This window comes from Lethenteron reissneri, chromosome 26 (assembly GCF_015708825.2).
Source record: "Lethenteron reissneri isolate LAM-NWPU_2019-01 chromosome 26, ASM1570882v1, whole genome shotgun sequence".
NCBI classification, from domain to species: Eukaryota; Metazoa; Chordata; class Hyperoartia; order Petromyzontiformes; family Petromyzontidae; genus Lethenteron; species Lethenteron reissneri.
This window is the reverse complement of record NC_083804.1, coordinates 24,987,667-25,131,845: the sequence shown is the minus strand read 5'-3', so window position 1 is coordinate 25,131,845 and position 144,179 is coordinate 24,987,667. Positions and strand designations below refer to the sequence as shown.

Here is a 144,179-nt window from a genome sequence, read left to right as displayed (position 1 = left end):
GTTACGTGGATCCAAGTGACGTACAGAATTACCCAGCAGAATTTCTGCGAATGCTAACACCATCTTGAATGCCACCTCATAAATTGGTTTTGAAAAAAGGAACCATTGTTATGCTGGTCCGAAATCTTATCCCCCAAACAAGGGTCATGCAGTGGCACGCGTCTGTTGATTCGTGAAATGCACGGTAATTTTATTGTGGCTAAAATCATTTCAGAATACAATCGTGGAGATATTGTCTTCATTCCGAGAATTGATCTGGCACCAACTGATGTGAATTTACAATTTATTTTGAAGCGAAGACAGTTTCCAATCATTCCTGCATCTGCGATGACTGTCAATAAGCCAGAAAGGCAAACTTTTGAACATGCTGGACTTGATCTCAATTAAACTGTTTTTTTCCATAAACAACGTTATGTTGCTTTTCCAAAATGCAAAAATCGAACATACATCAAAATGCTGATTCAACAAAATTCGTCTCAAGAAAAACTTTTGGGAGATGATCGTCAATGTACACCAAATGTGATAAATAGAGAAATGTTTTTTTTTATAAATTCAATACAATCTTAATATTTTAGTCTTTCATACGACGGCAAATTACACTAGTTTACCATATAAGCGTTGTGTGCCTGACAGTGTATGTTAAAGATTCTGTGACATCGTTCGAATAAGAGTGAGGTCACTGTGTGCCGACGTCGTGGTCCAAACTTTACGAAAGTGAAAAGCAGTCGCAGATCACTTAACGGGGAAACACACAAAGCAGCAATCATTGCCCTAACGCCGAACACTCAGCAGGACCCTCCAGAAAAAAAGATCCATGCGACTCAGTGAGGCTTTCCTGGATATACAAGAGTAACAGTTGCACTAAATTATGTATTATTACTTAAAAGTAACACTGAAACTTAAAAGTTAGTTGGAAAGTGTGGTACCCTTGTGTTTGTAGATAGTTTCCAATGACCCCGCGGGTCATGTAATGGAACATTGCCGTGCGTTTGCAGAAATCGTGAGCTGCCAGGCACGGCTCCGCTCGAGAAAACGCAACACATCTTCACAACGGTGCCGGGCCACTCTGATATCACGTCCAGAAGCCGCTGTGTGCGATGATCGTCATGGTAGAATGGGTGGAGATTACATATATATTTGTTGTTGAATCATCGGGCCAAACGTACGTGCGGATGTGCCACGAGCGGCCCCTCGGGGCTCCATAGCAAGGCCAAGGAACTCTGAACAGATTCCCATCACTGCATGACAGCAACAGAGTCGTCGTGCGTCTTCCCAGGTCTGCGCTGCGTGAAAACCCCAAAACAAGCTCCAGAGAGCACCCTCTCCGTGTTATTGGAAATGACGAATAACCCCCCCCCCCTCCTAACCCACCACCACCACCCCTCCCCTTACCCCTCCCCACGCCTCGTCTCAAATAACAACGATGGAAATACATGAGTCTTTTGCGCAATAAAACGCACGCACAAGAAGAGTGCCGGCATGAAATGCGGGCGTGGGGTTAACCGCGACTCCCACAGACCGGATCCACGTTGAGTTGTCGTGCACGCGGCCCAATACGCGTGTTGGTGCGCAAGTGTGCTGCTCGCAATGGGGTTTGTTTAACGCAGTTGTTGAGCACAGGGTCCAAAGGCCCAACACGGCAAGGGGACAGCAACGAACAGCACTACCAAAGTTGTCATAGATGAGAGTGTTACGCGTTTCGTGAATTGAGCGAGGTTATTATTGTACGAGCAGTGCGAGGGAAGAAGCAGAAAGCCCCGCGTGTTGTGATCTGCAGGGTGGAGAGATAGTGAATGGGCGAGTGAATGAGTAGGTGAGTGAGTGGGTTAGTGCGTAAGTGCATGAGTGGGTTAGTGTGTGTGTGTTGTCGCAGTTAGCGCGCTGCATTACGAACTCGACGGCCCTAGTTCGAATCCTGCTCACGGCCAACATCAGTGACGATTATGTGAACCGGTCCTGGGCCTCCCTTCGGTTGAATCAGCCTCAAATGAGTGCCTTTGTCTCCCAGCCAGGGTTAATTTGGTGGTTGCCACTTGAGGAGCATGGTACTGGCAATTGGAATTTGGAGTCTTTACTGTGGGACCAGGACTGCCAATAGTATCAAGAAGGGCCTTGTAATTCAGAAAGAACGCAGTCCTGTTCTTCCATGCTGTAAACAATGTGTTGAATACCCACATTTTACCCCACGGCAAGTGATGTGTGAATGACCTGCGAGTAGATAGAAAGACACAGCGACGAACACGTGAATGAGAGAACACGCGCACGTTAGACACACGACCGTTATGGCGAAGGGAAGTGAGTGGGCACGGGCAGGACGCGTCACGGCCAGAAGGGACGATGACCAGTGGTCCAGACGAGCAACGGAGTGGGAGCCAATGGTGAGAACACGCACACGAGAGCACATCTACCGCGGAAATAGAGCAATGGAATTGGCTCGTGTGCAGGTGCTAGGTGGATTGTTACATCGCAGGATCATGAGAGCAGGCGACAACTTGGAGGAGGGGGTGGTTCATCTAGCAGTGGATTGATCATGGCCGATGATGGGGAGGATGAACTAGGGATCAAACCCATACCCCCACAGGTGTTCAGTCCCGTTGGCTGTTCTCTGCACAGCAAGTCGAGGTTATGCTCAGCAAAAGGCGAAGGCCACGATGCTATGTTTATGACCTCTGTAAATTGGAGCCATTTCCACAATTCCCACTCATTTGTAAATTATTTAAAGATGCTTCCAGCACGTGGACGGGCGTCATAAAATCATAACTCGTCGTGTGTTTTTTACGCCACTAAACGCGCACCACATGTAATGTGTCCGATTTTAAAACGTTGCGGTTTTTAAGGCTTTTTCTTTTCTTTCAAACGCGTCTAACTCACCCGGAGCCACGTGGGACCGCAGGAGGTGAGCCCGCGGCAGCGCAAATCTCCGCTGTCGAGCTGCCAGCACAGCGCCAGGAGCAGCCCCTATCGCCCATAACCGCAGCGGCTGCGCTCGCGTTACTGAGAACAGATCCCGGTGTACAGAATGAGATGAGGCCTCGATCCCATTCCCCACCGCACTCATCACAGCCTGGCGCCCGGGCCTCAGTGCAGCTACACTGCCTCTGCACGCTGCATGGCTGTACCACTGCAGTATATTTTTGCAAATATAAGTCCGCAATCAGTGCATATATCGTCTTGTAAACAAATACATATTACCCGAATGTATTTTCCAGAGCAACATCCTAATTTGAAATTCCATAATTGGAATGACCAACAGCAACAATGCGCACTCACAGGGAGGCACTGTGTAAAGGCTGGTGCTGCACAGGGACAGCTGCCATCAGCGGGTCCCCTAGCATAAGCAAAACAACTCAAAACAACTCGAGCCTGGCAATGGCATGGTTGAGATGAGATGCAAGGCGCTTTGATAGGTTTAAGTGCCCTATTGATACAAGTCTGTGTCTGTAATTATAATTCGACATTCTCTACCCAGTGAGGTGTGAAGTCCACTCTGTTTTAGTAGCTCTCCTCTCGGATGAACCACTGTTTTTACTTATTAGGCCGCAAAATGTAAACAATATTGGAGCGTGCATCCAAGGGTCGTGATCATCATCATCATCAGTGCCATTCTGACACTCACCCATTGAGAGCGCGTGAGCCATGCCGCGTAACAGCCACCTCAATTTACATTTAATTTTAAAAAAGTTTATTGAAAAAACAAAGGAATACTGGAGGCTTGCTTTACCGGCATTGTATCACATCTATGGCACGTTGCGATAAAAAAATAAACTTACAAAATTTGGAGTCTTACACGTTTTCTATTTAATTTGATGTTGTACACAAATCCCCTCTTGTAACAGCTCTCTCGCTGGTTCAGCAGTTCCACTGCTGGATTATTTTTTCCGCCTGAGGACGACCGCTTGTGTTGCGATCGAAACGTGGTGATATATATTTTTTCACCTGCGTGACTTTAACGAAAGAACCAAAGAGCACCTATTCTCATATTTTGATACTGGCAACGGAGGTCTCATGATGTAATTTGAGGTCTTCACACATTTAACGAGCTCATTGGCCTCGAAAACAAAGTTTCAGGTTTATTATTTTTTAACCAGGTGAGGACTGGCACTACCAGGGTAGGAGTCTCATTTGCAAGGATGACCTGGATCACCATGGCGACCTGGGCTACCATAACAACAAAGCAATAGCATGAAAACTAAGTGCAATAATGTGGCAAATATATGAGAGCAAAACCAACTACATTACAGAAGAGATCCAATCGCAATGGTGGCTGTTTTTCTAAGATGCATTCTTTGAGTTTTCTACCAATTCATGAGGACTTGCTATTTATAATCACATGCGTGGTCAACGTGGAAGAGTAGACCAAATACCCATCATCGTCAAATTATTATTTCATCTTAAACGCCGCAGTCACCCATATGCTTCATGTCGTACATGATACCAGTAAACCGCAACATTTTCTTTTTACCAATTAAGAACAATCCATTCCTTTTTTTGTTTACAAATCTCACGACGTTTTCGCGAATATAAAAACAATGCAATTGTATTCATGGTGATTCCCGTGACCACGTCTATCCCTTGCACTCGAGTGTGACATTGTTCCGAGGCACTGCCTCTTCTCACACGAATCTATCATCCCAGAAAATTTGCTCAAAACCCCGCACCTCGTGAGGCCGATCGGATCAATGTTAATATTCCTTGGCCGGAAGAGTGATTGAAAAAAGAAAGTTGCTGATGGATGACGATGATTGACGACTAATGATTGATGGGCGTGCGTGCTTACGGCGAATATATGGCCGGCGGAATGTAATTGTTTTTGAAACTGTAGTATCCATCTTGCGTCAGTGAGGGTCAAGGCCTCAGTTTGTCCCGGTATCTCTGGAGGATATTTAGGCCGTGCGTTGCGATACGTTGCGGTACGGGCCGGAAATATATATATATATATTTCTTATAATCAATCATCATCGTTTTACATAGCTGTCAACGTGAGCGAGACGACGCTCCCACAACCTCCTCCGTGGAGGGCGCCGTCCGCGGGCGCGGACAATAACGTAGTAAACATGCAACGTCGGGCCAACGTTGTTTGGCATGCAGTTGGAACCGTTGAACCAACGTTGATCCAACGCTCCACGTGTTATGAGGAAGCCAGATATGTTCCATCTGCCGGGACTGTGTGCGACGTGCTTCAGCAGCTGACTAATCCTCAAGGAGTATTTTCGCGCCTGTACTCCTTGCTCGATGCCTCGATGTGAACCCGCCGCGTTTTCAAAAACGAATGTTGAATTACGTGGAATATTAATCACGTCGCGAATTACCGCTACAAACTGCGAATGATAAGCGCGACGTTGCATCGGCGATGCGGTGCCACGTCGGGAGCGCGCGACGTGGCACCGCGTGCCCGGCAGTGCCGGATTATCCTCGTAGTACCACAAGTAACTACATATTCTACGGGCCCCGCACTTTCAAGGGCCCCGCGCTAAATGCTTTCAAGCTATCAATTCCGGTTCATTGATTCTGCACTTGCTCTATTACTATAGTACTATACCGCCTTTAACTTTTACGAACGACTGGGTGTTTAAGGTTAGCAATTTGTCGTATTATCTGGCTGTATATCAAATTAAAAAATACAATTACTTTACTGTGAAAGTAAAAAATGTGTATGTTTTAATATTTACGTGTTAGGGCCCCGCACGAGCTTAATCCGTCACTGGTGCCCGGGCACTGCTGCCTCGCACGGTGCTCGCTCCATCGGCGCGGCTCGCGCCCTGCTGAGGCTGCAGCCCGCGTCGCGCCCTGCTGAGGCTGCAGCCCGCGTCGCGCCCTGCTGAGGCTGCAGCCCGCGTCGCGCCCGCGCCGTGTTGCTTTGCCTCACAGCCGCAATCAGGAACTAATCGGGACGGGTTCCGATCATTCCAGGCGAGTGCTGCTGCTGCTGCTGCTCGCCCCCTAGATGACACTTTCTCTCTCGCCTCGTTTCTCCCAGATCAGTTCCAACGGAGCTGCCACGGTCGTGTAATGGTGTACCACACTATACTTGCAATTCAGGGGTTTTTGGATCTATTCCACCTCAGTGTGCTGTGAAGAAGGGCCATTGCCAAACACGTTGCCTGTTATACATGTGTGTGTGCGTGTGTATTTTACTTTTAGAATAGCGTTATTGATGAACGTGTTGAACGTTTCTCCTTGGCATTTGTACGCCACTACTAACGCAGCACCACCAGATAAACGAATTCGCTGAAACAATGGGGGCACTTTCTCAAATCCCCTCCCCCATCGCCTCCGTGCCCCCTGCAGTCGAGATGGGTCCCTCGGCGGGTCGTGTGTGGTGGGGCAAGGTGTGGGTACGCCAACCTCTTTGGACAGGTTTGGTTAACGTGGAAGAGTAGACCAAATACACTTCAGAACTCGCTCGGGCGGATGCCCTTCTGTCAGCAGTGGCGTGAACAAGCAGTTGCAGGGCTCCGCCTTTACCTTCATTATGTTCCAATCGCTCCATCGCGGGCTTGCCAGCACCGCCGCTGGAAGCGTAGGCTGCCGATATTAAAACCCTTTCACCGCATTCCACTTTTGCACGCTATTCATGCCACTTTATGTAATTTTTAAGAATAAAACATTCCCCAATTTTTCCTCTTAAACTTGGTATGCGGTGAATGGGCTTAAAAATCGGTAGCGTGCCGCTCACAGCGGCCGGGTCGGCGGCTGCAATCAATGTCGATGTCAACCCGCACTGCCCAAGCATGCATCTCTCTATGCTTTATGACACACTTTTTTTGATATGTTTCCGTAAAATGTTCATGTTATTAATTCATATGTCATAGCAGATGGTACACAATAAAGCACCGATGGGTACAGCTTATGCAATTCATGCAAACACAGGCCAAGTCCGCTGCCTTCATTCACCCACCCAAATAATCACCCACCCATCCACCCAACCACCCAAACGCCCACCCACTCAGCCACACCACTACCCACTCACCCAACTGCCCAAGCACTCACTAACCCAGCCACTCCACCACTCACCCACGCAACCGCCAAACCACCCACCCAACCACCCAGCCACTCACCCACCCACTCTCCCCCCTCCCAGCGGAGCCCTCCCTGGCTGCAGGTGCAGGGCAGCGCATGAACGGCTCCTTTGTGCTCCCCCCCCCCACCTGTGCGCCGGGGTCGGAATGCGCGTCGGACATGCCTTACATTTACACGTGCGCAGACGAGCGAGCGAGCGCGCGCGTGCTCGACACTGGTCAGCGTGCAACCGATAGCACTGGAGAGGGAGAGGGGGGGGGACGGCGGAGCGCGTGGCGGGCGGGGATGTCCGCCTCGTGGCTGGACGAGCCGCACTCGGCCGCGTTTGGTGACCGCACAAGCGGCGGGCGAGTCGGCTCCGGCGCTCTCGCCCCGTGCCGTAGCGAACCGCCACGCGAGGGGTCCCCGAGGTACGGTCTCGGCTGTGGAGGATTGGGGGGGGGGGGGGGCTCGTTGCTGGACCACACAGAGATCAATTCAAGTTTATTTGTTTAACCGCGCAGGTGAGAACTCCAGAGACAAGTGGAGGATCTCATTTGCAAGAGTGACCCGAATCATCAGGAGAGAGATTAGCATAAAAAGCAACACGAGTTCAGCAAATTGGAATTAGAGCAAAAACAAACAATAATCGGTATCAAAATCGGTTTAAATAAATGGAATCTTACAATTCGAGTCAAAATCCGGTCGGGTAGCTCCCTGGTAGAGCGAGCGGCTCGCAAACAGAAGATGACCAGTTCAAATCCTGGCTGTGATTGATTCAGCCCATCATCCCTCGAGGATTGATAAAATGTACACCACTTTGTTGGGAAGTAAACGGTAATTATCCTATGGATAGACTCGCGCCTACTGTGCGAATGGGAAGTTTCCACCACTGAATCGGGTTGTGAACGGAAGATGAGCACCGCCTCAATGTTAATTTGAGCATAAAAAGTAATTGACTCTTGACAAAGAACGCGATACAGCGACCAGACCTGGGGTAAACGATAATTGCAATTAGCGCAGCATTGTTAGCCGAAATTACAATTACATTGTGATTGCAATTCATTGTGAATGACACAATTACGTTTGTAATTGACCCCAGGTCTAGCAGTGATTGGATTTTGAGTCAAATATCTGGAAGGCTGCTGCCGTCTTCTCGCTATGTATTACCCCAAACCGGCACAGAACCAGGTGGCTCAGTGGCAGAGCGAGCGGCTTGCAATTCGAGGCTTTATTTAATTTTAGCTACAAAAATATTTCTCCTAGAAACCCCCTGGAGATGGAACATTCAGGTTGCAAGGGTGTCCAGAGTTCAAACCCTCAACAGGGGTTGACTCATTCCACTGGGGAGAATAAAACGGATACCATTTTGTGGGCAAGATAACAGTGACTAAATTATCTGCCCTCACTATAAGAATGAGAAATCTCTACAATTGGCTCAGGGCCCTACATTGCAGATGGGCACCATCTCAACGCGCACGCGAGCAGGAGATCACGGTGCCTGTTTCGCCTGACAGACACAGCAAAGCGTTGGGAAGTCCGCAGCAGAGTATTGCCTTTGCCAGAGTTGGGTGCTGTGGCGAGGCGATAATAAACCACAGTCGGCACCAGACGTCGGTGGGCGAGGGCAGACGTGGGCAATCGGAGAGGTGGAGCAGCACCATCGACCCCACGCAGCGACCCGACGATGAGCGGTCGCTTGCGCCTCCGGGTGCCGTGAGCCGTGATTGGTGGTGTCGAGCATCGGTGCGAAGTCCGCGTTGGGTCTGCCGGTGATGGATCCGCGTGGATGGAAGACCGATCGTACTTCATGTCCGAGGCCGTGACCTTTTGCTGCTAAATGATGCGACGCGGCGCGCGGATCGATCGGTGGCTCTGAAACGAACGGCATTCATCAGCGCATCGATCACCACCGATGATAATGATGAAATAAAATGGTGCATTGTATACAATCGCTCAAGCTGCCACGCATGCAACAACAAAATAATAGTGTGTAAATACTGTGTGTGTAATTCTTCATTATTTCCCCCCAGAACACCCACGAGGGCTTTGCTCTTTTTGCAAACACAATTGCTGAGTACGGGTACAACGACTCACCATTTCAAGCAGCCAGCAGCAAACAACACTAACACATTTATCTTGGATATGACTTAATACGTTTCTTTCATTGAGCAAGGTTTTTATAAGAGCTTCGGGAAAAAGAGACGATGGGAGGGGATTGCGTAGCACTGTAGAGCAGTGTGAGGGAAGAAGCAGAAGTAGAAGTGACGAGTGAAACACACGGGAACACTACCCAAGGAATTAACGCTATTAGGGTGATAAAGAAGCGACTGATTGCTGATGAGCGAACGTCCATAACTTAGGATGATTGTCATATTAAGAAATAATCCTTTAGAGCGCGTTCTGTCGATATGTTAATCGGAATTTTACTCTCTTCTTGAATCTGTCAAGACACCAACACCCCGTGCTCGTGCCACCAGCCGCAGATGCCTGACCACCACCTCCACAAACTCCCCACGCGCTCTTCTCAAAGATTAACGCCGCTCAAGCGCGTGGCCCGAGCACGGCAGAGCGCGTGACCCTAGGGGCGGAGTGCGGGGACTGGAGAGGCGCTCGCAGCATCCTCTCCAGCGGCACCACCCCGCGCCCATCCAAAATAAACAGGCGGAGGAGGATGAGGAGGATGAGGATGAGGAGGATGAGGAGGGGGATAGGGAGGATGAGGAGGATGAGGATGAGGAGGATGAGTAGGAGGAAGACGAGGAGGATGAGGAGGGTCAGTAGGAGGAGGATGAGGATGAGGAGGATGAGGATCAGGAGGATGATGAGGAGGATGAGGAGAATAAGGAGGATGAGGATGAGGAGGATGATGAGGAGGATGAGGAGGATGAGGAGGATGAGTAGGAGGAGGATGAGGAGTATGAGTAGTAGGAGGAGGAGGATGAGGATGAGGAGGGTGAGGAGAATAAGGAGGATGAGGAGGAGGAGGATGAGGAGGATGAGGATGAGGAGGAGGATGAAGATGCGGAGGAGGAGGTGTTTACGCGCCACGCGCATCACCCGGATTACATTCCGCACGCGCACGTTTATAGCGTCGGGGTGGACCGGCGCTGCGTGAAGACATCCGCAGTTAGGGCACTCGGTAACCTTGCTGCTGTACTGCCAAGACGCTGTCTTTTCGTGACACCCGAAGGGCGAGTGTGGGAGCAATGACACCGCTGAGGCCGTCTTCTTGACCCCCAGTCTGGTGCTCATGGTTTCATCAGCTGTGGTGGGGGTTGTGATGATCACAGTTGCGTGTGTCTATGTGGAAACAAACGACCTGTCGTTCTAACTGTAGCTGTTGTGAATTTTGATGTATTTGAGCGCAGCCGATATACCTGCATTTTAATACCCATCAGATTTTTTTTTTTAATTCTGCTTTATTTTAGTTTGCAATGGCTTTGACACATTGTGTGAATTGTGCTGTTTCTGAATGAATATATCGATTGGTACCAATTTATTTATTTGATGTTTAGGGGTTCGAATGTTTTTGGTATTGATAAAATAAGATTTGTGTGAAATTCATGCCTGTAATACCATAGATGTATACGTGCATTTTGAGGTAAGATGTATCATAGTTAGAGATACGGACGGTGAACGCGGGGTCGAAATGGTCTGCATCATGGCCGAGTTGGTGTCCACCGCGGAGATGGAGTGATAGAATCAGCTCGCATGCTGCAGGTACCGGACTGGATCCACTCAGCTGTTGGTGGTCGCTGGCGCTGCGGTGGAGTCTGAAGGTTCCCGCTAGCCCGAGTTGGTGCGTAGCGGGAGTTAGACACAGGCCTCCTGGAGTGGCATCACGAGTCTCGCTCGGAGGAGCGTGGTTGAGGGGAGCCTTGGGTGCTACGGCAGTGATGTCCATAATAAGGTTGTGAGAACGAGGAGGAGAGGCGCATTGTTCTCGCCGTGCAGATTGGCAGAGTTAGGAATCTGCATGCAAAAAGAAGGGTATTTGAGCCAGGAGCGCTGTCTACGTTATTGTATAGATCAAGGCGCTGGACTCCGACGAAGTAGATCAAAAAGAAATGGTTATCATTGAAGTCCAAGGTGTCTGAGATGGACGCTAGGAACTGTGTGGCAGGACAGGAGACGGTAGAAGGGAACTTGGCAGGTGAGTGCTGCATATCGGGCGGGGTGGGGCAGGAGGGCCGATTTCCGAGACCGGCAATTAAGTGACCTCCACCAGTCGGGAGACCAAAAGGCAGAGGAGACCGAAGAGCTGATGGTGGGATACCGTTCGGGCAGATCGTGGAGGTCGCTACGTGCTTCTTGTGCAGTAGCTGCGGGATCTGGCGGAGGCGAGACAGCAAGGGGCGGTGGTGGTAGTGGCGGCGAGATCGCGATCTTAGTCACATTGGAACCTGCATGCCCTTATGGTTGCACTCTTTCAAAATCTGCAGCTACATTTTGAAATGATTTCAAAACATGACCTTTTAAATTTCCATGATGTTGAAATACCTTACCGCTTTTAAAAATAAAAAATTTCAATAACTTACATCAGAAAATTTACCATTGCCTAAACGGTTGTGTGTTCAGATGTTGCAACGGCCACACTGTGAATGTCTATGGTGCAATGGCCTCCAGCTGGCGATGCTTGTGTAGAAATGGCTGCATTGCTGAAGTGGCGGTGACTTGCATCAATATCTTGGCATTTCGCTATTTGTGTTTGTTTTGGAAAACAGGAATGATTAAATTAGAGCATTAATGAGTTCCGTGTGGAAAGTTGCAAATCTGAAAAGGGCCCAACGTCAAGTGCTGACCTTTAAACGAGGGCATCCGGTGTCCAGCTGAATTATGTCAGCAACTTGCAATGTATTTAAGTGTGTGTGTTTTCATATAATATATATGTTCATGTGTTTGACTGAGTGTGACATTCGTTGCATAAATGCATTGTGTATAGGCTGCAGAAGAATAATTATTTTTTGTCGACATGTGTCATTGCGTGCTTGTTATGCACAAGTCGACAAATGCCCTCGGCACGCTTGCAAACGATACGTTAATTTATTTCTCAGTCCGCTTGCCCTGGCGAGGGTCGCAGCGGCAGCATATTGAGTATGGTGGTCCAGATCTCCCTTTCCCTGGGAAATTCCCAGGCGTTCCCAGGCCAGCTGAGCGACATAGTCCTGCCAGCGTGTCCTGGGCCGGCCCCGGGGTTTTTACCCAGTGGGACGTGCCCGGTAGAATTACAGGAGTCTATAAGGGGGCGTCCTTACCAGGTGCCCGAACCACCTCAACTGGCTCCTCTAGATCTGGAGGAGCAGCGGCTCGACTCTGAGGCTCTCTCGGACTCCCGAGCTCCTCACCTCAGCTCAGTAACCCTGCGGAGAAACCTCATTTTGGCACCTTGTACCCACGATCTCATCCTTTCGGTCATTACCCAAAGCTCATGACCATAGGTGAGGGTGGAAATGTAGATCGATCTGTAAACCGAAAGTTTTGTTCCATAATTCAGCTCCTGCTTCATCACCATAGAATGGAACAGTGCCTGCTACACTGCAGATGCCGCACCGATTTGACGGCCGATCTCCCACTCCCACTTACCATCACTAGCGAAAGTGACCCTGAGGTACTTAAACTCCTCCACTTAGGGCAGCTGTTTCCCCCTCACCTGGTGAGAACAACCCACCATCTCCAAGGAGTGAACCATGACCTCAGATTAGGGGAGGTGCTGATCCTCATCCCAGCTGCTTTAAACCATTCAAGTGGACGCTGGAGATCACAAAATAATAAGGCAAAGAGGACAACGTCATCTGAAAAAGCAGCGACGCTACCTCCATGCCCCTGTCCTGGATGCTCTCCAGACCTCGGCTGCCCTTTCATATATGCTGTCTATGAAAATCACAAACAGGAGTGGAAACAAGACGTACTCTTGGCGGAGTCCACACCCACAGTGTAAACAACTTTGATTAACACTAAGAATACGACACAGCTATCACTCCATCAGCTATTTCCAGGGCTGCCCCCTGAGAGGAGGGCATGTCCACCGTTTGAGGAGCTCTTCAAAGTGGTCCTTCCACCTCTCGACTATCTCCTTATTTGAGGTCAATGTCACGCCACCACCCTCACTGAGAACATCCGGGGCCACGTCCCGTCGACCCCTCCTGAGGCTTCGGATGGTGATCCCTCTCCATGGCCTCTCCAAACTCTTACCACACCCTGGGCTTTTGCTTCAGTGACTGCTGCAGTTGCCGCCCTCTTGGCAAGCCGGTATCCTCTCAAACGAGTCAGGATTCTTTTTTTCCGAGCATAGCCCAGAAAGCCTCCTTCTTCGTCTTAGTAGCTTCCCTCACCAATGGTGTCCAACGGATCCTAGGGTTGCCGCCATGACAGCCAGCAACTGCCTTCAGGCCACAGCTTTTCACAGCCGCATCCACAATCGAGGTCCTGAATATTGTTCACTCGGACTCAATGTCCACGACCTCTTCAGGAGTGCAGGAAGTTTAATTATTTCTGCACTGCGTCTTCCGCCAGACGTTCCCAGAAAATCACGTCTATCTGGTCGGTGTCCCAAGCATCGGATCCAACTGACCACCAGGTGGTGATCAGTTCACAGCTCTGCCCCTCTCTTCACCCGAGTGTCCAGAGCATACGGCTTTAGGTCCGATGGTACAACTATAAAGTCAATCATCGAACTTCGGCCCAAGGTGCTATGGTACCAAGTACACTCATGCACATCCTTGTGTTCAAATGTGGTGTGTGTTAGTTTCACATGTATGCTTTGGCGACCAACATCATCCATAATGCAGGGTTTTTGGGTTAGATCGCGTAAATATATAAATGTATTGTGAAACCCGCCACCACCCGACACAGCCAATTAGTAAGGTATGTCACGTAAACAGAACATGCCAATTTGTTACTCGTACAGCACACCAGTGTGTTGGAGAGCAAAGCCACAATATTTACAATCTGAATGCATACCTATACAGGTCACCATACATCAGTTGGGATTCCGTGTATGCAGACAACAACATATACTGCTATGTTATTGCACGCAAACGACAGGAGGTACAAGAACAATGTACATGTATAATGTGCGTCAATTACCATGCGAATGACCCAACCGGCAATGGTTACCCATTGTAATTTATATGCATTAATTTACCCCCCGCCCCCCTTTGCACAAATAGGGCTCTCAAGTGACGTCATCACATCCATCCCTCTATTTAAGGAACTAAACATGAGGATTTCTCCACAAATCTGGCTGTTTCCCGATGAAGCTAGTTGTAATTACTGGCGAAACGTCGTACTCAGATTGTAAATGTTGTGGCTTGGCTCTCCAACACACCGGTGTTCTGTACTAGTGTAGAGTAGAGATGTACACAGTGCCCGCAGTTGAGCGGGTGCAATCGAGGATGAGCAGGTGTGCGAGTTGAGGCAGGAGGTTAGCACTGGAAAGACGGGAAATGGGGGCAATAATTAGGGATTAAGGGATTAATGAGTGCAAGAGGTGCCGTGGAGGCGACAGCTTAAGTGGGGATTATGTGAGGACTCGGAATGAGGAGGGGTATATAAGCGGGAGTGCGCGTGAGCAAATAGAATTGTTCGGCGACAAAGAAAGAAGACATCTCGCCGCTGCCGCTCGAGCCGTCAACGGGACCTCGCCCCTCACGCCATCGCCGGGCAGATGTTGGCTGAACCCCCCGCCTGGGACAGACGGGTGAGTGGGTACAGGGCAGCATAGGAGAGGGCAGCGGCGAGATAGGAGAGAGTAGGTGAGTTGTGTGATGCCGCCGCCACAAAGCCGCTCGGCGGGCGCGCCATCCCCGACCTCGCCACCACCAAGTGACGGAGCCGACCCCCGCGTCCCCCCCCACCTCACCTCACATAAACACACCCGCACGCATTTCCCCCCCCACATAGAGCTCCGAGGGGAAGTCACCTGGCCGACCGGTTTTAATCCGAGAAGCCCTAATCGGGATAACTTTCAAGGTTTCCGGTGACCAGGGAATTGGACGACCTCCCCCCGATGCTACTTCGCACCGCGGCGCTGTGACCGGCATTAAGATTGCATGGTCGTGGCGAAGGGGCATTTGGCCACCGTGGTTGAAACGCATCCCCCACACACACACCCACGTATCGACGAGACAGGCAGAGGAGGGACGGGACGGCATAATTTAGCATGACAAAATGGGCTCGAGCGCGCAGGCGCCATTATTAGGGAAATTAGGGGAAGTTAAAGGATAAAGCTGAAATTACGAATAATCAGAGGTATGCGGAGGCCCGTGCATGAATTCCCACGGCAAGCCTTTGTGATGGATGCCGCTGCATAATTGGCATGACAAAGGCATGCACCGGCGCAGTCAAGCCGACCACCCATTGTGATGGGGAGGCATGAGAATGGAGCTGATTAGAATATGCGACGCGCATAAACGCGGGAAGGAGCGAAGAGTGCTGGGGGAGGCGGAGCCCTGGGACGGGGAGATAGGATAAAAAGCGAAGGTAGCAAGGGATCTCACTCCAAGAAGCCAGCAGTCAAGGCGGCTCCCAGCTCTGCCCTTTGGACGTCCGTGCGACGTGTCCAGACGAGCAGCGAGGAGAATCCACGGGACACTGAATACTTCGAACCGTGAGTAAGAAGGTGAATTAGTATCATAAGCCGATAAATAGGGAATAGGTCCAGGGGTAGTAGAATAGGCCAGCCTCGTCGATTCATACTGACTTAACAACAAGTCCCAGGTAGCAGACAATACATCATTAATAGCTGATTGTGGCCTTGTGTGACCTCGCTGAGAAGTGTGAGCGCGTGTGGTGCTGTTTATACAGTGGTTCGCCACGTGGAAGCGCTGCGCAGAGTGGCGCAAGGGAAAGGGTTGCGTTTGGAGTGCGCGGTACTGTGTATACGTAGACTCGTAGTGAGTGAGTGCCGCGCAGAGCTGTGCGCGTGTGTGCGTACGTTCGCTACGTGTCTGATACAGGTGCGCATTGGTAACGTGGTTATTCGACGTGGAGGCGAGTGCTGCACCGGGCTGTAGACGGGCACACGCTCGCGGCGTGCGAGAGCTGTACGTAGCGGTGTAGAAAGGGGGAGTATGGCGTTTGATTGATGATGCTGTGCGTACGTATGCTCGCAGCGTGGGAGCGCTGCGCGAGGCTGTATGAGTAGGGGGCATCGCGTTCGAATGCCGGCGAAACCCTAGCGGGGTATTAGGGCGGTGCGGTAACGCAAACGGAATAGGAGATGCAGGCGGGGGAGACCCCAGGGGCCAACGGCCCCCACATATTGGTGTCAGAAACGGGACGAACCCCCGCGCCCCCAAGGGAGAGAGGCGCCCCAACCCAGGTTAAAGTAAAATGCACATTTACGGTCAAAGGGATTCCATCATGGAAATCGTTTGCCCGCAGCATCAGGGGGGCTAAAAAGGTTAATGGGTGGACAGATGAGGAGGCGTTGCAGCAGTTAGAGCTACATTTAGATTGGCGGGCAGTTGACTTTGTGGAAGCTTTGCCCGCAAGCGCACAAACTCAGTGGGAGGAATTAATGTGCCAACTCGAACGGTGCTTCGGCACGTATGACGAGGAGGAGGCGCAGGCGGCCTTAGAGGCACGCCGCCTCCAACCCGGCGAGGATCTGCGAGATTACGCCGAGGACGTACGCGCGCTGACCCAGCTCGCGTACCCGGAGTACGAGGCAAAAATAATTGAGGGCCTCGCCGCCGGTGGTGGCAGCCAAATGTAGACGGTGCACGCCTCTCCTTTAACACCCTTGTCGAGCGCGCGCGTAAATGCGAGAAGCTCTCTGGTGAGCGCGCGCCGCCTCGAGGGAGAGGACGAGAGTGCGCCGTAGCAAGCCTACTCTTGGACGAGGAGGAGGAGCTCGCCATCGCAGTAAGGGAATGGGCAAGGGAGCCCCAGAGACCCAGAAAGACAACCCCGGGGTGGGTAGCCGGACTACAGCCCGGTATGGGAGATATTGCTGGCCGGGTAAACCAAATGGACGGTAAGATAACCCAAGTAGGTGGGAGGGTAACCGAAGTAGGTGAGAGGGTAACACAAGTAGATGACAAAATGGGGGAACTACACTCCACAGTAGGGGGGCTGGCCGGGAAGGTATCCCAATTAGAGTCCGAGTTGGAACAACTGCGTACAGGGAGAGGGGGTGGGCAGGAAGCCCACTACGGAGCCGCCACCCCTCCCCGGATGTGTTATGTGTGTGACCGTCGAGAGCATCTCAGGAGAGACTGCCCTCAGCTCGCCCGTGCGAGGCAGATGCATAGGTCAAACACTAAGGCCCCCCTAGAGAGGGGACCACTGGGGGATGAAATCGACGTAGCCCCGACACAAACAAGCTGTAGTGATAATGGCGAGCGAGTGATCTCCACACAGGTTCCAGCAACAACGCCCACGGAAACGGTGACTCCTGGCGACTGTCTACGGGAGCTGGTGGTGGGGATTACGGGAGCCACGTCGCTGGTGGAATCCTGCTGGACACGGGGGCGGTGGCCTCGCTCGTGAGCGCGGCGCACTGCAGCATGATCGGGGTTGATGTGAGCCGCCTGCAGGCCCCGGACCGCGCACTGCACACGGCGAGCGGAGCCGGAATGGGGCTACTGGGGAGAGTCACCCTAGAGGTCCGCATAGGCAGCCAGATGTGCACCCAGGAGTTCTACGTGTCGAGTGTGTTGTGTCACGAGTGTATTGCAGGTACCGACCTCCTAGAAAAGTTGGGACTCAACGTGCAACCCCGCCAGCGATGCACCACCATGGAGAGCAGCGGCGAGCGGATTCCGTTCCTGGGACGAGAACCGACGTGCCCCCGCTTCGCACCTGTGGCCGCTATCCTGGCGACGGCAGTCACCATCGGGCCGCTCACCGAGATGCTGGTGCCGGTGGCAACATCCCCCACCGACCCCGCACTCCGACCATCAGGGGAGGTAATGCTAACTCCTCACCCGGAGTTGGCAAAACGGTATGGGGTCGTGGAATCCGCCACGTTGGTAAACGCAGATGGGTACCGATTGTTTATGCAGATGATTAACCCTCACAGTACCCCGGCGATGCTGTGACGGCGCACCCCGATAGCCACCGTACACCCCCTGCATGCACGCCACTCTGACGACTCGGTGTTCGCACTCTGGGCTGAGGACACCGGTCGTCCCGAGGGTGACCAGGACCTGGCCTGGCGAGTCGGCCCGACTCCCCGAGCCGAGGTCGTTCCCCTGCTCGACGCGTTACATGTATCATGGGCTGATTTACCTAAGGGAGAGGCCGATCGGCTGCGCGAGTTACTGCAGGAGTATGCCGACGTGTTCAGTGAACACGACTCGGACGTGGGTCGGACCGACCTTGTTAAGCACCAAATTGACACCGGTGCAGCTCGACCCATCAAACTCCCTGCATACCGAGTGGGCGCACCCGAATGCGCCCAGATCAAAGAGGCGGTTGGGGACATGCTTCGCGATAACATAATTCGGCCCTCGGCGAGCCCCTGGTCAGCCCCGGTGGTACTAGTAACGAAAAAGGATGGGTCAACCTGGTTCTGCGTTGATTACCGTAAATTGAACGCAGTCACGCTCGGCGACGCCTTCCCCATACCCCGCATCGACGACACTTTTGACAGCCTCGCCGGAGCGCAATATTTTTCCACCCTCGATCTCGCGTCCGGGTACTGGCAGGTGGAGACGGCGGAGGAGGATCGGCCGAAAACCGCATTCACCACCCCGATGGGACTATTCGAGTTTTGAGTACTCCTGTTCGGACTCACCAACGCGCCGGCAACGTTCCAGCGGCTGATGGAGTTGGTGATGCGGGGCTTGCAATGGGAACAGTGCTTGATTTACCTGGATGATGTGATAGTGTTCAGTAGGTCTTTGTCTGAGCCTTGGTCCAGGTTACGAGAGGTGTTCCAGCGACTGCGAGCGGCTCATCTCAAGCTCAAGCCACGTAAGTGTTACATCGCACAATGCGAGGTGGGGTACCTCGGGCATCGCGTCAGCGAGGCAGGCGTGCACACCGATCCGGAGAAGGTACGCGACGTAGTGGAGTGGCCACGGCCAAGGATTCTGACGGAGACCAGATCATTTTAGTGGCTCGCCACCTATTATCGTCGATTTGTAAAGGGATTCAGTGAGATTGCACGCCCCCTCACCCAACTTACTATCGTCCCCTCACCCAACTCACTATCAATGGACGGGAGCCTGCCAGACGGCCTTCACCACTCTCAAAAACCACCTCACCCACGCCCCCACCCTCGCTTTCCCCGATTGTACCACCAATTTTATTTTGGACACCGACGCCTGCAGCAGCGGGCTGGGCGCGGTGTTGTCACAGGTGCAGGATGGGACGGAACGAGTCATCGCGTACGCCAGCCGGACCTTGAGTGGGGCCGAGCTGAACTATTGCGTGACCCACCAAGAGTTGTACGCAGTGATTTTCGCATGTAAGCAGTTCCGGCCGTATTTGTATGGCAGGAGATGTCGCGTACGCACTGACCATTATGCTCTGCAGTTTCTTCTTACATTCAAGGAGCCGTGGGGGCAGATGGCCCGGTGGCTGGCGCAGTTGCAGGAGTACAACCTGCAAATCGAGTATCGGGCTGGCCGGATGCATGCAAACGCGGACGCCTTATCGAGGCGGCCCACGGTGTACGCCGAGATAAGGCCGGAGGAGGCCTGCCCGTGTTTCACGGGGGGACGCTGCCGGCAGGCAATGGACCCCCAAGAGGCCGCGGCCACTGATCCTCCCCCAGCGAGAGAAAGTGCAGTGTGCGCCACAGAGACCCTCACAGGTGGCACCGAGGATCCTGTCGACCACCCGGCAAGCGCGGGACCTGGCGGACCACCCCGCCCCGATCGGACGGATCCAGGAGGACTTCGGCTGCGCCTTCCCGGGCCTGAACGACGAGCAGCTGAGACAGACCCAGCAGCATGATCCGGATCTGGCGGCGGTGGAGGCGGCACTACGGGAGGAAAAGAGCGCCCTACCAGGACCCTGGAGCGGTTTGTATGGCTGGTTGTGTGTGTAGAACGGGGTAGTACGGGAGTTAACTGAGGCCGGCCAGCCAGCCAGGGTGCATCTGTGTTCCTGCCCAGGTGCGACCCCAGCTGCTGCGGCTGGTGCATGACCACCCGCTCGGGGGCCATGACGGGGAACGACACACTCAAGAGACCCTGCGTCGCCAGTATCTCTGGCCCAAATTGGCACAAGACGTGGCCGCCTGGGTACAGGGCTGCCGCGCCTGTCAGCAGTGCGGGCCGACACCGGCACGATATCAGGTACCCCTAAGGCCGTTCTGCGTCAGCCGCACGAACCAGCTAGTCGGGATCGACCTACAGGGGCCATTCCCACGATCCCATCGAGGCAACCGGTATATCCTCGTAGCAGTGGAGTATTTCACCGGCTACCCCGTGGCAGTGGCCATACCTGACAAAACGGCCCTGGTGGTCACCCGGGCATTCGTGGAGCAGTACGTACTTAAGCATGGGATCCCAGAACGAGTCCTCACGACCAGGGTAGCGAGTTCAAGGCCGTGTTGTTCCAAGCACTATGCCGAGAGTTCGGAATCCAGAAGGACCGAACCACAGCCTACCACCCCCAAGCGAACGGTATGGTGGAGCGCATGAATCAGACCTTAGCAGGGAAGCTCAAACGTATGGCGGCCGCCAATCAACGGGATTGGGACGAACACCTCCCCTACGCCCTGTTCGCCTACACCACCACTGTGCACACATCGACGGGACAAACCCCGTTCCTAATGATGTTTGGTCGTGAGTTTTGTTAACCCGCAGATCTGCTGTTCGGCGTCCCCCCACCTCAAACGGAAGAAGGGAGCCGCCCCGTCGAGCACCTGATGGAGACCCTACGAGGGGTCCGGGGCCGGGCCTACCCACAGGGGGAGGCCGCACATCGGCGACAGGAGCAAAGCACCCGCCCCCGCGTGGAGCCCCCCCTCTTCTCCACAGGCGATAAGGTTTGGCTACACACCCCTCGCGTCGGGACCGGACAGGTGGGGAAGCTGACGACCTACTGGCGGGGACCGTGGACCGTGGTGCGGCAAATCTCCCCCTGGACCGTATTGATCCAAGGTGGAGAGAGAGGACGCGAAACAGTGGTCAACGTCCGCCATTTTAAACCATGGAGAGCAGCTCCGGTGGAGGAGATCCCCGCCGCCGGAGTACCGCGAACCCACGGGACCCCCACACGACCCGGGCTCGAGGGCCTCGTGCACTACATGGGCCCCGCCGGACCCCCAGCCCCGAGGCGCCCCGGCCCCGCCAGGGAACGGCGGGGATGACGGCCCCTAAACCCTTCTGCTTCTGAGTTTGTATCCCAGCCTGCAGGTACCGAGGGACAGGGAAAGCCGTTGGAGTGGAGGAGAAGGCCACTGCAGGAGCTACAGAGGACGGAGCCACCCACCCCGAGACCAGCCACGAGGTCCGGACGGACTTCTCGGACCCCGCAGCGTTTCCTCGTGAGAGCGACCCAAGCAAGGTGCTCCAGTCAACCCGAGACAGGGACCAGCACCTCGGGGGGCTATGTGATGCCGCCGCCACGAAGCCGCTCGGCAGGCGCCCCATCCCCGACCTCGCCACCACCAAGTGACGGAGCCGACCCCCGCGTCCCCCCCACCTCACCTCACATAAACACACCCGCACGCATTTCCCCCCCCCCCCCCATAGAGCTCCGAGGGGAAGTCACCTGGCCGACCGGTTTTAATCCGAGAAGCCCTTATCGGGATAACTTTCACGGTTTCCGGTGACCAGGGAATTAGACGACCTCCCCCCGATGCTACTTCGCACCGCGGCGCTGTGACCGGCATTAAGATTGCATGGTCGCGGCGAAGGGGCATTTGGCCACCGCGGTTGAAACGCACCCCCCACACACACACTCACCTATCGACGAGACAGGCAGAGGAGGGACGGGACGGCATCATTTAGCATGACAAAATGGGCTCGAGCGCGCAGGCGCCATTATTAGGGAAATTAGGGGAAGTTAAAGGATAAAGCTGAAATTACGAATAATCAGAGGTATGCGGAGGCCCGTGCATGAATTCCCACGGCAAGCCTTTGTGATGGATGCCGCTGCATAATTGGCATGACAAAGGCATGCACCGGCGCAGTCAAGCCGACCACCCATTGTGATGGGGAGGCATGAGAATGGAGCTGATTAGAATATGCGCCGCGCATAAACGCGGGAAGGAGCGACGAGTGCTGGGGGAGGCGGAGCCCTGGGACGGGGAGATAGGATAAAAAGCGAAGGTAGCAAGGTAGAGGGGATCTCACTCCAAGAAGCCAGCGGTCAAGGCGGCTCCCAGCTCTGCCCTCCGGACGTCCGTGCGACGTGCCCAGACGAGCAGCGAGGAGAATCCACGAGACACTGAATACTTCGAACCGTGAGTAAGAAGGTGAATTAGTATCATAAGCCGATAAATAGGGAATAGGTCCAGGGGTAGTAGAATAGGCCAGCCTCGTCGATTCATACTGACTTAACAATAAGTCCCAGGTAGCAGACAATAAATCATTAATAGCTGATTGTGGCCTCGTGTGACCTCGCTGAGAAGTGTGAGCGCGTGTGGTGCTGTGTATACAGTGGTTCGCCACGTGGGAGCGCTGCGCAGAGCGGCGCAAGGGAAAGGGTTGCGTTTGGAGTGCGCGGTACTGTGTATACATAGACTCGTAGTGAGTGAGTGGCGCGCAGAGCTGTGCGCGTGTGTGCGTACGTTCGCTACGTGTCTGATACAGGTGCGCATTGGTCACGTGGTTATTCGACGTGGAGGCGAGTGCTGCACCGGGCTGTAGACGGGCACACGCTCGCGGCGTGCGAGAGCTGTACGTCGCGGTGTAGAAAGGGGGAGTATGGCGTTTGATTGATGATGCTGTGCATACGTATGCTCGCAGCGTGGGAGCGCTGCGTGAGGCTGCATGCGTAGGGGGCGTCGCGTTCGAATGCCGGCAAAACCCTAGCGGATATTAGGACGGTGCGGTAACGCAAACGGAATAGAGGATGCAGGCGGGGGAGACCCCGGGGGCCAACGGCCCCCACAGTTGCAGAGTAGGCGAGATGCAGAGTAAGTGAGGTGCAGAGTAGGTGAGGTGCGGAGTAGGTGAGATGCGGAGTAGATGAGAGTGGGTAGTAGGAGGAGGCGGTGTGTGTGTGGTGACAGTGAGACGCAGTCATAGGAATGCCTACAACTGGTGCGGGAGTCGGATTAATACAGTGTAAGCAGGTGACTTGTTACTCCGTGTCGGTGTGAGTAATTTCGAGATACTCCACTAGTAACGAATTGGCACGTTCTGTTTACGTGACAAACCTTACTAATTGGGTGTGTCGGGTGGTTGCGGGTTGAACGGCACATTTATACATTTACACGATCTAACCCAAAAAAAACCGGTATTATGTGTGTTATTGACATTCTGTGACTAGCAAAGAATTCCAATAACATCTCACCATTCGGGTTCATATCAGGGGAGTCATTCCTACCAATTACGCCTCTCCATGTATCTCTATCGTTTCCCCACCTGAGCATTGAAGTCGCCCAGTAAGACTATGGAGTCGGATGGTGGCACTCTGTCGAGCACCGCACCCACCGTCTTTAAGAAGGATGAATGCTCTCAATTGCTGTTTTGTGCATAAACACAGACAACAGTCAGATACGTTCTTTTTTGAGGCGACCCTCTCATCCACTGGGACAAATTCCAACTGAACAGCATCTAGCCAGGGGCTTGTGAGTATCCTCACACCCGCCCGGGGCCTCTCACCAGGGCTTACTCCAGAAAAGGAGAGAGACCACCCCCGATCGACAAGTTTGTTTCCAGTGCCAATGCTGTGTGTGGAGGTGAGATCGTCTACATCTAGTCGGCACCGTTCCACCTCCTCCACCAGCTCTGGCTCCTTCCCCTCCCACCCCTCCCCCGAGTGAAGTGACATTCCACATCCCAATAGCCATCGCCAAGGTCCAGTCCATCTGAGACCATCCCTCACCCTGCCATACTGGCATCGCACCCGCCCCTGCCCTTCGTCCTGTGAATGGTGGGACCCACAGGACGGCGCCACGTCGCTGTTTCGGGCTGGGCCCCACCGATAACCCCGGCCACCAGGCGCTTGCCGGGTAACACCACCCACAGGCCTGGCTCCAGGGGTGTGTCCCGGTATCCCTTGTCCGGGCAAGGTTCTCTGATTTTTCTAACCATTCATGAGGGGATTTTTTGGGACCTTTTATTTATATTCTTAGGTTTTTTTTCGGTAAAGTCACGTAGGTAAAACATCAAAATTAATAAAAATAAAATAAAATAAAGATCACGACGTTTCGGAGGCAACACAAGTCTCCGTCATCAGGTGGGACCGTCACAGCCAGATTAGCTGCATCAAGTGAGGCAATGATTCAATATGTAATCCCTTGCCTCACTTGATGCAGCTAATCTGGCTGTGACGGTCCCACCTGATGACGGAGACTTGTGTTGCCTCCGAAACGTCGTGATCTTTATTTTATTTTATTTTTATTAATTTTGATGTTTTACCTACGTGACTTTACTGAAAAAACCTAAGAATATGAATCCTTGCAGCCACGAAAGCTTCAAATCTAGACCTTTTATTTGTCTGGACCCCCCCCGCCCCCAGACCTGTCCGCCACGGGAGACCCTACCAGGAGTATTGTACTCCTGATGGCCATTGGAACTCACAAACCCCACCACCACGATAATGTTAAGTAAACGATACGTTCAATCTCAATAGTTTTTTGCTGGTGAAATAATTAATGAGTACAACACATCCATCTTTATCCATACAATGCCCTCAGTTTATCCTTCAAAAGCCAGGCCCTATTGAGACATTGAATACACAGCACTAAGAGGCCTCCATCTGGTATGGGCTCGACACAGGGTCTGTACAATGCCAGTTCGCAAAAAGCGGCACGGCTGTCGAGAAGCGGCCACTTCTGTTGCTCAGTGCTCGGCTTGTTTGGGCGCCCTGTGCGCACCTCTCCGTGCCCGCGAATGGCGCTCATTGCGGCTGTTTAATGGGGGAGCTCTGTGTGTCTGTGTGTGGTTACCGCTGGCTCGCTAAGCGATTGAAGGCGGCGTGGGCGTTTGGCGTTTGTGGTCGGCGTGTAGCCGCTGCCGGCTGATTTATTGGTGGTGGTGCGGCCCCGGGTGTTGGGTTATGCCCAAGCTACCGCTGCCTTTTTTTTTGCGCTGTCAATTTTGTTTGTTAATGGCTTTTACGTGTCTATAACCGAACCTGGCCCAACACTCCATTAATTACGCGCAAAGTGATCTGACACAGTTTTATTTTTTATTCCAGCAGTGCAGGTGCGACCGGTGCAGATAAATATGAGGTGACTTTTTGTTTTAAGTTCAATTTCCATCAAGTGCACGTTGTGAGAAATACGGCACCCCCTTTCACATCGCGCGGTTCTGTGCGCGTCCAGATGGAAACGCTTTGCGTCAATTAAAAATCACGCCCGCAGAAATAACTCAAGTCATTTGTTTGATAAGGGTGGTATCTAAAACGTGTGCCGCGCGTTCATTGGTGAACGTTCAGAGCTAAATCGCCTCGTGTTTTTGGCGGACACGCGAACTGCGACGGTGCCAGTGTGTAGACACCTCAAGGCGCTCGCTCAGCGGCACGGCGCTCGGCGGATTGCGGTGCTCGCTGCGAGACATCTCAGAGGCGCACAGCGCTCCGCCTGGAGCGCGTTCTGCCTGGCTTCTGCTTTGTGCCGTCCGCGGTTCGCAGTCCTTTCGTGCTCGTTAATGCTGCCGGCAAACGTAGTTGCCTCATGTTAAGAGTCGAACGAACTGTGCGAACTCGTATCTATTACAACGTTGACAGCAGTGCTGTTTGTTGCTGGCTGCTTTACGTGCTGGGCCTTTGGGCCTGTTCTCAGCGACTGCGTTAATTGTCCCAGGAGGGAGCGGTGGTACGGTGGTTAGCGCACTGCACTACACTCAGTGTCCTGATTGGCTGCCGTGGCTAACGTCAGTGGCGAGTGATATCCGAAACGGTCCTCAAAGCCCCCCTATTGCTATCTCCCACTGTGACCAGCGTGGTGAGGTATGTTCAACCCCCCCACACCCCCCTCCATGACTGATCGACGCAACATCGGGAGGCCTTCATACAGCAGGGGATTGACAAAGGTTCTGAAATGATTAACGCCATTGTTAAGTTGTCTCAATGACACACGCTTCCTTTGCCATCTTGTGTAGCTCGTTACTTTCGCTTCCTGCTCGTCTTGCAGCACGAACTAATCATTCGCCTCATTACGGAGAATATAAGTAACAGAATACATAAGCAGACATTCGCTTCCTTCACATAACCATCCCGCCATGTAAAAAATTAAAGTGCGTTTCTTATGCATCCAATCTGCCACACAGGCTATTCGGAGTGCATCATTTCAGCAGCACTGGATCAAGACAAGAAAACTCTGGATCGGTTTTGACACTCGGTGTCTCATCAGCAGAGTCTGGCTTGCTTTCATCAATGCCGATTAATTACCAGATGTTATAGGCAAGGATCTTCTCAGTTATATATGGGTCCTGGTTCGAAACAACACTACTCTGTCGCTCGACCATCGATTGTGCTTTGCTCTTAATCAGGCTGCGCTGGGATGATAGTGTTTACATTTTCACGCTCCGGCCATATATTTTGCCAGGATTTAAGGTCACGATTGGCAAAATCTATTCCAGATATCATTACCCAGAGACGTTATTGTGCAATCAATTGCAACAATTGATTCCAGAAGCCAAGGAAGCAAGACTTGATTGTTGGAATCAATTCTACACGTGATTAAGTGAAATCACATCCACGGCCATTGTACAAGGAACCTAAACCCTAACAGGGACCATCAGCCCGCATTGTTTTCTTAATGTTACGAATGACCTTGACAAACGTGTGAGATGAATGACGATTACCGTCGAGGCCGCTGTAGTGGAGGCCCTTCCACCAGCAGTGACTGAGCAAGCAAGTGCAGGGTCTCAAGAGGTTCCGAGTCTCCAAACTCTTGCTTGAGCAAGGTCCTACTACATTGAGATGTTTGGCCAATTCCATGAATGAGAATTGGGCTTGTGTGGGAGGAAACCGAACAACCCAGATACAACCTTCGCATATGAAGGGGTGACACTCAGCACTGTCATCTCCTGTCCACCTTGCAGTCACACACCTACAACACCTAGCAAGCTCTGGTGGTCACCAATACAAGTGTTGACCAGGCTCAAGCATGCTTAGTTTCCAAGATCTGAGGAGTCGGTGGTGGTAGTTAAGTGATCGAGTTGAGTTGCCATGTAGGGTCAAGATGAGTTATTTTGACCTCAGTGGCATTTTGGCAATCTTTATTTTTTTAAATGCTTTGCATCATCATCATCATCATCAGCCGTGGTCAATCCACTGCTGGAAGGAGGTCTCCCTGAACTATCACCACCTCTCACGATCATGCGATGCCAAAAATGTTGATCGCACAATTTCAGTTTGTTTGATTTAAAAGGTAAAAAAATCGAAATCAGCTCTGCTCCCGTGACACGGCTCACATCCGCAGTTTCTGCTCACGCTGGGGCCGTTAAGCTTCAGTGATCAATCAGTGTCGGTGAGGGTCAACCACTGCAACTTCGAAAGTCACCACAAATATGGCGCCGTGGTCACGAGTCTCCCTGCGGTCGCCGTCTTAGTTCGTGGCAACTCCGAAACGTATCTGCGTTGGAATGAGTAAGGCCGGGCGCGACGTGGCTCGAAAATCGATGAAAACGCAACCGTAACGCATTTCATGCCGGTGTGGCAAATGTGCGTGCTTTGTCAAGTCTGTAATCTCTCCCAGGCCGCGTGTTAATCTCCCGGGCTCCGCGCGCCTGCTGTTCCTCATCACGCGACGGACGCGCTACTGGGATCCGTTGCGGACTTCGGCTCTTTGACCGTGGGCGTCGAGGATCATCGTCGCGATTTCTCCGGCGGGCTGCGTGTGGATTCCCCATTCACGATTATTAATTGCGACCGTGGGAATCGTGGTTACTGTAACAATTACTATTCAGGCCGCCATTAATCAATTGCTATTTAATATGATCCAGGCGTTTTTTTCAAGCTCGCTCCATTGTAAAAAAATGATGCATGGATTTGTGCTGAAACATCATATCTGTAAAAAATAAATTCTCGATTCCGTTATACGACGAGGTCATGGTTGACTTTACGCTCTACGCAGGTAAAGTTTGGTGACAATGCCTGGCGACTACGCGGCAGAGCGATAGAAAGGTTGGGAATTTAAACAAATCTGGTCGCAGGTTGACTCAGCCCATTATCCTTTGGGGGTCGATAAAAGTACCACTTGTGGGGAAGTCAACAGTGGTTGAACTATGGATAAACTCGTCCCCATTAATGGAATGTGAAATTTTTACACCACTGGTTCTGCTAGGTTATAAACAGGAGATGAGCAATGTCTGAATGTTCGTGTGAGCAGGAAATCACTTGAATTGGAATGCTTGGTGAAAGGATGAGACTCACACCACTGGTCATTTGCAGCGTGTCTCTCGTCTATGCCATTCCATGCACCCGCATACACACCCCGTGTGTGCATTCCCTACTATACCGTCACGTTAAGAGAAGAGACTTGCAACAAAGTATCTGGCAGGTCGTCTAGAAGACTAAAATATGTTTTCTTAACGCATGTATTAACGTGTGCAATGGCCAGCAGCTGTGTCTATGCCTGCCTCTATGTGAAATGTATTGCAATTCTAGCAAACTTATTTGGCTAAGTGAAAATATCGTTCTTAATTTTAAGAAAGGTACAAACATGTTCACGATGCAGATCTTCTCCAACTTTTCAGGCACACATACGAGGGTGGCACAGCAGTCAGCGCACTCTGCTATGAACCTTGTGACGCGAGTTTGATTCCCGGCCACGGCTAACATCAGTGGCGAGTGATCTCACGCCCGGGTCGCTGCACCCCCCCCTCTTCACCAACCCCCAGTGACCAACGTGTTGAACTATTGTCGTAAAAAAACAACAACCCACGAATGACACAGTGTTTGGAGTCCTTCATCCAGCAGTCGCTTGCAAATGGCTGGAATATGATTTTGTATAGTTTATTTACGCCCTATACTTATATATGTTTAACGCAGTTGCTAAGTACAGGTCCAAATGCCAAAACGTGCAGGTGCCAGCAATAAACAGCACTGTCCAAGTTACAATTGGCCGATAAAACCCTGGCCGCTACGAAGTGAGAACACATTGCAGGCATCAATGGAATTTTCCCGGACTTCCTAAAACATCCCGCGACCGCCTGAACTCACGCACGTTGTGCTTCCCACGGTGCGAGAATACAAAGAGCCCCTCCTCCCCAACACCACGTTGCCCATCCGCGAGGACTTTGGCCGCTCGCCAACGCCTGGGCTAGGGTCACGCCGACCATCGTGGGCAGCAGCTGGGGGGGCCCGCTGTAATGGAACATCATTCGGGAGGAGCGGTGGTGGCGCCGGTGGGTGTCTGTTGGCGCGGCTTTGGGGGGACGGTCGGAACTGCGGCTGTGGTGAACTTCAGGCAATGTAACAGACCGTGAACAGCTGACCCTTGCATTTGCTTCCCGGGCGGTACGACGGGGGATCTCGTTCAGTGTCGGGTGATGTCCTTGGCTGGATGTCTAAGCTACGTCTACCCTTGTGAGCGTTGTTTTTTTCTTTCCTCTTCTCCATAGCGTGAGTGAGTTGTTGTGACCTGCAGTGTGGTGGTTGAACGCTGTGTGAATGAGAGACGAAACAGTCCGTCTGGTCGGGCGACTCTTCGACATGGGTGCAGGTTGGATGGATTGCCGCTAATGTGTTTAAGAAAGGCAGGGGGAATGTTAGCAACTAACACTCTCATTTAAATTTCAAAATAATGTACTAAAACTCATTTTCACTTGTTTTAATTCGTCATATATTGTTGAGTTAGGCCATGGAATAATCAGCCAAATGTGTGTCGTGACACCCTCCACCATCGGACATAACCAAACAAAACAGTGTCACGTGCGTACGAGTGTTCAACGTGCCAATAATAATTATTGTTGCAGTTCACTCACCATTACGTTTAAGAACAATTCCCGCGGCATAAGTTTGTTGAAGACATTATGTGGCCTCACCCAACAATCAATTTGCCCTGCTGGTAATTGTCATCATTATTATTATTACGCTTGTTCACCCAGGAAAGCCTCGCAGAGTCTCAGGATACTTTGCAGGAGGCTCCTGCTAAATTTTTACAGTAGGGGGTGAGCGTTTAATGCCAATTTTAGTTATTTGCAGGTCTTTGTTTTAGAATTGGGATGATTGGCCAAGACCAGTTACATTGTGTGTGTGTGTGTTTTATTAGTTTCCCCGCACAGTTCAGCTGATGATCCCAGGTCGCGTGGCCATTCAAGGTTTCCGCACAAAGCGAGAGCTTTCATTTACGGAGCGCGCCTCAGGGCGTTATCTGCATGACCCCCCCATGACCTGGGTGTGCGAGCAGCCATAAACGGGGCGCGCGCGTTGAAGACACCTGCACGATAGCTCCATAAAAAGTTTCGCTTGGCCACACGCAAAGTCACGGTGCCCCCCCCCCGCCCCCCATCTTTGTGTGCGCGGCACAGTCGTCGCCCCCGGGGTCATTACGAGGCCGCGTCTTCAAGTCCTTAAAAACGGCAAGGCCGCTCTCTGCAAGGTGCGCGTCCGCGAGCTGAACATATGAGAGCAACAACAACAACAACAACAAAAGGAGACGTGGAATGCAGTGGAGCGCAAATATAAAAACGTGCCTCGTTAATGATTAACACCGCTGCCGCCCTGCAGCGGGCGAACAGACAGTTGGATGATGTGTTTGGCAATGGCTCTTATTCTTAATCATCTCTGAAAAAGACAGACCCCGAATGTTGTTGTGTTTTTCGTGCAATCGATAATCGGTGTAAAATAAATGAGAAATTACTTTCTAAAATCACATTAACAGTGAAAACACATGGAGCGTGTTTACATATATAAATGTGATGTCGTGCCAATCGCTGTAAAGGTCGGGACCGCCCCCCCAGCAGAATGTCTAGATGTGCCTCTGCTCTTCGAGGAAGGGCCGTGTGGTTTGAAAAATGGAAATTGCCTTAAACGTCAAGCATCTGTTTCTGTTATGAAGCAGGATTATTAACAAATGTGGTTGGTTTGAGGTGTTGTGCTTATGCCGTATTCTATCTGACACGAGTGCTATCCGCAACGAGGGAACTGCCGTGGTTGTGATGGTTAACAGCACGCGGAACTTGCGAACAGAACTGTCCTTGTCTCCCGGCGCGGCAGCTGAGACGATAGAGGGAGTTTCTCGTGCCCCCCACCCAGCGCCTCTGTCCAGCCAGCAGTCTAACTGGGTTCCCCTGCGTCTCTGTTCATCCATCAACATGAATGGGTTCACCACAGTCAGCCGATCGACAGGTCGGGCGTGTTGCTGTATGGGTGACTCCCACCTCTTCCAAGACGTCTGGCCAACACGGAAGAGTGACCCACAGCACCCATCTCGAGTTTCGCTCCTTTGCTGAGGCCCTTCCGCCAGCGGTGACGTTGAGCGAGTAATCGCAGGGCCGCGCCTTTGCCTTGCAGCGAGGAGCACCTTTCGCACGATTCCGCTGTCGAAGCGCGTGGCCCTGCGTCACGATCATCCGTGGTGGGCTCACGAGGAGAGGGTTCGCGCGATCCGCGACTCGCGCGGCGGCTGTGGCCCCCGGCGCGGCCACGGGAGGGCGCGCTTCACGGGCGGTCCGAGGAGCCGGCGGCAGCGGCGCTCAAATCGCGGGTCGGGCAGAAAGAGTCCCCCAGGGCTGGGTCCCAGTGTCCCGATAATCCGAGCAGCAAAAGTAGCTACACATGTAGCTACATATGTAGTAGCTACTACACATGTAGTAGCTATGGGCTCCGCATCTTCAAGGGCCCCGCGCTAAATGCTTTCAAGCTATCAATTCCGATTCAGTGATTCTGCACTTGCTCTATTACCATAGTACTATACTGCCTTTAACTTTTATGAACGACTAGGTGTTTAAGATTAGCGATTTATCGTATTATATGGCTGTATAGCAGATGAAAAAATAAAATTACTTGACTGTGCAAGTAAATGTAGGGCCCCTTTGTAACAAATGCTACAGGCCCTGCACTAGTTTAATCCGGCACTGCTGCCATGTCATGTGCAATCCCGCAGCACCTCGCCAACAACACCCGGTACGCACTGCGCGGTCATCCATTCAGTTTGTAACCAGGACCGGCCATGCTTAGCTTGCCCGATACCCTGCGACAAGGTAGACGCGTTCACGTTGATTTGGTCGCAGGCAGCGAGACGCGCGTCCCGTCGTCTCGTGTTGAACGCGTGCTGCGTTGTACCCTGACACCGGAATCATTTCCCCTAATCCACGCAGATGAATGCGTAGGAATCGTGAAGCGCTCTTCCTCAATCTAGGAGAACACGCCACTGTGTCTAGCCGTGCTATCCAGGGCTCGCAACTCGATCTGAAAGTGGGAATACAAGCATCCTTAGCGCTCCTCCTCTCTGTATATAGCCGTAAGGTGATCAGTGGCTTCGCCTTGGAGAATATAAGTAACAAATGAAATATCAGACAATCCACCTTGTAATTTTCACCGCTGGTTCGGGGATGTTAAACGGGATGGCAATTTAAGCAGACGTAACTTGGAGTTTGACTAACACCATTTACAATGACGGGGTTTTTTGTGCCACCGTTGGTGACCAGAATGAGGCCACCAACTTCCCATGGTCGCGAGCGACTGCCCGGATTTGCACCCCGTGATGCCGGCTCAGTGCTCTAATCTCTAGGCCACCCCATGCACCAATTTGTTTAATTTCGCAAAATTTTGTTTTACACAATTCCCATCCTACAGCGAAGGCGAATCTCTCCACAGGACAACCACCGTTCAATTTCCACAAAGTGGTACTCACTGTATCGACCCCAGAGGGAGTGATGATGGGCAGAGTCAACCCCCTCAACCAGAATTTGAACTCGCAACCTTCCGATTGCGAGTCGTCACCTCCTGCAGCAGCAGCAGCAACTCAGAGCAGCCATCGTGTTGAGAATGTGCGCAATAATGGTGGTGTCATCTCGACGTGCAAAGTATGCTGGCCCTCCTGCTGCTATGCTGCGCCCGTGAAGACACCTTGTGTGCGCGAGTATCGTCAGTGATTGAACGTGTTTACATTTGCTTGTGTAGGGCCGTGGCTGCGTTCCCGGCAAGCCCATCTGACAGCAGTGGATTGATCAATGCTGCTGATGATGTTGTTGAAATGTGATTCCCGCCTGTAAGTTAGCACAACGGTAATGTTTAACACAGCATGTGTTCCACATGTGCGTGCTCATATAGGTGTAATGCAAGTAACACACACACACACGTGTATGTATACATGTGGGAGCAATATTGCAATGGTTAGTGCACTGTGCTACGAACCCAGCGTCCCAAGTTCGATTCACGCTCAGGACCTAATAACCGGAGCGAATACTTAAACTGGCTCTGATGCCTCCCCTGGGTTGACTTAGCCATAAATGCGTACCTGGTGCGGTGTGTAAATATCACTACTGGGAAGACAAAGGCACCCGATAATGGTGCTGGCAACCCACCCCCTCGTGTGCCGTGCCGACCTTCATGCATAGGCGCTCGCTCACAGCACTTGTAGATTTGAAATATAAATCACACACAGCTTGACACTGTAAGAAAAACTACCGACGGCTCGCGAACGTGTCAGCTCGCATCCAAGTCAAATTACTCTCCTGCGTGACTCTGCTCGTGGCCTTTTGGAAACACCACGCACTCGCGCGTACAAAGCGAAGCGAGCGCGCCACATCGACCATCGTCGCACGGCCAGCTAAAGGTGGAATGCCTCGTTCGGTACCAGTGTTCGGCCACTTGGTCCAACGCTGGAGCAAGCGGCTCGCGACCAGAAGGTCGCGAGTTAACATTCTGGTTAGGGGTTCGACACAGCCCATCTCGTTTCCTGATTCGATAAAAATGAGCACCACTTGTTTGGGAAGCCAACAGTGCATCTGTTATGGAAATATTCGCTTTCGTCATAGGAATGTGGAAATTCCACCACTGCATCAGGGCTGCAAGCGGAAGACGAGTACCAATGCCTAAATACCCATTTGAGCAGAAGCCCGCGTCAATTGCTGACTGTTGTACGGCGCGTGTGTGGAGCGGTGGAGGAGTGGTTAGCGACACGGCGTACACGGCAAGAGGCCGTAATTTGCGCAAAGGACTGCACGCGGTTAACGACCGAGTGACTCACACGGTGTGGTGTGACTCGACGTGACTGCAACTCGCATTCGCGAGACAGCAGCAGGAGCTGCCGCAGTGGGGTGATGGTCAGCACACGAGACTCGTGATCCAGTGGTCGCTGGTTAGATTGTTATCTCACGGCGAGGCATCATTGAAAAGGGGGGGGGGGGTATGGGAAACATTCTCTATCGTGACTTAAAACTTTAATGACTACAGGAATTCATATTCTCTGGTTCTTTCGGTAAAGTCACGTAGATAGGAAAAAAAATAACAATAAAATTATGATTTCTATCTAGGTGACTTTACCGAAAGAACCAGAGAATATGAATTCCTGTAGTCATTAAAGTTTTAAGTCACGATAGAGAATGTTTCCCATACCCCCCCCCCCCCCCGCCGCCTCTGTCCGCCCAGCAGTGTAACTAGCTCACCACATCCAGGCTGGGATGGGCAAGCCGAGTGCGGTGGGGTGAAGTGTGGGTACGCGCCCACTTCATCCGGTACGTCTGGCCAGCCTCCAACAACCCTCTGGTGGAGGACCCTTCGTGAGCAGTGGCGTGAGCGATCAGTTGCAGAACTGCGCCTTTGTACTTTTTCTTGCAGTCGAAACTTTGGTGGACCAGAGCGCTGCACAAACTCGCACCTGGTTACCCGTCGCCTGCTGGAGACATATTCAAGGAGCCAAATTCCTTCAGAGGGGGCCTTCTCTGCAAACATTTGGCAGTTAACCAGCATTGATTCAAGCGAGCTTGGCTCTGCTGAAGATACAATGAGTGTCGAAACTGGCCCAGAGTTTGTTCGAGCTGAAGCAACGCTGCTGAAATCGTGTATTCCTAGAAGTCCGCGTGGCTGATGGGATGTGTAACATATACTTTATATATGTTTACGTGGAAGGACAGCTATGGGATGAAGGGGAATTGTCCGCTCATTTAATGTGTTACTTATATTCTCCGGAGCGACTCCAATTATAATGTTGCCTTCTCAGTAACGATGGGCATAGAAGCTCTTCCGCGAATCTCATCGCCCCGAACCCTCAACCGCATTCGCTGCACAGACCATAGCAGCAGCAGCAGCAGTAGATACGGATACTTGACGATGATGTACACGTGGAAAAAAAACACTTTCCGGCAGTGTGCGGCGATCGTGGTCACTCCGAACGGAACGATGGGACGTGTAACGAGGACTCGGTTCCCGATTCACAAAGACGAACGACGGCCGTGATACACTCCGTCACTTCTGACGAAGTGATCTGTTCGAGCCTGCACAAAGTAAAAGTGCAGCTGTTGCTCTACATCAACATCGGCCATACGAAGAAGAATACAGAGATCGACATTCTTGCACATATACCCATAGACTCACACATGGCGGTATATATGAAGGGGGCATCATCGCAGCGATACACTCGGCTACTACTGCAACCTAATGAATGTAAAGATACAGTTGTTGCTGTACATCAGCATAAGTCAGACGAAGAAGAAGAGGAAGAGCGTCGCGTAGGGAGTGGATGTCCTTCTCAAGCCCCGGGTACAGCTGGCTCCGAGAGAGAGCGAGCGAGGCACGGGCCAGGATGATGACTATGGATACTCACCGTGCGGGTACTCGCCCGGGCACCGTGCACGCGCGCCGCGTCTCCATCTGAGTCGCGCTCACGCGAGGAATTCCGCACGCGCAGAAAAACGAAGGCGCTCATGCGGCGCATTCCACACTGTGAGTGTGCACACGTGTGTTGTTGGTGTGTTCCTGTGCACGTGTGTGCTCTGTCGGTGTATACATGCTTTCAGATGGGTCGGGCGGGGTGCCGGCCACACATCCTCTTGTGCACCGTACCGGAATTCAGAGATGCTCGCGAACAGCACTTGTACCAAAAGTCTGTTAAGCATTTACCGTGGATCTTTGTCTTTACGTTTGTTGCGCGTTAATAGAAGCGTGTTTACATGTTGCTACCCATGCGCATGTAATGGTGTGTGCGTGTGTTCGTTCCCGTGTACCCGTAAGGGTCTGTGTATGGTGAGGAGCGAGTGTGTAGTGGATAGCGCACTTCGCAACGAACCTGGCGACACGCGTTCGATTCACGCTCACGACAAATAACAGTGACAACGAATATTTGAACCAGTCTTGGGCCTCTCCTAAGTCGATTACACCTTAAATGAGTATCTGGTGCGGTGTGTAAATATCAGTATTGGGGAGACAAAGGCGGCTGGGAGTGGTGTTGGCCACCCAGCCCCTCGTGTACCGTGCCGGGCTAACATCACTTGAGTCAACAGCCTGTTTAAGGCTATACGGGGGATATTTGCCTTGTGTGTGTGTGCGTGCATGTGGGATAGCCGGGCGTGTTCCTCTGCCTTCATGTGTGTGTGTATGCTTGTGTGTGTTCCTGCGTGTGTATGCGCGTGTGTGTGGGCTGGCCGCGTATTCCTCCTCTGTGAGCTGGAGCGAGGCCAGGCACACACACGCGTCTTACGTAATGCACGCGCCGTATATTAGCGGCGGTGAGCGCCCGTGGCATATCAGTGCATTGCGCTCCTCCACCAAGAGAGAGGGCTTCCTCCCCCAGAGCTGAGCGTACCTCTCTCTCCGAGCTCGCTCTACTCTCACCGTCCCCCCCCCTCTTTGCCTCTTCGCGCCTCTCTCTCTGTCTCAAGAGGAATTGGAGCGCGGAGCGTTAAGGAGCGCGCGTCCACATGTAGCCCGACCGCCGCCTGGAGCGCGGCGCGGTGCGCATGGCGTGAGCTGCCTCGGCTTGGAAGGAGCTACGCGGCGCGGCGGCTGAGCCCTGTGGTGAGTTTCTCTCTCTCTCTCTGCCGAGGGCTCGTTCTTTATTTTCTCGTTCATTTCTCATTCATTCAATCATTCGCTCGTGCCTGGCCGTGCCGGCGTTTCTCTATGGAAGCCCCTTTGCGCCTCTGCCCATGCTTCAGCGGAGATTGTGAGCGGGTATTGCGCTCGGCGCATACCTCGTACGCACTGCGGGACATTCTATATATGTGTAAAGATTTCAATTCACATATAAAGTAGCGTCATTCATGATATTAGTCTTAAGAAAAATTACCAATCCATTGCTGGATGATGTGGATTCCAACATCGTGTCGGTCATGGGAGTTCATTAGACCATACTTCACCATGCTGGTCAGTGCGTGTTGGCGACGGGGATGATGGGGGGGGGGGGGTCGCTGAGTTCATAGCGCAGCATGCTCACCGCTGCACCACCGCTCTCAAATGTGTACAAATACTGGCTTTTAATTCGTTAATGCGACGTATTTAATAAAATGGCTCTTGACATGTTGGTATGTCGTGTGCGCTGTAACGTAGAGGTGCTGCGTGTGGATTAAAGCGCCAAAGGCCATTTAATTAATAATGATTTCACGTCTCCAATGGTTTCCCCTGCCATCTCGGTTGGAATCGGAGAGGTGGCGGAGAAACGCCACGGTTCGATCCGTGTTCACGGTCGCCGCGTGGGAGCGTGGGTAAAGGCTCACACAGCATATCTGCGGGGAGAAGTAGCCCCGTGGTTTGCACGCTGCGCTATAAACCCGGTCGTTTCAGTTCGTTACCCGACCACGGCTAACATCAGTGGCGAATGCTGCCTCAACCCCCCTCTTGACGGCAAGCGTGGCGAAGTATAGTCAAACATCTCTCGTGTCCGTCATACAACTGTGGATTCACAAAGGGGTCTTAATTTTTATTATTATTATGACCCATCACGCCAACACTACCGTTGAAAGTTAAGTTTGGAAAAGTGTGAGTGATATTTAACACAAACATGTGAGCTAAACACGCGCTTAAATTTAACACGTAGCCTTTCGCGACCAATATCATCCATAATAGAGATTGTTTGGGTTAGATTGGCGTGTTCTGTTTACGTGACAAGCCTAATAATTGCCTGTGTCGGATGGTGACGGGTTTTAACGACACATTTATATATTTACGCGATCTAACCCCCAAAAAAACCTCTATTATGGACGCGGTTAAATATTAGAATAAATAAGTTGATAACACACCGCCTCCTCCCTCTCAAACCCTGTCACTCCACGCGGAAAGACGACGCCTGTTAAGCACATCTCGTCAGCCACGCGCACTTCGGGGAGGGCATCTTATTAGCAGCATTCGTTGAGTACGCGGCAAACATTCAGCGCCTCGTCAGCAGTCAGGCTTCTTTACACCGATATCGGTGAATTGCCGGAAGCGTCGCAGACATGGGTACTAGTTTGACGCAATGATGAAGAACGCAGAACACAAATAAATGAATTCTCCACGACGAGGCTAACTTGTGCGTGCTCATGTCCGACTCCGAGCGCGCCCACACCGCGCGTCTCACGGCGACGCCGGCGACACGCGGCCTCCATCGCCGGGGCACGCGGGCTCGGCGCACGGCTCTGGACGCCGCCTCTCGTGCCGTGAGAAAAAACAAAACAAACCCCGAACTCTAAAAAACAAAACCAACACGAGCACAAGAAGTGTTTTCAAAATTGTGCAAACTGTAGCGCTAATGAGAAACACGCGCCTCGATTATTCGGAAACCCTGCCCTGTTTCCGACGTCGCCGCTCTGCCCAGTGCACCCTCGCCTCGTGTAGAGGACGCAGCTGGGCGGGCGGGGGGGGATGGTTGTGAGATTCTCTGCAGCGGCCCTCTTTGCGGGCTCGTGTTGGGCGGGCTGCACAGGGTGGAGCCACACACCGAGTTTCCCGTTTTTCAAATGCATCTCGAACCCTTTGTCAATTCCACGAAAGGGCGGCTATTGCTCACGGGGGGGTGTTCGACCATACTTCACCCACGGCGATCAGTGCAGGGTTGGTGGAGAGGTGCGGGTGGCAGGGGGGGGTTCATAACCGGTTCAGATTCCACTCGCCGCTGATGTTCGCCGTAGTCAACTTCAGGTTGGGGCGCTGAATTATGAGCGGGGTGCGCTAACCCACTGCGCCACCGCTCTCAACATGCGTCATTAAACACGACGAGGGAAAAAAACACCCCACGCAGCAGCAACAGTAAGAGGGGCAGCAGCAGGAGCGAGATTGTTTTCTGTTTCTCTCGCCGGGGAGGTCGGCGAAGTCGGAAGAGGCGCAGGTGCGGGTTCAGGTGCGGGCTCTGGTGCGGGCTCGGGGCCGCGAGGCGCCTCTGTCGGAGCGGAGCGAGTCCGAGGCGGGGGACCCCGCATGCAGCCCCCCCCGCTGCTGCTGCCGCTGCCGCAGGCGGCGTGCGGGCCCTGCCTCGCACGGGAATCGAACGGCGGCGGTGGCCGCGGAAGCTGCAGTCTCCCAGCACCCGGGGGGTGGGGGTGGGGGGAGGACGGGGTCCCGTTTCTTTTCTTCTACTTTCACATTCATGGGAGCAGCGGTCGTGTTTTGACTTGGGCCCTCGCCGCTTGAGAGAACGAGCGAGAGCAGCAGGCAGAGTGGGAGAGAGCGTGCCGGGAGGGAGAGCAGCGGGCGAGTGAAACGCAGGTGGGGCACCGCGTGTAATTGACACGGCGCTCACTCAGCGTGGCGCTCACTCCGCGCGCGCGCGCGTGTGTGTCAGCGTGCGTGTGTCTATGCGTATGCATACACGGCATTCCTTCATGCACTTATACACACTGTGGGGACTTGTTGCTGTTAGCGAGCACCTATGAAGGCCGGCACGCCACGCGAGGGGCTGGGTGGCCAGGACCTTTGTCTCCCCCAATGCTGATGTTTACACACCAAACCAGGTACTCATTTGAGGCTGAGTCAACCCATGGGAGGCCCAGAACGGGCTCAGATAATCGTCACGTGGCGTTGACCATGAGCGGAAATCGAACTCGGGACGCTGGGTTTCGAAGCGTGGCGCTTTAACCGCTACGCCACCGCTCTCCGCTAAGCACACACAAAAGACAAAGATCCCCCTATAGCTATACCGGGTCGCCGGGTTCGTAGCGCAGCGTAGCGCTAACCGCTACGCCACCGCTCCCCACACCTGTGCCTCTCCCACACGCACACGTCTGTCTGTGTGTCTCGCACGCACCTTACCGTTCGTTTATGCTCATAGCTCGGTGCCTGTCTGGTGAACGCGCTGCATTGCGTGAACCCCGCGGATAGGGGACGCATCCGCAGATGAGCCGCGCGCATTCAACTCGCGTGAACCCGCGCCAGCTTCACGTTCGCGCGCGCGACATCGGCTCGGGACGAGCGTTCTGAGGACGCGACTCGCTACCGCCCTCGCCTCCCCCCTCCCCGGCACCCTTTGCCCGTCCTCCTCGTGGCTTCTCCGTGTCCGCCGCCACTCTTCCTTCACGGGCCGCGACGCAACCGCACGCGTCTGTCCATCGGTCACGCGAAATAATTGTGAATTTTTTAAAGGAAATCGCATGGAGTTGTCCAGCGGCTGATGAACGTTGAAGCGCGTTAAGTCATTGTAACTGTGTACCGGTGTTCACCCGCGTGCGTTTCACTCAGAGCGACTACCATGGCAGCGTTTGCACGTGCGCACGGCGCGTGAAGACGCAGCACTCGAACCGCGACATTCGACACAATGCACTTGCACCTGCCGTTCCTGCTGCGTTGTCAGCAGCGCACAAAACATCAAGAACAACAGCCAGCACGGTCATCAATTGCATAAACGTGTCAGGCAATGGACCGAAACGTCGCTTTCATAGCACATGCATGTGACCAATAAGACCCGTTGCCCGAAACGTCGCTGCCTCAATAGCACGCAGATGCCGTGACGAAGGTGTAGTGACTCGAAACGTCGCCTATTAATGACACAACCTTGACCCAGATTGAATCGTAGAGCCAGCACCCCCGCCTCTCCCCGTCTCCCTCTCGAGTGAACTTTGAGCTGGCGGCTCTGAGTCGGCCACCGGTCACGGGCCACGTCGACTTCGCAGCGCGTCCCGGACGAGGTCACGCGGAGCCGCGCAAACGCCGCACGCGGCGCGCCGTGGACCTCTCGCTGCGTTGCGCCCCGAGGCACAGGGGAAGCCGTGCGCTTGACACCGTGCGAGCCACGGGGTGTGAGCGGCCAAGCCCTCGCTTGTGCGCACGTGCGCGTCCGTGTGTATGTGTGGGGGGAGCGGTCGTGTAGCGGTTAGCGCGCTGCGCTACGAACCCGGTGACCAGAGTTCCATTCCCACTCACGGCCAACACCAGTGACTAATATCTGAACCGGTCCTTGGCCTCCCCTAGGTCGACTCAGCCTCAAATGAGTACCTGGTGTGGTGTCAAAACATCGCCACTGGGGAGACAAAGGCGGCCGGGCGTGGTGCTGGTCACCCACCCCTTCGTGTACCGTCCCGGCCTTAATAGGTGCTCGCTAACAGCACTTGCCCCTACAGTCTGTTAAGGCTACACGGCGGATCTTTGTCTTTTGCGACACTACGATTATGATGGCATTATGATAATGATGTTACTGTGATGATAGTAAGTTCTGTAATCATGATCTAATCGTCATTATGACTGCCTATCACTAACTCTATCAGTGTCTTCATTCACAGCTCTGTGACACAACCGTCTCCTGCCCCCGTGTGCTCTCTAACACCCTACCGTCAACGCCCCTCCGCTTCAGTAAACAACGCACATCAATCTTCTTCGAAATAATCACACAAGTACGCCCCCTTTCCATATCTGTCCCTCTACACAAAAAGTATTTTCTCTACACATCCCACCAGGCACACGGCCTCTCGTGGAATGCACAAAGTACGCACTATTTGTTGAACGCAAGCACATCTCTGGGCCTGTTTCGACACTCAGTGTCTCGTCAGTAGAGTCAGACTTGCTTGAACCAATGCCGATTGACTGTCAAACGTTATAGGCGAGGATCCTCTCTGTTAGATGCGTGGCCTAGCACGCAACAGGACAAACGAATCACGAGCGACGCTGTGGAGAATACGAGACTGTGAGCTTCCGGTGCATGCTGTTTGCCCAGGCGAGAACTCAACAGAGAGAGGGAGAGAGCAGGAAGTCTCTTGCGCGAGAGCGACTCGTGTCACCACAGCGCGAGGCGAGAGGGAGGAGGAGGGGGGTGAAAGGAGCAGCGGGATAGAGACTTATCCCACCACTGCCCCCCCCCCTCGCCAGGTAAAGAACACGCCCATCGCTCAAGCGGAGGGCTCACCACGGGCACGTTGCTATGGGGGGTGGGGTGCTTCTAGACTGCTGTGAGCAACACCGCGCAGCGATTCAGAGTTGCTGTCGACACGACCTTCTCGTGGAACAATCGCTGCTGTCCGCGTTGAGAAGTTGGGATGATCTCGTGGGTGCATTTGGCGCTTTCTGCACCCTCGCCACGTTTCATACGAATAACTTCACCTCGCGGCAGTGGTGATTCGATGTGTCTTCAGCAGTGTTATGGGCTACTGACTTGAAGTCGCATATGCAGAATATAATTCATTTCGAGGCAAAACTCCGTCTCTCCGCGTATAAGGAAAAACAAAAATTCGTAGAAGGCGAATGATTTGCCAATGCCTCTGTTATATTCCCCACAACGACGCCAGTGATTATTTTGTTGTATATTTTATAATTTTGCTTTGAACTAGGCCCCACGTCTAACAGAGGGCCCCTGCCTCGAGAACGCGAACTCGGCAGCGACCTCTCAACATGTCCACGCCTCGCGAGTCCAGGGTGAGCTGCGAGGGAGAGTTGAGAGGCGTGGGCTTTGTTCGCGGGAACCACGAAGAGTGATAAGAATGAGTGATAACAATGAGTGATAACAATGAGTGATAACAATGAGGCCGCTCGTCACCGTTGAGCGAGTGGCTGCAAACAATGGGCGAGGGCTCTGGCGAGGGAGGCGCCTTCAATCTCGGCTCAGGGTCTCCACAGGAAGGCGCAGATTCGTGGAGGAGGCGAGTGTCCCGCTCCCTCATCGTGTTACTTAGATTCGCCACGAACCACGCGACTGATTTGTTTGCGTCCAGTTTAACAACTTTTGATCTCAACCTCGCCTCCCCCTGGCCTATCCGTCCCCACCCTTCCCCTCATCGACCCACGGCGAGGAGACGTGAACGCCTACTCAGCACATTCGCGTGTAAACGAGACAATGCGCAGCCCCTGCGCGCGTCTGTTGTTTGACAAACATCGCGGGATGGGCCCCGGGTAGGAGCTGCGTGACCTCCGTGCGACACATGATGTTGGTGAAACTGCCTTGGTATTGGTGCATAAGCGCGAGAAGCAAACACACTCAACGCGCGTGTTATGAAGAGGGGCTATCGCCCGGAACGTCGGCTGATATATTCATTGTAAGGCTACAGTGTTATTGACGAATGTGTTGAGTGATGTTTTTGTACCTCCGTCTAAGTAACGATTAATCCACCAACTCGCCTCTCGGTCACTGCACACGGACGCTCTGTACACTCTGCGCGCGTGCGTTTCGCCTCGGACTCATCTCGGAAGCTAAGCAGCTTTGGGCCTGCATAGTGCTCGGATGGGCGACCACCACACACAGCACAGTAGTAGGTGTGTGTAGAAGGCTGCTGCATGGGATACCCGACAGGCAACAACAGAAGGCAGTGCAACACAACCTACCGTGATACTGTTCGTCTGCACTCGCTGTCTTCCCCGACCCGCACTAACCACCGTGGTGAAGTATGGTCAAAATAACCCCGAAGACCCGCGCGGCGCCGGAAGTCCCCTCATCCAGCAGTGGACTGGGCCCCGCTGCGCGTGTCACAGCGCCTGACGCAGTTCGCGTGGGTGGCCCCGCCGGGCTAGCGGGTCGCGCCGCACGCACACAGACCACGACAGCAGCAGAAGGGGCAAGAAGCTGCCGAGGAGAGCGCACGGTGCCGACGACGAGTCCCGGTCAACGCGAGAGAGTCGCCCTCGTTGAAACAAACGCGGGTGGGACAGATCGCAGGTTCGGCGTGCTGAACATTGCACTTCCGTATCGCTCATGAAAGGAATCTTACTTGGCAGGGTATTTTGACTTAAAACTTTCGTGACTGCAGAAATTAATATTTTTGTGGGTTTTTTGCGTTTATTATTTTACATTTCTAATTAATATTTTGAATGAATTAATTAGTTAATTTATTTTTCATTTTATTTTTATTTCCTTTCTACGTGACTTTATGGAAAGAACCAAGAATATGGCGGGGTATTATTTATTTGTTCATGCGTTGCCCTTCGGGCGAGCCGTGCTTGCCACACGCCATGCGTCACGCGTGATTTGACGCCTTATTTGATCTCTCGCCCGAGTTCTGCATGGCTGTGGGGGTTTCGGGAATTGTGAGTTCGGTCTGCCAAACGCATACATATTAAAATACCTTGGAGAGACACGACGAGTGGTCACGAATCGATTCGTTCGGTTTCGCTTGCACCACTGCCATCAGGATAGCACGAGCAACGCAATGTGCGCTCAGTTAACTACACACGCAGTGAAGAATAGACGTTTCGACGCGCCGTTGGTATGCACGTGAGTATTGTAGTAGCGAGTCGCTTGGCTCGTTGGCTATTGGCGCTTTCGTTCCCATAGCGCGGGGGGATCACCACGGGGCTTCTGTGTTTCGCAGCAGGGTCCACATCTCCGCGTGTTATCCCAAGCGAGTAATTTGCGAGAACGTTTTTTTTATTTAGAATTTGGAAAATTTCGACCGTTACGCCTGCACACAATGACCTACTGTATTACGTCATCTCGAATGACGTCTAGAAATCGTTAACGTCCCCTGGGAAGCAGACGAGCGTCGTATGTTACGGTGACTAGAGCCACAACGATAACAACCAGGGCGGCCTGTCGGATTCGAACCGCGAACCTCCGCAACAAACGGCCATGTCACCACCTCATGGGCGTACAGTGAGCGTCGCGGCGCGGGAAGGCATTCATCCAGCAGTGGCATGGTAAGGGACCGTTGTTATCTGAGCATTGCCCTCCTCTGTAACTCCACGATGCTCGAGTAGGGGGATGGGGCGAGAGAGAGAGAGAGGGGGGGGAGGGAGTCACGGAAGCTCCGAGGTCCGGGCTCGGCGGATTTCGTGGGGGGAATGAGCGAGGCACATTCCACGTTACTCGAGCGAGGACGACGAGCGGGTGAAGCGGAGCCCCGAATCGGCGAATCCCTGTCGAGCGTGTTGCTCTCGCGGCAGAACGAACGGCGCTCACCGGGACGTGTCACACGCACGCGGACTCACTTTTGCTCGGCCTCTGTGAGGACAGCGGCTTCTTTGCGCTCGACAATCGGAATGCGCACATTTATACGCGAGTACACAACTCAACACATTCTGGTTCATAACATCTCGTTTCCGACAACGGCGCTACTTCGTAGCGCCTTCGTAACACACAAAGAAGGACCATTTTCCGAGACGTCACCTATGACACATGTTCTTCCTTCTCGGCGACTGCTATTGACGACGAGTGTTGGATTTGTCCGTTGCGTGCTGCTGCAGCGCTGCAAACGCAGCATCAACCAAACAATATAATTATACCCCAGTGTGTGTGTGTGTGTTTAATTAGTGCTATAATCGTATGTTGGAATGTTTTAAATTGCCTTTCTTGCCTCTGTGTGTGTTATTCTGCCTAGGTTTTGCGATTGTCGAATCTTGGTTAATGTTTGTAATTTATGCTTTGTGGTGTAGATATATACACACACGCGCACTATTATATTATCAGATTTTTCCATTGCTCAGGACAGATTATGCACATTTAAACAATTGTTTTTTTCTAGTTGATTATCACAGACCAAATCGTCAAGCGGCCAGCAACAAGCAGCACGATGACAGTCGCAGTCTTGAAGAGTTCACGCGTTTCTTGAACACAGAGTGAGGATATTATTGTAAGAGCTCGTGAGGAAAGATGACGGGAGGAGGGAATTCCAAAGTGGAGCACTGCGAGGGATCTGTAGTGAGTGTGCTGAGCGAGTGAACGTGTTGTTGTGGTGGTTATCTGTGTGGATGAGATGATACAGAGAGATAAACCACACACATATATACGTGTTACTTATCTATAGTTATATATAAGAATATCAATCAGCTCGTAGAGGGCAGAACAAGGTTTGTTTTAATGTGATCGCGCCCTACTTGGTCGCAGTTTAAACTCGGATCTCCTTTGGAAACAATAATTGTGGTCTCACATGGTTATATATATATTTTAAAAAATGACGTGTGTGTATGGGTGGGCTTCCCCTAGGTCGAATGAGTCTTAAATTAGTGTCGTGTGCAAACATCAGCGCTTTGGTTGGACAAAGGCGGCCGGGCGGTGTTCTGTCCCCGCCCCCCCCGCGCCGTTCCAGTCTCTGCAGGCTCCGCGGGGGGATCTTCGTCTTTGTTGCGTGCGTTCGAGCGACGCGCAGAGGCGTCACGGGCACTCGCACTCGGCCCCGAGTGGCGGCAGCAGAGCACGGCGACGAGGAGCGACCGACAGCGCTCCTCTTGCGATATTGCGGTGACCAGTTGTGCGCAAGCACACGTCACGAGACAAGAAACAAATACTCCGCACGCGTTACAAGGGGAACGTATCGTAGAGGCGACGCTTCGTGCAACGCCTCTGCCGCGTAGCCCGTGGACAGAGAGAGGCCAGAGGGGTTGGTAATGGTGACGTTCTCAGGCAATCTCCTAAAATACGCAACGCGTGCCTTTGAAATGAGGCAGCCGTGATATGCAGGAGGGGGTGGTGTGGATCAGGTTAAGTGGCTCGCGCCGCGTCCCGCGATGTGCGCAGGGCGATAGCGATCTCGGTGTGCGGCGGGCGGGCGGGCGGGCGAGAGAGGGAGGACCGGCGGCGCAGTGGTTAGCGCAGAGCCATACGAACCCGGCGACCCGCGTTCGATTGCCGCTCACGGTCAACACTCAGGGAATAATATCTGAACCGGCGCTGGGCCTGCCCGAGGTCAACTAAGCCCTAAATGAATACTCGATGTGGTGTGGAAACATGGGGCGTTGAAAAGTCAAAGACTTCCAGCCATGGTTTTGACTTCCTCGTGCACTATAATGGTCTTAATAGGTGCTCGCCAACAGCGCTCTCTCTTCAACTTGCGTGGTTCTGCACGGGGGATCTTTGCGTGAGACACACGCAAATATCAAAAGCAATCGTCAGCGTCTTTAAGACCCCGTTACAATTTGCTGAGAACTACAGTACATGTGCCGGTGTGGAGAGCAGGCCTGTGTGTTGTTACTAAAACTACGGAGTGTCCGGATAATGTTTACAGTGTATAGTTTGTATCTGTTCGGCGATAACTTGGCCACGAACAATCACGTAGGCCACTTCTCGTTCAGTTGACGTTGCCATGCGGCGATCATGACACCCGCGGCTACTGTTGTTGCTGTGCTGATCAAGGGGGGGGGGGGGCACTTTGCGTGAGTCATTGAGGATGTGTGAGTGCGGAGCGGTGGCGAAGTGGTTAGCGCACCGCTCTACGAACCCGGTGACTCCATTTCGATTCCCGCTCGCGACCAACAACTGTCGCATATATTGAAACCGATTCTGAGCCTACCCTAGGTCGACTCAGCCTCAAATTCGTACCTGACGCGATGTGTAGAAAGTGTCAGCTTTGGGGAGACAAAGGAGGCCTGGCGTGGTGCTGGCCACCCATTCCCTCGCGTGCCGTTCCGGCCTTCATAGGTTCTGCTCGCTAACAGCACTTGGCCCTACAGTCTGCGAAGTCTGCAGGGGAGATCTTTGTCGTTGTGGAGTGTGTGGGAGGGCGTGTGTGTGTGTGAGTGCGCGTGTTTATTCTGCGTATATCTGACTGCACTTTCCGGAAAGCTATTGCCCCCTTCGGGTCACATATGCCTTCCTCATGTTGAAATAACAACAACGACGACGACGACAGAGAACCCGCCAACGCAACGCACACGGCGCGTGCACCCGCAGCGCCCGCGCGTGATTCACGACAGCGGCGGGCGCAGGGAGGAGGGACGTGGCGCGCTCCTGTCCCCCCAAGGCGGCTTGATCCCCGATTTACTACCAACGTGAATCGTGTGCGTCGGTGTCTGCGTGTGGGGAGTGGTAGTGTAGCGGCAAGCGCGCTGCGCTACGGACCTGACGACCCGCGTTGACGATTATCTGAACCGGTCCCCTAGGTCGACTCAGCCTCAATTGAGTACCCGGTGCGGTGTGCAAACATCGCCACTGGGGAGGCAAAGGCGGTCGGGCGTGGTGCTGGCCACCCACCTCCTCGTGTACCGTTCCGGCCTTCATATGCGCTCGCTTACACACTTGCCCCTACAGTCTGTTAAGGCTACACGGGGGATCTTTATCTTTTTTAAGGGAGGAGGGAGAGTGTGGCGATTAGTGATCTGCACTACGAAACCGGCGTTCCGAGTTTGATTCCCGCTCGCGGCCAAAAAACAGTGGCAAATACTGGTGCGATGTATAACCATCAGCCCCGGTCGAGACAAAGGCGACCGGGCGTGGTGCTGGTAATGCCACTCCCCGTGCACCATGCCGGCCTTATTAGGAGGTCGCAGACAGAGCTTGCCCTCAGCAGGCTACGTAGCTATACGCCTACAGGTTCTTTGTATTTGTGTACACATACACGCTCGCAGCACTGCGTCTTCTGCCATTCACTTGCCTTCTCTTTGATCCTCGGGCATATAGAAGATCCCCAAACCAGGCCATTGCAGATGAAACGTTGGACTTTGTTCCTCCACCGGTGGTGTGCTGCTCGCAATCACAAATAGCTACGACACGCACTCACGCACACATTCATACAACGACTAAGGCTCCCGTCTGGACAAAACTGGCTTGTTGGTGCAAGTGCTGTCAGCGAGCGCCTTTTGAAGTCCCGCACGACGCTCACACAGATACATACACACTCACTCACACTTCACACACATTACATATTCCCACACACTACAAAGACAAAGATCCCCCATGTAGCCTTAACAGACTGTTGGGGCAAGTGCTGTTAGCGAGCACCTATGACGGCCGGCACGGCACACAAGGGGGTGAGTGGCCAACACCACGCCCGGCCGCCTTTGTCTCCCTCGTGGCGATGCTCACACTTCACATCAGGTACTCATTTGAGGCTGAAACGACCGGTTCAGATAATCGTCACTGGTGTTGGCCGTGAGCGGGAATCGAACCCGGGTCGCCAGGTTCGTAGCGCAGCGTAGCGCTAACCGCTACACCACCGCTCCCCCACTGCAAAGACAAAGATCCCCCGTTAAGCCTGAACAGACTGTTGGGGCAAGTGCTGTTAGCGAGCACCTATGAAGGCCGGCACGGCATACAAGAGGTTGAGTGACCAGTACCACACCCGGCCACCTTTGTTTCCCGAATGGCGATGGTTACACACCGCACCAGGTACTCATTTGAGGCTGAATCGACCAAGGGGAGGCCCAGGATCGGTTCAGATAATCGTCACTGATGTTGGCCGTGAGCGGGAATCGATCCCGGGCCGCCAGGTTCGTAACGGAGTGCGCTAACCGTAACACTGCCGCTCCCAACTCACACTGCACATACATCGCAAGCGAACATATTTTGCTTATACGATCACTCAACGTCGATCAGGGGTGACAATAACAGAGAACAATGAGGACCCCCCCCCCCCCGCATGACGTGCATGTCAAGGTGACGTCACCATTGCTGCACGTGTTGCGTGCGGCTGATCGTGTCCGCCGCACGTGCACGCGGCGTGGGCGCCAGGCCGCTCCGGCACGTGCGAAGCTCCCGGCCCTATCGACCAGGGCCGCATTGAGATGTTGTAGGCCCCTGGGCAACAGGTACTGGGAGGCCCCCCAGTAGCATTTTCAAAAGGAAAACAGGGTTAAAGAAAATTTTAATTGTAATTTTGCAAGGCTAACAACAAATAACATTCAGCATTCACAAATGAAATTCCCGCCGCTAGCTCAGCAATGTCAACTTGAGATGATTACCGCCTCAAATGCCCATTTCAGTGGAACATGACGTCGACGTGACCACGGAGAAGTGAGGGATCGCGGCGGAGTGGTTCGAGCGTTGCGCTCTGACTCCGGCGCCATGAGCTCGATTCCCGGTAATGATCGCTGAGATCATCGGCGAGTGACATCTAAACCGCTCTCGTCCCCTCGCCTCTCCCCCTTTCACCAACGCGCTCTGACCAGCGTGGTGAAGTATATTTAAAGAACCCCGACGACGCCACACGGTGTGGGGGTGGTGGGGGGCGGGGGGTTTTGCCGGGGGAGACGTTTCAAATGGCTGTGGCAAAAAATGATCCAGCTCGTAGCATCGGTGGTTGTGTTTTGTAATGGATAACGCGCAACGCATGCCCGGCGTGAACGACTGCACCATAATCAGTGGCGCTGGGCGCAGTTCGCTCGTCCACACGTGAGAGCCACGCGCAGCCGATCCACGGCGTGAACTTTACCCCGAATCCTCCCATCGAGCCGAGCGAGCCCCCCGTGCTGTTACCGCCCGCTCGCGGGTCCTCCCCGCGTCGCGGTGGAGCAGGCCACGCAGCCAATAAGGTCGACTACCGCTGTTATCGAGGGTGTCCGCACCAGGTATGGCCTTGCCATTGGCGTGTCCCGTGTTGATGCAGAGGAGCTACCGCAGTGGCGCAGTAGCTTGGAGCGTAATCATCGGGGTGCCAGTTCGACCCCATCTCCCCGACAACATGGCCTCTTACCGTACCTGTTCCTCTGCGCAAACACTACAATACAATCATATATTTACTACACGTTCCATAGGGCCACACGGCCTCGTGAGAGTGCTATTTTGTTAATCAGCATCGGTTTAACAAACACAAACCGTGGACCGGTTTTGACGTTTAGCGTCTCATCGGCAAAGTCAAGGTCGCTGAAACCAATGGTGGTCAACTGCCAGATTTTTGTAGGCAAGGACGCTCTCTGTTGGATGTGGATCCTAGATCGACGCAACACTGCCAGCACAAGCACGCGCTCTGCTGGAAGACGCGAACTACCGCTGCGAGAACGTCAAGAAAGCTCCGGTAAAGCAAAACGTAAGGACGAAGCAAAGCACGCACAGTGAGGCTCCTGCTACCGAGTGCGCGGCTCGCGCCGCCGTTCGCTTCCCATGCGCCGATGGCGATCGTTCGCTGGGAAGCGCGCGGCGCGCGAGAGTTCTTCGTTCGATTTAGCGCGGCGCAGAGCAATCGCGCGCGACCGCTCAATGCAACCGCGCGGCTCCGCCCCCCCCCCCCCGTGAAAGCTTCTCAGCTGCGCCGCGCACCTCCGATGCATTCGTCAGCACCGCGTCCCTCGTGCCGTGCACAGGTTTGCGTAACGGGGCACGTACAGGAGCGGTGGCGCAGTGGTTAGCGCACCGCGCTTGGGGTGGGCCCATGACGCGTTCACATTTCACTCGCCGCTGATGTTGGTCGTGGCCGATAATTAAATCGAATCGCGAATGCACGAGCAGCGGTAGAAGGCTCGATTTTCGGTCACGGCAAACATCGGTTTCGAATGATACCCGAGCCGGTCATGGGCCAGTTCTTGTCTTTACCAACACGCATTTGATCGGCGCGGTGAAGTATGATCAAACAACTCCCATTGCCGAGGGGCATCAATCTGGCAGGGGATTGGCAAGTGGCTGCACAATATCAGTGCATGTTTAAACAGTGAATGCAAAGGTGTCATACTTTGGCTGGGGATGTTTTCTCAATATGGTTCTCATCAGTCGCGGTGGTGGGGGTGATACGCGTCTCGCATTTCACGACATCTGAAATGCTTTACCATCAGTAAGTGTGCAAATGTGCGCGCCATTCTATAATCTACCTGTTACACGAACAGCGCGCTCCGTCCATCGTGAGTGTCTGTGGGGAGGCGGGGGGGGCGGGGGGGGGTCATTGTCGAAGAAATCAGCGGAAGTTCGCGCCTTGTCGCCAGGAGAGTAAATTGACCCGACCCGGCGAGTCAATGAACTCTTCCGCAATTCCATTCACGAATCGGTACTTGTCGCCTCGTTTTCCGTCTATCGTCTCATTTGTATTGTTTCCCGGGTTTCTTTTATGCTGTCCCGTTCGTACAATTGCGTTAGCTCCATTTGACACATTCACTGCGGCGTGGTGAGATTCAATTCGCACGAATGACGCGGTGTGTTAACGCAACGCGTCACGTGACGCCCGTTGACACTCGAGCGGGCAGTCCGCAAGGCCACCCGGCGGCGTTGCGGCGAGCCCGGAGTGAGATCCCAATCAGACCCCGGGGGGAGCGGGAGCCAAGGGGGGGGGGGGGTAACTAGAACGAGCTGCGTGCCACCCCCACACTTCCTCCCTACTTTTCGCACTGCATCCACGCCAACTGCGATCGTGGAGTGCAAGGCTAAATAAATGTATATCTTGTATATATCTGTTTTCCGATGTGCCAAACAATGCCATGAGCATACATGTGCTCATTGTTTAGCTTGACCCATAACTCACCGATTCACTTCAGGCACTCGCTCGCAGGCGTGCAGTCAACTCGTCATCACTCTTCTATGGCTACTACCATGGTTACTGTTCCCGTGAACTTCACTAAATTATTCCTCTTGCCATGTGAAGGACTCGGATCTCATCCACGCTGTGTTCAACTACCACACTGCAACTCACAACGCATCTTGTTCTGCTTCTTCCCTCGCACTGTTCCTCTTATACTAGCCTCGGTTAATTTAAGAAAAGTGTTTCACTCTTTTCGATTACAATTTTGGCCGTGCCGTTTGTTTCCGGCCGCTGGGCGTGTTGGACCTTTGGGCCGGCACACAGCAATTGTGTTCAAATGATTTATGTTGTCTCGCGAACCTGTGTAATGTACCTGGATGTCTCCGCCAGCGGTATCCGATTCTCGGCGGTGCCAACCCAAAGCGCGTTTTCGGGATCCGCGTTTGGCCCGCGAGCCGCCAGTCGAGAGGGCGCGCCGTGGGTGTGAGCCCAATGGCCGGAAAACTCCCGAGGTGCGGCCAAACGAGCGGCGGAGTTCCTGCGTGGCGACCTTTTGTTTGATTGCACACACCGGGTGTTATTACACCGACTTGCCAATGCCGGCGGTGCCACCACCCAATGTACACAACACGCATCGGTAAAACACCATCGGCCATGACGTAAACTCGATCATTTCTCCGCAGCAAATGCACGTTTCCCGAGAAGCTCCGCTGGATATCGCACATACTTGGCCCGCGCGCATCTTTCCAGCACCGCCTGTCGGCGCAACTGTGGATATCAATTGAGGCGAGCGCCGTGATTTGTGAGCTCACGCCGAGGGGAGATCCGCTCGATGTGTAGGAAGGAGGGGGCGAGCGGGGGGGTCGACTCTTCTCCATTGCTGTCCCACTGTCTGGAACACCCTGGCCCCCATTGGTCGTCCGCACTGCTCACGAGGACCTATCTTGAGCAGGGAGACGGGCCGTGCCTACGAAGGTGCGGCAGTTCACGAGCAGTTGGTTTGAGTTGCCCGACTCGGTCGATGAGACACGAACGATCAAAACCCATTCAGAGGGTTGTTTGTCCATAATAGAGGGTTTTTTCGGGTTAGATCGTGTAAGTAAATATATAAATGTGTCGTTAAACACGCCACCACCCGACACAGCCAACTAGTAAGAGTTGTTACATAAACAGAACGTGGCAATTCGTCACTAGTACAGCACACCGGTGTGGTGGAGAGCCAAGCCACAACATTTGCAATCTGAGTACGACGTTTCGCCAGTAATTACAACTTGCTTCATCAGGCGGGTTTAACGACACATTTATATATTTACGCGATCTAACCCCAAAAAGCCTCTATTATGGATGATATTGGTGGCGAAAGCCTACGTTTTAAATTGAAATTGATTTGTGTTGAACCAATGATGTTCCCAGTTAACAGTGTGGTTGCTGCTGGGATGTGGATGCGTTTATGCCGAGTGACAGATACAGAAGCGAAGTGTTTTGTCCGCTGATTCATTTTGCCGCTCACGTCCATTGTATTGCCTTTCGTTTAGTTATTTTGGTGACTCGTGTAAGTTACCCTCCTGGTATCTCGACGTCTCACCTGGTGGACTGTGTCACCGCCCTCTGCTGACCACCACGTGACTATTCAAGCGCTGTGCAGGTGCCAGCCTGCTTAGCTTCCGAAATCAGAGAGAGAGCGGCGCATTTCGGGCGATGTGGACATAAGCGGGCCGTTTTGTATAAAGCTCAACTTCTAATCTCACCTCATTAACATTTAATTTACTTATTTTAATTCAATCCACCGGGCACGTGTCCGCAGAATTATGATTGGACCTTGGAACTCTTATACCAATCTACAACTGCGATGGTGCTGTTTGTTGCTGGCCGCTGAACATTTTCGGGCATTTGGGCCCGTGCTGAATCAGAGGAAGAGCGCGGCTCGAGGTTACGGGGGAGAGAAATCGCGGCTCACAACGGGAGTCGCACACGGGAGCCGAGCCGGGCTCAGTCAATCCTCCTCCTGCACCACCCCGCCCGTGTTGCGCCTTGGCTAACCCGGCCGAGCCTCGTGAGCGAGTGTGAGAGAGAATGCGAGAGCCTCATTGTAAACTCCACGCGCAGTTTATTTACACGTAAGCCGCTTTATTAATACAATATCTCCGAGTTCACTAACACGCGGGGTCAACGTGAGACTCGTAGAGGTTTGTATTTTTAACGGCTTGTCGTGCGCGCGCGCACGTACACACACAAGGCAGACACCTCGTGTAGTACCTTACAGACTGGTGGCAATCAGGGTCGGATTAAGGCACGGGGGTTTTAGGGGCTGCATCCCAGGGGCCTCCGCCAGCTGGAGGGCCTCCAGAGATTTTGTGAAACGTTATTTCACTTGTGAATGCTGAATTTTATTTGTTGTTAGCCTTGTAAAATACATTTTATTTTTCTTTAACCCTGTTTTCCTTTTGAAAATTTTACTGGGGGCCTCACAGTACCTGTAGCTCAGGGGCCTACAAAAAAATTATCATCCGGCCCTGGTCGCAATAAGTGCGGTTTGCGATCACCTATTACGGTTGGGCCGACGCACGAGAGTGTGGTGTATCCAGCGTCATACCCGGCCCGCCTTTGCCACCCCCCTCCCACTGTTGATTGTTTATATACCGCATTAACAACTCATTTAAGGCTGAGCCGATCTTCGGGGAGACCCTGGACCGATTTCAGATATTCTCCACTGATGTTAACCGTGATCGGTAGTAATAGAACGCGCGTGGCCCGGGGCTCGTAGTGAAGCGCCACTGCAACACCTCTCTCTGAGAGCGGCAATGCACGCGGACACCGATTACACAAAATACACCAAATATACACCAAATACATACCGTGGGGGCGGGACTCGTGGTCGTGTGTTCACGATTCACCGGGTGGCGTTTAAACGTCTCGCGATGTGCGCACCTTGATCGGCCTCACTGCCGCGTGCGTGCGTGCGCGTGTGCGTGTGTGTGTGTATTCCGCGTGCGTGTGTGTGTATTCTGTCCACTCGCCGCTGACAAGGAACGCCACTCGAACGGTACTACATTAAGCGTCGCCGGACAATGCAGAATGCCACCTGCAGAGTGACGGACTGTCACTCTGCACGCGGCGCATGAGGAGTCACGCGGGTGCTAGAGGCGCGACTAAGCCGTGACCTTTTGGCTACTATGAAGACAAACACGCATTAGCGGTATGGTCCGTTAATACTCTTCGGTAGGCGATAGGATCACCGTTTAAATTCGCAGCCCCACCGCTGCTTGCAAGTCGACTGCTGAATGAAGGCATCCCCAGTCACTGTTGGGTGTCGATTGGCCGCACCACCACGCTTCATCAGACTCATCAGTACGGGTTGGTGAAGGGGATGGACCAGGGAGATTGCTCCAGATATCACTCGCCACTGATGTATAAGCCATGGTCGGGAATTGAACTCAGGTCGCAGCGGGCTAACCCACTGTGCCACTGAACCACGCATGCCTTGCGCTAATAGCCACGACAAATATACGTATGTCATACACGTCGCATGGAAATCACATCTCTCCGTATAGAGTGATTTCCAGTGTCTTGTAACATTGAAAGCCTTGTCCAATAGCGCTGTTTGTTGTGGGCCCTTGGGGTTTTGGGTCTGTGCCGTAACGGTGTTTAAAACGACGACGATATTGCACGGCTGTTTCACCAAACCGCGGGCCCCTGGCGGCGCTCTCCAACGCTGGGCGGCCGCTTCTTAACGGGGAGTGGGGCAGGGCGCTAGGGGCAAGGCACTAGGGGCAGCGACACTCAAATAAATAAATTAATGAGGGCTGGGGGCCGTGCATCGAGGCGGGTGGTGAAACCGGGCTCTAATTAAACTGTGCGTGAAGCTTCCCCTCATTTACACCCCCAACCCCTCCTCCTCCTCCCCCTCTCTCTCGCTGTGCCGATAAAGCAGCTGCGTGGGAGGTAGCGCGACCCATCAGCCGTCGCGCTCACCTCCCAGCAGTAGCTGGAGATGCAGCAGTAGCCGCTGCAGGTAGCGAAGCGCAGTACGCTCCGCTGCAGGTGCAGCAGCAGCAGCAGCGGCACTGCGCTCCTCAGCCACGGTAGACGCACGGCGCGATTTCGCAACGGCTTTGAAGGCTCGTAGGATTGCCGTCGTCTCGTACGCGTGCGTTTTTATCTTTACGAGTGCCCATCACAATATCTCGGTACCCGTGTGTGCTGGATATATGTATACACAAGTATTGTGGTATGTGTGTGCTGATGTATACTTATATACACGCATCGTGGCGTGTATGTTCACGTGCGCGCGATAATTGTCGCGCTCTGTTCGCGTTACGATGCGATATATTTTTCACGTATAACTTTTATAAATTGTCTCCAATCGTCTGACTGAACGTCTCTACGCTCGGACGTGAGTTTCGGCTTTTTTCGGAGAGGAGGACTCAGACGGCAAAGCAGAATTCTCGCCTTTTTCGTTCAATCACTCCCACCTCCATCTCAATATCACCGCGCGAATCAGAACAAGTATATCACGTGATCGTGATATTGATTTCATATCGAGATATTTCTTACGCTCGACTCGACTCGCCGGTCGCATTGGGGCCGCAGCGCTCGGAGCCGCACGCAGACGCACTGCCCGAGCCGCACACAGACGCACTGCCCGAGCCGCACACAGACGCACTGCCCGAGCCGCACACAGACGCACTGCCCGAGCCGCACACAGACGCACTGCCCGAGCCGCACACAGACGCACTGCCCGAGCCGCACACAGACGCACTGGCGGCGCTCACAGCGGGCGACGCTGACCCTTCAACAAAACCCCTCTGTTGTGCCGTTCACTCCGGCGCAGATCTTCCGGCGACCGCTCTCAAGCTCCCCGCTCGCCTCCGGGGCCTGCGTTCGGATCCAAGAGGAGTGGACGCGTCCCGGAGCTCTCGTCCCGCGGCGTCCACGCGATGGAGTGCGGCGGCGGTGGCGTCGCGGGGCTGCTGCTCGCTCTGTGCGCGCTCTGCGGGTGGTGCGTGGCCGGCGGCGCGGCCGCGTCGCGCTACGGCCTCAGCATGTTCGCCGCGCAGCAGCAGGGTCTGCCCCCGGACCCGTGCAGCGACGAGGCCGGCAACCCTCGCCGCTGCATCCCGGACTTCGTGAACGCCGCGTTCGGCAGGGAGGTGCGCGCCTCGAGTTCGTGCGGGAAGCCCCCGGCGCGGTTCTGCTCGGGTGGCCTCCTCGAGGAGCGCGGCGGTGGTGTGGCCGCCGTGCGCTCGTGCCACGTGTGCGACGCTTCGGACCCGAAGCGCGCTCACCCTCCCGCCTACCTCACCGACCTCAACAACCCGCACAACCTCACGTGCTGGCAGTCCGACAGCAACGTGCAGCCCCCGCTCAACGTCACACTCAGCCTTGCGCTCGGCAAGAAGTTCGAGGTGACCTACGTGAGCCTGCAGTTCTGCTCGGTGCGCCCCGAGTCCATGGCCATCTTCAAGTCGGCCGACCATGGCAAAACGTGGGTGCCCTTCCAGTTCTACTCGACGCAGTGCCGCAAGATGTACGCGCGGCCCAACAGGGCGACCGTCACCAAACAGAACGAGCAGGAGGCGCTCTGCACGGACGCGCATCTCGAGGCGCGCTCGCAGGGAGCCGCGGCCGCATCCTCTTCATCGTCGTCGGCTGCAGGAGACGGGCTGGTGGCGTTCAGCACCCTGGACGGTCGCCCCTCGGCGCACGACTTCGACAGCAGCCCCGTGCTGCAGGACTGGGTCACGGCCACGGACATCCGCGTGGTGTTCAGCCGCCTCCACGCGCCCGCGCCGCCGCCGCCGCACGACGACGGCGCCCAGCACCCGGGGGGGCCCGCGGAGTCCCCCCTCCAGGAGGGCCCGGGGGCTCCGCCGCACCTGTCGCAGGGGGCCCGCGACTCGCACTTCTACGCCGTGGCCGACCTGCAGGTGGGCGGCCGCTGCAAGTGCAACGGCCACGCGGCGCGCTGCGTGCGCGGCGAGCGTGACGGCGCCATGGCGTGCGACTGCAAGCACAGCACGGCGGGACCCGACTGCGACCAGTGCAAGCCCTTCCACCACGACCGGCCCTGGCAGAGAGCCACCGCCCGCGACGCCAACGAGTGCGTGGGTACGTGCGGCGTACGGCGCGGGGGGGGGGGGGGGCTCCAACGATACTCACGATACGAGTGGTGGTGATTGGGGGTAAGAGTGGAGGTGATTGGGGGTGAGAGTGATGCTCATTGGGGGTGAGAATGGTGGTGATTGGGGTGTGAATGGTGGTGATTGGGGTGTGAGTGGTGGTGATTGGGGGTGTGAGTGGAGCTGATTAGGGGTGAGAGTGGTGGTGATTGGGGTGTGAGTGGTGGTGATTGGGGGGTGAGAGTGGTGGTGATTGGGGGGTGAGAGTGGTGGTGATTGGGGGTGAGAGTGGTGGTGATTAGGGGTGAGAGTGGTGGTGATTGGGGGTGAGAGTGGTGGTGATTGGGGGTGAGAGTGGTGCTGATTGGGGGTGAGAGTGGTGCTGATTGGGGGTGAGAGTGGTGCTGATTGGGGGTGAGAGTGGTGCTGATTGGGGGTGAGAGTGGTGCTGATTGGGGGTGAGTGGTGCTGATTGGGGTGAGAGTGGTGCTGATTGGGGGTGAGAGTGGTGGTGATTGGGGGTGAGAGTGGTGGTGATTGGGGGTGAGAGTGGTGGTGATTGGGGGTGAGAGTGGTGGTGATTGGGGGTGAGAGTGGTGGTGATTGGGGGTGAGAGTGGTGGTGATTGGGGGTGAGAGTGGTGGTGATTGGGGGTGAGAGTGGTGGTGATTGGGGGTGAGAGTGGTGGTGATTGGGGGTGAGAGTGGTGGTGATTGGGGGTGAGAGTGGTGGTGATTGGGGGTGAGAGTGGTGGTGATTGGGGGTGAGAGTGGTGGTGATTGGGGGTGAGAGTGGTGGTGATTGGGGGTGAGAGTGGTGGTGATTGGGGGTGAGAGTGGTGGTGATTGGGGTGAGAGTGGTGGTGATTGGGGGTGTTCGTATTCGCTTTTTGGGTGTCTCACTTGTTCTCTTATTGAGGGGCACAATGATTATATTATGGGATTACAGTGATTATATTAAGGAATTACAGTGATTATATTATGGGATTACAGTGATTATATTGTGGGATTACAGTGATTATATTGTGGGATTACAGTGATTATATTGTGGGATTACAGTGATTATGTTATGGTATTACAGTCATTATATTATGGGGTTTCAGTGATTATATTGTGGGATTACAGTGATTATATTGTGGGATTACAGTGATTATGTTGTGGGATTACAGTGATTATATTGTGGGATATATTATGGGGTTTCAGTGGTTATATTGTGGGATTACAGTGATTATATTGTGGGATTACAGTGATTATATTGTGGGATTACAGTGATTATATTGTGGGATTACAGTGATTATATTGTGGGGTTACAGTGATTATATTATGGGGTTTCAGTGATTATATTGTGGGATTTCAGTGATTATATTGTGGGGTTTCAGTGATTATATTGTGGGATTACAGTGATTATATTGTGGGATTACAGTGATTATATTGTGGGATTACAGTGATTATATTATGGGGTTACAGTGATTATATTGTAGAGGGTTCTGTTCCATTATTGGGGGGGGGGTACAGCTGTTATCTTATTAGGGGGCACAGTTATTTCATTATTGGGGGTGCAGTAATGATCTTATTATGGGAGTGCAGTCGTTTTCTGATTAGGGGGTGCTTTTGTGGGCACGGTTTTTCATAATTCGGGGTAGCACAGTTCCCTTATTGGGGGGCACAGTTATGATGACGTTTCTCATTGAGGCGAAGTTATTCTCTGGTGTACGTGGCGCTAGAAGTCGCCTCCTTGTTTGCCGATAGAACGCGCGGGGCCCTTCCTATGCATTGCTCTGATTGAAAACTTTCCTGCTCGCACACATTTTGCAGCACATTCCCCACGAATTGTTATCGGGGCAACGGACGCGAGGGCACATTCTGAATGCGCGACTCTCAAGAGCTGCGCGTGACCTGTGTGCGCGTTCGCGCGAGTGTGTCGTTATATTTAGGCGTTTCTTTTTAAACCATCAGCAGAATGCCCATGTCGATTGCTGCCCAGTGCTCCATGCACGCGCGTGGACGGCACGGACAGCGGCTTGTCAGCTGCCAGTCTCGGGTGTATTTATACTCGGCCGAGCATTCGCACATGTATCGACATCTCGGCGTAAAACGCTATGCTCACGTGCAGCCTATGCCCTACTATATATAGTATTCTGCACGACGTATAGCTTTACGACTCTCGCAATGGTTACACTGATATCCGGTCTCCTTTCCTGTTCAGCGGAAATAGTTAGCGTTGTATTTTCTTCAATCCGAATGTGCTTACCGTTATTTTCTTCATGTGTGTGCCGGTTGTGTCCTTGAAACGTACGGCACCATTGCAGAGGTTGTCACACAGCGTTAGGTCTCTTCCGTGGATGGACAATCGCGAGATTAGCCGCGCTTCCTTCCCCGTGATCAAAGCAGTCGAATTCATGACCGTAGTACAATATGCATACGCACTCTCTCCGTCACATTATCCATCTCTCCACATGCCAGTATTTCTTACACATCCCATCAGGCACATGGCCTTTTGGCAGCGCATAATTTAAATCAGCATTGGTTCAACAGGAGCACAAGCAAAGACGACACGGTGCGGAGTTGCTTCTGTTGAATCAATGCTGCTGAAATATATTTCAAGTGTGGAGATAGAAAAAGAAAGGAGGCATATTGTCTGAGTATTTATTTTGTAACCGATGAATACGTGGAGAACAGCTAATATTGTTTGTTTATTGCAATTTATTAAGGATATTTTAACCGACAGGTTTTATATTGTGATATAACGAATTTAATTGTTTAACATAACAGATATATGTTTAACTTAAAGCTTTCGTGACTGCATGAATTCATACTCTTGGATCAATTTTTTCACCTAAGGACGATTGCTTGTGTTTCGATAGAAACGTCGTGATTTGTAAAATTATTTTTCTATCTACGTGACTTTACCGAAAGACCCAAAGAGTAGATATATTCTTGTTTTCGCGTTTTTTTTATGATCAGCGAGCCACAATTTCACTCACTATGCAACGTAATAATGTAAGCTGTTAGGTAACTTGTGTTGGCCTCGTTGGTCGCGGGCCGACGCTAGCCGGCGCGTGGGAAAAACCTTGGGATAGTCTGGCGCTGTCCTCACGGCTGCTGTCCCACACTCGCGCTAACAGCGCTTGCACCGAAAGTCTGCTGAGGCTATACGGGGCGACCTTTGCCTCTGCGTGAATGAGCGAGCGAGGTGGAGTGAGTAGCGGTTTTAGTCCTTCCACGTGTCACTCGCTGTTTCACTTTGCGCGTGCCGTCTGACGCTACTTTTACTTTAATTATGACTCCACCTCCCTGGTCTCCATCTATACTATGGCGAAGGGTCATTGTCGTAAACGTCGCCTTTCATACACAGCGTTTCTTTTTTAGGCCACAGTGTTCTTGACGAATGTGTTTGTGCATTTATTGTTGGTTGTTGAATGTGTCTGTATATTTGTTGTTGTTGAATGTGTTTGTGCACCACTGCCGATGCTGCAGTCGCAGGAGCAGCGCAGCAGATCATTATCCGCTCACCTTTTCCGGGCTAATTTTTGTTCACTCGGACATCATCGGGGGGCGGAGCTCCGACTTCGTTCAGATTTGTCACCAGATGGCCGAGTTGGTGCAACGAGCGCTCGATTGCCGTTTCGGAATGGGGGCTCTGCGTGAGATGTCCGTGCGCAGGGGCCGTCGCGAGCCGGAGATTATTTATTGTTGTAGCCTTGCCTCCAGATGTGGCTCGAGGTTTTCCCCTGAGAGACCGTTCTCAACCTCAGTCGTTGCGCGTCTCACGTGGCTCTGGAGTTCATGCCGACCGATCTTTCCGAGGCCTGTGTTGACCAGGAATCTGGTCGTGAGACTGTTTTGGAAGTGTACGTTTCACTTTTTCTAACCCAAAGTTCGCCAATTTGTTTGTCAAAAAAACCTCTCCTTCATGTTGATGATTAAAATAACACAACCATTAAGAGATGCAAGAGAAGTTTACAAACAATATGCAGTCTATAAAAAAACCTTGAAAACTTTGAATTGCCAGCTTCCATCCGCATTACTTTATTAGGCGTGGAATGTCATTGGATTTGTAGATGTTTGGAAATCAGAGCCAATCAGAACTACAGAAAATGAGTTTGTTTTCGTTGTTAAATTTCATCTGTGAATTACATCATTCATCCTGTTAAGAAGTGCGCTTGGGCAAGGACACGTCACTGCTAGAAGGGACGATGGACGATGGTCAAGAGTAATAACGGAGTCGCATCCAAGGAATGTCCATGAGACGACGTCTCCCTGGGAGATGGAGCAATGAGATCGGTTCGCGTTGTATCACTTATTTACGAGAGGCGCTGGCGAATTGGGGAGCCATTAAATCGGGCAGTGGATTGATCATGATTGACGATGATGCTGATTGAGCTGTTTGAGTTAAAGTTATCGCAGCATCCCTAGAAGGAACGCGTCATCACGATGGTTAGCAAGGACATCTGCCGTTGGAGTAAAAGTCTGTACAGTCGATAACGCGAACGTCAGTCTCTGCTGCTCCTATCTCCCGGCACGCTGCGTCACGATCCCGCGTGCTTCACAGGACATAGGTGAAACTGTTAATCCAGTTGCACATTCATTCAGGTACCTTGTGGTGCGAGTCGGGAAGAGATCTGGACCGCGATGCCAATGACGTGAGATGGCACTTTACGAAGTGAGCTGAGGTCGTGCAGTGGTTAGCACACTGGACTTGCAATCCGGAGGTCGATGGTTCGATTATTTTAACAATGACATTTGCCACATTAAAGGATTTATATTCATTCAACAGAAGTACATGGGATTCCGCCGCTCAGACGACGATTCTCGCACGCGGAATTTGTTTGCAATACGCATCGCGCCATTTTAAGGGCGGCTCAACCAGTGGGAAGGTTCTAATCCAGTGCGGGTTGCACCCGACTCCGATTGAAACGGCAGACACTCCGGCAGGACTTAACCCCTTCGTTAATCACACACGCGGCTTTACAGCCATTCTGCTTGCTTATTTGCGGGAGTGGTGGCGCAGTGGTGAGCGCGTCTATACAGTATGTATAGACTGTTTTATAGCAGAGGCTATGTTTTTGGCAATGGCTCTTCTTCATAGAATATTAAACATCGTGGTCTAACAGAATGTTTTTTGTACCCTCAGAATGTAAGCAAATACCAACATGAAAGAAACCCGCTCATTAATTTATCTTCAAGATAAAAAAAACAATTTACCATTACAAAAAACATCTTAAGAAATGTGTATTTTTTTGCCGTGTTTCAACTCCTTAACAATTAAGGGAACAATTACATCCTAAAATATATCGTCGAGACAAGATCTCTCTCTCTCTCTGTTCACGTGTCGACAGCTGGATCCTGCTTGTTAAACTCGTAGCAGTGTTGTTTTGATCCGGCCCATCTCGCACTGTGCTTATCAGTGTGGGACACACTGCAGCCCGTTGGCAACTTGCATAGATTCATTCTACAGTTTGCAGCAAATCATTTATGAAAATGGTTTAGAAGAGTGGTGTGTCTTGGCAGGGCCAGATAGTTTAACCTTGGCAGAGAGTGTGGGCAAGGGCCTACCGACCATGCCTCCCTCATCCCCTGCCTGCCTGTCTGTTTTTGTCTTTATCTCACGAGCTCCGTCAATTAAAAAAAACACCCGTTTGCCCTTGTGCCTGCAACCCATAGCCCAGGTGCCTTATGTCAAAGTGGGTGTTTATCTCCTGTTTACAGACCTGAGCCAGTGGTGGCAATTTCACGTTCATATGGTGGGGGTGAGTCTATACGTAGGGCAACCACTACTGACGTCCTCACAAAGGGGCACTCATTTGATCGACCCCACTAGGGATGATAGGCTGAGGCAATCGACCAACCAGGATATGAACTCGCAACCTTCCAACTGCGGCGACCCACTCACGCGACCGCTGAGCCAACTGGCTGGCAAAACTTGAATTCTAGAAATTTCCAAACACTGAACGATCTCGCTGCAGAAGATGGGGCTCATCAAGACGACAGCCAATGCCGCCCTTCATGGAGACAATATCTCCTCGTCCTACGGGGTGATATCTCTGCCATAGGAATGTGGAATTTTCACCACCCGCTCCGGGCTGCAAACAGGGGATAGACACGGCCTCATTGCTCTTTTGAGCAGGAAATTACTTTCACTTTTGAGTCTCAAGCCAGTTGGATGCACGAATGTAAAAATGTACGTTTGGATGTTATCGGTAAAAGCAGAGACTGCCGTTCCCTCTGCTCTCCGGTTCCTCGCCTCCACTCACCCGATCTCTCGTAGAGGAGTGGCTTAAATGGGCCGAAGAATTTGGCAAGGGATTTTAAAACCCACAACGACTTAACGTCAAAAGAACGCAGCGAGCAAATCTTTCCCTTTGGCGCTGAGCGGTGCCGTTCGTCCGTCGCACGTTACAAATTGCGGTATCATTTTCTCTTCTTCTTAACGGCCCCGTAACCCTTGTTGTGAGCTTATTGGGTCCGAATTCCTCGGCCCGTACCTTCGGGGGGGGGGGGGGCGCTACGCTCTTTTTCCGACTTGAGGCACAAAGCCCCGCTTTGCTCGCAGCTGCCCTCTGCGTGCCCCGGTGCGAAAGCCCAAAACAAAAGGGAGGTGGCCAGAGCAAATAAACAGGAGCCGCGCCGTCGCGCGGGCCGCGCGGGTTGCGGAGGCTGCGGTGGGAGAAGCGCCCGCGCCTCGCGACGCTCCGGTTTCATCGGCCCCCGCAGGTGCGAGAGATTTTCTACGCTCGGTCGCGGGCTGGAGTGAGGGGGTGGGGTGGGAGGGGGGAGGGCGCCGCGAGTCGGAGGCAGGGCCGGCCAGGGCTCGTGTTGTCACGGTGGGAGCGGAGCGTAAAAAATCCCGGGTCAACGGATCGACTCGCGGGTTCAGGAGACCAAAAGGCAATATAATTCGGACGGCTTCAGCTTCCAATTGATGACAGGGTGCGGCGCCCTCTTATTGCGAGAGACACCCTCGCCCCGGAGGTCAACTACCCCGCACATCTTCTCTCTCGCGGTCGTGCTGGGTGCAGCCGCAAGGTGGTAAATGTGCTGCCCGGCAATTACCTGACCTCCACCAGAGCGAACTCGAGACGCTATTTGGTCTACTCTTCCACGTCGATCAGCCGTGTTGGAAGAGCTGGGCGTACCAACACGTTTCCCACCAAACGATCGGCCCACTGTAGGGAACCCATTGACACCGCGGGGTGGACAGATGAGGCGCTGGGAGGAGGGTTTCAGCTACTTGCCCCCCCCAGCCCCATTGTTCCAACCGCCGTGCCAGGAGATGGAATGGAACCGGAGCGTTCTGCATCGCGAGTCCAGCAAGCTGCTGACCGTTGCACCACTGTGGCAGCTGCCCTGTTTTAGGTCCATAACCAGAAGGCGATTTTTATACTCAACTCTGTGGATAGGTGACCCTGAGTTTGTTGCAAACGTTGTTCAGGTTAAGGCTTCTCATAAATTACCAATAAGCGATATGCGATTGCATAATCGTGCCCAATACCCTGGTCTATTGCGCAGCGTGAAGCAATCACTCACGATGGCTCTAAAAATTCTAAATCTTCACTTGTTTGCCTTTCCAAGGTACAGTGAATGGAAAGATTCTCTTCTTTCTTTCTATTCCTCACCAGGACGTCGATGTCGAGTCCGAGCGTGGCCGATGCAGAGCTTGCCCCCTGAGCACGGCAGTTACCGCACTCCGGCAACTCGTCGCCGCAGAGCGGAACAACCATGGCATTCAGCAAATTCTGATCGATGTTTATAAATAAACTTCACGCTGAAATTGAAAGACAAGAACACAGGGAAAGTTAATGCAATGTAACAAATATATTCGGGGCCCATTGATCCAAAATATATATTTTTTACTGTAAATAATTAATAAATGAGAAATAACTTGTGGGTATCTCGTGGGTGTGCTTCAGAAAACAAGAGGCAGCTGTCATGCTCATCCTCTTCTCTCAGTCCTCCTGAAATTGGCACTAAAACAAAAACATAATTTTTTTTATGGTATAATATATATTGTGACAATTTTTTTTATCAGATTTAAAGAACATTCTAACATTAATAGCCCAAATGTAACGGTTGTTTTCTGACATGTTTGGCCAACTGCGTTATTAACAAGTGTTCATACATGTGGGAGGAAAACGCAGTACCGGGAGAAATACTACACATTCCAGGGGGAGGTGGGCTAACACGCAATCCCCGTACAGATGGAAACGGATGGAAATTAACTCACTTGCTGCGCTGCCACATATTGGCAAACCAGGAGATGTCCACGCGTAGGGAGTCAGCTTTATGACTTTCCGTGTGATCCACCAACACCTCGCTGCCCCCACGGTGCTGGGCCACAGGCCACGTACATCGCAGCTGCAGGGGCCCGGCTCCATGGCTTCGTAAAAAATGACGCTCGCGAGCAGCACCAAGCGCTCCTCATTTGGCCACTTAACGACGTTCGTAGACACGAGCGGACGCGCCGTGGGCGATTGGGTTTCGAGTTTGTACCGCCGCGGTGCGCTTCTCAGTCGCGCTCTTGCGATGTTCCGGGAAAATTGAAACGTTTACATCGGCAAACCACACGCGGTGTTAATTGATGAAATCAAATAAATTAAATCAAATAAACACACGAAAGTATTTTTAAAAAATGTAAACTGCCAAGCCACTAAAATAAAATGAAAGTAGTGTATAGTTGAACATACCCTCGTGTGTCCTGTTATTCTAGAAACACACGTGTTATAGTCCGTTTCATTATTATGGCTTTCTTGTAATTATGATCATCATCAGCCGTAGCCAATTCACCGCTTGCTGTATGCTGCCTGCCACCTTAACTATACGTCCTGCACATGAACCGATCCAATTACTCCGTCTCCACGGGAGGCGTGCTTCCGGACGCCTTCCGTTCCTTGGCTGCCACTCCGCTGTTATTCTTGACAATCGTCCATCGTCCCTTCTAGCCGTGACTCCTCCTGCCTAAGCCCCCCACTCGCTTCTCTTAACGGGTTGGATGATGTCGTGTGTTCTCTAGAGCGAATGCCCTTTAATTAATTACCCAAGAGATTATCCCTGAGTCCAAGACTTTTGGCGTGGGTGTTTGGCTTCGTGTGGGAGGAAACGCGAGCACCCGGAGAAAACTCGCGCACACGTGGGGACAACACTTACAACTATGCCGAGGTGGATTCGCTCCACATACACTATGGATACACTGTGGAGCGAATCCATCGATCATCTTCTGTACAAGAACTCACTGCTGCACCGTCGCTTCATGGCCAGCTCACAACCCCGCACCTATTGCACCTGGATATCACTCGTGGTCACCAGTCCAAGTAGTAACCAGCCTCAACTTTGCTTAGCGTCTAAAATAGGCCATGGAAGGGCATATTCGGGGTGATTTAGTCAGTCTGGTTATTAAAACAAATTTATTTCAATTTTGGTATGTTAATGCAATTTATATATAAGCACAGTATTGCCACCCCCACACAGCTATCGCCCCTCAATGCTTGGAAGTTTGTGTGAATTATGATGGATCGTGACTGCTCTTACCGTGGCTCGGTGCCACGCGCTATGATTTGTCCCACATGCCCTGTCAAGTTGCTTAAAATGTACGTTGAGAGCGCAGTCGAACGCAGCGACGACCTTTTAAGTGAGCTGATTTTAAGTGATTTAAAAAAAAGTATTTTCCCCGATGAAGAGAAATGAGTAAAGCGTGGACTTTTATTTTTTAATGAAATCGTGTCCATCAGGGCGTTCCCGCAGCTGCACTGCCTCCCGTGCCAGCGCGTTGTAACGGGGAGGGAGGAGCTAGACCACCCGCGTGCGTGTGGACACGTGTAATTAATCAGCTTCATAGTCATCACACGTGAAGCACACCGGGCGTGGTAATTCAGTGTCGCGTACCGAAGGCTTGGTGGATTTTGCACTTTCCATAACGCGCACAAGACGAGCGGTTGTGGCCTACCGCTTTGGACATGTTTCATCTCATCCTCGTGGCTTTAAAGTTTTGCATCGGGGCACATTACGTGCGATGGTACATGGGTCGGACTCAAGGACACTGACAAAGTCGATGGAACAAATGCTAAAGAGTACACAAAGCAGCGTGGAGAGATGCCTGCTGGGAGGTGCAGGGCGATGGGAGAACAAACCCAACCTAGAAAAATCACTCGCTGAGCAAGAGCGGCTGCTGGGCTGGGCAAGTCGGGTCACCCAGGAGGGACCATGGCAGGGTTGCCAACGGAGGGAACGCCCCAAGCAGCAGGCATCCTCTGCGGAGATGGAGCGATGGGATGGACCGTTGAGATAAACTCGTTGTGTAAGAGCAGAGACGGATCCATGCGCCGCGAGACAATATTCTCTGTGGCTGAGATATGTTTGCGTAATTAACTTTTTATTAACATACGGTGGAATTTCACAGACGACCAGCCCGATTCACAGTGCGACACGTGAGGGCATTGGGGTCGGCGCTCACGAGCCTGCCCAGGCGGGCCGCCCATTCATCCACCCCCCGCATTCTGTCTCCCTTGTTGTCTCCAATGACCAGGGACCGTCCCCCCTCGCACTCTCCACGGCTTTTGTGTTTCTCTCGGCATTGATGTGGCCGGTCCCAGTCGCTCTCCCTCGCCGACTCGGTAGCTCGGTGACGCGCTCACACACCGCGCAGTGATGGACATCGTGAAAGGCTCGGAATGCGACCCTTAATTAATTGGAGACAAAGGGTTGTATGCAGGCCTGTGTGCTTGCGTGTGTGTGTCTGTATGTGTGTCTGTGTGTGCGTGTTTTGTGTGGGCAAAGTGTAAGCGGTGTGGCTGCAGCTGAAGGCCCTCGGGCTGGCGAGACCGCGGGTCGTTAGTGTCGCGCCATCGCGCTTATGTTGATGAACACGCATCTCGCGTGGCAGTGCGCAGCAGGTGCCCAGGAGGTGTCATCGCCCCTCCGTTAGCACGCAGGGACTTCTCGTTGCAGCGCTCTGCGTGTTCTTTAGGTCTTTCGGTCAAGTCACGTCGATAGGGTCAAAGAAAATAACAAAAGAATAACAAATGTTATTTCCTTTGAATCTGTCTACGTCACTTTACCGAAAAACCCAACAGATATGAATTGCTGCAGTCACGAAAGCTTCAAGTCTAGATTTAGCGCTCTTCGTCTCTGAGGAAAAACATCGCCGCACGCGTTTCCTAAACTTCCCAAACGTGCACGGCGGTGATGTAGCGCCCCTCGGGAGCCGATTGCGACGTTCCCTGTGCGCACCCTCCACGAGGCTCCTTGGCGGGGCGTGTGGCTCGCAATCCGGAGCGTGCGAGTTAAAAACCTGGTTGGAACGGCAATAACTCGCAACAGCATCCCCCTCCCTCCCCCTGGGGTCGGTAAAATAAGTACTGCACCTTCCTGCATGCCATAGGAATGTGGAATTTCCAACACTGCCTCCAGGGATTGCAAGCTGGAGACGAGAGCGCCACGTCAATGCTCACGTGACGTCCGGCATGAAACTGGTTTCATGTAAGCTGTGCGTTACGGGGCACGATAACGATGGGGGTTGCTTTAGAGCCCAGACCTGTCAGCGTGACGTTAAGGCGCTCGGCAACAAGTAAATCCACGTAATCTGATTTGCTCCGAGGAGGTAACGCACAGCGCGAGCCTTCACGGCCGCGTCGCTGCCGCCTTTCCCCGGCTTAGCACTGCCACTGCCCGCACTGCTCGCCTCTGCCAGGTGCATCCAAGCACTACTCCCATGGTTTTGATGAAACATTAAACCCATGCGACGTTCCCTGTTAGATCGAAATAGGTTTTGTGAGCTGTCAAAAGTCAGAGTGATTTCTTGTTTAAAATCTTATTTTGCAGCCCCTGATGCAATGATGGAAATTCCACGTTCCTATGGTGGGGGTGAGTCTCCCCATAGGGCAACCACTGTTGACTCCCCCCACAATGGGTGGCTGATTGTATTGATCAGGGCGGGATAATGAGCTTGTGAGGAATGAGGGTTTGAGCAGATATACCTGAGTTTCCAAATGGGGGGCACATTTAAACAGCATTTGTCCCTAGAAGCCTACCACTGGGCCTCGGTTGAATTCAAACTGCTGGACTCTCGAGTCTCCTTCCTAATCAGGGAGGGCCCTGGGGAGCCCGGCCTCGGGACAATGGAGGTGATAATCCCGCGCGGGGCGGTCTCACACCGGGGGGGGGGGGGGGGGGTGGGGCTCGCTCGATTCGGGGCGCGTGGAGGCAGGGGGGGGGGGTGCTCATTGCATCAGCAGACACTGAGGGGTGAACAATGCCCATTCCACAGTCCGCTCTTGGACTGTACCTATAACACCCATACATGCATTTTTATACTTGTGCAGCCAACTGTGCTTCCTACTCGAAAGCCAAAGTGATGTCCTGCGGTTCAATGAGCACTGAGATGGTGCTCGACTACTGTTTACAGTCGACAGCCAGTGCTGGAAAATCCAGATTCCTATGGCAGGGGTGAGTCAATACCGAGAAAAACCGCTGTCAACTTCTGTTCCTATTCCTGTTTAATTCTCGTTAGGCCCCAAGGTCTTAATTACAATATCTAATTCTTATTAACTCTGTCTCTCTGGCCTCTCAATTTATGAAGAAGGGTCATTGCCCGAAACGTCGTCTATTATATATTTTGTCTTTTAAGGCCTCAGTATTTCTTGACGAATGTGTTGAGTTTATCCTCTTCCTTGCAGATCCGTTCCTATTCCTATGCTACGACAGAGGAGAAGCGGCAGTGAGCACGTGCCGCAGCTTGAATAGCTTGCGTAGCAGCACCTGCAACATTTACATCTCGACCAATGTATGTTATGTTGAACTTCTTTCGCACCGTACGTAGCCAACCGTGCTAATCAGTGTTTGGAGCCCGGTCAAAGATTCGCACTGAGAGCCTCAGAACGTCGTGACGGTCCCTGTGCCCTTGCCTGGAAAGTGGGGTTGATGTGTGGCTGGTGAGCCACATTTGCCAGGTAGCCCACTGAGCTATGTAGCTCTTTTCAGAAGCGACCTGGTCACGAATGATAGCTCAAGTGGGCGTATCATCACGTGTGAATTTATAGCAGCCAAATTACTCTCAACGCACATTTCTAAATGTGGAGAGTAAACGCCAGAGGACCCCGAGAAAAATCCACGCGACCATTGGGAGAACACGCAAACTCCAACTATACAGCAGGCGTCAGGGTGGGGCACGAACCTACGACCTTCTTGTACAGCAGGCGAGGTAGTTAACATCTCGCCACCGTGGCGCCCGAAATCGCTGTTCTCTCCAACAGCTGCGCTGCGTTTTGTGGGCGAACGCGTTAAGCGGAGGCGCCTCTTCTGCCAGGAGCTAACCGCGACCAAGAGGCGGCCCCATCCGGCCACTCGTAAACGGCACTGGCACCGTCACCGCTCGGCGATGGCTGTGGCCGAGAGCATCGAGGCGTGGCTAACGTTTCGAGACACGGCTGCGGGTTCGCAGAAACGCGTTTTTGATACATCTGTTTTTTGTCACAGGCTTTTATCATGTCTTATTTTCCGCACTGACTCAGCTCATCATTGTTCCGGGCAGGCGGTAAAATGAATACCACTTTGTGGGGAAGTCAACAGTGGGTGTCCTATGGGGAGACTCGTGTTCACCATAGGAATGTGTATAACTGTGCATGGCATCATCTTCTTGGTTCTTTCGGTAAAGTCACGTAGAATGGAAATAATAAAATAATAAAAATAAAACATAATAAAATCATTCTCACGACGTTTCGGCCACAACGCAAGCAGCCGTCTTCAAGAACCAAGAAGATGAATCCCTGCAGTCACGAAAGCTTTATATCGAAATTTGTGCATGGCATCGTTAAGTGCACCTGGCTATTAAAACAATATAATCACGGGATTTAGCTGGCTAGCGAGCCGCAATGAGATTATCCAACAAAAACCCACAATCGTCGTCAAATGTGCTCACTTTCACCATCAATAGCCTGGAGTTTTAGGCAGTGGCCCTTCTCTTGAGCGGACGGAGAGATTGACCGGTAGTTTGAGATGGAACTTTACTCTGTAGGGACCCTAAGGAAACGGGGAAACTCTGCCCTTCTAGAATACACAGATGAACAACAAATCAAGCAAAGCAGTAATGATGTATAAAACAATTAATAATAGCCAATAAAGCGACAAAGATATCGACAATGAATCCGCCGTCGTTAAACGTAGCAGAGAGCCTACCTCAAGCGAGACGGCAAATATAGCGGCACTCAAGAGGAGCGACTCACGCCTCTGCTTGGATACAAAGGTCAAATACCACGCTGAGAAAATACAAGCCGCTCATAGATTTGAAAAGTGCGCAAATGAAACAAACCCTGGGTCTATATTTTAATGAAGTGCACTGCAATTGAATACGCGTGGTTGTATTCGAGGTTGAGGTGGTTGTTTCCGTAATTCTGTTTCACTCGGCACAAATATCTCTTTACAGAGTTGCTAAGCACATATGAGTGGTAACACGTTTCTTAAATTGAGCAAGGTTATAAGAGCTTAGAAAATAGGTGATGGGAAGCATTTCTTTCATAACGGGGCGGTGCAGGGAAGAAGCAGAAAGAGACGTGAGGTCAGCTGCAGTGCGGTGAGTGAGTGAGTGGGTGAGTTAGTGGGTGGGTGGGTGTGTTGTTGTGAGCTGCAGTGCAGTGGTTGAACACACTGTGGATGAGAGATGAAACAACCAGTGTCTGGTAGCCCCGAGTCCTCCTCCACATGGATGGAGAAATCAACGAGTGAAATTCACGGGAATGGTAACCATGGCAGTAGCGATATAAGAGTGATACGGAGGCGACTGCCCACCAGTGAGCGACTGACTGGAGTTAAATCAGCGAGTGCTGGACCACCAATAACCCTGACAGCTCGACGTTGAGTTCTATCGATGTGTGCGAGCGAGAGAGATAGGCAGTGCGGCGGTGCTGAGCGGGCGGTGTGGTCCGCGCGTAGTTAATGAGTTGATTCACCTTTTGCGAGCCATTCACCCAGGGACTGCTCCATGCCTTATCACCCGGAGAGCTATCATCCTGCCCGCCTCACTCGCTGCATCGTTGACTGCAAACAGGCGACAGTGCAAACATCCCCCAGCATTTGCTCTCCGCTCCGTGTGTCCTGGTACGGGTATGGGGGATGGGAGGAGGTAACGCCTCGAATCGCCAAGGCTCCTGCGAAGCGAGGCGCACACACAGGATCGCACGCGCGTGTGCGTGTGTGAGGAGCGGTGGCGCAGTGGTTAGCACGTAGCGCTGCGAACACGGCGACCCGAGTCCGATCGCCGCTCACGGCAAACACCCGACGAATATCTGAACCGGTGTTGAGCCTCCTCTCGGTCGACTCGGCATTAAACGAGTAGCTGGTGCTGTGTGTCGACTTGAGAATTCAAGAAAAAAAGACGACCAGACGTGGTGCTGGCCACCCATCCCCTCGTGTGCTGTTCCAGCCTTAATAGGTGCTCGCAAACAACAATTTCCCCAACAGTTTGTTGGGGCTATGCGGGGGAAGTGGTGCTTCGGGTTGCCGTAGATAAAGCCGATGCTCCATGCATCTATTGAACTGCTGGTGCGGCTCAGCTCGCTTGGGACAGTGGATTTCTGCTGATCCTGCTAAAAGTCAAATGAGCAATTTCCTGCTCAAACGAGCAATAAGTATTTGATGCTCATCTTTCGTTTACAGCCCTGAGCAATTTCACATTCCTATCGTGGAGGTGAATATGTCCACAGGATGACCGCTGTTGATCTTTACTCTTTGGTTCTTTTGGTAATGTCACGTAGGTATAAATAAAACAAAATAAATCCCGACGTTTCGAATGCAACACAAGCCGTCTTCAGATGAAAATCGCGATAGTCGCGGTGTCTGCTGCGAGCAGCAGCTACTTGTTTTCTGGACTCTAGGAGGAATAATGGGCTGAGTGAACTCCAAACTAGGATTTGAAATCGCAACCTTCAGATTGCAAACCACTCGCTCTACAAATCAGTGGTGAGGCTCTTCCTCCGTTTCTTTGAGTGTCACTCTCTGATGCTATTTAATCTCCCGAGAGAATGTTTGTTTACGTGTCGCGCGTTGGCGTGGTGCATCTTGTCAGAACTGCATGCGGCACGGGGCCACGAAGTGAGTTTACGTGACGGATGCAATTACAGCAGAGCGGGTTCCGACAAACAGGGCAGCTTCCCCGAGCGAGCGCGCGAGCACACACCACGAGCTATTACATATTCGTCCGGCAGATGTTTTTTGAGAAAGTTGAAATGAGGACTGGGGATTTGTGACAACCTCGACGGAGGCCGAAGAGGAACGAGTTTCGCTGGTTTCACGTTGTTGTTGTGTTGTTGTTGTTATGGTAGCCAGGTACCCAGGACAAATTTTGAAGTGACTCCGCGTTCGAAAACTAATCGATAGCACGTGCACGCGCGCGCACACATGTGCGCACACACGCGCTCCGTAACCGTGACCGTGGGACAAAACGTCAAAGCAGCGGAATGCCCTCTCATGCATGAATACGTGACGCGTTCATTTACATTCGCCATGCCCTGTGGACAGTGGATTAATGAAAACGATCCATGGGTTCCCGATAAATTATAACGAGTGTTTGTCCACGCTGACCCAGCCAGGTGGCTCAGCGGCAAAGCAAGTGTGAGAACGGGCGATTGTAAAATCACGTTGGGGGTTGACTAAGCCCATCATTTCTCTGGGATACATAAAATAGTACCATTTTGTGTGGAAGCTAACATCAGTTGTCCTGTTGATAGACTCGCACCTGCCATACAAATGTGGGATTTTCACCGCTGGCTCTGTCTGTCGGGCTGTACACAGAGCTGGAGTTGAGACACATGCTTCAATGCTTATGTGGGCAAGAAATCGCCGTTGATCATGAGCGTAAGAATATACTTGAATGGATGGTAATCCACGGCTTGTCTCAGGCTGAGGACAGACCGTGGGACGTCGGTGTCTGAGATTCTTCGCGGACTCCCTTACCGCGTCCCATGGAGAGTCACCGCAAGCCGCGTGTGGTGGCGAGGCCGACGCGTCGTGGCGACCATCGATCAACCCCCTTCTGGGTGCAGCGATAGGGACGCTCACGGTGTGACGCCATCAAGGCATATTTACAACGTACTGATATGAGGATGTCTTTTTTTATCTGTTGAATAACACAAATTTGTATAAGTAAATCTGTAAACTTAAAAAAGGAACTCAAATTAATTATCACGTACAAACATAATGATATTTTCCTACGATAGGATTACTAACTACTCGCAGGGATCAGACCAAGCGTGGAGCATTTAAAGCGTCCCAAGTGGTCAGCAAATTGTGAAGGGTTGCCACCTGTCCAGCCCATGACAGTCCTGGAGTTGGGATCTGTCTCCGGGTGACAGGAATGTATTCGTACCCAGACCTCGTACTGGTTTTAGTGTTCCACTTTATTAGTGCAATCGGTGCAATTTTGATAATAGACCTAAGCTGAATAAGAAGCGTGTCTGGGATTGATCCAAAGTGGAAAAGAGAACCCCTAACACACAGAGAGGAATGCTCCAAACCGCGCCTTGGTCATAACAGCCACAGCAGCAGCAGCAGCAGCCTTGTTACCGAAACGTGTGTTTGTAATGGTGTTTCTCAGCGCGTAACTGCGTAATCCTCTCCGGATATTGACCCCAACGAGGGAAGGGTCCTCGGGAACCGGGAAACTTGAATGGGGGCTTTGAGAAGTCTAATTTATTAAACAAGCACATGTACGAGTTTGGCAAAGCGCACGAATGAGCACTGGGCAGAGGTAGCTGCAGGGCATGGGGGTGGCTGGGCCATGTGGCTGGGAGGGAGGGAGGCTGGGGGTGGCTGGGGGTGGTTCTGTGGAGAGGGTGGCCGTGGTCAAGGCGAGCCGCGAGCCGGGATCGCTTTAGCACGGGCTGCTGGTGTCGTCTCCCGGCCGATCGCGCGGGGGGGGGGGGGGGAGCTGCGGGGAATCTGAGCGTGGGTGACAGCCGCCGAGGCGCGTGCGATGTTGTTTCCGTGCACAGGCGGGGGCCATGAAACGTGGAAAACGACTCTGAGGTGTTTGGGGGGGGGGGTATCGAACGGACAGCATAGCCCGATTCGACGCTGTCCGTCTGCGTCGCCTCCGTTCTTCGCGCAACCCCGCCGTTGTCGAGACGTTTGTCTACGTTCGCCGTAATAAAGGTCGCGACCTGGACTGTAAGAAAGATCACGGCCTTCAATGAACGCGTCGCTTGGAGAGAGGGCCGACGAGGCGCCGTGTTTGATTTGTTCAAAGGAAGGCGAGCGCGACTCCAGAGCCGAGTTCCTCCTCCGTCACTTTCACGTCAAACCAAACAGCAGCAGCAACAGCAGCAGCAGCAGCTGGTCACACACGGTGGGCGAGGTGCAGAGCGGGGCGCTCGTAACGCGCGCCCCGCTCTGTAATTGTCGCGTCATCGCCCGCTGTTGTTTGTCTTCGGTAGCTCGTGATGCCTCTTACGGGGTGAAGCGGCGGTGCGGTGGGTGGGCGCGCGACTCTGTGCGCGGAGCTCGACTCCTGGCCACGACGAATGTCAGTGGCGAAGAGGGATATCTGAACGCGTGGTCACATGACCACTTCACCAGCCCGCACTCACTAGCACGGTTACATATGGTCAGACAACCCACATGACCGACATGGCATGGGGTAGCCTCCTTCAACCAGCGGTGGATTGATGTACCTCTCGCAACAGGAATAGGCACATCAGTCAGCAAGTCACACGTTTTTGTGTTCTATTGAGTTCAAGTGGTTTCTTGCCCAAATCAGCACTGAGGTAGTGCTCATCTGCTGTTTACAGTCCGGAGACAGTAGTAGACATTCCACATTTATATGCCAATGGCGAGTCTCTTCATAGAGCAAACACTGTTGATCTTTACTGTTGATCTTCCCCACAAAGTGGTACCTATTTGATCGACGCCGGAGGGATGATGGGCCTATTGCAAGCTTGCGGCTCCACGGGTGGGCCACCTGTCGGGGCGACGCGGGGTCGTGATATCACAGAGAACTCAGGCGCGCGTGTGTAGTGTCGTTGTACGTGGACACAGAGAGAGCGAGAGATATCTAAAACACACGCACGCGCTGCGTCGAGATTTCTCTTCCATTCCACGGCCTCTGACGCGTGGCTTCTGCGGGGCTTTGCCGCTCCTCCTGCGCGGCGGTGGAGTTTGGAGGCTAAACGCTGGGGTCGGCTCTCCGGCCGCCACCCGCGGGCGCTGGGGTCGTAACGGCCTCAACGAGTCTGCCCCCCCCCTCCCAGTGCTCAAATGTTTACCTTTGCCGCAACCAGCTGGTCAAACACGCTCTCACGGCAGATTCCATCGCCGGCTTATTTCACTCTGAGCCTGCGCAATGTTTAATTTAACGACTTTGCCGCCCTTCCCTCGGAGTTTCAAGGCGGCGTTCTCCGGTCGTCTTTTGTTGACTTTCATTTTTATAATTTGCTGTTGACTCAAAGTCACGCAGACGCCGTCCGATGCAGGTGGCAAAGGTTCGGCTGAACGCATCGCACACACACACACACACAGGCGTAGTGTTTATGTTTTCAAATGAGATGTTGTGTATTGTGTGTACGGTATAGTAAAATTATTACAACATAATTCAACATAGTCAACCATCATTGATGAGGTTTCTCAAACCCCGCCGTCTCTGCTCCCCCAGGAGTACTGTACACATGGGTTCACTCCAGTTTATCGGTCGGCAGGCCGCGTGTGGTGGGGTAAAGCGCGGGTCCGCCCACCTCTTCCAACACGTGTGGCCAACGTGTTTGAGGAGTCGATCAAATGCCCTCCTCTAGAGCTCGCTCGAGTGGAGGCCCTTCCACCTGCATTGGCGCGGGAAAGCAGTCGCAGGGCAGCACCTGCAGCCTGCCTTACGTCACGACGTGAGCGCAAAATCCCCCTTCCGATGATGGGCGACGAGGAGCGCGCCGCGTGGGTCTCGTTTCGCTCGACGCGGCACCTCCGCGGAGGAGCAGGTGGGCACGGACAGGAAGTTGGTGTCGCATAAATCAACCGCAAGTCAATCGCCCGTGAAAGAATGCGCGGACCCGCAGCCAGCCCCCCACCCACCCCCACCCGCAACACCGCAAGCCGCACGGCTCACGCGACGCGCGGCGCATCAACTCGCGTCGTCGTTTAACAGCCGCCGGATTTGCTCAACAATCCTCATAATTTGGCCGCAAATCAGTTGTTGTCCCGAGGTTGTTTCTGGCCCGTTCTGGCCCGTAATAAGGGCTGTGAGAGTTGATCTTGCGTGTGTGTGCGGGTTTTGTTGTTGCTGTAGCATTCCCAACATCGTGGTCGGACAATAGCGATGTCGGTTACGCCGACGTGTTGGGGCGATCTTTGATTACCTCCGTAAGCCTCACTCGTTCTTGGGATTCTGAAAAAAAAAATCGTCGAATCTCGCAAATCCGCGGGTGTCCTGCAAGAATGCATTTTGGTTTTAAATAAGATGTGACATCCGGAGATTTACACGTTCGAACCGATCCCATGTTTTTAAATGCGAGAGGAGCCCCCGTGTCGCACGTCTCGTCTCCCGTGCGGCGAGGCGCCGTGATCTGCAATGGGATGCGCAAATTATCCGCGGCAGGTGTGTCCGGCAGAGGAAATTGGAGTGTGATTGCACGCGATGGTGGTGGGATGGACGGGCGATCTGAATACAATGATTCCCCAATCACCTCCTTGGGTGCATCTGCCGTGGATAATGCTCGGAGCTTGTGCCGGCTCACGGCGTGGTGCCCCGCGAGAGGAGAGCAGAGCCGCGTAGCCAAGCGTAGCAAGCACGGATGCCGTCTGCTGTGTAACCGCTGCCAGTCATCGTTAGCCAACAAAATGTAGAGAGATGGAGTTGCTCGATGTCGGCCACCTTGACTGGGAATCGAACTCCGTCTCTCGGAATTTCTCAAGCGATTTTACTAAATTCTTCGCGAAAGTTTCTGCGATTATAATCGCAGAAATTATCAGACCGCGTCACTTAACACGATCACTCGGTTATCTCCTCAAATGCGTTTGGCAACAGTTTGAAAAAGGAGTCAAAGGCATTTCCTGCTCTGTGAGCATTGAGGGCTGCTCTCGTATTTACAGCCCTGAGCCAGTGGTGGAAATTCCACATCCCTATGGCACAAGTGAATTTCTCCATTGAACAACCGCTATAGTGACTTCCCCATAAAGTGGTACTCATGTTATCTACCCATGGGAGGTATGCTGATGGACTGAGTTAACTCCCGAACAGGATTTACGAGCCGCTCACTCTACCACTCAGCCGCCGTATGTGGCTAATGTAACCGCTACCAACTGTATAATCACTGTCCAGGAAGCTCGCTTGTAAACCCCGAGTCTTTTTAGCCTTGTCATCGCCTACTGGCTGGAGCGCAACATGTAGGTTACCCTAATGCACGTGTTTGTTGGTAGCGTGTTCACTGTAGCAAGACGAGTCGAGCCAAAAGTATGATCTTCCCACCTTAGCAACAACCAACGTTTGCTAAACAAAGCGGCGGTGTTAAAATCCAAACATAGTACGAAAAAACATTTATTTGAAAAAAAATTGGCTGCCATTTGAGTCCCGAAAAAAATGAATAAATAAAAAAAACTCTTTAGAAAATAAATATTTTCTTAACACTTTAAAAATAAGCACGAATATGTTTACGTAGTGATTATACTATTAACATGCTTAACAGTTACAGGCTGTGGCCTGTGTTTGTATGAAATCAAAGTTACATCAATAACACGTGGGCATTCGAACGATGACCGCATAACTTTCCAAATATCAAGTCTGAAACCTGGCCCCATTGCTTGCTCTGCACCATCACTGTACGTGTTTGTATTTGTGTGTGTTTGTCTCTCGAGTCTTCCTAACTCTGCTTCCATCCACTCGCTCCTCATGGTAACGATCCCACCCTTTGTATAACGTCACGGTGAATTCTAGCGCCTCAAGTGGATGAAACCCGCGATCTGAAAGGAAATACGTAGCACGCGATACCTTGCACACATCGTTCATTACGAGATGAAAATCAACCGACGAATCGGTGGATTGTCACATCCCCACGAACTGCAATGCTGAGTGATGCTTTTCAGTTACACATCCTGTAATTACCATGAAATCATAAAACCACATCTGCTGATAGTATCAAGTGCACAGCCTCAGTTGAACTCAAGAACCTCACTGCCACAGCTTCGTACAAAAGAGGTATCCCTGTCATTAGCGCGAGTCCAAATATTTCAATGTAATTCTTCTTATTTATTTCATATATTTTTGGCGACTGAAAAAAAACACGTCGAGCATGCCCCATTTTTTTCCCCGTGGATGTTTGTCATCCCGGTTACAAGCGACCAAGTCCCCATTTTGAAATGACGACAATTCCATTCAAAGGGGACACCCCCAATCAGCCGACCCAATCGGCGCTTGAGGCCTTCGAACGCCACCCCCATGCGTGCGTGGTGGGTTGGGAGGCCTCGAGAATGGAAGCCGCCGCTGCTGCCACCGCTGGGGTAACCCCTCGTCCCCGCACCTCTCTTCCCTCTGCCCCGACACCTCCGTCCCCTCCTCCCCCTGCAGCGCGAGTGGCACAGCTGATGCCCGGCTCGTGGGGGATTGAAACTCGTGGGTCGTTACTTGAGCCGGGCCCTGTAATTGTCGCTCGTTAGCGGCGTGAACTTAAAGAGCGCTGTGGGGATTGCCCCCGTGAGTGGGAATAGCTGCGAACGCGACTCGTCACGTGAGCTGGCCCCAAGAGCAGTGAGTGTGAGACTGTGTCTTGTACGGCACTCCCCTGGCCATGGTTAAGAATATCGATCTAGAGTCGCTCAAAAAATATAAATAGGGCAGTTTGGATTATGAAAGTATTGCGATTGCAAAGTTTAAGCTTGTCCTAATTAGGTTTTTACAAAGTTGCTGAGCACAGGCCTAAAGGCCAAAACATTAAGCGGCCAGCAACAAACAGCACTATAGAAGTTGTAACATATAACAGTTGTAATAGATACAAGTGGTAACATTGCTGGATTGAGCCAGGTTGTGATTGTAAGAGCTTGGGTGAAGAAACGATGGAATGAATTCCAGAGTGGAGCAATGAGAGGGAAGAAGCAGAATGAGAAGTGAGGTGACCTGCAGTGGAGTGAGTGGCATGATAGTGGATTTGCACGGTTCCTTACGTACGGTGCGAAAGAAGTTCAACATACATACACACATCTACGAGTGAAGTTATTTGGCATGCACGATTAACGTTCATCCAGGTTTTGCCCCGACCTGACTTGAAATGCAAACTCATTGCAATATGGCTTCTAATGAGCTTGGATAAAATGTGTATTTTATATATGCCAATTTATATTAAAAAAACACATAAGAAGGATTAATAATGTAGCAGGACACACTGTGATTTAGTCGTAAGCAATTAGTACAGATCTCACCCGCATGGAAAACGGATTGACATGTTTAAACAAAATAAAACCAAAATGGTTTTCAGTGGCTTGTCACTATTCCACACACAAGGCAATTGACGCGAGCGCGCGTGTTTTGCTGAGCGCGCTTGAAGTGAGCTCTGTCATCGCTCGGCTAATTCGCCATGATTGTGGCCATCGGCCAGAACCGGTCCCTCATGGCCAACCACGCTTTGATTTCCCCTCCGCGGCCCGACCCCCGACCGCGCGCCCGGAGCGCGGCGCAGGCTCCTATTCCGGACCGGTTCGCTCAGCTGCCTCGTTATTATTTGTCTCGCAAAGCGGTCTGGCCCAGCACCATGAGCAGGGGAGGCTTCCTGCAATATGTTGACGATGAATTCGTGACGTCGCCGTGATGTTTGCTTCCCACAATCAGGCAAACAAGTTCGTTTTAGGCAGGCGTTTCGTGTTGGCCGTAGGGAAACCTGGCAGCCGTCGTTGAACAATATCTGGATGAAGGGGCTCGAGTCCTTAGCATGGGGACCTTGCTCGGACCTTTCCTGGCTACTTGTCAATTGTGATCATGGTACAAAAAACACCAGCGGAAGCCCTTCGAGGCCACACGAAGCTCACAGTCACTACGGTACGACGTGGGTTCACATCCACGTCTCGAATAACTTACAACTCGGTGAGCTTGGGCAGGTTGCTAGGAGGGATGGGCGCCGATGGTCGAGTCTAGTGGTGGAGTGGCAGTCAAAGGATGGGAAGACGCCCGAGAGGGGTGACCGCCGCAGAGATGGATCAATAAAATGAGTTCTTGTGTGGGAGCCAGATGAATTGTTGCATTGCAAGACGAGGGACGGCTTGTGGAGGCCTTCATCCAGCAGTGGACAGATCAATGTTGATGACGATAACGTATAAAGCAAGTGCATTTCAAAATGTTTAACGAAGCATTTGGCTGGTAGTGGCCACTTCCTGGTCAAAGGAACCTAAATCGATGGACTTGATCGATTCATGCGATCAATATACACTCACTGATCGTGTCCTCAGACTGGGATATTCGGCAGAAGTCGACCGTAGCTCTCTCTGCTTGTGCCATGGCTTCGACACAACCCCCTCTCCTGGGCACCATTTCAAAAGAGCTGTGTTTTAATCGGCCCCACATATGTAAACACACATTAGCTGGTTTGTGTTTACTCTCTGTGGAATTCCAGTTATAAATAGCAAGTCTACCGCAAAAACATTATTTATAGTCACAATCCTAACAAAAAGTAAACAGAGTAAGCATTTGGCCACCGTTTGAGATGTATATTGCAGATAAAATGCATAATCGTCCAATTTCATTTCAATTGCTCCGATAGCCTCTGCATTGGTAGGCGTTGCAGCCAGTTTGCATCATCATGATCAGCCATGATCAATCCACTGCTGGATGAATTCCATTAACCTGCGTGTGTTCTCCAATACATGTGTTTCTCTTCTTGTATTGCAATGTCATTCCACTCCTGCATCTCTCCATGCTGCTTTGCTCACATTTTAGCTTATGTTCTATATATATGTTTTTGTTCACGACCACATATCTAAATCAGGATTCATAGCAGGTAATACACACATTTGCATTTGCTAACACATTGTGTCGGAAAGTATGTCTTGATCCCATTCTCTACCACATCCGTAAAAAAAACCTTCCCAATGAACAGACGAAAGTCTGTAGAGAACAGCTGTCACGGTTCACCCCACTGGGGATCCAATTAGCTTCCTCGATTCCACTCAATACGCGTGCTCAATTTTTTGTGTCTAAAATGCCACTTGCAGTGTGCCTCTTAAATGTTCTGTATTCTCTGATCTGCCTTGTTTCGTTCACCAGCCTCACGGTGCAATATAATATATTTGAATATAACTTGCATGAACAATACATTCTTTATGGTAATAAAACGGTGTTAAGATGTTCCTAACACCAAATAAATTACTATCACAAGGCATCAAGTCTACATTTACCACGCATATTTGTAGCAAAACATGCAAACAAACGTGCTCTGATAATATACGCATTTTTTGTCGATTTAAAGTTTTCGTGACTGCAGGGATTCATATTCTTGGTTCTTTCGGTAAAGTCACGTAGGTTCTCACACCTGATGATGATTGCTTGTATTGCAATCGAAACGTCGTGAGAATATTAGTGTTTTATTTTTATTATTTTATTCTTTCCCTTCTACGTGACTTTACCAAAAGAACCAAGAGTATAATATACGCCTTGTCTTTGAACTGATTGGCCTACCACGGAGACAGCCTTCTCTGTGGTCGTGTCTCACCAGTAGCAGAGCCGAGAACGCCAAAAGCCATCACAAGAATCAAAGTAATGAATAGCTCGGGTTGATTCTAGATTTCAAGCTTTCGTGACTGCAAGGATTCATACTCTTAGTTCTTTCGGTAAAGTCACGTAGGTAAAAAAATGAAATCAAAATTAATAAAAATAAAAAACAAAAACAATAAAATCACGACGTTTCGGAGGCAACACAAGCTTCCGTCTTCAGGTGAAACTGTCACAGCAGTTTTATTTATCGGACGTGTTTGCCACTGATACTGGCAAAGCGGTGCAATGCATAATTCACTGTTGACTCTTAGACGCGCAATGTAGTGCGAGCCTCATAAGTGTAAGAACAGGTTGCGGTCCGTGTTCTGACAGGGCCCAGTGTGCGCTGGGTGTGACGAGTGTGCGCCTGGTGAGGCAGAAAGCCTTGAGCCAGGGTCACACGTGACATTTAAAAAGAGAATTCGCCCCCCCCCCCCGCCCCCCGAATGCATTCCAGTGGCGGTCTTTGCATCATCTCATGGGATGGAGAATTTATTCGGAAATCCCACAGAATGGCCGTGGAAGGGGTTTCTGGCAGGAATTCTGCTGATGCTTTTGTGTCCATCACAATGGAGGGGGGCGCACACTCCCACACACTCTGCTATGAGGCTGTTTGTTGAATGACACCATATTTGTATTTCTCAGTACTAGAATTTAGTCAAATTAATTAAAAAATACGATTAACAAAATATGTATCTTTCACATCTCCGTAACGTGAAAGATAGCATTATTTCCTACACAAGCCATCAGCCACACGGCCTTCGAGGAGTACATCACTTCGGCAGCATTGATTGAAGACAAGTGAACTATTGACTGGTTTCGACACACAGTTTCTCATCAGCAGGTTTTCTTGAATCGACGAACGGCCGATCTTATAGGCAAGGACATTCCCTTCATGATAAATATATGACAGGAAACGTTTCACAGCACATAGACCAGAATACTTAATTACATTTAACGAATGCAAACAGAGCGTAAGTTATATATATTCGGAGCACACGCCACTGTGTTCTTAAATGATTAACTAATCTGTATGCTTAATTAGGGGTGCATGCGTAATTAGGGCTGCCTGCATAATAAATGTCATTCCATTGCCATGCTGGCTCTTCCTTGAACTCGGTGCTTTTAACATAATACGGCAACTATGACGTTTAATTCGGGCTGACGTTATCGAGTTACGGAATTGTATGCCACAGGCTAATTGTGCATATATTTATGAACAGAGTGTTCAGTCATTATTCCATGAGAATTGTCTCGGCGAGTCGTGATATTAATGGTATATGTGTGTGAGAGGTGGTATGTTTGAAATGGTAAACTTACGAACCCTTTCGATACAAATAGGGAGTCTAAGAATGCGGCATAATATGTGAACTGAGCATACAAAAACCCCTCGGCGTGTTTGTCCACACCCACTCACACTCGTGCTCGTGAGTGGATCATGAAACGGCAAGGCCGTTTTGATGCCCAGCCCCAAATAACACGTGTTGGCTGTTTGACCATACCTCACCATGCTCGCGTGTATGGGGGTCGGTGAAGGGGGCAGCCATTGCAGATACCAAGGATACCCCCCCTCGTCCCCCCTTATGTTAGCTATGGACAGGAATCAAACTCGGGGGACAGATTTTAATTAATTCTAGATTTGAAGCTTTCGTGACTGCAATGATTCATATTCTTAGGTTTTTTCGGTAAAGTCACGTAGGTAAAAACATTAAAAAGTAAAATAAAATAAAAATAAAAATCACGATGTTTCGGAGGCAACAAGATTTTAATTACTATACTCTTTGGTTCTTTCGCTAAAGTCACGTAGATAGAAAATTAATAGATCACGACGTTTCGATCACAACACAAGCAACCGTCATCAGGTGAAACAAACACAGCAGGAGAACTGCTACGTCATGATCTATTAATTTCCTACCTACGTGACTTTACCGAAAAAATCAAAGAGTATGGATTCCTGAAGTCACGAAAGCTTCAACTCTTTTAATTACTGTTGAGCCTTTTTGTCAAACAACTGTTGGATGAAGGCCTGCCCAGGTTGCGTCGAACAGTGGGGGATGGTTGTGACCATACTTTACCACACTGCTCAGTGCGGTTTGGTGCAGTGGGGGGGCGGCTCGGGAGCGGTGCGCGGATCGCTCACCAGCCATGCTCGCCGTGGCCGGGAGTCGAGGGCGGGTGTCTGGGCTTCTCGTGCAGTGGCAGATCTTCTCGATGGAGTTCGTCAGTCAACAAGCGGTCGCGCTCTCTCAATCATTATTTACAAAGTACGGTGGGAACTAATATACATGCAGTGTATACACATTCATTTAATGGTCGTATCGTTAAATATGTATACGTATTACAAGTGGTTGAAATGTAACTTTTCACAACACAATACAAAACGTGTTGTGTTGTGAGAAGTGCCGGCATAGAGTGCCAGCGTTTACCAACTCGATTCCCATGGCAGTGCATCATCACCCTGATCGTGAGTGGGCCATGCGCAACTTAACAGCAGCGCAGCGTTGTTTCAGGTCGGGCCCGGCACGGTTATTCCATTGGCTGTGAAATATCTTGGCAGAGCTGAGAGCCTTATGAGATCAAAGAAAAGCAGTGTCCTTGCTGCAGGCGTAGAGAAGTAAGAAATAGCAAATTGCATTCATTTATTCATAGCCATCTTCCAAAATAAATAGAGCTGCTTTGAAGTTGCGTTTGTATGCAGCGTACGTGCTATCAAGAATTTTAAAAACACATCGACAGTGAGTAGGACTACGGCGATTGGTTTCAACGTTTGCCAGGCTTGACGGGTTCTACATTTTACTTAGAAGCTGCAGCTCACTTCAAAATTATACAAACGTAGTGTTGACTAAAGATACAAACATAATCTTTGTCATACATCTCTATGCACACTTCGTCTTTGGTTCCGTTCTCTTTGTCAACAAAACATTGATAAGGTTTACTTTTCAGTCCCGGATCCTGTTTGTCTCAATATCACCACAGGCGTTGCAAATATACTGAGCATTTTATAAATCATTTCTAAGTCATTTCGGCACTTGCAGTTTGCACGATTTTTCATAATTTACGTTCTGAGTTTGTAAATCGTGACCTCAGCTGCGGTCGTGTTATTTCTCAAGCCGGTTTTGTTCGTTTCATTATTTCAGGATTTGTGGCCCTCAACACGCTAAAATGGCTGGTCGGTAGAGAACGCTTTCGAATCACCTGTGTAGCTGCTGATTATGTCAGAGAAATAAATGAACCACGTTCACAATTTGTGTTTTCATCATTTTGTGAAATTATTGGAAAATTATCGTGAAAATTAATTCCACTTTATTCTTACCCTCAATTAAAATGTCTCTCGGTTGTTCCAGGATACTTTAATCGAATATTCTATTCTTGTTCCGACGTGCCAGAATGTTGACAAAGCTTTAGAAATTATTTTTTTCTTCATTATGAATCTGCTCGGTCAATGATGAAACTAGAATTTAAATCAACCTACTGCTGTCGCTAACCGTTGAGACGCACAGTCGGCCAGCCCGATTAGCATGGTTAATTTCATACGGTGCTAAATAACTTCAATATCGGTACATCCGGCACATACATTCTATAATTATCGTAGAGGCCACCGCCTCGCGAGATGGAATTTCAAGTGGCGCTGCACAGCGAACGACATCTGCGGATCTTTTAGCTCTTGGTTTGTCGAGTAAAAATATCGTCTGCTTAACTCCGTCGAGATGGACATTTCGATTGTGAAGGACAGAAACGATGAGGCGTATTGTCTGCTTATTCATTTTGTTCGTTATGTTCTCCATAAATGCGCATATAATAATTTCGTCTCATAAACACTCGAGGTAAAACCCCGGAGATTGATTTACAAACTAAAACAAATTTCAAACACAATAACGCCACGGAGCACCCGCGAAGCGCTCATGGCTCTGGTTCATTAATTGTTTGGCAATTTAAACTTTGCGGTAAACAATAAAGGAACTAATCTTAAACACACAAACAACCGTTAAATAGCACAGCAGTTGGAAGTGTAAGGACACAAACGGTGAAATTTTCCGAAGGAAAATACGTTTTGTGGAAACGTGTCTGAAGGCCCCGGGGTAACGAGGCTCCCAGACATCAGAAGACGCAGCTCAGCCGTCGCGTGATTTGCATTAATCAATCGTAAGGGTAATTAACGGGATGACTGAAGCCTGAGGTCTGCTTCGTATCTTCAGAATGAGCCCCAATTTAAAATGAACATTGCATGTTAAGGGCCTCGGGGAGGCTTAACGAGCTCCTTGAAAGTCGTCGCGCACGCGGCGTCGCGGAGCGAGCGCAGCGCTGCCGCGCAACGCTCGCCACAAAGGCAGCGAGCGGATTGCCGGCGATGTTGAACGTCGCTTATAACGGCAACAACAACGGTGAACGTGGTCAGAAGCAACAACATTAAAATCTCTATGGGACCGTGCATCACGTGCTTAACTATGTTACTAAAAGTAATAATATTGTACAAAAACCCCCCAGTTTTATAATATATATATGTATATGGGCACTCTCAATTCCTTTGTATTATACAGAAGCAGTAAAAATATAATGATGATGGAAGTCATTTACAGGCCTTTGTCAATTCATGCTAGATGAAAGATTCCTCCTCATGCCATGTCGGTCATAGCAGCTGTTTGACCATACTTCCCCTCGCTGGTCAGTGCGGGTTTACGAATGATGGGGCTGTCCAGGACCAGTGAAGATTGTACTCGCTGCCAGTGACACATCAACAAGTGCACGTCTGTGTGCTCGATGCGTTACAGAGACTCGGCCGAGAGATTGCAGACGTGGTGCACACGAGTCGGTGCGAGACCTTCTGTCGTGGTCGAGCCGCTCTGCCGCTGCTCCCCTGGCTGTTGCCGTGGCGACCTCCTCCTCCCTTCCCCTGCGCTTTGGGAATCTCAGCGCTTCCCACTTGGCCTCGACCCTGTCGAGAGCCACGCACGACACGTTTAGGAGTCGGAGAAACAGAATGGTCCCTGCCTTTTTGTCATCTACCGGATGTAGATTGTCTTGCCTGACAACAGTTGTGCTTGTCCACGGTCCGCGTTGTAAAAATATAACCATAATTTATACCAAATTTTTGGTGATGCCACATTAGCAGTCGTGCACAAGTAAAAAAAAAACCCCAAACACATTCGTCAATAATACCGCAACCTTGAGAGGAAACCACTTTATGACGTAGTCGACGTTTTGGGGCATTAGCCTTCACACGCTGCCCATGATCATATTATGGGGAAGGGTCATTACCCAAAACGTCACCTGCTATTTGTTGTGTACCTTTGTAAGGCCGCGGTGTTATTGGGGAATGTTTTGCGTTTCCATAATTACTCACTTCACACTGCAGCCGTCCGTGCCCAGGCCACGTTTGTGACCCAGCGGCCGCAGCGCGTCTCGCGCTGTGGGAGCCCCAGCGAGTGCCGCTTTTACACCTGTGAAAAAAGAGCTTTACAGCACATTGGAATCCTCCGGTATAAATAAATATTCTGATTCTGATACCCACGATGTTCGCGCTTGCCCATCGCGCAGCAGCAGCAGCGCTGATCACGTCTCCCCCCCCCCCCCCCCATCGTGTCACCGCAGCATGCAACTGCAATCTGCACGCACGCAAGTGCCGCTTCAACATGGAGCTGTACAAGCTGTCGGGCCGCAAGAGCGGCGGCATCTGCCTCAACTGCCGGCACAACACGGCCGGGCGGCACTGCCACTACTGCAAGGAGGGCTTCTACCGCGACCTCGGCAAGCACATCAGCGACCGCAAGGCCTGCAAGCGTGAGTTTAAACAGTGCCGGATTAAGCTAGTGCGGGGCATGTAGCGTATGTTATAAAGGGGCCCTAAATAAAAAAAAAAACACTTAAATATTAAAACACATACATTTTTAACTCGCACAGTAAAGTAATTGTATTTTTTCGTTTGCTATACAGACAGATAATACGGGAAATCGCTAACCTTAAACACCCAGTCGTTCATGAAAGTTGAAGGCAGTATAGTACTCTAGTAATAGAGCAAGTGCAGAATCACTGAACCAGAATTTGATAGTTTGAAAGCGTTTAGCGCGGGCCCCTTGATAGTGCGGGGCCCGTAGCTAATACACATGTAGCTACTTTTGCTACTGGGACAATCCGGGACTGCGTGAGTAGCGCCACACCCAGCGCCGATCCCTCCCTCGTCGCCTGCGGTTGATCCTCATGGTTCGGTTCATGGCGAGTTGCTTTGGTGTCCTGTGGAGTGGTTGCGTGCACGTGGACCTATGTCTAAGAGAGGGTCCATGCTGAGGCCAGAATGCCTTCACTCACCCGACGCGTACGAAAGGTAACGCCCATAATCGAGGTTTTTTTAGGTTTATGCGATCTAACCCAAAAAAAACTCTATTATTATATTGGTCGTGAAAGCCTGCTACGTGTTAAACTGAAAGGTAACGTTTAGAAATCTGCGCCAGCCTGCCGCTCGGCGTGGTGCAGTGGCGACAGTTGCCCCTCCCTCACTTCCAGAAGGTGCTGGCTTCGATTCCTGACTCGGGTGTCCTTTTGTGAACAGTTTGTTTATTCTGCATGGGTTTCTTCCAATAGCCAACAAAGCACACACGCATAATGTCATTGGTCTTGGCCAACCGTCTCAAATCTGGCAGGACCCTCCTGAAACATAAGTCTTCAGTCTCAGTGAGGCTTTCCTGGGTACATGTAGTGATTGTTGTTATGAGTAGCTCAGCAACCTGGCTGTTGAGCTGTCATTCACGTGGACCTACGTGCCTTAATGACCCCTCGTCAGACGGCCGTTCAAGGAACACACACGACCAGCAGTCGGTCTAATGAGTCCGTCTAATGAGCCAAGAGGTGCAATGTAGATTGTAACGAGCCAAGAGGTGCAATGTAGATTGTAACGAGTCAAGAGGTGCAATGTAGATTTTGTGTGGCGCTCCTGGCTCCTGGGCTCGAGGTATCGGCCCTGTCATGGTGAATCCAAGTCCTTCCCCGGCACTTCTGATTGGCACGGTTGGCTATGTACGGTACGAAAGAAGGTCAACATACATACATACCATTCATCCTGGATGTCACCTGCAGCTGGGAATCAAACTCAGGTGTCGAAACTCAGAGCGCAGTGTTCTAACCACTGCGCCACTGCTCTTCCCAATTATGTAGTATTTTTGTAATTAATTTGTTCATTTGGAAATATAACGCCCCCTCATCCCCCCCCCATCAGTCTTGTTGCAACAACATTAGTTTAATACACGATATAATTTATATCGCCAAAACGTCTCTGCTGATGACAGCAGCCTTCGCTCACCACTAGTGCCACGGGCACGACCACCTCAGAGCCCACTCCCGCATCCTGCCTGGACGCGCTCCCACCTCAGATTCCTTCAAACTCCCTCCGGCTAGTCGCTGCCAAGACTGAAGCACTCCTCGTCGGAAAAGAGAGTCCACTCTGCGCAGAGACTCCGTGTTGAGTGCGCGTCTCCTAAGCTCAAAGAGCAATAGCAACTTGTAATACAATTCCTCCTATTCAGCCGTCTGTGAGGCTGACTATAAATTAATGTGTTTCTTTTTTAAATTAATGAATGGGAGTTTTCACTCTTCAGCATAGGATAACACGGGCCGCTCCCTTGCTCCCCATGTTTAGGTTATAATGTATCTTGTGACAGTTTAAGCACAAACATCTACCACTCTATATATTTTTCTATATATCATTGACACTAGTGTAGTTTGTTTCGAATAGCTTTAATTTATTTTTCTCTCCATCTTAATTTGCCGTGGACGGCCTCCGTGCGTGCATGTTTAGTCACGAGCTGTGGGGAGGAGATTGCTGGTTCACGTTTCAACACTCGTGGAGGCTCTAGCGATGGTCTAGCTGTGAAAGCCAATGCCCCTTTAATGAGCCAACTTGACTTAATGTGTGGTTAACGTTTGGTGTGGCTTGCCAGGATTATTGTACCGCATGAAACGTATTGCTTATTGGACCTAGTCTGACATAAAAAGACATAACTCACAGCACAACATCGTCATTGGCATCCCTACGGAGAATATGCAGCAACAACGTTGTTTCTTACTTACAAAAAATACAAGGAGCACCATGATTATGTTACAGTACTTATATATGGAGAGACACATTTGGGAAGGAGGGGTATTGTCAACTTTATATATTTTATTAATTTCAAGTGAGATTTCCTGCAACACGATACCATCGTTGGTTCCAAGGCATAATGTGAATAATTAAATGTTGCTCAACTTGTATTCGGGGAAACATTAGCATTGGTACACATCTTCAGGGCAGCGCGACCAAAGCCAGGACCGTGAGCCAAGCGACGAGCAGGGGACTAATGAGCGGCACTTGCAGCGTGGGGCACGGCCGGGCGCCAAGCGCATTGTGGTCACGGTGAGCTACTCGGAACCAAGGCCGCCGAAGCCAATGGGAGGGAGCCGAGCGAGAGTCGCCGTGGCAGCGAGGGAGAGTCACTGTGGGAGCCGAACGAGTCACCATGGGAACGGAATGAGAGTCGCCGTGGGAACGGAATGAAAGTCGCCGTGGCAGCCGAACGAGTCGCTATGGGAACTGAACGAGAGTCGCCATGGCAGCCGAACGAGAGTTACCGTGGCAGCCGTACGAGAGTTGCTGTGGGAGCAAACAAGAGTCTGCGTGGAGGGGCAGCCACCGTGGCTGCCTCTGAAGCGGAAGAACCGAGTTCCGATCACAGACTAAACTTCATCGGCCACGTGGCCCAAAGCTCGAGAGAGTGGCTCGCGATTGGAGTTGAGTGGGTTAACTCGGCCCATCATCCCTGCCTCTAAGGTCGGTGAGATGAGCACCACTCGGTGGGGAAGAGCAACAGTGGTGGTCCGATGGATAGACTCTCCCCCACCATAGGAATGTGGAATTATCGTCACTGGTTCAAGGCTGTAAACGAGAAATGAGCAGCGCCTCGATGCCCGATGGAGACGGAGATCACTTTGAGTCTCGTGCTCAAGAAACCGAATTTGGCTCTGCGTGCATAGAGCGGGTGGAGGAGCTTCCACTCGTGCACATGGACGCCTGCACGTACAGCGCAAGCCAACATAAACATCAACCGCACAATCACTCTTGTCACTTATGTCTCAGAAAAAATGCATATTTTGGGTAAAACCATTATCAAAAGTATGGCGAATGATGCACATCAGAGTTAAAGAGTCGAAAACACGTATCCTTCCCATGTCTCTCCCTCCATATAAAGGCTCTGTATTGTTTAATTGTCTTAGGATCTGTTACTTCCTGGGGTTTGAGAGGAAGATCGATGAGAAATCCATGTCACCGGTGTCCAACGAGGCTCACGTTTGACCTCTGCTGACTTGAAGAGGTGTCCGTGGGGGGTGATCGAGTACCCGCTGCTAACAAATTCATCTCGATTAGCAGTGAGAGGGGGCGGCGCACCGTTGTGCGTGAGGGCGGAATGCTCTTCGGAGAAGAAAGAAAGTGGCAAAAGAAAAGCTTTTGTCCCGCGCTCGATTTGTGTGGCCAACAATGGCAACGCTTGGGCCATTCAGATGGAAAGCAATATAAACAGGCCCATTTGAAGGATTACGGCCTAAATTAAAAGTGAAGTTTTTTTTTTACAATTTCCAAGAGGAGCAATCCCACGCGTGCAATGTTGAGGGGGAGGGAGGGGGAGGGTTGCACGGAAAGGATAAAAAAAATGAGTCGACGCAAGGCAAAGTGATGTTTGGCCTCGAGTGAACGGAAACGTTTTTTTTATTTCTCGTTTTGAGAACGCATTGGATTTTTGAAAGAGCAGGAAATAAATGACTCCTTTGGGGGATTTACCTCCCCTCTGCCACAGTCGTGACTGTCCCTGTTATAACGAGGCACTTATTCTGTATTTTATGGATTAGTAATGCACTTTTATTGTATAAGTACGTGGGTCATTAATAATAAAGCTGGTAAATAGAACTTATTAAGCTTTATAAGCCATATTCTTTGGGTCTTTCGGTCAAGCCACGTAGATAGAAAAATAATGAAATTATCACGACGTTTCGATTGCAACACAGGCAATCGACATCAGGTGAAAAAATATAACGAGAGAGCTGCTGAGGCAAAAGAAAGACCCAAATAATATGAATTCCTACAGTCACGAAAGCTTGAAGTCAACTTTCGAAGCCATGTAAATATTTCACTGGTGTAACCATCAACAGCATCAGCACATAAAAAGGCCAATGTACAGAGCTTCTTCATGAGTGTAAAATTAAAGACACAAGCCATAGTTGTAGTGCGATCGTAGCCATGCAACCCAAGCTATGGACCATAGAGTGAAGCCACTGTGGTTTGTGCTCCTTGAACGGAGGAGGAAGAGCAATACGACACGAACTCTGTCTGCTGAAGCCCTCTCATGGCCAGCAGGCATCGACCGTGACATTTCCCTCCTGAACATACTGCCGCCATCATGTGCAATGTTAGAATATATCTGTTGAGAAACTCCTCACTCGGCTTCAAGACTCGTTGGCAAGGCCCTGCGTTGGGATATCTGGGCAGTTTTTGTAAGAAGTGTTTGCATTGGGGAAAGAAGCTCGGATGTATGGAGAATATCCATATGACGAGGTACAACTGTAAGGTCTGCACAGATGGGTTTATCAACACACTCGCCGCACTGCTATTTCCTAACTCGTCACCCAGAAGATTTGAGATTTTCCCCAATCTCTACGCGAGCCGTCAAACCAGGCATGAGCCTCCAACAACTTTAATGTGAAATAATGATTTGTGTCGCTGTGGAGAACAAAAGTAACAAAGTAAACAATCAGAAAATGAACCTCATTCATGTATCTGTCCCTCCACTTGAAAAATACTTTATTTCCATCCACATAGATATTGGAAGGAGGCATATTGTCCACTTATTTACGTTGTTATCTAAACATGCGGAAGAGGTATGCTCTTTGCCCACGCTTTGTTCGTAAAGAATGAGGGTGGGTGGGCGGGCATTTGACTGTGGACACACAAACTGGGCCCGCACAGAAAAGATAATCAACCCATTCATGCCACCATGCCCTCTCTGGCACGGATCAGACACCCAGCACGGCCTGGTTCATCCTCCTCTCACCTGTGGGAGAGAGAGGGGGGTGGGGGGGGGGTTCTGTGACGGAATTCCTCGCCCCGGTGAATTCTGTAAACCAACCGTTTCATCCGCGTCGTTCGGCCGCGGCTCCGCTTGACATCACCGCGCCGCTCAATCCCGGAGGCTGAGACGCACCAACACCCGAGGCGTCGCGTTCACGCAACGCCCAACGGCTCCTTGCGGCCCCAACGGCATTTCGTGTCAAAACTGTGGCCATCTGCCGATGGCTACGGCGTGTCGTAACGCGGCCCGTGATTTACGGTGTTTGCGTTCGCATGTTAAAGAAACAAAACAAACATTTACCTCCCACACATCGCCTGTCTCACGCTGGATATTCGTTCGCTGCTACTGCAGAAAGCCCACCCCCCCTCTTCCTCGGGATCAAGAGGCCTAGCTACTTCACGCATTGCCCTTTGAAACGTTTTCTTTCTCACGGCGGCGCACCTGCGTATTAATGAATAAAGACTCGGCGTTTCGATTGCTCTGCTCAAACTCCCACATCTATGCAAAGCAAAAACTACCTGACGACGTAGGCCCTACACGGAGCCCGAACACTACATTATAAATACAGTGTACAAAACGTATCGCAGAAGCTTACGTCGCATTTTGATGTTTCGGGTGAGAACGCAAGAGGACAGTCTAATTTGCAACAGTGACTTTGGTCGCCGAGATGACAAAAAGCAACAACATGAAAAGTGAGAAGAAGGAAGCGAATAGAGAAATCAGGGCCAGAACAATAGTGTTGGGCAGAAAGATTGACTAATTTTATAATAAAATAGATACATTTACACTGTGGTGCCCCGATAAAGCCTGAACAACTTAAGAAAGTTGACACATGAACAATTTTAAGTTTACAACAGCAATGGAACACACGTCCATCCCTGTATTAACATTGTTGACTGCATCGGTGAGCATGGTTTGCGTAAAGATGGAGAGAATACGAGAAGCTTCCTCGGTGATAAACTAGGATCATTATTACTCCTGAATGTAACATTGGAAACACGGACCAGATACCGCTGGGCGGATTCACAAGGGGACGCGTATGAGTGCTCTTGAACAGATAAACACTTCCCCTCCCCACACACACCACCACGTACACACACAGTGCACATGGACACACGTCCACTTACACACACAGTGCACGTAGACACACGTAAGCACAGTGCGCGCACGCAGCCACGTGTGGAAGGGACCTCACATTTAATTTCCTTCGGGCCGCGCACAAACACAGAGTGCAAGCCAGTGGTTACTCAGCGCCCGACTGAACCTGGCAAGGACTTGCCAGTGCAATCCCAGTCTCTTCCAACATCAGCCAGCCAGAGAAAAGTCTACCCAAGAGCTTTTCTTAAAGTAAAAAAAAAACACTTTTAATCTTCCTATTTTTTTTATATCCCCCCCACCACCACCGTTTTGTTTCATAAGTAAAGGAGAGCCCACCCTGCCAGCTGGCACCTCGTGCTGCACCAGCTGCCCCCAGGCCTTGCTAGGGCTTAGTCTTAATCATGCGGGTGATGTTGATGTAGAGCGACGTCTACGATTTTATATCGAGATGGTTGAGCCAGATGAGTGCGTCAGGAGGAGCAGTTTAGCCTTCGTCTTCTTCTTTTGCACGGCGTGTTGCCGGGAGAGGTGACTGATTTTTGGAACGGCAACAAAAGTTCTCAATTGACGTCTGGGTTCTTTGGCCATTCGATAGCCACCGCCGTTCTATCGCCTTGGTGGGCAGGCGGGCGGGCGGTCTCCCTTCTGCAGCCGCAGGTGGAACTGTCCTCTATGCTCCACTGGCATGGGGAGATGACCGTATCGGCCGTGTGGACGATGTCCGAACGCGATGATTTCACCGTGCTCCGGAGTTTACGGGGGGAGCGACAAGCCAGGAAGAGGTTTGCTCGGGGTCACTGGGGCTGAGTAGCGATCTCCTCCTTTTTGTGGGGCCCCGTGCTGCGGGCCGCTTGTAGCCACTCGCCTGGGCCCTAGTCGTTGCCAGAGTGCAAGGTCGGCGCAAATCCACATCTAATGCGGCGCGTGGTGCGAGAAGTCTCCCTTTCGGAAACATTAGGCTCGCTGGATATAAATCAATGACACCGTAGAAGGGTGGATATAAAAAAGGGGGATTATAATTATGGAGAATATGTGTACGAAGCAGATATCTCGGGGTAAAAAAATATGAAAGCCTTGCATCATGCAGGGCGTGGCGGGGCCCCACGTGGCAGGAGGAGTGCCCCCAAGTGGCAGGAAGAGTGGCGTCGCCTCGAAGCACCAAGCGGCCAGCAACAAACAGTGATCATGGGCGTTTTGGATTCTTAGTTTTTCCTTAAGTCATTGTATTTTTTGCATTCAAGAGTACATTGTATAAGAGTTTCCCATATACCTTTTAGAATGGTAAAATGCATTAAAAATGGTAATTAAAATATATATGTAGACGATACGTCTCCCCATATTTGTCTCTCCATACAGTTTGAAATATTTTTCACACATCCCATTAGCCAAACGGCCTTCTGGGAGTGCATTTTTTTCCAGCAGCACGGTTTATATCAAGCCAAACTCTGGACCAGTCTCAGCCTGTGGTAGGCATTGTAATGGGTCATTTTCATGGGAGAGTAGGCAGGAGGAGCAAGAATACGCGGTTGATTGAATAGATTTGGTACAGGGGTTGTAAATGAGAGAGAACTGGTGGCCAATCAGAAAGGACGTTCCGCTAGAGAGAACGTTCTAGCTCTTTACTCATTTTGGCTTCACAAATGCAGCTAACAATAGTATGAAGTAGCATTGTCGAGAAGCAGAAATATACATACATCACAAACAAACAAATGTGAACGGTAATTATTGACAACAGCCACAGCGGTTTAAACCGAAACGCCTCAGAGAGTGGAGCGATTCTACAGGCCGCAGGGGCTCCGTGTTCCTCGCACCCCGAGCGCGGTGCAGGCCCCCCACGAGAGAGAGCATCACGGTATGGGCACGGGGCGACGGGCGATGCGCGCTGCTCTCGTCTCTCGAGAACCCTCGGTGCTTCCCCCTCGCATGGTGCGCATGGACATCTCCGAGATGTTCTCAACGGCATCGCTTGCCACTAAATGCACGCAGACACTTTTTTCGAGGGGCCGTTTAAAAATACATTCCGCAACTCTCACGCATTTCAACTTAATCCTCTTCCCAGTCTCGTATCTGACATGAGCCATGATCGTATCTTTGTGCTGCCAACATCTTTTCGTTGTTAATTTATTTCTTACTCCGTTTCCAGGAAACATCATTTTTTTGGGTCGAGAATCCAACACCGATCCAACACCTGCTCGGTGACCTCATAGCCATGTGCTGCTGCTCTTCTGGCCTCTGACCTCCTGATGTCCCTTTCCTGAGATGTGACATCTGATCATTGCAAGGCTATACTTAACCCCAGGACTGCTTTTGTGACCCACAGTTTGGGAGCTGGCAAAGAATGGACAAAACTGCAGCCATTTCTGTTCTTCTTGACGGTCAAGTAGTTTGTGCCAAATGCTTAGGAGAGGCCAGCTGATTGCATAGCGTGGGAAACGAATTGAAACTTAATTTTTTTAAACAGATTGGCTGAGTACAGAGGCCGCCCAAAGACTCAAAACGTCAGGCGGCCAGCAACCAATGGCCTGATGAAAGTTAATTAATAGATGAGTTAATGTGTTTCTTGAATTGAGCGAGGTTAATATTATTATTGTACGAGCTTGGGAATAGAGACGATGGGAGGAGGGAATTCAGGAGTGGAGCGGTGCGTGGGAAGAAGAAGAAAGAGAAGTGAGGTCACCTGTAATGTGGGGAGTGAGGGGTGAGTGGGTGAGCGGGTGAGTGAGGTGGATGAGTGTGTTGGTATATGGGTGAGTCTTTGGGTGAGTGAGTTAATGAGTGGGTGAGTGAGTTAATGAGTGGGTGAGTGAGTGGGTTTGTGGGTGACTGAGTGGGCTGTTGTGAGCTGCATTGTGCAGGATGAGATCAAACAGTCAGTGTCTGGTAATCTGAGTTCTGAACATGGGTGGACAAATCAATGAGCGAAGTTCATGGGAACAGTAACCGTGGTAGTAGTGATAGAAAAGTAATGATGAATCTGTGCCCCTGAATAATTATGTTGACACTCAAATTGTGTGCTGTTAAGAAGGACACATTTAATTGAGTGAGAATTTTGGCGAGACGCTATCTGCAATTAATATTTTTGTTGGAAATGATTGCACGAGCACACACACTCAGTCTGCCTCCGTTCTGCTCGCATTGTTTCGGACACAGCGATCTGATGATAGCTCTCCACATATTCCGTCACACTTTTAGCATATAATAGACAACAACCTGTATTATTTAAACTTGCAAAATACATTTAAGAGAACACCAAATTTATATTGAGCTAAGATATAAAACTATGATCACATTTTATATAGTTTTGTTTCACATTTTCAGTAATAACCCAATCACTGTACGCCACTCAAATTCCCAACGCTAATCTGTACAGGTGCACAACAAGTCGGCTTTTTCATGGCAATTGGACGGGGAAGCAATATTTATTTATTTACTTATCTATAATATATAAGTAGGATGCCTGCCTAAAACAGATGCAAACGTCTTGAGAAGGCGTCTCTGCAGTAGACGTGACTCATGCCAGGGTAGCCAGGGCCTCTGGGAAGCGGTGGGGGGGGAGTGGCCCTGAGGAGTTCTCAGAGGGAGCTAAGCACACTGGATTTGAGGGATTATCTGATGGAAGGATGTCCAAGAGGGCTGTCGAGAGGCCGGCACTGGAAACCCTTCAGATCTGGCAACTTTCCTCGCCAGATCTGTGGTGCGCGTTCCAGCAGCTCGCTTCCCCCGTGGACACGGGAAGGCAGAGAGGGCAGAATTCACTTGTGGATTCTTTCAACAAACGGGATTTGGTTCCAGAGACGTTTGGGTGGCTTGCTCTCTATAATTGAATAATGTCGTGAAACATTTGTTAAAATTTACACCCGATTAATAGTTTTGTAAAACCTGATATTTTATTTCCAAACTAATATTTATGTTTCCCTACTACGAACATGTCTGCCCAAAAGCAGCGCTGGGGAGCACAGCAGGTCGCTCACAGATTTAGTTCCTGACCCTTTGGAAGGCCTTCCACATTCCGTGCTCGGCTGTATCAGTCCAAGCCACTATTAAAGCCAATCACGATCCCAATTTATGAATGAGGCTTTTAATTAGACGTTTATTTCATCTGTATCTTCAATTCCCTTTTTTATTTGAGAGGATCCTTGCCTGTTAGCATCTGGCAGTTCACCAGCATTTGGTTTGGACGAGCCTGGCTCTGCTGATGAGACGCTGTATGTCGAAACCACTCCAGAGTTTTGCTTGCATTGAATCAATGCTGCTGACATTGTGCACTCCGCGAGGGCTGTGGAGAGTCGTATACGGGAAGGGGACGGCTATTTATTGTGATTGCGTGACTCCATGCATGCTTGACGGAGCGGCGTTCTACTTCGAAGTGCTGTGCACGCTGGCAGTGGCTTTGTTTGCGTGGATTCCCCCTTGTTTTGATTTTGTTGTAATTCTTGTGCAGTGCAAGCAGGTGGCTTCCATTATCGCGACTTTTCGAATCTGTTGGATTTTATTCACACGCAGATGGCGTGAAATGCACGTACAAATGCGTGCACCATGTTAGTTTATACGCTGATTACTTGTGAAGGGTTTTGGTTACTCGCACTCTTGGCTATTACTCATTTTGGCAAGGGGACTTTTTTAAGTCTTCAACTGTAAATGAGTGGAGCCTGCGATGTCCTTCCTCGCTCCCGATTGGCGGCCTCGAGCAGTGAGCAACACGTCATGAGAATGCTCAGCTCGGCTCCGCTCAGCAATTCGGCGATAAAAATCACAAAGTACCCTTTATTAAATAACCCACAACTTTTGCTTATATCTACAACCACCACCGGCTGAACTTTACATTCTGTATGGGGCTTTAGTCGTGTGCTTTTAGTCGTGCGGAGGAGCGGTCTCCAGACTGCCGCTCGTTCACGCCACACTCTCGAGCCCGGATAGGGAGATGGAGAGAGGGAGAGAAGGGACACTGTATTTTTTTTATGTAACGCGCTCTGCAGCCGCTTTATTTCTAAGTTGCTTTTGAAAAAAAATTGGGAGTTGCCAACGCGATTAAATCACGATGCCTCAATCGGCAAACAACGATGAATTGAGGTGGTAACTCATTCGATGTGTCCCCTTCAGCGCATTGGCTGGCGAGTGTTGAGGTGCTTTATGCGCAAATTAGGTCCTGAGATGTGTTTTTGTGACTGTAACTCAATAATCATGGAATTGTGTAAGCAGATTAGATGTCCAAGGCCATATTCACGAGCATTGCTTTCACATTTATGGGTTCAATCTGCTTTAAGAATTCACATTGTGGTGTGCGTGCGTGTCTATCGTGGCGATCTGTACTTTGCAGTGTCTATAAATAACATGATTTAGACATTGCGTTCACTCTCATTGAACAGTAATTTTATGAAATGTAACCTTCTGTTGAATGTGTGAAACGCCACAAGCCAGTGTGGTTTGAACTATTTGAAATGTGCCTTGATAAGATCAGAGGTGGAGAGAGAGGCTAGCTCCACCGCTCACTCCACTGCTGGGCCACTGCTCCCTCTACCGCTCGCTCCACCGCTGGGCCACAGCTCGCTCCACCGCTCACTCCACCGCTCGCTCCACCGCTCGCTCCACCGCTCGCTCCACCGCTCGCTCCACCACTCGCTCCACCGCTCGCTCGACCGCTGGGCCACAGCTCCCTCCACCGCTCGCTCCACCGTTGGGCCACCTGGGAAGCCCTGTTTGCAAATCACGCGGTATTGAGAGCAGCGGAGGCACGGAAGCGTTGGGTTTGTATCCCGCTTGTGTTTGGTTTGTGCTTAATTTGCGTCTGGTTTGTGTTCGCTTTGGACGTTTGTCCGTGCCCGCCCGTGCCGGCGGGTTGGGCAGCGTGTGACTGCCACCCGGTTGGAGCAGCGGGCAAGACGTGCAACCAGACGACGGGGCAGTGCCCCTGCAAGGACGGCGTCACGGGGAACACGTGCAACCGCTGTGCCAAGGGCTTCCAGCAGAGCCGCTCGCACATCGCGCCCTGCATAAGTACGTGCACACGCGCGCACACGCAAACGCACACGCAAACGCACACGTGCACACGCGCGCACACATGCACGTGCACAAACATAAAGAGACAAAGATCCCCCGTATTGCCTTAACAGACTGTTGGGATAAGTGCTGTTAGTGAGCACCTTTTGAAGGGGATGCGTGGCCAGCACCACTCTCTGCCGCCTTTGTCTCCCCAGTGGCAATGTTCACACATCGCACAAGGTACTAATTTGAAGCTGAGTCGACCTAGGGTTAGGCCCAGGACCAGTTCAGATAATCATCACTGGTGTTGGCCGTGAGCGGGAATCAAACTCGGGTCACTGGGTCCTTAGCACAGTGCATTTAAATTCGGAGACGTTTCTCAGGCAGCCGTGGTCTATTATCAAAACTGTGCAGCATACAGCAATAGAGGTCAACACAGCAATACCGGTACCAGATCACGGTACAAAGCGATTTCTTAGCAACAGTGGTAGGTTTCATTACTTAAGATGCTTCCACCAGTTTTTCAAGAAACTCATACAAAACCTTATCCGCTATGTTCTTCAATCTCACAGGGAATAATGTAGATACATATCGTACGATAATAACAACAGAACCCCACTGTCTCATTCTGATGTCACATTCTTGGCGTCTCTGGAGGGTCCCACATTGGAGGTCCTGTGAGCGGTGAGCGATGCTCGGGACGGTCGCCCTGGTCATCGTTCATCCGGACTTTTAGTGGGAGAATAGCCTCCCAGTCCCATGGGGATGCAGGAGTTATTGAGGCTGACTTCGTCGGCTTGTCCTGCAGGACACTTCTTCTTCTGCTGATTAAAGGACTTTAGTATTTGTTTGCGTGCCAAGCAAAACAAGATCTGTCATGGATTGACATTCACAGACAGAAACCCACATCTCTCTTTAATCCCCAATGGTGCAAAGCCCCAGTATATAGGGGTTTTAAAAATTCTAAATTCTTTCCTTATTTGCTCTTTGAAATAAAAAAACTACTTGAAATCACTCATGCGTTATTTTACAATAGCGGCTTTAAAGTACAAGGCCAGAGGACCACTTGAAACCAAGGCATACTTCATATAATAATAGTTATTTTTGTTATATTACGTAACCTTATTCGTACAAATTGCAAAATTCATTGCAAGACTCAAACGTTTGTAACGCACACATGGATATAGTATGCATCGAGGCCTCCACACCTCCGATACGTTCGGTGCGAAAGAAGTTCAACATAGATGGGGTAGTAATGGGACACGTCATCGCTTTCATGAAAAGACTAAATTACAGGTGGTTCATTCTAAATGACGGTGGGATGTTGTGCAATCAGCAACGAGTGGGTAAATGTAAACAATTCCCAAGCCCCACGATCTCACCTGAGCCGCAACACCGCAGCGCTGGGTCACCGTAGCATGAGCCTCAGCTGGGGCGTGTGGACGCATTGTGGATTAATCCGCTGTGTGGTGGACATCCGGCCCGTCCGTGCTGACCTTCCCGCCGAGACGATCTGCTGGGTTGTGTCTGCGCTGTGCAGTGCCGGAGGTGATGGTTCATAACTGGGATGCTTCATGCATTCCAGGGTGAACAGTGGCACATCAGTTCGTGCGTTGCGCTACGAAACCGAGGGATGTGCCAGTCTTGGCCAGGGTGGTGAAGTATAGCCAAACAACCCCCATGACTGGGAGACCGTAATCCGGCATGGAAATGAATATTTGTGTATTCTTACTTAAAGTACAGGAAATACTATTCCTCATTGCCTTTGGTTAATGGACTTTTGTGATCAAAAATGTACAAATATTTAAGCAAAAAAACTCGTGTGTCAATGTATTTCACCAGACAGTTGTCGTTTTTGCATGGTGTGGACGAGTGTTTAGTGAAGTAGACATCGCTGGCCCCCTGATGTGTAAACATCGCCTGGGCCAGCGGACGGCAACCCGGCGCTCATGCCCACGGTGCTGACGCTGACGTCTGCGTGCGTCTGCGTGCGTCTGCGTGCGTCTGCGTGCGTCTCTCTGCTGCAGAGATCCCCGTGGTTCCGCCCACGAGTCCCACGGTCAGCATCGACTCCACAGGTGAGCGCAACAGGGGCACTACCAGTGGCCCTCACACCAACGCACGGCAACTGGCACCAGACATGGACAAACGAAGTGGGGACACTGCTGCCCACCTGCTGTGCAGCGCCCTGTTCCTATCCCATTGCTCTTGATGTAAAGCAGTCAGGGTGATTAATGATACAGAACTTTTGGAATCACTGCAACGGTGGTCAGTCGTCTCCTTATCACTCTTCTATTGCCACGACCACGGTTACCGTTCCCATGAACTTCACTCGTTGATTCCTCCACCGCCATAGGACAGCCACTGTTCATCTTGCCCGCAAAGTGGTGCTCGTTCTATTGGCTCCAGAGGGACAATGGGCTGATTCAACCCCTTCCCCACCCAAACCAGGGATTGAACTGGCCCGTGAATGAGTATTGTTGAGTGTATGGTACACTGCGTACACGCGGCGCACTCCCAGGCTATGTGCCCAAAGAGCCGGCATCATTTTGCAATCAACATCAGGGGTGCATCAGGAGCGGTGGGCACCCTTGGCCCCCACCGGTAACAGCAGTTGGATAAAATCGCGAGCTACCTGAGCCAAGGCTGCGCATCGGCCAGAGCAGCTTCGTTCTAACGCGCAAGGGGCGGCCCGCGTCCAGTTCACAACCCACACCGCGGGGAATCATCCCTCTGGGGTCGATACAATTAGTACCACTTTGTGGAGACGTCAACAGTGGTTGTGCTAGAAAGATGCCCGCCAAAGGAAAGTGGCTCAGAGCTCTTAAGTGGCAGATGAGTACCGACTCAATATTCATCTGAGGAGGGAATCACTTTGATGAGAAAACAAAAACTCCAAAGGATGGGGCCTAACGCAGGGTTCGGTAAGAGCTGTCCAAGCAGCGTGTTCTGACGTTGTGAGCACGAGAGCGACGCAGCGTTGTTCCGCTTGCGAGGAGCCTCCATGTGCAGAGGACAATTTGCACGTTGGCCCTTGGGACAGAGCGCAGGAATGTCAGGGCACGTCCGAAATGGGACCGGTTAAGAGGCCAGATAAGCTTTCCGGTAATGTCTTCGTAAATGCTGTAATCACAACGTTCGAACGTATGTATGTTGAACTTCTTTCGCACCGTACATTACCAACCATGCTAATCGGCCAGTGTGTCTCTCTATATGGATGACGGTCGGTGGGCAATTTTACTAAATAGAGAACAATGCCTGTGCCTGTTTGGGGTATGAAATGCTACGAAGCAAACGGATCCAATAGCGGTCGTATATTGCTTAGTTTAACACGTAGCAGGATTTCGCGACCAATAACATCCATAATGCAGGTTTTTTGGGTTAGATCATATAAATATATACATGTGTTGTTAAACCCGCCACCATCCGACACAGCTAATTAGTCAGGTTTGTAACGTAAACAGAACATGCCGATTCGTTACTAATCTGGCTGTTGCCTGATGAGGTTAGTTGTAATTACTGGCGAAACGTCGTACTCAGATTGTATATGTTGTGGCTTGGCTCTCCAACACACCGGTGTGCTGTACTAGTAACAATTTGGCCACGTTCTGTTTACGTGACAACTCTTACTAGTTAGCTGTGTCGGGTGGTGGCGGGTTTTAACGACACATTTATATATTTACGCGATCTAACCCAAAAAAACAACCTGTTTTTGAACGTTTATTACTTAATGTGTGTACGCTAACTTCAGCAGGAGGTGCTGCAGTGGGTCCAGGCATCGTGGTCTTCCCCCCCTCACCCGATTACCCCCACCCTGCACACCCTTCCTCCTGCTGCTGCCTCTTGTTTTTCTTTAAATTAGCTCTCGATTTCGATCTATTACATCTTATTTCAGACACCGCAAACCACACCGTGCCATCATGTCGTTAAAATACCGATAATATCTCTGTTCGGGGTGGGTGGAGTGGAGCGGTGGCACAGCGGTTAGCTCACCGCGATATGACCCCGGCGACCTGAGTTCGATTGCTGGCCGATGCTCAGTGGCGAGCAGTATCCGAACCCGTTGTGGTCTCTTCACCAGAACTGTACTGATCAGGGTGGTGAAGTACAGTCAAATAACCCCGTGACCGACACGGTGTATGGAGACCGTCATCCAGCAGTGGATTGATAGAGAGGCATTAGGCCTCTCTGTCAATCGTCTTGGTGCGTGCGAGCGAGCGAGCGTCTTGGTGCGTGCGAGCGAGCGAGCGTCTTGGTGCGTGCCCGGAGCCGGGGACTGATTTGCGTCGAGCGGTTCTGCTCGTTGTTGAAAACAACCCTGCTGGGAAATGTCAGACACAATGTTTCTCTCTCTTCCCTCTCTCTCTCTCTCCCCCTCTGTCTTGGATGGACGGACGCAGTGAACGGATAACATCAGGGGACACTTATTTCTCCCCAGAACAAAACCGTTTCAGTTTCCTATGCTGCTGTTGTCGGTTGAAACGCGGTCCGCTCACTTTGATGATTTGTAAAACAGATAAAGGCGAATTTGGATTTGAGAGTGTACAACTGCGTGAGGCTTGAAGCATCAGGAGCACTTACAAGCGGTGTGATTTGCAGTAAGTTTATTTTTTATGTGTTATCGTGTACCCTGAGGACATAATGTGTCTCTGAACTGTGTTTTTGTTTTATTATGGCTAATTTGTAAGTTGCAGCATGCCATAGGTGAAGCTAGGAATATGTGCAGCGATCTTCCCCGAGACTGGGAATATTTTACTTAGCCATGGAATGAGCAGATACAATCCCATGACAAACGAGGGATCCCGACAATCTTACAGGATGCCCTGCAGTGATGATATACAGCTAATTTATATTTACATGCCAGAGAATAGATATAGGGGCACTCTGGAGTTCTCGATACAGGAGTTGTATGTTAGAGTTGGTGGATAGCATGGCTTCCTTTCACTGCATTTTGATTGCTTCATTTTAGAGGCCGACCGAACTGAATTTCTGGTTTCGGCCAAAACCGAAGCCAAAGCCGAAAGTTCAAAATTGACTTTCGGCCGAAACCGAAGCCAAAACCGAAAGTTTAACTACACTTTCGACCGAGACCGAAACAGAAAGGTATATAACCGAAGTTACCGAACACAAGATTTATGAAATATCTCATTATGCAATGCTACTTTAATTAAAAATAAATATATAACTAATCATTCAGAGCCTGCAGTAAGAGTCGCTTAATATACAATCTTTAGGTGTTTCTTACTTAGTAATTATATCCAAACAAACGAATGTTCTAGTTAAGAAACAACAGCTTTTCCGCATTCAGCCAGACAGGCTGTCGTCTGTTGACCGGTCATATATACAATAGCAGACGATGGTTGCGGCTGTAACCTCGCTCCCAAGCTGCTGCTGCTGACGTGTGTGTGTTTGCAGCCTATCGCATAGGATTGCCTAGCGCCGACTGAGTGGCCGATAGGTGTTTGGTTGACGAATTTCGTCCGAAACCTAAACCAGACCGAAAGTTAAAAATGTACTTTCGGCCGAAACTCAAAGTATTACGTGTGGACAGACACACATCACGTGTGTGCTGTGTACGTGTCAATCAACAATCTAACACCCTTGCAAACGAGGTGATCCATCTCAATGGATTTTACAGGGACTGATTATACAACAGTAAGTAAATAGTCATCGCTGAGCACAAATATTTTGACCTGCTTTCATACCTGGTCGGAATCTTGCACTCGACAACTATCAGAAAAATCAACATCTAGAGGTGGGAAGTTCTGATTGAGTTGACATGGAATGACCCAATGTACATTTATAAATGTGCATAAATTATGCGAATGCAAATCTTGACAAAAAGCTTTCGTGACTGCAGGAATTCATATTCTTTGGATCATTCGGTAAAGTCACGTAGATAGGTTCAAAAAGTAAAAGAAAACTACGACGTATCGATCACAACACAAGCAATCGTCATCAGGTGGAAAAAAACATTGCCCTGCTGCAAATGCAGCAAATGCAGCAAATGCAGCAGGGCAATGTCAAGACACATCATGCGCTGTGAATGAGAATTTCGTGCACGTAGCCGAGTGCAAGGTTTGGCGGCGGGAGTTGATGTCAGAGATTCAGCGCCACCGATGATGATGCCAAGCGTTCTGTGAACGTACGATTGGTTTCCACTGCGCTTTGGTCTCATCACCACCCAAGAGGTATTGACATGACTCTCGCAAGATTAACGCAAAGTTATTAAACCATTTCTTTTCTGTGCTCCGAATGTGGCTAGAAATAAACACAAATATATATTTAACAGGCGTCGTCGCTATACTGACTTTGGCAGCAGCCGGAGAGCGTTGGTACCTGTGGCGAATCACTTGCGGTGGCGATCCGTGCCACTCCTGTTGGACATCTGTGAGAAATAGATTTTAAAGCTCATCAGATTCCTCGACGCTTCCTACTTGGCGACCGAGTGGGAAAGTCGCGTCTTTGTTCTTCAGATTTACGTTTTCCCAGGGATTAATTTTCACAAGATATGCAATCATTTCTTAATGCATATCCTCGAGTAAACAAAACACATTTAAAAACAATTTCAGGTGCACATTTTCAAGAGTAGATTAAAACCATCGCCGTGAATTTTACAAGGCTGAGAATGAGTGGATGTGTCTTGTTGCCTCTGATGGGGCGTGACGTCGTTCAGGGCAAAGCCTCGACTTGCCAGTGGTGGCACAAAGAGAGAGAGACACACTCCCGATGCCTTCCCGACATCCAGAACCAAACTAGTGTCCCCATCGTGAACCTGAACGTCGCCCTGCTTCAACATTCGTAGATTCGGAGTATTTCCTGTCAACTCGTTGTGAATGTCCGCGTTAGGTATTTTAGTCCGTCCTGCGTGTGTTGTGAGGACGTGCGTGAGAGTGAATATGTGGGAGTGTGTACACAAACTCGTTTGCGTGTACAATCCTCGGGCTTGTGTTTGCTCGAGTGCATATGTGCAAGCGAGAGTGTGTGTGCGGAGCGGTAGTGTAGCCGTTAGCGGTTAGCGCGCTGCGCTATGAACCCAGCGACCCGGGTTCGATTTCCGCTCACGGCCAACACCAGTGACAATTATCTGAACCGGTCCTGGGCGGTCGGGCGTGGTGCTGGCCACCCACCCCCTCCTGTGCCGTTCCGGCATTTATAGGTGCTCACTGACAGCACTTGCCCTTACAGTCTCTTAAGGCTATATGGGAGGTCTTTGTCTTTGTCGGGTAGTGCTGTGGTTCGCACTCCACTGCCCTATGAACCCGGCTACCCGAGTGTTTCCTGCTCACACGCAACATCAGCGGCGAATATATGAACCGGTCCTGAGCTCTCCCTTATGTCGACCCATCGGTACGGTGTGTAAAACATTACCACTAGAAAGACAAAGGTGGCCGGGCGTGGTCCTTGCCACACCCACACCCCTGCGCCTTCATAGGTGCTCGCTAAACGCAATTGCCCCAACAGTCCGTGTCGGCTTTTCGGGGGTTATTTGTCTTTGTGCTGTTATTGTGTGTGTGTCTGTGTGTACTCGTGTGCGTGTGACTGAGAGCTAAGCGATGAAGAAAGCTCCATTGTCGAAGTGGTTGCTTGTGGGAGGGGAGTCTCGTGAAGTGGCTCAATGCTGACATTCACAAGAGTCGCCCTCACTGAAAGGAACAGGTGTTAAAAAGCCAGAGTCTCCCCCCCCCCCGCGCCACCTCCCTCACGAGGGAATTGCCCGAGGCTCTCAGTATTGCGTGATGATCGATTCCTTTTCTGTGATCCGTGCATTTCTCTTTTTTTTTGCCAAACCAACGGACAAATTGTAAAATGTCAATTCGTACGAAGTGCGCCAGCTTCTGATGAATGATGGACGCTGGGCCGCAAATGGGCTTGGGGACGTTTGCTCGTTTGCAGGCGTTTCCCTCTCTGCTGTTGCCGCCCCTGCCGCCGCTGTTGCCGCCGCTGCCGCCGCTGCCGCCGCTGCCGCCGCTGCTGCCGCTGTTGCGCCGCGCGCTGCCGCACGGTCGCAGGAATAGAAGCAGGCAGAGCGTGGCGCGAGCGCGCAGGGGACGCTGAACTGGAGGAGACGTTCCAAGCATCTCGACGGTGTTTATACCACTCGAGCGGCTCACTGATTATGTTGCGATGCTCATCAAGGCCATTGCCATTACTTCGTGAGCACTCAAAGTGGAAGTGATTTTCTGCTCACGTGAGGTATTGAGGTATTGATGCTCATCTGTGTACAGCCGTGCAGTGCAGTGGTGGGAATTCTGTATTGGTATGACAACTGTGATTAAACCTTCCTACATAAAGTGGTACAAATTTGATTGACCCCCGGAGATACAATGGGTTGAGTCACCCCCCCCCCCCCCCCCCCCCCAGGATTTGAACTCGCAACCTTCCGGCTGCAAACTGCTCGCTTTACCGCTGAGCCACCTGTTCAAATTATGATACTTTGTAAGAATGTACAAAATTACATTTAGCGCTTTACTGTTTGTCAACCACAGCTCTGCACAGCTAAGCCAGGTGGTGCCTTTTAGGAAAAATGGTTTATTGAGGACTTAGTTCTTTAAAAAAAACTTCCACCATAAGAATATAGCATGCTTTTGTGGTTGGCAAATGCCTTCCAGGTATACTCAAGCAACATCTAGCAACAAAACTATTCCGCTTGAAACGTGAAATCATAACAGAAGCAGGCCATGTACTGTGTCAACATTTTAAGAGTCTGTAATTGTAACATTTCTGAAAGAGCACAAAGTTATTAACATTCCGGGCCCTTTTAGACATTTATCAAACCCGGCGTGGGTGATGGTGACTGCTCGTAGAAGTGCGTAATTACGTGGCGTGACGGCAATTTGCAAACTCTTCCTGCCACACACGCAGTTACCAGGCTACTAAAGGAAAATAAATAACAAAAAAAACTCAACACATACGTCAACAACACTGCGGGCATTAATTTTGTTTTGTACAATAGGGAACGTTTTGGGCAATGGCTTCTTCCAGGCATCCGCAATGCAAAATATTACCTGCAAATTATTAATTTGGGATCATATAGACGGCAGCAACATCGCCCCCCTACTGAAAATACACTTGGTAGGACCCTCCTGTAAAATAGTATTGAGACTCACCGAACCTCCCTGGGTAATCGAGCGTTATCATAACAATTGTGAATTCTACTAAATCGAGTGCCTATTGAGTACCTGATGCAAATACATCTTTGTTCCCCTCCCTACGGCATTCAGTGAATAGCTCTGTTAAATTGCCGAGGAGATAAGATTCCCACCCAAAGTAAGATGACAATCTATCCCAAGTGAACGCGCGTGGCGATGAGAACGACCGGTAACCCGATTCCAAACTCAGACTCCACAGTTGCCCTCGACAGTCGCAGAGTAGAAACACGACGCTGGAGTTGAATGAAAGTGACCGTCGGTAGAAGTTGTCACTTGCGTTTTTGTTTTGGAAAGCGTGTGATTTGCCAACAGGGAGTAATTTTAAGAAAAGGCAATTATAAAATACTTCTTCTGAGGCGCAGTAGTCGTTTACACAAACAAGGTCACGCGTCCTATGATGATGAATGCATAGGGATTTTCTTTAAACGAGAAAATAAATTGTCATTTTCAAATTATGGGTGTGCTTTTGCCTGCGTCAGTGTATTTTATCTATGTTTCATTATTCAAAACCAGAAGAGAATTCAATCAGATAGGGGAATGACTTTCATTGCCAAGTAGAACGGTTTATCAGATCCTAAACAGCCTTCATGGGTGTTTCAGTTAGCTTCATCACCATCAGCCATGTTCAGTCCACTGGTGGATGAATGGCCTCCCCCAGCCACCGCCACCTCTCACGATCTTGCAATTCAACATTCCATCTCCGAGGTGGATGTACTTCTCTTATGCATCCCAATGCTCAGCTGCCGATCCGCTATTATTCTTGACCATTGCCCATCGTCCCTTCTAGCCGTGCCCTTCCAAAGCCCACTCACTTTTCTTATGAGTTTGGATGATGTCATTGATCTGCGTGTGTTCTCTAGTCTATGGGCTCATCTTTCCATCTCTCCATGTAACTCCAAGAGTGGGTCTCTCCGTGCTGCTTTGCACACTTTTCAAGTTTCATTTTGTATTTTTCGACCGTGTTTGTGAACCGTATGTCATAGCATGTCGCAGTACACGCACTGGTTTAACACTTTCCTTTTTGGGGACATTGCTATTTAACTTTTCATTATTATGTTCAGTGCTCAAATCGCATTTCAACCCGTTCGTTTGCGTGTGCAGACTGTTGGTGCCACATGGCCAGCCTGATGGCTGCTTGTCCCGACACTAACCGCGTGTTTTACCTTGCCTGCTCATTGCCGCAAAGATATGCCAATAAATGTATTTCCTACAATACATTTCGTCCAAGGGGGGCCTTGAGTTTCAGTGGACTTTAAATTTAAAAAAATCCAAATTGCTTACAAAGAAAACATTTGTCCGCTGAGCTATGCTCATGGAAAAATGTTCGCGATATTTGCAAAGCCACTGGCAACCGCACAAATGCAATGGGAATCGGTGTCCACTCATAGTTGGTCTCACACCTGTGGGCATAATGTGAACGATGGCAAATAGCTCCAGAGAAGTGATTTTTTTCGGACGGCAGCTGTGATTGCTGGCCCTGCGCCAGAGGCAGGCTCGGTCAATCGGAATTAACAAAATTTCTCCACCAACTTTGTTTCTGAGCCGTGCCTGGCTCAAAGGAGGCGTGACTTGTCAATTACTCTCACGAGGAGGTCTGACTCAAAGGGAAAATGTTCTGCTTAGCACCCATCATCGTCCATCCACTGCTGGATTAATGCCTTGCCAAGCGATCGCCATCTCTCATGGTTCTGCGATGCCACACTCCATATAGCTCCTGCAACACGAGCTGATCTCCATATCCGTGGGTGTGTTCCCTCCTTTGGCTGCTACTCCGTCATGATCCTTGACCATGATCCTTCTCGCCCTGACGCGTCTTTCCCAAGTCCACGTTCATTCCTGCACAGCCAGCAATGTCTCGAACTTGCGATTGTTCTCCAATCCACGTCCCTCTTTCTGTCTCCCAGCGTAATCCCAATTCTTTACACACTTTTCAGCGTATGCTCCAGTTTATTTGCCAGTGTGCATGCAACCAATCCACGTGTGATAGGAGGTGAAACACATACACGAGCTCTAACTACACGAACACAAATTGACTGGTGGTGGTGCCGTGTGCACTGTGCCATGAACCGCCGGCCCGAGTTGACCATTGTGGTGAAGTATGCATTGGATTGGCAAGTTGGCTGCACATTGTTGTTATTGTATATGTATGCTGTTGTGTAATATTGTTGTAAACTATTATTGTGTACTATTGTTATTATCGTGGCACAAATATGGAGGTTGTCATCAGATAGAACCTTAGACGGCTGATGGTAATAAATCTGCCGCGGAGTGGAGTGCATGTGTGGGCAAATTTGACCCGTGGCAGCAAAGGGCAGAGATTGCACTGGCCACATCCTGGCGCGGCTAATCTCGCTTGAACCGCTGGCTGACCGCGAGGCTGCCGCGCTGCCCACCAGGGGCGCGAGGTGCGGCAGCGCGTGGCCTCCCGCCGGCTCATTAACGCCGTTTCAAATATTACGCCAACTAAGGAGATTTCCCTCCTTTCTTGTTAACGACGTTAACACCAAACAGGTGGCGGTGTTTCCTGCCGCGCGGGCACGGCCCGATCAAGTGTTCCGCGATGCCTTGAAATCGTGAACGGTGTGGCCGGCGTGTAATTGTTCTGTAGACGAGGACTGCTAATTAAGAGTTCCTGATCTTTGATTTCAGAGGCATGGGCAGGCTTAGATAATAGAGTGTAGGCACAGTCAGATTGATTCATTGTCCATCGATCACTAATTCACTGCAGTCAGTCGTCTCCTTATCACTCTTCTATTGCTACTTCCATGGTTACTGTTCCCGTGAACTTCACTCGTTGATTCTTGCACCGATGCTGAGGATTCGGACTACCAGACAGGGACTGTGTCGTCTCATTCACGCTGTGTCCAACCACCGCACTGCAGCTCGTAACAACACAGCCACTCACCCACGCACATTCCCACTCACTGCACTGCAGCTCGTAACAACACAGCCACTCACGCACTCACCCACGCACACACCCACGCACTCACCCACGCACTCACCCACGCACACACCCACTCACCGCACTGCAGCTCGCAATAACACAGCCACTCACGCACACACCCACGCACTCACTCACGCACACACCCACGCACTCACCCACGCGCTCACCCACTCACCGCACTGCAGCTCGTAACAACACAGCCACTCACGCACTCACCTACGCACACACCCACGCACTCACCCACGCACTCACCCACTCACCGCACTGCAGCTCGCAACAAGACAGCCACTCACGCACTCACCCACGCACATACCCAGGCACTCACCCACGCACTCACCTACTCAGCCACTCACCGCACTGTAGCTCGCAACAACACAGCCACTCACGCGCTCACCCACGCACACACCCACTCACCCACTCACCGCACTGCAGCTCGTAACAACACAGCCACTCACGCACTCACCCACGCACTCACCCACGCACTCACCGCACTGCAGCTCGTAACAACACAGCCACTCACGCACTCACCCACGCACTCACCCACGCACTCACCCACTCACCGCACTGCAGCTCACCGCACTTATCGTTCTGCTTCTTCCCTCGCACCGCTCCACTTTAGAATTCCCTCCTCCCGTCGTCTCTCTTCCCCAAGCGCGTACAGTAACAACTTTGCTCAATTCACGAGATGTGTTAGACTCGGTTACAACTCTGGACCGGTAATGGGTTGTGTAAGAAATACTCTTTTTTAATGTGGAGAGATGGATATGGGAAGAAGACGTGGCTTGATTCTTTATTTTGTCACGACAACCTTGATTGGTTGCTAGCTGATTTGCGTTCATAACTTTTGGGCCCTGTGCTCAGCAACTGTGTAAAAAATTAAATTCTGTGCTCAGATTATTTGTGCTGAACCAATACTGATGTACTTATGAAGGCCCGTGTGGCTGATGAGATGTTTAACAAATAATATATTTGATTTGGAGGGATGGATGTGGGATGGAGGCGAGTTGCCTTCCCATTCATCATGTCACTTGTAAACATTGATCATTTACGAGTACAAATTACATTCTATCCAGCTGTTTAACCAGATGAGAGGCCGTTGACAGACGTTAATTATCTGCCAAGGGAGACCCTAACACCGACAGCTCAGTTCACAGTAGGGCTGAACTATTTGGGGAAAATATCTAATTGCGATTTTTCTGACATATTGCGATTTGATTTGCAATAAAATTTGTTTAAAGTCAAGCTTCAGTTCAATATTCACTGTGTGATAGATTTAAAACATGCGATGGAGCATTACCACATGATACCATAAAAATATGAACTGATCTTATTCTTAGGTGTTTTCGGTAAAGTCACGTAGGTAAAACATCAAAATTAATAAAAATAATAAAATAAAAATAAAGATCACGACGTTTCGGAGGCAACACAAGTCTCCGTCATCAGGTGGGACAGTCACAGCCAGATCAGCTGCATCAAGTGAGGCAATGATTCAAGATGTAATTGCCTCATTTGATGCAGCTGATCTGGCTGTGACTGTCCCACCTGATGACGGAGACTTGTGTTGCCTCCGAAACGTCGTGATCTTTATTTTTATTTTATTATTTTTATTAATTTTGATGTTTTACCTACGTGACTTTACCGAAAACACCTAAGAATATGATTCCTTGCAGTCACGAAAGCTTCAAGTCTAGAATGAACTGATCTATAAATTATAATGCAAGGATGATACCTTTAAAAATATGAATTGCTTCCAAATATGTGTTTATTATTTTTTTTTAAATCAAACATAGAACAATTGACAAATTTCGTGACTGCAGGAATTCACCGAAAGACCCAAAGAATAGAACAATTGTTAAGTTAAATAAATAGATTCATAATAAAAATAAAACAATTCCAATAACAAAGTAATAGGACTTTTCAAATCGCAAAAAATCTCAGCCTTTGCGATTAGCGAATCGCATTTTTCAAATTGCGATTTCGATTTGAAATCGATTAATCTTTCAGCCCTAGTTCACAGTGCCCAGAATGTTGGCATCAGCGTGGTACGGAGAGATGAGATCGGCTCTGACGCAGCAGCCAGAGATGGCGAGAGATGGCCCCTGCTTGAGGAGGCCTTCATCCAGCCGTGGCTCAACCGTGAATGATGCCGCGAGTGCAGCGGTCAACGCCACGTGCGGCCACTGCCGCGCGTGCAGGTGCTCCCCTCACGCGCCTGATAGTGCAGCACGTGTTTCAGCTGCCGCCTGGAAATTTTTGACGAAACCTCTCCTTTGGCGATAATGCACTCGGCGATCTAGAATTCAAAATGAAAAGTCAAAGTGATGTCCCCATGGCATTGAGCTCGGGTGATGGCCGTCTTCTGTTTACAGCGCTGAGCCAGTGCGGGAAATTGCAAATTCCTATGACAAAGGGTTAGTCCATCTATAGGATAACTACTGTTGACTTGTCAACATCGTGATGCTTGTGTTATTAACCCCGTAGTTTATGCGTGATTATGATTGGACCTCACAAGCTATAGATGACAAGCTGTGTACTCTACCACTCTGCCGCCATCCACAGCGCATAAAGAATTGTGTTCATATCATTATGTAACGATCACGGAAAAAGTATCCTTTTCATGACATGTTTTTTTAATCAGCACTTGACCAATTCCATTAAAATAACACATAGTCTTGAGCCCCTTGTCCACTCCTGGATGGAGAGATCATTGTGGCTTTCGGTCATGGAGGTTGTTTGACTTCACCACGCTGTCCAATTCAGGTTGGTGAAGGGAATCACCAGGACCTCTTCAGATATCAAGCTCCAACGTTGTTAGCCACAGCCAAGAATACAACTCAGGACCGAGTCCGTAGCAAAGTGCCCAAACCACAGCGCCACTGCTGAATTTTATTCAATGCTGTTTGAGCCAGTGCATGTGCCTTGCGTGTGGATCAGAAACGCGTTCACTGCCAGTGACTGTGGTGTAAGCTGAGAGGGCTGTTAGACGTGTGGAGCAGTCCACACCTGGGGGATGATTACACCGAGAGACGGGAAGCAGAACACGCGGGTTGGAGAACATACGCAAGTCAGAGGCGTCACGTTGGCTGTTGCGAGAATAAATTGGAGTTGCGCAGGACGTGTCGTGGTTAGCAGGGACGATGACCAATGGAAATTGAGTGTCGCTTCACCCCTCCTTTTGATCGACTGCGCCGCCCATAACATTCGCAAGCAGCATACATCTCTGCGTTGACGACCACTCCGGTTGTAATTGTGAGCTGAGCGCTGGCTCGGGCCAGTAGCATGGGTAAGCGTCCCCATTGTGAGCACCGGAACGGAAGCGCAGACGGGCGTCTAGACAGGCCACCCGTTCAACGGGACGGGCGGGCGGGGAGCACTGGGAGGGAGGGGGGGGGGCATGGCCGGGGGGTGGGAGTGAGCATTTGTGGGGTATAAAAGAAGTTTGAATGCAGCAGGAGCAGCGTGCGGTGTGCGTCGGTAGTTGATTACGGCCGCGACACTCGTCGCGCTGTGCTCGCCGCTCACTCGGGAGGGGCGTCATTGTTATCATGAAGGTGTTATTCGTATTACTTCACTTGTTCAACCAGGGAGACCTCACTGAGTCTCGATAATCTTTTGCAGGAGGGGTCCTGCCATGTTTTCAGAGTGGTGGTCGGTGATTGCTGTGGTTTTTTTTGGTCTCCCAAATTTTTGGAATTGTATCACGGGACCTTAACCATCCACTGCAAAGTAGATGGGGGCACCGTATGTCATGGTGACTACACGCCCAGTATTAATCGGGGCGGCCTGCCGGGTTGAAGCGTAAACCTCCGTAGCAGCCGGCGAACGCGCTCCCGCTGGGCCATGCTGACGCCCCTGAATAACGACGAGGTGGGCGCCTTCACAGATGTGTTCCGTCGAACCCGCCCCTCTGTCTTCCTCCGTGTGTGTACTTCAAGAATCTGCCCGAATTGCTACAATGCAGCACAGGCGTAGCGTGAACATCGGGATATTTATGGAATAAGCGTTAGTCTGACGTTTTTTTAACCAGATGAGAACTCGGCAGGCCGGGATGAGTCTCATTCGGATGTCATGAAGACTTACACGGTGTGAATTGGGCCGAGTGTTGCCACGCCGTTTCCACTGCAGAACAAACGCAGGCATATTTCCAAGTCAGCACGAGGTCTATCAAAGCTATATGCGACTCCGGCACAAGATCTCATGACGAAGCAATCCCCGCCACTCGAACACAGATGCGGCCAAATACCCAGACAGGTGGCAAGCCGAGGCGTGGACATTTGTATTCGCTGTCCCGTACTTGTGCAGCTTTGTGTCTCCTCACCCGCACCGCGCTCCCACCTCTCTCAGCCGGCCTCTCGAATCAGCGGCCCCTCGAATCAGCGGCCCCGATAGCTGCGCGCGGTCGAACGCGTGGGGTGGCCTGTGTGCCCCTCGTCCCATTTCCCCGTGGACGGGAGAGACGGAGACAGAAGAAGAGTTACATAAAACGCCCTATTCGCCAGAGTTTTAAATCGGTCAGAGTCATTTCCCTTCGCAGCCACTTCATAGCGCGAATCGTGTTACCGAGCAGGAAATCATTCCGCTGCTCACGTGCCAGCGCCCGATAAAGCAATGGATCCAGGCTGCAGCAAGCAATCCAGCAATTTGTTCTTATCACCAGACGCAAATTGTCTCCAGCTGGGGACGGAAAGATTAGGCAGGAAATCAGAGACCCAACCGGCTCTGCCTTTGAAAATGGGCGCCCTCGGAGGGGAGCTGGCGAGCGAGAGGCTGTCGCGTCAATCAGGGCGACAAAGAGGAGAATGAGGCGCTGATAATACGATGGCACTTTCACTTCCCGGGGTTTTAGGATTAAAAGGAGAATCAACTGCCTCAGGGAAAAAAAGGATTTAGAATCGCTGAGCCCCGAGGGGCTTGGATGGTTCATTGGACCCTGAAAGTAAAAAAAAACTCTCGCTTCTGGCACTTTCTTCCCCTTCATTCTTCCCTCCTTAAAGAAGAAAAAACAAAACCGCGCAGAGTTGATTTTGCCCGGTCTCTGTTTCCACCCCAGTGCAATTTAGATGAAATGGAAATGTTTACGTTTAAAGTCTCGCCTTATTTCCCGTAATTCCAGAAAAGCGTTGCAGTGTTTCGGCGATGTTTGAGAGCGCCATCTCTGCTGCTTCTGCTGCTGCTAGCTTAAGAGACAAATATGTACGCCTAAAAGTTTCATGAAACAACCTAACAAGGCAAGCAAATGGGATGTTTTTTTCTTCCTTTCTGGCAGGGAGGCAAACATAGCCCTGTGCCCACCCACATACTTAAACACTTAGGGTTGGTGGGGCCGGCTAATGAGCGCAGAGGGTTTCAAGTAGAGCAGCCGACTCGCCACCTGCTCAAGGGGGGAGGCAGTGATTTGTTACCTCGCTCCACAGGCCGTGTAACTGGACTCTCGCCTGCAAAAGGCCAAGACATAACTCTTACACAATTACCTCCCGGCTGTTTCTATTGGTTCCAGAAGGCATCCTCTGGCTTTGCCCGACGACTGCCGAAGAAACCTTTACACCCCCCGCAAACCGCTTGCTTAACCGCGGTCATGGCGTCGCTGGGTTGCGCTGTCGCCGGCACGCTGCGATGATTACGCAGCTCGCCCTAATGAACCACCTGCTGCGCTGAATGTTTTTAGCTCTCGCCGGCTTCAAAACAAAAACACCGGGCCGCCCGTGATTTTTTTTGGGGGGTAACTACCCCAGATCAATCGGCCCGTATTCAGGACGTTTAATCATGATACTAATAATAATAACAACGCATACAATGTTTGCTAAGAGGGCGCCCATCGCGCAATCTCCCCAGGGCCGGCTGATGGATGGCCGGTCGCTGCACCTGCTCGCAGAAGGGCAAATGTTAAGTTGCGCGAAAAACAATCAACACGGTTATTTATAAACCAGCGGAGCGGGCTCACGGCACCCGCGGCACTTCTGAACTGGCTCGGGGGAAGCTGGGGGGGGGGGGGGGGGGGGGGTTGGCAAGGGGGGCGACGGTCAGAGCGGCGAGTGAGACTGGTGGCAGCGCCGATGGGTTTGTCACATTCCAGGTGTGCGCGCGCGCGCCAGCGGTTACTTATGACGAGCATGGCGGGGGGGGGGGGACAGCCCGATCTGTGGTGCGGGGCCGTGAGAGTCACGCGGGAGCCACGCAGACTCTGAGTTTATCCTCCCCGCGTGAACGCAGGCGTGTCGGAGGGCACCTCGCGTCGCCATGCCAACGGGCTCACGGGGGATTCTATTTGAATGTTCAGGCAGTTCACGAGGGATTGTTGGTTCAGGCAAGTTTGACTCTGCTGATGAGATGTCGAATGCTGAAACATGGTCCAGAGTTTCCTTTGTGTTGAACCAATGCTGCTGAAATTATTCATTTACAGAAGGCCTTGTGGATGATGGAATGTGAGCAATATTTTGTATGTTCACGTGGAGAGACAGATATGACGAGGTGTATTGTCTGTTTATTCATGGTGTTGCTCATATTCTCCACAATGGTGCTCGAGATCATTCTGCATGATTGTTGTGTTCCATTGATCTTCGAGAGGACCACAGTAGGGCCTAATGACGCCACCAGAGAGATGACGCAGCACGCCTAGCGCGCCGTTCCATCGCGATCATCACAGTCGCCATCGGAGGAAACTCTTGGGCGGTAAGGAAACACAATCGACGAATGCCACGGGAATAGAACAGATAGAGGTACCGCTACGACTGCAGTGCGTTAGTGGGACTCGCTCAGTCCGTACTGTGGCGCGGGCTGTAGGCGGCACATGATAAACGGACTCTTGAATCTGCGTGTGCGGGGCGTTCTGCGTTCCCTGGTGACTCCGAGTGTCTCCTCCACGCAAGCCAGACACTCGTACAATCGCGTCTCATGACTTCGAGGCTTTCCAAGAGGGGAGACCATCCTCATTGATAATTGTATTTACTGTTACTGTACTTCAAGTCTGTAGCAGCCATTGCCAATCCCAATGCTGATAGAAGACCTCGCAATATCAACACCACCCCAGTCAACACCACCGATCGCCCTCTCTGTGGTTGTGCACTGCATACATAATCAATCACCAGGCTCAAAGCAATGCACCATCGTACAACTAATGTGGCTCGCACAAGTGCGGTGGGCTTGGGCAGGACACGTCACGGCTAGAAGGGGCGATGACCGATGGTCAAGAATAATGACTGAGCAGCAGCAGAGGACGAGCACTGAGGAGATGGAGCTGAGAGAGCAACTCATGTGCAGTGGGTGCTGGTTGGATTGTTACATCATGAGATAGCGAGAAGTGTCTTGGGGAGACCTTCATCCTGCAGTGGATAGATCATGGCACGCGGCGATGATGGTGACATCTCACTTATCACCACTGTTGTGGTCAGAGCCATCGTTGTCCATGTGTTGCACAGACGGTCCAACATACTTCTTCAAGGCTTGCACATGGCGTGCAAAGTGTTGCACGTGACTGGCCGTTACTTATTATTCACACATCCTTAATTATCTCTTGAATTAAAACAAGCACAGTAGCTCCAACCCTTGTGGATTAAGATGCGTTTGTTGTCAAGCAATTATCAGATGAGGGGAAGGCTACTGTGCATGCACGGCGTGTGCATGTTTATTCTCTGAAGGCACATGCATTTAGTGGGATGTGAAGCCCAGAATCCAGAATCTGTCTCAAACCTAAGTTCCACTGGTCAGCATAACAACAATTATTTAAAGACCTGTGTAATTTTACCTCGAGATGCAGGCCTTGTCATGCTGTATCAGTCATAGAGGTTGTTTGACCATACTTCACCACGCTGGTCAGTTTCAAGTTTTAAGCTAATTTTGTTAAACTGGGTGAGAACTCAAGATACCCTTAAAAGTCAAATTTTCAAGAGTGGGCTGGGTCACGAAACTTATGAAAGCAAAAGCAGAGAAACAAGTACTACAATGACGAAAAGAGAAATCAGGGCAAAAATAACTGCGTTCCAGAAGAACTCAAAACCCAGTGTGAGCTGGTGGAGCGAGCAAGAGAGAGAGAGAGACATGGCTCACCACTGGTGTTATCTGTAGCCAAGAATCAAACTCGGGTTGGCAGCTTCGTAGCGCAGTAAGTTAGCCACTGTGCTACATGTCACCACATTGCAGCTTATATCATGAGTAAGTTCTAGAAAAGTTAATCGGTATTGCCATGAGGCATACGTAAAAACCACTCCTATTTATATGATGCAAGTTGAACAAGGTGCAGCTATTAGAAAAGTTGATATATTTTTTGTTTCATTAAAATCCTATTCTAGATGCCATAGCTGCAGGTTTAACCTTTTTCTAAACGTATAATTTATTTTTATTTCATTAACAAAATTTGACGGAGAGGTGAAAAAATTATCTCACGTCATATTTATTTCTCCTGTTGTTCCTAATCTGTATACGTGTCGTCACCTACAGGAATGGGCTTGGCAATCATTTCAGCGCCCTTTACGTCAGATTTCCGCAAAACCTCCATCACCCGGCCAAATGTGTCTCCCCGTCGTTCTTGACAGCTGCAGGCTGCCCTCCTCCTCCTCCTCTCCTCCCTCGCTCTCTCGTTTTGTTTGGCCGTAGCTCTCTAACAGGTGACACTGGGTTATCAGCACCTGTCACGAGCCCACAGAGATTCTCTCTCACGCGCGTTTTTTTCCCCGGCGCGCGCGGGGCTTGCGTTTCACGGCGCGCGCACACCGAGCCTCGGTGTCGCGAGATTCCTTCCCCCGTCACGTGACGCGGCCCACGCCACTCTCTGCTAAGTCGCCGACTTACGGAGATGTTACATTTTTTTCTCAAGAGTGAGCACGTGTTGATGGCTTCTTGCAGAACGTGGCATTTGGAAATCCACTTTGAGAGATGGGCTCACAATCGCTATTTGACCCCTGCAGGCGCATAGCTTTAATTTTGACCGTTTTTTATTTAACATTATTTTACCCAGATGCACGTTTGAGATGAGACATCCGCTTGCAGCCTTGCCACAGCAATGTTGTCGAGGCGTGTGCTGTTTGTTGCTAGGTAGGCCATCGCTCGTGTAGATGTTCTATAAAGTGTTACATCACATTCAATAAACCATTGTTACACAACGCACCCCCTTGTTAGTTTCAGATTATAGAATTCAAAGTATGTGTCGCTCCACACTTTTCAGCGTTTAATATATTTTAACCAGTGCCCATATTTCTGATCTAATAGTTAAACCAGTCAATAAGCACCACGTGTATACCTTCATCTTCAGGCACATTTGTGTTCTGATTTTCACGATTGCATTTACTTTTCCAAAAGCATCCAATTATTTTACTCAATTAAATACAAATGCATGTTCTACATTATAGCAGACACCATCTTCACGGAACAATTTTATTTTAAATAAATCTGAATTTCCAAACGTAATTTCCCCTTTTCATGGACTCACAGAAACGCGTCCCACTTACGCGAGCAAATAGCTGTGCAAGCGACGATCACTTTCGCTAAATGGAAAAAAATAATCAACCGAAAACCGCATGGGTGCCAGACGGCGTTTGCACCCAGAGCTGGGCCTGCACGCCGCGAGACGCGGCTGAGTGAGCCGGGTCACGAGTAAAGCAGGGAATTGCCACGGACGAGAACCCCCGGCCTGCCACGGGCTCGCGGTTCCTTTGTCCGGCTGCTTCCTCTGTCATTCATCTGCAAATTCACGACACCGCCCCCCCCCCTCCTCCCCCTTGCGCGCCCCGTCGCGCGCTCCCTTTCTGCGCGTCCCGCCACAGTAAGCCGCTCCGAAAATAGGCCCCCCCAGGTCGTGCGCACAGCCAATTTGTAAAGGTTAATTTGTCCAATTAACCCGTGAACGTTCGGTGGGGTGGGTGGGGTGGGGGGGTGGTGGGGGATTGTCCCCGGGGGTTGGTTTAAGTTGCCGGCATGTCAGCAGGGGATGGCTGGGTGTGGAGGGGGCGGTGGTGGCGGTGGGTAGGGCGAAGGGGGGCAACCAGGTCTCATCCGAGAGCTGCGCCACTGTCACCACTCGTGCCAGCGGAGATCAGCTACAATGAAACGGGGGGGGGGGGCGGGGGGGGCTTCTCTTAATCTCGTTACACGCCTAATTAGTAACGAATTTTCCCCCTTGATGCGTCCTCAAATCCCGGGGCTTAGCCGTAAGCCACTGCTTGGGAAACACCGGGCAAAGGGTTTTACAGTTGTCGTTCGCCCATTGTCTGGGAGTCGCAGCTTTAGCAGCGGTTTTATTTGCGAAAAACAATGAGACGTTCTGTTAATGTTTACCTATACATTGGATAATTAATCAGCGTTCCACGCAGTTAAGCTATGGCGTAACTTCATCATCACATAATCGGTCATCATCGGCCATGATCAATCCGCGACTGAACGAAGGCCACCCCAAGCCACCACCACCTCTTACGATGTTGCAAAACGGCAATCCATCCAGCGCCTGCGCATTCAATGATTTAATCACTTCATCTGCCCAGTGGATGTCCATTCAGACGCGTTCTATTTCTTGCTGCCACTCCTACCATTATTCTTCTAGAGTAGGCGTATTTTCAGCTGAAAATAATAGTTGTGTACAACTAGTGAAAACAATTCCTGTTGCTAGGAGCCATTATATTTTGTGATAATTAAAATAATGAAATAGTTGTATACAGATAAAAAATTGCGCTGAAACTTCTTGACTGCATTTTGTACAAAGAGTACATGTGCGTATATTACGTGCAAATATGAAGACCCCCCTCCATCGCAGACTCTTGTGGCAGGCGGTGAGAGTGAGTGTACAGCGTACGCAGAGTCAAACGTCTCTCTGATGGCCATGTAGATCGTTGAGGCGAATGCTGCTAGAGAACACGCCAGGCCGCCTTTGTGTCCCCAGCGTCGATACCTATGCACACAGCCTCTGGCACCGTTTTAAAGGCTCGGTCGACCTAGGGGATGTTCTACGAGCGGTTTAGATATTCGCCACTGCACGTTGACCGTGGCCGGGAATAGAACTTGGGTGACGGCACCTGGGCACGCAGAGCGATAGAACACCAAGCCGCTGGCAAGCTGAGCCTACGTGGGGGGTCGGTGGTGTCGCGGTTCGCGCACGGAGCTACGAACAGGAGACTCGAGTTCAATTCGCTCTCACGGCCAAGAATCCGTGACGAAAACCGCTTCTGGGCCTCGGCTGGGTCAACCCAGTATAAAAAAAATAGTGCGTGCGGCTGTTTGTGTAAACATCGATACCGGGAAGACAAAGGCGGACGGGCGTGACGCTGGCCGCACCAGCCTCTTGAGCCACCGCGCTCGCTAGCAGCACTTTCCCCCCAACGGTCTGTTCAGGCTATACGGGGGATCTTTGTCTTTGTTGTGTGTGCGTACGGGACCCCTTTGAATGCTTTGGGAGCGTTCCCATGACACTGAGCGGGGCACGGCAGAGCACAAACACAGGGGGGTGGGTGGGTGGGGGGCAGCTGCCCTGGAGGGGTCAGCCACTCTGACGCGCTCGCGGCCTCCGCCGCGGCTCTTTCCCATGTGGGTGATGTCACCGAAGTATGTAAATAACCGCCGGGCTGCACACCGGCCTTTAACGAAAACTCTAACAAAAAATACCAGCCACATAATAATGAATACAAAAATAAAATGTGCCCGCTCAAATGTAGCACGCCGAGTCTGTTCTCTTGGATGAATGGGGTTTTGAGTTGAAAAAAAAACCTTTTGCTAGAAAATCAAAAGAGGAAAAGTAGGAGCCGTAGGAGTGAATGGATGTTTGGGGAGTGGTGCTCGATCTGAAAGCAGCCTTTAAAATGTATTGACAAATGTGATTTAAAACAAATGGTCAAGTATTGAATGACATAAACAGAAATACCTTGAAAACATTGCTATATATATTTTCCGAGTTGTCGTTTTTTCAACCTGAAATAATCATTTGTGTCCTTTGGAAAATATAACGTATTTTGTTACTTACATTTTTACTTATTTTGTGTTGCGTATTATATAGTTTCGTGTTGAAATTAGGAGTCATATTTTACAGAGAAGGTCTTTGGCTCCTAGAATCTGGCAGTTCGCAAGCATTGGTTCAAACAAAGCCTGACTGCTGATGAGACATTTCAGGTTAAAGCGAGTCTAGAGGTTGCTTGCGTTGCGCTTATGCTGCTGTTAAAATGAGCACTCCCAGAAGGCCGCGTGACTGATGGGATGTGGAACAAAATACTTTTACTTTTATACGGGAAGGAGACGAATTGTCTGCTTCTTTATTTTGTATCTTGTTGTTTAAAATGAAACATTCTTGGTACAGGAATGACGCATATGGCTTCAGTTTACGTATTTTGGCACTCGATTTCAAAGTTACATTTGTCTGTTGTATTGCATATCATTTATCATTAACCCTTACGTCGGGCACGCCGTGATAAATGTAACCAATTCGCGGCAAATTACTTTGTGCAACCCAGCGTAAACAGTCACGTGACCATTGCGGCTCTCATTTATAACTCACGGAACCTGGAATAATTACCCAAAGAATGTAGCCGCACTTCTAAACATCCTCCAACATCTTGTTTATTTAAATCTAACAATAAAAAGCTTTAGGCATAATAAAGAAACCTTATGGATGTATTTGACTACATCGTTAAAATTAATCAATAAACGCTTGGACATTGATGCAAATTATGAAAATATAGACACACCGTTTTTGTTCTCACATTTTGACGAAGATCGTGACACAGAGGTACGAGTGAACAAAGTTGATTTGCGCTCCGGGGGTGAACCACTCGCTCTCTGTGTTCCCCGGAGAACGCGTCTCGCGCATCAACGCTCACGCTCGTGTCCTCTGGTGTTCCTCTCTCTTCGCTGGCTGCGCGTGCGCAGATTGCGAGGCCTACTGCAAAGTTCCAAAGAGCAAGCAGAAGCTGAACATCAAGAAGTACTGCAAGAAAGACTACGGTGAGGACTCGGCAGGAGGCTATTGCAGCGGCAGTGTAGCTCGCGAGACGTGCACCAGCAGAGCGACGACACGGGGGGGGGGGGGGGTGAAGTGTACATTGGGCCCCGTTTCACTGCTTGCAGCAGGGCCTATGCCAAGCACGCTCCTGCACCACTGGGCCCTTCAGCAACGCACCCAGGTGGACGATCAAGGGGCCAGGTTCAGTCCCGCAGTTCGTCAAAGTAAGCCAGATGTTATTGGCAAGAGCACTTTGTGTAACCTACGGGGCCCTGTGCTGCTTCAGACATCACTCGCCAGTGATGTTAGCCGTGGTCGGGAAACAAACTCGGGCCACCGGAATTCAATGCGCAGCGCTAAGTGTTGCACCACCACTCCACTCAGACATCTTCAAAGAGGCCGTAGCCTGCCAAGATCAGTCATGAGCTCCGGAGGGGCAGGCCTGAGGCAGAGATTAAACACTTTGATTCTTGTTTATATTCACCATGGCAGTGGCAAATGAGACGGTTATTGTACATTGGGTGCTAGTCTGGCTGAGAAATTTAATTTCCTCTTCTCCAAAACGTCATCTGAGATTTTAAACGCTTGTTTTCACTCTCGTAGTGCCAGCTCTGGCAGCACTATTGGACTTAGTGGCCCCTGGGGCTTCTATGACAAATGTTTAATTTATTTGGTTCATTTGTTTAACGCTGTCTCTTCAGCTCGTTTCCTTATGAGCTGCTGCTCCTGCCGCCGTGCGCACGTGCGCGTGTGTATGTGTGTGTGTAAGTGTGTGCGTGCGTGTGTGTGCGTTTCTGTGCATGCGGGTGTGTGCGTTCGTGTGTGCGTGCATCTGTGTGTGTGTGCGTTCGTGTGCATGTGCGTGTGTGCGTTCGTGTGCGCGTTCGTGTGCATGCGTGTGCTTGTTCGTGTGCATGCATGTGTATGCATATGTGTGTGTGTGCGTGCATCTGTGTGTGTGCGTGTGCTGCGCCTGCATTCGCTTCATGCTACGAGTGAGCACGCGTGTTTACTCGTGCGCACGTGTGTGCAAGGGCGTGACAGCGGTGTGCGTGTTAGAGAGTGCACGTGCGTACTCGAGTGGAAGCCTGTTGAGGGATATCCATGTGAGCTCCCTCCTCTGTGCCCATGCGTGGACCTGCTCCTGGTGGAAATATTTGGTGTGCGTGCATATGGGTTGATATGCAGTCTTCCCAATCGCCGTTTCCATTGAACAAGGCCCAATATTATAGACGGAGTGCTCTTGCCAGAACATTTCGTAACGCAGAAGCATGAGTTTCACAAGCCCGATTCTGCTGTGGAGACCCATTCGGTTTAAACTGGTCCGGAGTTAGCTTGCTTAAATAAATGTTAAATCTTGGTTTAAAGCTTTTGTGACTGCAGGAATTCATATTCTTGGGTGTTTCGGTAAAGTCACGTAGATAGGTTCAAAGAAAATAACAAAAATAACAAAAAACTACGAAGTTTCGATGGCAACACAAGCAATCGTCATCAGGAGAAACAATAGCGGGAAAGCTGCTGAGACAGGATCATTTTTAAAGTTTTAAATGTGTGTAGCCCAAGGGTCATTAGCGAAGTGGGCGGGGCTAGTGATGTTAAGGTGATAAATGTGCATGTCAATGCACGATCGGAGAGCTACCTCCACGACGACGAAGCTGCAGATACAATGTGGCCACCTCCGCAGCTTCGTCGTCGTGGAGGTAGCTCTCCGACCGTGCATTGACATGCACATGTATCACCTTATCATCACTAGCCCCGCCCACCTCGCTAATGACCCTTGGGCTACACACATTTCAAACCTTTAAAACATCCTGCCTCAGCAGCTTTCCTGCTAATTTTTTCTCCTGATGACGATTGATTGTGTTGCGATCGAAACGTCGTAGGTTATTATTATTATTTTTTGAACTTATCTACGTAACTTTACCGAAAGACCCAAGAAAATAAATAAACGTTGTTGGACAATGTTGGTTTGGAGCAGCCAATTGGCTGTCGGACTCAAAAAACTTTTTTTTAATATCCAGCTCAGCGTATCCACGCGGTTACCCATAATGCTTCACAATAACACATAACGAGTTAATTAGACGGATGATGTCGTCTCACTGGTGGTGTTTTTGAAGTTATATAGAAAGCAGACCACTCATTTGTCATTCAATCAATAAAAAAATTGCCCACTCAACTTGCCCCCGCGGGCAGCAGCGCCGTCTCCGTGCCGCCGCCGCCGCCGCCGCCGCTGCACCTCCCAGTGGACACCGCTTCGCCATGGCGGTCACCAATAAACATGCCCGATCGCGGTGGCGCACGCTCACAGCGGCGGGGCTGTTTGTGCGAACCTCAGGCGGCACGTGTGGTAAACTCATTCTGCTCTCTGCCCGTAACCACGTGGCTATGAAATGGATTTTGTTCTTCTGATTTCATACGACCGGAATGCGCCCAGCAAAAGTGAAGCCACGCCCGTGGGACTTCTTGGCAAGGACGCTGATGCTGAGGCATCCGTCTCGGGAGCTTTTGGATATGTGCTCCTTCTCTTTTGCTGTTTATGCATTTACAATGTCAAAACAACACATTTATGTCCGCAACTTTTAGTTTTACATATACAGGGTGCCTAATTTTTTTTACACTTATATGGGAATATCGTTTGTAATGGAAAATGAACGGATACTACACTGTAACTTGATAACAAATGTATATGAATAGCTTCAACAAGTCAGAGTCTCAACTTGTTCGCCATCATTGTCAACACGTGCCTGGAATCTTCTCCAGGTGATCTCCAGAGCCCGGAGGAACATTTCTCGTGGTACTGTTGCAAATTACATTGGCCCAAAGAGCCATGGGGGAAATCGGAATGTTTCTAAGCTTCACCTTTATGGCACAAACACTTGCATTGGAACAAAAATGGCGGTCACATTTACAAAATGCCAGTTACCAATTGTAACAGAAGCAGTATAAGCACACGTGGAAGGTAACGGGTTGGCCAACCAACCCAATTCTGAAAACGTCCTGCATATTACTTACTTAGAGATGACATACAGGTTTGAGATTGGTCACCGCACCGTGGGCTGCTACTCATCATCCACTGGTGCAGGAGGTGTGTGGCCGGGTTGAGGACGCTTGGCAGGTGAGCCGCATGGGGGTGGCCACCGCCTGCCCTGCTTTGAAACTGATCGTGCAGCCCGCCAATAGCTCAAACGTAATTCTCTCTCTTACTCAACACCCCCTCTTACGGACACCTACAAGCCGCACGACGAATCTCACACACACGCGTGCGTTCGTGCGTGCGCAGCCATCCAGGTACACGTGCTGAAGAAGGAGGCGGTAGGCGAGTGGACCAAGTTCAGCGTGAACGTGGTGGCCGTGTTCCGGCGCCGCAGCGGCGGTGGCGCCGGCGGCGAGGGCCGTGCGCGCCGCGGCGACCTCGCGCTCTGGGTGCCGAGCCGCGACGTCGCGTGCCGCTGCCCGCGCCTGCAGGTCGGCCGCAAGTACCTGGTGCTGGGCGGCGAGGCCCACCAGGGGGCAGGGGCAGCTGGGGCTTCCGAGTGGGGTGGCGGCGGCGGTGGCGGGGGCCCACCTCCGGCCGCGATCGCCGCCACCGGAGGGCTCCTGGCCGACCGCTCGAGCATGGTGGTGCAGTGGCGCGACACGTGGGCGCGCCGCGTGCGGAAGTTCCAGCAGAGGGAGAAGAAAGGCCGCTGCGGGAAGCTATGAGGCCCCCCCCCCTACCGCGTCTCTCCACCAACGCCCCCCAACCCGTCGACTCTCGGCCGAGCCGCACCGCCCCATCCCGTTCCGCCCGGTGCTCCTCTGCGGTCGCGAGAGAGAGAGCGAGCGTCGGTCGCGTGATGGATCGCTGCCGGTAGTCCGACCGTGGCGTGCGGGAGGCCCGCGTGGATTGCGTGCGCGTCGCTTCTCTTTGTTTCGCCGAGCTGGACAAACGGAGCGAGGTCGAGGCTTTGACTCGGCCAGGGGACTTCCGCAGAAGCGCGAGAAACAACGCGACGGAGCGAAGCTGCAGCCGCGGGCCCGTCACTTTCACGGCGTTCCGACAGCGTCAGATTCATAATCGGCGGAGCGTGTCCGCGCGTGTGTCCTTGTGCACGAGTTAGCAAACTATAATTCCCACCTTCGTACCCCGTATATATGTATGCGCCTGTATATACATATATAGCAAGCATACGATTTTTTTTATTGCATACTTAATGTGTTGTGAAGTATAACAACAATGACTGCGATGTTATGCGTCTCGAGTGAACAGCTTCACCTTGACGGGGAAGAGCTGAGCAACTTGCATTACGGATGTTGACACACGATCACCGGTCACAACGCATCGCTACACATGTCCGTTTACACCATGTTGGCAGATTTACGAAAATATCACCACAGAATAACGACTAAAGCAACTGAATGCAGTTCATATTCAAATTATGGGTTCTGGGCAATCCGAAATAAGAGCTAGTTATCGTTTATGATCCCATTATAACGATCACAATGTACCACCTGCGCTATTCGCTTTCAGTAAATGTCTATGGAATGGAAGGACTTTCACTGCGAAGTCGTAACATTCACAACTGTCATGAGCAAATTACTCCAGGGCGGTCATTTATCATCACTCTTGCATGATCGCTCCCAGGTTGTTTCCGTTCCTGTTAGAATTTGCCTTCGCACTGAGGATGTGATTCGGATCCGTGAGAGATGAAGACAGATTGGAGAGGCTTTCAGACCAGCAGTGGATTGAGCGTGGCTGATGGTGACGACGATGAATTGATTTAATTGGTGAATCTCTTTCGATTGAGGTGGCAATGGACAGACACATTGCCCTATTTCACGTGCACCGAGTGTGCATTCAGCCAACGCGTGCATTTTAAAGAACGGTGTCTTTAAAATACGTCAGTGTCATTTGGAACGTGCTCACATGTATAAAGCTATGCGCGCACACACACGCACAGAGACGCAACGCACTGTAATTTAGATGTCTACGTTTGTTTGCTCGTTTTGAATTTATTGTAAGGCAAAGTAGTGGCAAATGCATAAAGCTGGCCGTCCTGAGAATTTACGAACTCACGCGCGTCGTCCTGTCGCTATCTGAAGCTAGCAAGACAAAAATCACCTAATCATAAAGTATATCAATCAACGCAAAGTAACGCGAAATAAAACATTTACCGAATTTATCTCACAAATTGCCTTTTGACGGTGGGCCAGAATGGCTGCATTGAAAGCTTACGGTGTGCGTGGCATTTGCTGTTTTCCTTTTAACCGACAAACAAAGCTCCCCAACTAAGTCTGCAACCGAGGCGGCCAGGGAGGAGTAGGCGCACCGAGACACCACCGCGCACCCTGCAGGGTGGTGGTGGTGGTGGGCCATGCGCGGGGTGGGCGTGGGGGCGCGGCTGCACTCCGTTCTCCCATCGCGCCACCGCCACTGCCGCCACTCTCGTCGTCTTTTCCGTCTCCCCTCGAGTGCTGGAGCAGCCGCGCCGCTCACAGCGCTCGCTGGATGGCGCGGCGCTGCAGCAGTGGCACGGAGAGCCGGGGTCTCGTCGGCCCCTGCCTTCGCTCGCGGTGTACATCACCAAACCTCGAGTAGAAATTCGTTTCGAACGAGAATTTAACGAAAAAAATTCTTCACATAGGGCATCGCGACTTGCAGTTCAGCGGCCAATGCGACGACGTCGTTTTGATGATGTCTGCGGTCCTCTTCTTGCGCATGGAGGCGGGCAGTTGATTGGCGGCGTTTGTGCGATCACGCCGAGGTGAGCCAGCGGACGGCTTCACGTGTAGCCTCATGGGGAATGTCCGAAATGCTGCCGGCGAGTGACCAAAGCGGGCAGTGGCTTTACCGTGCACTCCACGGTTCTAGATCGGTCGCTGGGGTTGCACTCAAACTTCCGGTGTCGCTTCCGGATTGTCCATGGCTTGCAGGCAAACGTAACCCTTAACTATCCATTTCTTAAGTTTGCCTTCAGAGCGTTTTGTAAACATTATGCGAGCCCCAAAATCTACCACGCTGAGTGCCAATTCTCTGGCAATGACTGACGGCGTAGAGCGCTCATCTGGTTAATGTGCGACACTTTTGAATCTGCCCTTTGATCATCGTTTTCTTTACAAGAAACGCCGAGCTCGAGCCAGTGCAAGAAAGGCGGTCGTGCAGGAGACGCGTGTGCGCGCGCGTGTGGCGTTCATTGCGTGTGGCCCACGTCACTTGGAGGCCTGTTGCCGTCCTCCGCGTTGCTGTCGCTGGCGTTTGCTTGCCAGGTGACGTTATCCATTAAACACTAGCGTGGAAAGTGTAGATATTGTTTTCGTACTGGACACAACGGTAGAACTATTTGTGAGTGCGCAGAGCGCGAACGTGTCTCTGGAGGTGTCGTCACTCGGCGCGGTGTGCGGGAGCTCTGGACTCCAGGGTCGACCCAATGGCATCTTCGGACAACTTTTTTGATCAAATAACAAAACACGATTCCGAATTGTACGCGTATATTTTCATACATGCCACATCATTACTCGCCTCATTGTGGAGAATAAAAGTGACAAAATATATCATCAGACGGTATGTCTCCTTCCCATATCTGTTCCTCCGCATAGACTAGGCTCTAAGAAAAGCTGTCTCGGGTGTGGAACAATCAACTTCAAGGACAGTGCTCATTATCAGAGTTATGTCTTTTGTTTGTATTATGACTGCAGGTATTGCGGTCTATGCAAACATGACTCCTTGTAAAAAGGTGTCAGTTTTGTTGCCAGATAGAAGGGTAAAAAACAATTATCAAGAGTGGAGAACTTTTTGTGGTGGTGGTAATTGGTGCAAGGCGTTTTCCTCGTATTGAACAAAATGTTGCTGAAAAATAGCTTCCCGGAGGGTGTGTGGCTGATGGGAAGTGTAAAAAATACTTGAACTCGTTACGTGGAGAGACAGATATGGAAGTGGGCCCTATTGTGTGATTCATTGTTTCGTAACAAATATTTTCAGGTATTTATACGAATGAGGATGTCACTTAATTTAGCAAATAAACAGATACACCTTTTAATTTCTCGATAGAATATAAATAAATCCTTTCCTATATTTTGAATATAGTAGACTCACACTAATTTGAATTAATCGGGCCCTTGCTGAAAATGGGTCTGCATTTAAGAAACTCGCCAGAGGTGTGAACACGCTTAAAGTAAAGCCATGGTGATTTGTAGTCCTTGTGAAGGGACGAAAGCATAGCATTTGTGATATGTACCTCCGCAAGAGCCGATTACATAGCAACATTTACAATAATACAGAGTCTTACAAAATTATCCGATAGGATTATTAAGCGTTCTATATAATTTTAGGGTAACATAAGATATTGAGGATTTTTTTGTGTGATAAGTTACGCATTTTATATCGCTAGTTTAAGATATCTTTAAATAGCTTGGTGACTATAATTGTAATAGTACTGACTACCACTGTCATTTTCCACTTAATGCATATAAACTACCACTGATGATGCCATATAGGACATTTCGTAGTGTGTGAAAAGCAGAGCGTTCATTAAGCACTCGACGGCAAGGATTGACTAAAGACTGCGCTGCGATGCGCTGCATTGTCACAGGTCTGCGTGGCAGGGTGGAGCCTCACACAAACAGGCGCCTGTGGTCGAGTCCCGACTCAAGCACCTTTCTGTGTGGGGTTTCGATATTTCTCCCCCTTTCCTGCATGGGGTTTCCTCCCATAGCGAATACAAAAACGCAATGTAACTGATAATGGCCCAACATCCCAATGCTGACAAATTACCTGCAAATTAATCCATTTGGATTACACAGCAACATCGCCCCCGACTGCGAAAACTTCGCAGGGTCCCTCCTAAAAAGAGGCAGACTGCCTGGCGAAACAAGCGTGGTGAAAAATAATTAAATATTATACAGCATCGATGTTCGATCGTATTCATCGGATAAGATGTTAATCTTTAGTCACTGCTGCCTTGTGAGTTAGAGTAACTAAGCTATCAACGGTGATAAACTGCTACACAGCGGTAATATAAAACATTTAATCAATGCAGTAACACTTCACACTCGAAACGTGTTGTACGATTCTGCAGAATCTCACACAGGGTCCCTACGCCTGGAGCTGGATTTATGTCGCAGTATTGTTATTAAAGTGCTGGGTTCGTAGGGTTTTAACGACTAGTCAAGGTTTATATCACATAAGGAACTCTAGACAAAGCAACCGTGTGATGATCCTTGTGGAAAAGTGAATGCTTAATTTTAAGAAGTAAATACAGATTGCGTGCATGGTTTTAAAATAACCCGTTATAGTTTGTGTAGAGTGGAAAGCTAAAATGTCGCCTGCGGTCCTCGGTGTAACTTCACTTGTGCAGCAGAGTTCGGTTTGTGGAGCCCTCAACGACGAGAGTGTCAAGTTGGTGGGGATATGCACGGGAAAGCTGACAACTCCGATTTAAAGCAGGCTGAGCCAACTCGTCATGTTGATAGAGTGTAGAGAGTTCGAGTTACATGGCAATGATAGAAACCATATTGTTCAGCATTCGGACTGCAGGGCTTCCAGACGACGACGCGGAGTGGTCACGTTTTGAAGAGAGATCTCGTGAGCTCTGTCGGTTTATACAGATTTAGAGCGTGTCTGGAAATGAGCAATTATCCAATTAATTATCATGGGCAAACATGACATTTAATTGTTCAAATATCCATGCCCCAATAGGTAAGCCACGCATGGAGCGCATTAAACAAATGGCTGATGAATGGGCTAATAGGCAGCATTCCATTTCATTGCGGCGTCGCAGCAGCTTAAAATTAAGCATTTTCGATATAAAAGTGGATTTTATAACGTTGGTAGACTAAAGACGACGCGGTCGTTTTAAAGCAAGTGTCACAGGGTAAACGGTATGTAAAATGCATAATGTATAAAGTGTTGTGTACATAACGAGCGTTCAGTGACCCGCTGTGTGTCCTTTATATGCCTGGCTTGGTAGTCACTTTGCCTGTGAGTTCGTGGAGTGAGAGTTGAGGGCACAGTTAACCTTTGAACTTTCACAAGTAGGTGTTAACCTCAAACGCATAGTATTATTTTACTACTTTTAAACACTTTACAATAATTCAATGTTTAGTTTCGTAGTTATCTTTTTAAAGGTTTTTTTTAAAGGTTTTTTTTTTCAATTTACCTATACACTAATATATTGCCCCGTTGCATTATATAAAATAAATATCTTATTTAATTTAAAAGACTGTTTGTTTATTTTATCATTTAGAAATCAAATTGAAGATTTTCTTAGTGTTGTGAATATCTGCAATTTTACGCAATGTTAGGCATAACTTTAAAGGACATATAAGCAAATATAGGTTTTAAAAATTCTCTGACTGAAAGCTTTTTGCTTGGTTTTTAACAGTTGTCCGTCGTTATCAATCGTAATAAACGCAACCTCACTGCAACAACGGAGCGGCTCCTCAGATTCATTGTGCGAAAGCAATAAATAGTTGACGCTGTTACTGTGTGTCTGCCTTGTGTGTGTATCTTGTGTGTGTCTTGTGTGTGTGTCTGCCTTGTGTGTGTGTCTGCCTTGTGTGTGTGCCTTGTGTGTGTGTGTCTTGTGTGTGTGTCTTGTGTGTGTCTGCCTTGTGTGTGTGTCTGCCTTGTGTGTGTGCCTTGTGTGTGTGTGTCTTGTGTGTGTGTCTTGTGTGTGTCTGCCTTGTGTGTGTGTCTGCCTTGTGTGTGTGCCTTGTGTGTGTGTGTCTTGTGTGTGTGTCTTGTGTGTGTCTGCCTTGTGTGTGTCTTGTGTGTGTCTTGTGTGTGTGTCTTGTGTGTGTGTCTGCCTTGTGTGTGTGCCATGTGTGTGTGTGTGTCTTGTGTGTGTGTCTTGTGTGTGTGTCTTGTGTGTGTGCCTTGTGTGTGTGTCTTATGTGTGTCGTGTGTGTGTCTTGTGTGTGTGTCTTGTGTGTGTCTGCCTTGTGTGTGTCTTGTGTGTGTGTCTTGTGTGTGTCTGCCTTGTGTGTGTGTCTTGTGGGTGTCTTGTGTATGTCTGCCTTGTGTGTGTCTTGTGTGTGTGTCTTGTGTGTGTCTGCCTTGTGTGTGTCTTGTGTGTGTGTCTTGTGTGTGTCTGCCATGTGTGTGTCTTGTGTGTGTGTCTTGTGTGTGTGTCTTGTGTGTGTCTTGTGTGTGTCTGCCTTGTGTGTGTTTTGTGTGTGTGTCTGCCTTGTGTGTGTGTCTTGTGTGTATGTCTTGTGTGTGTGTCTTGTGTGTGTCTGCAATGTGTGTGTGCCTTGTGTGTGTGTTTTGTGTGTGTCTTGTGTGTGTGTCTGCCTTGTGTGTGTGTCTTGTGTGTGTGTCTGCCTTGTGTGTGTGCCTTGTGTGTGTGTGTCTTGTGTGTATGTCTTGTGTGTGTGTCTTGTGTGTGTCTGCCATGTGTGTGTGCCTTGTGCGTGTGTCTTGTGTGTGTGTCTTGTGTGTGTCTGCCTTGTGTGTGTCTTGTGTGTGTGTTTTGTGTGTGTGTGTGTCTTGTGTGTGTGTCTGCCTTGTGTGTGTCTTGTGTGTGTGTTTTGTGTGTGTGTGTCTTGTGTGTGTGTGCCTTGTGTGTGTGTGGGGAGCGGTGGTGTCGCGATTAGCGTGCCGCGCTAGGAACCTGGCGACCCGAGTTCGAATCGCGCTCACGGCCAAAATCAGTGACGATTATCGGAACCGGTCCTTGACCTCTTTTAGGTCAACTCCGATTCAAATGAGTACCTGGTGTAGTGTGTAAACATCGCCGCCAGGGAGACAAAGGCGGCCGCGCGTGGTTCTGGCCACCCACCATCTCGTGCGCCGTGTCAACCTTCATAGGTGCTACTCGCTAACAGCACGTGCCCCAACAGTCTGTTGAGGCTACACGGGGGGGGGGGGGGGGGGGGTCTTTGTTTTGCGTACCCCCACAATACCGGGACGGCGGGTGGGGAGGCACTCAAACTCGAGTTTGAGTGCCTCTGCAAGGGCACGCCTCCTCGCGTTATTTGTTTGCCCGTTCGACTGAAGCGCCGCAAGTTTCAAGACAATCCCTCAATGTTTACCGGTTGCTCAACGCAGTTGGGAAATGCATCACGGTCAACGCACGTGCAGTGTCGTGGTGGTGTAGAGGCAGTGCCGGATTATCCTCGTAGCACAAGTAGCTACATATGTAGTAGCTACATATGTAGTAGCTACTGGCCCCCGCACTTTCAAGGACCCCGCGCTAAATGCTTTCAAGCTATCAATTCCGGTTCAGTGATTCTGCACTTGCTCTATTACTATAGTACTATACCACCTTCAACTTTTATGAACGACTGGGTGTTTAAGGTTAGAGATTTGTCGTATTATCTGTGGCTGTATAGCAAATGAAAAAATACAATTACTTTATTATGCAAGTAAAAAATGTCCACTCTTTGTTTTTTTCGGTAAAGTCATGGCGGTAAAAAATAAAATTAATGAAAACAACTAAATTAAATCACGACGTTTCGGGCGCAACACAAGCATCCTTCTTCAGGTGGGGACAACGTAGCAAAAGCACAACCGCTTAAGTGTGTCTTAAAATGTCTGTTTTAATATTTGTGTATTTTTATTTAGGGCCCCTTGATAACAGATGCTACAGGCCCCGCACGAGCTTAATCCGGCACTGCTTCCACCCTCGTGTTCGAGGTCAGGGGGTCGGCAACCTGCGGCCCCGGAGCCGCACGCGGCTAAAGGCTGCCTTTGTGACGTCAGTCACCACGTGCATTGCGGCTCTTGAAATATTGAGTTTGTGTTAGCGAATTCTTAAAACAAAAAATGTCTCCTTCTTGTTAGTTTGGTCGCCGACCCCTGTTCGAGATCCACGAACCTCTTCTCTGTGTTCGGCGTCCACACTACGGGTCACCTCTCTTTGGGCTTCTCCCACGCTATTACAACTACCCTGCCAAATTCAAGGAACGCGTTAACTCTCATCACTCGCATATGTGATAATGCTGGCCACGTTGCCCACCGGAGACCAAACCCGACCACGTATGTGATCAAAACTGTTCAGTCGACTGTGATGAAGTTCTACACAGCACCACTACCAAGACCTTGGTACAAATCAATTAATGCCACCCGATCACAGATGCCAACTCCTGGAGTGTCTGGGTCAAGCCTGGGCAGCGTGGCAATGCTACTACGTCTGTTGCTGGCCATTTGACGTGTTGGGCCTTGCCTCAGAGAGTGTGTTTAAAAAGCACAGATACTACTCCTGTTGTCCACCAACATAGACCAATGACGTTCCTCGGTATAAACAGACAACAGCCAAAGCGGTGCTCCCCTCCAATGAGCGGGACTCATCCACCTTTTACAACCCTGGGCCACTGGTGGACATTCCACATTCATATGGGTGGGGCGAGTCTATCCATAGGAGAGCCACTGTGGACTTGCCCGCAAAAAGCTACTGGTTTCATTCACTGTGTACACTCGTGTACAGTACGTAGAAATACTGTGTATAATTTTCAAGTCCACGAATTTCAGAAATTGTACTCGGAATTCGCCGTGAAGTGTTTTAAAGCTCGATGAAGTGAAGAAATTCCCCAAATACCTTGAGTTGTCTTCGTGATGTATGATAGCACATTGCTTATTTATTTATTGCTGGAGCAAGAGTTTTCTGAGAAATTGAGAGCAGATGAGGGAGGAGGCTGCGCTGGAGCGATCCCCGCGACACTGCGAGTCTCGTGGCATCGACTCGTCGACTGATCGACTCGCCAACCGATGGAATGATCGACTGATCGACTCATTGACTCATCGATCCCATCGACTCATCGATCCCTTCGACTCATTGACTCATCAACGCATTGACTCATCGACTCATTCACTCATCAACTCATCTTCGCGGAACACGCAATACACCGTCCCTTGCAGCCTTGAATGCTCCTGCAAAAATTATTTTTCCCAAGAAAAAATATTAGAAGCCAAAGCCACGTATATGTATTCACTTTCCTCTTTAAAAGTAATAGTGGTAGATTTTTACAACTCTTCAAATATATATTATATCTACAGTCTTGTGTCAAAATTCTACTTTACACCAAATTAAGCGGTAGTCTATAAGTGATGATGCAATGTTCAGTCAAACTCGATTTGTTGCTTCAGACAAATTCGCACTTTGTATGCGTCCACTGCCAACACATTTGTCTTTCCATGTAAAACAATTCAAAGTATTTTTACACATCCCATCAGACACACAACTTCCTGGAAACGACGCTATTCATTTATCTGTTGTTATGTAGTATATAGGTTCGCGTCGAGCGGGTCTTGGCAATAAACATCTGGCAGTCAATCCGCATTGGGTTAAGCAAGCCTGACTGCTAATCAGACACTGAATGTCGAAACTGGTCCACAGTTCGCTTTTATTAAATCAACGCAACTTGAAAAATGTACTCTCAGAAATCTGCGTGGCCAATGGGACGTGTTCAATATTTATTTTGCAAGTGTAAAAACAGATATGGGAAGGAGGCAAGCCTGCATAATTATCATGTTAATATTAATTATTATTATTCACAACAAGGCTAATAATCATTGTGTCCTTCAAATTCCGCACACACTTTCTTTTTTGTACTTGGGGGAAAAAACGACTCCAGAAATCTATCCGCCTCATTTGGGTTGCGTCCGCTTTTAGTGAAGATCAAATGCGGTCGGTACAATTCTCTTCAAACACAAGGCGCTGAGCTGCCCACGCGGAGCGAGTCGCCCACTGTGTCCTTTTCAAACGGCCAGACACTCTGCGCCAGAGAGGCCAAACTTGAGGCCTGAGCTGTCCAAGGCAGTGTCCCGAAACATCAGCTCGAGGGCTCTCGACGCCGGCCCCTTGAGAAGCGCCGGGACGCAAACTCCCCCCCCCCCCCCCCCACGGGCGCCTCCTTTTGTCCGCCAGCTCCCGGCGCCCTTGCCGGGAAACATTTCTCACGCTTATTGCCACCAAACAGCCCCCCAACCCCCACCCCCCCCAGTGTTTTTGTTGGGCACTAAGGACGAGCAGATGATACAAGGTATGTTGTGTTGGTTAGTGGCGCTGCAATCAAATGCAATTACAACGGATCGCCTATTCCCGTGTCTTTTAGATCGTCTGAGTGCTCGGTAAAATGTCAAGATTCCCTGCTCGGGTTTGGATTTTTTTGCTTGCAATTGTCAAAGCGATGTTCTGCTCAAATGAGCTTTGAGGCATTGGTGCTCATCTCCTCTTTACAGCTGTGAGCCAGCGGTGGAAATTCAACATTCGTATAGCGGGTATGAGTGTGTGTGTGTATATACAGTGAGGGAAAAAAGTATTTGATCCCCTGCTGATTTTGTACGTTTGCCCACTGACAAAGAAATGATCAGTCTATAATTTTAATGGTAGGTTTATTTGAACCGTGAGAGACAAAATAACAACAAAAATATCCAGAAAACGCATGTCAAAAATGTTATAAATTGATTTGCATTTTAATGAGGAAAATAAGTATTTGACCCCCTCTCAATCAGAAACATTTCTGGCTCCCAGGTGTCTTTTATACAGGTAACGAGCTGAGATTAGGAGCACAATCTTAAAGGGAGTGCTCCTAATCTCAGCTTGTTACCTGTATAAAAGACACCTGTTCACAGAAGCAATCAATCAATCAGATTCCAAACTCTCCACCATGGCCAAGACCAAAGAGCTCTTCAAGGATGTCAGGGACAAGATTGTAGACCTACACAAGGCTGGAATGGGCAACAAGACCATCGCCAAGCAGCTTGGCGATAAGGTGACAACAGTTGGTGCGATTATTCGCAAATGGAAGAAACACAAAGAACTGTCAATCTCCCTCGGCCTGGGGCTCCATGCAAGATCTCACCTCGTGGAGTTGCAATGATTATGAGAACGCTGAGGAATCAGCCCAGAACTACACGGGAGGATCTTGTCAATGCCCTCAAGGCAGCTGGGACCATAGTCACCAAGAAAACAGCTGGTAACACACTACGCCGTGAAGGACTGAAATCCTGCAGCGCTCGCAATGTCCCCCTGCTCAAGAAAGCACATATACATGCCCGTCTGAAGTTTTCCAATGAACATCTGAATGATTCAGAGGACAACTGGGTGAAAGTGTTGTAGTCAGATGAGACCAAAATGGAGCTCTTTGGCATCAACTCAACTCGCCGTGTTTGGAGGAGGAGGAATGCTGCCTATGACCCCAAGAACACCATCCCCACCCTCAAACATGGAGGTGGAAACATTATGCTTTGGGGGTGTTTTTTTGCTAAGGGGACAGGACAACTTCACTGCATCAAAGGGACGATGGACGGGGCCATGTACCGTCAAATCTTGGGTGAGAACCTCCTTCCCTCGGCCAGGACATTGAAAATGGGTCGTGGATGGGTATTCCAGCATGACAATGACACAAAACACACGGCCAAGGCAACAAAGGAGTGGCTCAAGAAGAAGCACATTAAGGTCCTGGAGTGGCCTAGCCAGTCTCCAGACCTTAATCCCATAGAAAATCTGTGGAGGGAGCTGAAGGTTCGAGTTGCCAAACGTCAGCCTCGAAACCTTAATGACTTGGAGAAGATCTGCAAAGAGGAGTGGGACAAAATCCCTCCTGAGATGTGTGCAAACCTGGTGGCCAACTACAAGAAACGTCTGACCTCTGTGATTGCCATCAAGGGTTTTGCCACCAAGTAATAAGTCATGTTTTGCAAAGGGGTCAAATACTTATTTTCCTCATTAAAATGCAAATCAATTTAAACATTTTTGACATGCGTTTTTTGTTGTTAATCTGTCTCTCACTGTTCAAATAAACCTAGCATTAAAATTATAGACTGATCATTTCTTTGTCAGTGGGCAAACGTACAAAATCAGCAGGGGATCAAATACATTTTCCCTCACTGTATAGAGGACAACTTCTCTTCCCCCTGCCCCACAAAGGGGTGATGATTTTACCCGCCCCAGAGGAAGGGATGATGGGCTAAGTCAGCCCCGAACGAGAGCCCGTGAAGTAAAACGTCTAAACTTCGTGTTGGGTCGAGAAAAAGAGTGAGAGGAGTTGCAAGTAGAGTCGCGACATCCGTCGATGGGGATGGTTCGAGCCTCCCGTTGCTGGCGCACGCGTGACGCGGAGTCCCCCCCGCGTGGTCGCTTCAGAGCAGCAGCTCGCAACTTGTGACTGCAGCTATTTTGGTTGACAATTGTTACAACAAATGTACAATGTTCATACACACACGAGGTTCGATGGAACAAAGCAGTCGTACTTTCGTGCCCGTGCTCAATTTGTGGTTCGATGGTTTACCTTTCTAAACAAAAATGTGGCCACGTCTCGCACCCCCCCCCCCCCCCAGAAAGGGCATCTCGCACCCCCATAGAGGGGTGCGTCCACCCCCATGTTTAAGAAGAACTACTGCTCTCGACTGAGGGTGGTGTGCACTGCGGTGTCCCAAGTCACTTTGCAGGCGCCTCGCGGTTCGTGATGAACATTCATTGAGTACCCAATGGCGAATAGCCTGCCAATGTTACGAGTAGTGTGCGTGCCCTTTCTCTTGCGTTCGAATATATTTCCACGTGGACGCATGTCTGCCCGTCCAGATGCTCCAGTTGGTAAGCCGATTGTTTGAAAAAATGTTAAAACAATATTTGACATCGATTTGCAGTGGCGTTATATAAACATACTTCAACGCACATTTGAAACTCACACCACGTTCCTTATGAAGCCAGAATTAGTGGCATCATTATTATCATTTATTTTTAAGAAGAAAGGATTGCAATCTTAACGTCTGCGCTATTTGCCCGGTTTAGTCCTAAATAATGATTTAACAAACTATGAAACACCCAGG

At 50.6% G+C, this 144,179-nt stretch overlaps 1 protein-coding gene across 4 annotated transcripts; it reads left to right on the top strand.

Annotated features, from left to right (window-relative positions):
* The first annotated feature begins 36,729 nt into the window (after positions 1-36,729).
* On the top strand, positions 36,730-135,211 carry LOC133347925 (netrin-1-like). 4 transcript variants are annotated; one of them, XM_061560678.1, is made up of 8 exons: positions 36,730-36,990; positions 39,250-39,651; positions 57,280-58,556; positions 89,852-90,040; positions 102,289-102,438; positions 104,451-104,501; positions 127,357-127,431; positions 130,710-135,211. In XM_061560678.1, exons 3-8 carry the CDS (start codon positions 57,386-57,388, stop codon positions 131,129-131,131), a joined length of 2,058 nt encoding a protein of 685 aa, XP_061416662.1. In that variant the 5' UTR covers positions 36,730-36,990; positions 39,250-39,651; positions 57,280-57,385; the 3' UTR covers positions 131,132-135,211. The 4 variants fall into 4 exon arrangements, with proteins under 4 accessions (XP_061416662.1, XP_061416661.1, XP_061416664.1 ...); XM_061560677.1 differs by lacking the exon at positions 39,250-39,651; XM_061560680.1 differs by lacking the exons at positions 36,730-36,990; positions 39,250-39,651 and adding an exon at positions 50,899-51,032.
* Positions 135,212-144,179: the final 8,968 nt, after the last annotated feature.

What these genes read in the sequence shown, in the direction of transcription:
- LOC133347925 (XM_061560677.1), top strand. Translation starts at nt 57,386, where the DNA reads ATGGAGTGCGGCGGCGGTGGCGTCGCGGGGCTGCTGCTCGCTCTGTGC. An exon ending in CGACGCCAACGAGTGCGTGG is followed by an intron (nt 58,557 to 89,851) that starts GTACGTGCGGCG and finishes GTGTCACCGCAG; the next exon opens with CATGCAACTGCAATCTGCAC. An exon ending in CGACCGCAAGGCCTGCAAGC is followed by an intron (nt 90,041 to 102,288) that starts GTGAGTTTAAAC and finishes CGGGTTGGGCAG; the next exon opens with CGTGTGACTGCCACCCGGTT.